General features: G+C 30.9%; 2 protein-coding genes across 2 annotated transcripts; both read right to left on the bottom strand.

Moving 5' to 3' along the window:
* Nucleotides 1-29,599: 29,599 nt before the first annotated feature.
* On the bottom strand, nucleotides 29,600-93,387 carry LOC119609610 (armadillo repeat-containing protein 8-like). Its single transcript, XM_037964454.1, has 3 exons — nucleotides 93,291-93,387; nucleotides 64,954-65,505; nucleotides 29,600-29,876 (listed from the first exon to the last, which is right to left on the bottom strand). The coding sequence occupies exons 1-3, from the start codon at nucleotides 93,369-93,371 to the stop codon at nucleotides 29,637-29,639; spliced, it is 873 nt and encodes a 290-aa protein (XP_037820382.1). The 5' UTR covers nucleotides 93,372-93,387; the 3' UTR covers nucleotides 29,600-29,636.
* On the bottom strand, nucleotides 85,959-87,898 carry LOC119609609 (protein ANTAGONIST OF LIKE HETEROCHROMATIN PROTEIN 1-like). Its single transcript, XM_037964452.1, has 2 exons — nucleotides 86,821-87,898; nucleotides 85,959-86,747 (listed from the first exon to the last, which is right to left on the bottom strand). Exons 1-2 carry the CDS (start codon nucleotides 87,172-87,174, stop codon nucleotides 86,157-86,159), a joined length of 945 nt encoding a protein of 314 aa, XP_037820380.1. The 5' UTR covers nucleotides 87,175-87,898; the 3' UTR covers nucleotides 85,959-86,156.
* Nucleotides 93,388-130,862: the final 37,475 nt, after the last annotated feature.

Below are 130,862 nucleotides of genomic sequence, written 5' to 3'. Positions count from 1 at the left end.
ATTTTTTTGTAAAAGGTCGATTTCCATATCTAACTAAAAATGTATGGGATAATATGGACATCCCATTCCCAAATAGTGGTCCCACAATGGGATTTTTTACTTTTTGCCATAGGGTCCACATTTCTTTCAGGGCTGGGAAAATACTTTTGGAGTAAATAGAAAACATATTGAGGTTTCTAAAACTGCTTTCAGTTTTCTGATCCCAGCTTTGGGATTTTAGAACATGTCGCCCAAAGTTAAAGTTTTGATAAAAAATAGGTCATATTCGGAAGGACGCAGTGGCAACATTTTCAAAAAATAAGACAAGTTTTTTACGCCAAAGCGTTCTGCGTAAAGATACCTTTTAGAAAACTATAAAATTGTTATATATTCTTAAAGAAAAATTTATTTTATTAATAAAAGAGTTAAGACACATTTTTGGCAAAAAACGGCAAAAATCTAAAATTTGTTGAATTTTTAAATTAAAAGACGTATATTTTTGGAAGAAAAAATTGAGTCCATTTGGTCCAAAATTACGCCCGTTATTAAAAAAAAAGGCGGACCAAGGTATGGTAAATTTTGTATCACTAAATTTTTAAATGCCTATAACTCGGATATTATAAGAGATAAGTAGTATGTCCAAGCATGTTTTTTTCAAGATCTCGTCAAGCGCTTTCAGAAAATATAAAAATCTTTGTATTTGGGTGAAAAAAAAATTTTACATGTCGTAGGTACCCTACTTTGAGCCGCCACAGCGCCGTCCCTGGGGCATCTGCGGGGTTCATCAATGCCAGATTTATTTCCAAAAAATTTCGATTCTGCCCCATTGTGTATCATTAAATTTATTTCTAAAATTTTGAGAATAACATTGACATCATATTCGTTAAATTTTCCATAATTTTTCAAGTCGATCCATACGAATGATTTCACTTGTATTGAGAGATTTGACTGCTTCTGAATATGATATGTTGAAACTACTTTGGTTTGGCTGATGAAACGTGGTTTTATTTAATTGAGGATCTAAGTCCACAAAAAACATTGAAGCGGTTCTTTTGTAACTCAACTCTTTACATTTGTTACAGATCTAACAGAATGGGCCATAACAATAAGTTCGGCTTTAATATTCTCTGTAGGAGTAGTTGGGTGGAGTCCTTTTACAATAACTCTATGTATAAGATCTTTCTTGCTTTATTTGATATGTGTGGAAACTAATGTTAGAACTATCTAAATATTTGATGACTTTCATATAAGAATCAATCGATTCTATCATCAATCGAACCTGACTTTCACTTATTTTCATAATAATAAGAAGTATGGTTTCTACATTTGGAATGTAAATAGCTGGAGGTTTTGGTGTTATTTTATGATTTTTCATCTTCTTCTTCGCCTTTAGTATCAAGGGCTGAGTATCTATTGTTGTTGGATGATGTGGGCATGTCATGTAGGTTATTCTTTTAGTATTTCTATGAGATTCTACTCGTTTTCTTTTTGTTGTTATACTTTGCCAAATACTAGGTTCAGCATTGTTGTTATTATTTGCATTATTATTACTTATGTTTGCTGCTTCTGCTGTCTTCTCTCAAGTTTACCATCGCGATATAGCAATGTTGTTATACCCTACACCACTATAGTGGGGAGGGTATTATACGTTTGTGCTGATGTTTGTAACACACAAAAATATTGGTCCTACACATTTTGAGTCGATTAAGACATGTCCGTCCGTCCGTCTGTCCGGCTGGCTGGCTGTCCATGTAAACCTTGTGCGCAAGGTACAGGCCGCATTTTTCAAGATAATTTGATGAAATTTGGACCAGGCATGTTTTTTGGCACAAGGACGAAGCCTATTGAAAATGGTTGAAATCGGTCCATTATTTCACCTAGCCCCCATACAACCGTACCTCCCGATTTGGGCTTTTTATGCCATAATTACGTCAAATATGCTATTATCTCTCTAAAAATTGGCACAAATAAGTTTTATATAAGTATAAATGACACTGCAGATTTTCGTAATGATCGGCCCTTATTTGACCCTAGCCCCCATACAAACCCCCCTTCAAAAAATGTCTTAAACTTCTAAAACTGACTGTAACCATTTGTATCGCAATGAAACTCAACATAATTAACTATATTTAACAATATATCCTTTTCCCAAATTTGATGAGGATCGGCCCATGTTTGACCTATACTCCTATATAAAGCCTCATTTAGAAAATTTGTTTTTTATCAATAAATTGCTTAAATACTTTGGAATTAAGGTAAAATTCAACATAAAATTTTCTTTGTGAAAAATTTAAATTTTTAAAATTTACAATAAATTGCTTAAATACTTTGGAATTAAGGTAAAATTCAACATAAAATTTTCTTTGTGAAAAATTTAAATTTTTAAAATTTACTCATGGTGTAGGGTATTATATGGTCGGCCATGCCCGACTATACTTTCCTACTTGTTTTTATACAAAAGAATGCAATAATTTTTATGTGCATTCTTGCACTGTAATTGTTTTTGGATATTCAATGTTTTGTTTTGAAATCAATGTTTGTTATTGGTAATAAGTTGATCTATATTTGTTTTTGTTTAATTTTTAAGAAAAATTGTCACACTACGCCTGTTTGCGACCGCTTGTTGACAAGCGTTTTTTGAGAAATTTTAAATTTGTCTTCTCGTAGTTTTTAAATCTAAAAACATTTAAAATATCGAATTCGCGAAACCTTCAGTCAAAGTGTCCAAAGGGAAAGGAAATACTTGTGGATATAATTCAGTTTCATGATTTAAAAAATGTTTTGGATTTAACCATATATATTTAAAAGAAATAAGTATGTAAAGGTTTGGTTTAAAATAATTGATTATAAGCAGTATGCTTTAAAGTGGGTATGAGATCAATATACAATCCATATGATCAACAGACAAAAAATATATGCATGTATCAATATTGTACTTACCGCAATTAAAAGTCAATTAGTTTGTTTTTTCTGATGTGTTAGTTAATATAATAAACATATATTTATTAAAACTAGTTAAAACTTCAGGGTACATTTTATTACATTTAATAACAATTTCTTTTAAAATTCTACAAACATAATCACTCTGTGGTTTTATACCAGAGAGGGATTATATAACTCATCTAAACGTTTAAAAATAGTTTTGTAACAGTTGTCCGTGTATGCATTATAAAACCAACCGTCGCTACATTGCATTACAATATTTACAACGTATAAAGCAGCGTTCTGAAGTTTAGTTTCGGAGTTGAACTAAAAAAATAAATGTAAATATGTTATTATTTTTTATATATTATATTGCAAGTTCATATATTACACTGCGCAACACTAAAATAATCAAACATTTTTTAACAAAAACTTTAATATTAACTGTTTAAAATACAGGTTGGAAAATTTTCAAAATGAATTGTCAAAGCCTAGCGTCAAGCGCTTTCAGAAAATATAAAAATCTTTGTATTTTGGGTGAAAAAAAAAATTTTACATGTCGTAGGTACCCTACTTTGAGCCGCCACAGCGCCGTCCCTGGGGCATCTGCGGGGTTCATCTTCAAAACTTAAACTCGAATACTCCTTGGCTACGCTCACGCCAAATTTTATACCGATCGGATCAGCCGTTTAGAAATGCCAGATTTATTTCCAAAAAATTTCGATTCTGCCCCATTGTGTATCATTAAATTTATTTCTAAAATTTTGAGAATAACATTGACATCATATTCGTTAAATTTTCCATAATTTTTCAAGTCGATCCATACGAATGATTTCACTTGTATTGAGAGATTTGACTGCTTCTGAATATGATATGTTGAAACTACTTTGGTTTGGCTGATGAAACGTGGTTTTATTTAATTGAGGATCTAAGTCCACAAAAACATTGAAGCGGTTCTTTTGTAACTCAACTCTTTACATTTGTTACAGATCTAACAGAATGGGCCATAACAATAAGTTCGGCTTTAATATTCTCTGTAGGAGTAGTTGGGTGGAGTCCTTTTACAATAACTCTATGTATAAGATCTTTCTTGCTTTATTTGATATGTGTGGAAACTAATGTTAGAACTATCTAAATATTTGATGACTTTCATATAAGAATCAATCGATTCTATCATCAATCGAACCTGACTTTCACTTATTTTCATAATAATAAGAAGTATGGTTTCTACATTTGGAATGTAAATAGCTGGAGGTTTTGGTGTTATTTTATGATTTTTCATCTTCTTCTTCGCCTTTAGTATCAAGGGCTGAGTATCTATTGTTGTTGGATGATGTGGGCATGTCATGTAGGTTATTCTTTTAGTATTTCTATGAGATTCTACTCGTTTTCTTTTTGTTGTTATACTTTGCCAAATACTAGGTTCAGCATTGTTGTTATTATTTGCATTATTATTACTTATGTTTGCTGCTTCTGCTGTCTTCTCTCAAGTTTACCATCGCGATATAGCAATGTTGTTATACCCTACACCATAGAAATGTATACATAGAACTGAAACTGAGTATGACAAAACCTAAGTCTGCTGTCAAAACCTAAGTCGTGAGAATGTATTAGTTGAAAAATATGTAACCCAACAAACACAAACTCTTTCGTTTAAAAAGTTTTTATATTTTTGTTTGATATTATATTTCGATATTTTATAATGGTTTGAATTAGCCATTTTTATTCAATATCAGTTGACCAATGTAAGAAAGATCTTCATTAAAAATTATTCTTAATTTTAAATAAACTCTTTGTGTTTGCTGGGTTGAGTCAATATTGACACTTGAAAATTATATTAAAAAAATAAAAACTATTGAAAAATTTGTTTTTTTCTGAAAATTTTTTCAATAATTTTATAGGAAAAACATAACTTTTAGCAGTGTTTATTGCAGCAGCAGGGGCTATTTTGCCAAAGGAATTGTGCTAATGCTAAAATTAACGCTTGATATGAACGATTATTGTTAATTTCAAAGCTGCCCAAATGCAGTCAAAATACACCCTACACCACACTAATGGGAACGGCATTTTGTTTATGTCTTAAAGTTTGTAACACCTGCGTCGATGTAATGATGTAATCCGTCCATAAATTAGCCTATTGAACTTTTTTGTAAGCGGTACATGCTATACAAGAATAGGGTATTTATAAAATTCGACTCAAAAAATTTTATATATACGAAATTTTGACTATATATTGTTATAATGAGTAGTACATTCATTAATTAAGCAAACATCAATCTCTTGAATATAACTTCTACATTAAAAAATACTAAATAACTTATTGCTACTTACTCGCAATGTGGTAGGGTATGATGTATTCGGATACATTTTGTACTTTCATATTTTTGTTATTTTATGTAAACAAAAATAAAAATACTCATACAATTGTATTAAATTCACACAGAACCTGTACATGTGAGAGAGTAATATTTCTTATTCTCAGTTTCAGTTCTATTTATTTTTCTATGCCCTACACCACTATAGTGGGGAGGGTATTATACGTTTGTGCTGATGTTTGTAACACATATTGGTCCTACACCCACCTTTAAGTATACCGATCGACTCAGAATCACATTTTGAGTCGATTAAGACATGTCCGTCCGTCCGTCTGTCCGGCTGGCTGGCTGGCTGGCTGTCCATGTAAACCTTGTGCGCAAGGTACAGGCCGCATTTTTCAAGATAATTTGATGAAATTTGGACCAGGCATGTTTTTTGGCACAAGGACGAAGCCTATTGAAAATGGTTGAAATCGGTCCATTATTTCACCTAGCCCCCATACAACCGTACCTCCCGATTTGGGCTTTTTATGCCATAATTACGTCAAATATGCTATTATCTCTCTAAAAATTGGCACAAATAAGTTTTATATAAGTATAAATGACACTGCAGATTTTCGTAATGATCGGCCCTTATTTGACCCTAGCCCCCATACAAACCCCCCTTCAAAAAATGTCTTAAACTTCTAAAACTGACTTGTAACCATTTGTATCGCAATGAAACTCAACATAATTAACTATTATTTAACAATATATCCTTTTCCCAAATTTAATGAGGATCGGCCCATGTTTGACCTATACTCCTATATAAAGCCTCATTTAGAAAATTTGTTTTTTATCAATAAATTGCTTAAATACTTTGGAATTAAGGTAAAATTCAACATAAAATTTTCTTTGTGAAAAATTTAAATTTTTAAAATTTACTCATGGTGTAGGGTATTATATGGTCGGCCATGCCCGACTATACTTTCCTACTTGTTTTTATACAAAAGAATGCAATAATTTTTATGTGCATTCTTGCACTGTAATTGTTTTTGGATATTCAATGTTTTGTTTTGAAATCAATGTTTGTTATTGGTAATAAGTTGATCTATATTTGTTTTTGTTTAATTTTTAAGAAAAATTGTCACACTACGCCTGTTTGCGACCGCTTGTTGACAAGCGTTTTTTGAGAAATTTTAAATTTGTCTTCTCGTAGTTTTTAAATCTAAAAACATTTAAAATATCGAATTCGCGAAACCTTCCAGTCAAAGTGTCCAAAGGGAAAGGAAATACTTGTGGATATAATTCAGTTTCATTGATTTTAAAAAATGTTTTGGATTTAACCATATATATTTAAAAGAAATAAGTATGTAAAAGTTTGGTTTAAAATAATTGATTATAAGCAGTATGCTTTAAAGTGGGTATGAGATCAATATACAATCATATGATCAACAGACAAAAAATATATGCATGTATCAATATTGTACTTACCGCAATTAAAAGTCAATTAGTTTGTTTTTTCTGATGTGTTAGTTAATATAATAAACATATATTTATTAAAACTAGTTAAAAACTTCAGGGTACATTTTATTACATTTAATAACAATTTCTTTTAAAATTCTACAAACATAATCACTCTGTGGTTTTATACCAGAGAGGGATTTATATAACTCATCTAAACGTTTAAAAATAGTTTTGTAACAGTTGTCCGTGTATGCATTTATAAACCAACCGTCGCTACATTGCATTACAATATTTACAACGTATAAAGCAGCGTTCTGAAGTTTAGTTTCGGAGTTGAACTAAAAAAATAAATGTAAATATGTTATTATTTTTTATATATTATATTGCAAGTTCATATATTACACTGCGCAACACTAAAATGATCAAACATTTTTTTAACAAAAACTTTAATATTAACTGTTTAAAATATACAGGTTGGAAAATTTTCAAAATGAATTGTCAAAGCCTAGCGCTTGTATTCATAAAAAATTCTTATTTTGATTTAATACAATAGTTGAAGCACCCTTTAGTCTTAAAAACCATTAATGAAATTACGATATTCATAAACAAACAATAAATCTTCATTAACTATTGTTCTGTTTTTTGTTTAACTTGGCAACACTGTTCAATTTGGCTGTCATTTATGTGTTAGTGTTGCGTACAATTAGGATGACAAAATCGTTGATTCGGCTATTCTAATTTTATAGTTTTGTTTATAATAGATTTTTTACAATAAAAACGAACTTCTAAGAAAATGAAATGTATACATATATGGATATAACAAATGTTTACCACAATTCTGTAACTTTTTGAACTTTCCTATCGATATCGTTAAATTACGAAAAATATCGTTTGAATTAATAACTTTTGTATTCTATATTTTAAGTTACCGAAATTTTCGTTTGGAAATATTAACAAGAATATAGTGTCAAATTATAAAAATGTTAAAATAAATTCTAAATTTTAATAAAAGAATTTTTTTTTAATTGTGTGAAAAATAAGTATTAAATGATACAAATATGATTGTATTATAAAATAAATCAATATTTAGTTTGTTCCCGAGTACCTGTGCTCTTTAACCCTTTCACGCACAAAAATAAACTGCTGGACTTTTAATGGATATGACTTCACCACACATTTTATTTTGACGTATATTGATCATTTTTGACGAAAAATGGAAAAAGTGTTTTCGAAAGATATCGCAGGATATTATCCTTTTTAGCATGTAGTGACATTAAATTCTAAAAATTAACTTATTTTTCTTTGGAAATAACCATTTACTGTAGCTGTGAACTCAAACTTACGCTCAAAATCGAGAAAAATTAAAAAAATCTTGGGACGCCGGTGTCCCGTATTCGTGAGAGAGTTAAAGGATTGATCTAAAACTAGTCCAAATGTAAGAAAATACATGCTCTATTTACTCCAAAAGTATTTTCCCAGCCCTGAAAGAAATGTGGACCCTATGGGCAAAAAAGTAAAAAATCCCATTTTTGGGATTTTCATTCCTATTTTTGGGAATTGCGGGATGCCCTTTGACCTTTTCAACTTTTTTTTGGCATTTTCTTATTTGAAATGACAAATTTAACAAGCGTTGAAAATTTCATTGAGTTTTGTTCTTAAATAAAGATTTTGTCTTATATTACATATTTGTTTAATTTCTAAAACTATGATTTATATCAAAATTTTAATATTGTCGCAGATAGCTACAACAATTTACTCCTTAATTTTTTTAGTTAGATATGGAAATTCTCGATTTTTTACAAAAATTTTCAAGCCAATATCTCAATTACATTCAAAAATATGTTCATTTAAACCTGTATCCTTTAATTTCATATTTTTCATATTTTAGTATTAAATATGACAGAACATATTTAAATCTTATATTTACCTATTTTCTATTTGTTTGCTTATCCTTATAATTGAAAGGTCCTATATGCTTAAATTTTCAGAAATTTATAACTATTTTTTACCTAAATTTTTTCGACAGATCATTTCGTTCTGTTTCGTTTATGATCATGTAGGTAAAAATATACAGGTAATGATAATTTCGATTCATTCACTAATAAGAAATATCAATGACTGAATTACAGGTTATAGTAATATAGTCCTAAATGTTAATAGGTAGACAATTCGTAATTTTTTACTTTGGAATACCTGTATCGGAAATGACAAGAATTGGTATATATAAATAAGCTTCTCAGATTTTAAGTACCATATTTAATAAATCTACAATGAAGATTACATTAAAGTACGAAGAGTTGTGTTCCGTTTTATGGAGTGTATCTTCAAAAGGGCCAGAAAGAATTGAAGACATTTCAAATTATATAAAAACTACATATAGTAGAAAAGTAGACAAAACAGGCATATCAAAAATTGAAAACTTTTTAAAACTTTTTGATGTAAAAAGTAAGTCTGTGGATGGAAATCAAAAGAAATTTCGATTAAAATTTTGTAGTTGGATGGAAACTACTACGGAAATCTCAACTTACAACACATCAACAGGAGCGCCTTGCTAGTCATACGAAGACTTATGTTCAAGGTTAAAAAAAAGAGGGTCACACAAAAACTTTTTTCAATCTCAAATGAGGAAATTGCTGATACATTTAACGAAATGCTGAAAAAGGAAAACCAACCTATGGATGCCGTACATATTGCAATTATTCTTCCTAATGCATCACCAAAACGACTTAAGCGAATTGTGGAAAGTATACCAACTCCAACATCACAATCAAATTTTACTGAAGAGGAAGCAATAGCGCTTATGTTGAAACTGGGTCTCAGTCGAAATAAGTACCAAATATTAAGGAAAGCTCTGCATGAAAAAGGACACAATATATTACAATCATACAAGGCGATCCAGGAAAAAAAACAAACTATCCTACCATCACCTATTGCTGTTAATGATGTGGAAGCTTGTATTGATATATCATCTTTGCTCGAAAACACAGCATCAAGAATTGTGTCAGACTTTTCAGAAGACCAACTAAGGAAAATTCATAACTGTGATGTTGTCTTAATGTGTAAGTGGGGATGTGACGGTTTATCAGCACTTCCAGAATACAAACAAGCTTGTGGAAGTCGGACATTAGCAGACTACAAAAGTTTATTTATGTCATCATTAGTGCCATTACGAATTCGTTCATATTCCCTTAATCCATCATCGTCAAGCATCGGAAATTCATTTGAAGATATATGGATCAATACAACTCCGGGTTCAAAAAATTTTTGTAGACCCATTGGATTTGAATATATAAAGGAGTCAAAGAAATCAACAAAAGATTTAGTGGAATATTTAAAAGATGAAATAAATGCACTGGAGCCCATTTGCATAAAAATAAAGGAATTCTCTATTAACGTATCATATCAGCTAAGCTTAACAATGATTGATGGAAAGGTCAGCAATGCCATAACAGAAACTTCTTCCTTCTGGAGATGCTCAATATGTAATGAGAAAAAGTCGTAATTCTCAAATATAAACAAAAGCAGAAGTATTTATGAAGAAGTCCTGTCTTTCGGAATTTCACCACTTCATGCCAGAATACGATTTTTGGATTACTTTTTACACATAGCATACGACCTCAAATATAGAAGTGTGCCAGAGAATCTTACTAAATCAACAAAAAATAATGAAGAATTGAAAGAACTGAGAGCTGCGGAAAAAAACAGAATCCAAGAAGAATTTAAAGTTCAGATGGGATTAAACATCGACAAACCACTTCCAAGTTGCGGTAGTACTTGCGAGAAGGTACGGTAATACGGCGAGAAGGTTTTTTCGTGATTTTGAAATTACTTCAAAAATAACTGGAATCGACAAGGAGTTGCTTCGAAGAGTTAACACTATTTTAATGGCACTGAATAGTAAGCATAAAATTAATGGAAATCGATTTGGGGAATATACATCTGAAATTTCTAAATTACTTGTATCTCTGTATCCATGGAGGGAACTAACACCAACAGTACACAAAGTATCATGGTAAAAATATCAAGGTAGTGTCATTCTCTCTTTTAGACGGCATATTAACCTTCTGACGTTTGTATTTTAATAAATCGAGCTACCACATTTATTTAAAAAATCCATTTTTTTTTCAATCAAAATAAATAAAATAAAAATCAATTTAAACTGAAAATCAAACAAAATTTTTTTTAAATTTTACAATACAAATTTAAATAAAATCGCCAAAAAGAAAACAGCTTTATAAGGAAAATTAATAATCAAAACTATATGCTTCCTCTTATGCCCAATATCAAATGGATCGACACTATGGAGACTCACGATAACATTGTCTGTTGCTTCCCATGTTCTTCAAGTTGGAGAAAGGATTAACAGAAGAAACCAAATAAAACCGATATATGTAAAAACGTTTTTTTTTAATAAATAGTAGTTTATATCTTGTTACATCTAAAATTTATCTTCCAACATATATGTAGGTATATGGCAGACCAGAATTTGCTGTCCGTATCAATAACGTGTGCAATATGTGTTCCATTCGGTCCAAGAATACAGGGTTTTCTTCAAATAAAAAAAACGAGTAATGAAATATTTTGGCTACTTTGCTTCCAGCTTCTTGTCTAATATTGACACCATTATTGGGGTTAGGGCAAGAATGCTTATTCCACTTTTTGGCTGTTCCCCTTAATATTAAAGGCTAATGTTTGTTTTGTGTAAATTCATACCCAGCAATAAATGGAAATCATACTTTACAAACGAAATCTTAATCACACCTAAAAATGCGATTACATATTTTCCGCATTTATGAGCCTTAGATATAAACCTAGATAATAATGAGAAAATGATGTAGAAAGGTCACTGGTGAAAAACCAATGATTTTTAAAAAAGGGTGTCATTGGAAGAATGTGGTTTATTTTTGACATACAAATATCAAATTTTTACTGCTTCTAAAAATAAGGCTAAATCTACTTCAGAGTTGTCAAAAACGAACAGCATCCCTACCTTAAAAAAATCAGTTTTATTGATTACTGCATTGTTAAGGACACAATTATACTTAGCATAAAAACAAGTCTAAAGGATAACCTACATTGTATACAATTTAAAAAACTAACTAAAACAATAAATTTTTAAATCACAAATTTCTTAAAACCTAGTTTCCCCCTTTTTATACCCTACACCACTTTAGTGGGGAGGGTATATTGGATTTGTGCTGATGTTTGTAACATACAAAAATATTCGTCCTAGTTAAAGTATACCAATCGGCTTAGAATCGTTTTCTGAGTCGATTAAGCTATGTCCGTCCGTCCGTCCGTCTGGCTGGCTGGCTGTCCATGTAAACCTTGTGCGCAAGGTACAGGTCGCAATTCAATTAATTGGATGAAATTTGGCATGCACGTTTTATTTGACCCAAGGACGAAGCCTATTGAAAATGGTTAAAATCGGTCCATTATTTCACCTAGCCCCCATAGAACAGAACCCCCCGAAAAGGGCTTCTGAGCTCATAATTATGTTAAATATACAGATATATCGATAAAATACGGCACAACTAAGTTTTATAGAAGTCTTGATGACCCTGCCAAATTTCATAAAGATCGGGCCCCATTTGACCCTAGCTCCCATACAAAGTCCCCTTCAGAAAATTACTTGAATGTCCCAAATTAACTTATAAACACAAATATCGCGATGAAATTCAGCACAATAAAATATTATGTAAATATAAATATATTCACAAAATTTTATCGGGCTTGGTCCATATTTGCCCCTAGCCCCCATATAAAGCCTCTTTCAGAAAATTAGTTTTTCATCCATAAATTGCTTAAATGTATCGGAACAAGTGAATATTGAAAATAAATGCTTTACTATGAAAAATAAATCACATTTAATATTCATAACTGGTGTAGGGTATCATATGGTCGGCCTCGCCCGACTATACTTTCTTACTTGTTCATATGTGGCAACGATTTTTCTATTTATTTACAAAATACAAATTTCATAAAATACCAGTAAACTTCAAAAAAATTTTTGAGAGAGAGAAATGGCACTACCTTCATATTTTTATCATGCAAAGTATTGTGTCATGGTCAAATAATAATTGAATCGAATATTCTTCCACTTGGAGAGTCAACAGAAGAAGCCCAGGAAGCGAGGAATCGAGATTTTAAGCATGTTCAACTATTCAGCTCAAGAAAATGCTCCAGGCAATCACAGAATGAAGATATTTTTAATAGTTTACTTCTATCTTCTGATCCTGTTCTTTCAACTATGCGAAAAAGATGGATTTGTTATGAAACTCTATCATCTCAAAACAAGGAAGATTTAAAGGACTTATATTACCTTCTGGATATGTATACCGATATGACAGATTATTTTATAGAAAATAATTAGTGTTAGGAATTAACTATATAAGTAGGTTGTAAGAATTAATTGTATTATGTTTAAGATAAACAGTTCAAATAAAAAAAGCTATTATACTAACTGATGATATTGTATTAAATTGTGTTTTATATTTCGGTGGGCGGGAAAGGTGGTTTGTGTGGGGTGATTTAGGTGTTGTTGTGCGTGGCTCATAATAAAATTATAATTTTTTTATTGTATATACAATGTTATAGTCTTTAATAAAATAATTAACTAAATAATTTTTAAAAATTGTCCAAATATTTTATTCAACACCAAATGTACATATGTTCTGTCATACTTAATACTAAAATATGAAAAAGATGAAATTAAAGGACACAGGTTTAAATGAACATATTTTTGAATGTAATTTAGATATTGGCTTGAAATTTTTTGTAAAAGGTCGAGAATTTCCATATCTAACTAAAAAATGATATTAAGGGATAAATATGGACTAAATTGTTGTAGCTATCTGCGACAATATTAAAATTTTGATATAAATCATAGTTTTAGAAATTAAACAAATATGTAATATATGACAAAATCTTTATTTATGAACAAAACTCAATGAAATTTTCAACGCTTGTTAAATTTGTCATTTCAAATAAGAAAATGCAAAAAAAAATTGAAAAGGTCAAAGGGCATCCCGCAATTCCCAAAAATAGGAATGAAAATCCCAAAAATGGGATTTTTTACTTTTTTGCCCATAGGGTCCACATTTCTTTCAGGGCTGGGAAAATACTTTTGGAGTAAATAGAAAACATATTGAGGTTTCTAAAACTGCTTTCAGTTTTCTGATCCCAGCTTTGGGATTTTAGAACATGTCGCCCAAAGTTAAAGTTTTGATAAAAAATAGGTCATATTCGGAAGGACGCAGTGGCAACATTTTCAAAAAATAAGACAAGTTTTTTACGCCAAAGCGTTCTGCGTAAAGATACCTTTTAGAAAACTATAAAATTGTTATATATTCTTAAAGAAAAATTTATTTTATTAATAAAAGAGTTAAGACACATTTTTGGCAAAAAACGGCAAAAATCTAAAATTTGTTGAATTTTTAAATTAAAAGACGTATATTTTTGGAAGAAAAAATTGAGTCCATTTGGTCCAAAATTACGCCCGTTATTAAAAAAAAGGCGGACCAAGGTATGGTAAATTTTGTATCACTAAATTTTTAAATGCCTATAACTCGGATATTATAAGAGATAAGTAGTATGTCCAAGCATGTTTTTTTCAAGATCTCGTCAAGCGCTTTCAGAAAATATAAAAATCTTTGTATTTGGGTGAAAAAAAAATTTTACATGTCGTAGGTACCCTACTTTGAGCCGCCACAGCGCCGTCCCTGGGGCATCTGCGGGGTTCATCTTCAAAACTTAAACTCGAATACTCCTTGGCTACGCTCACGCCAAATTTTATACCGATCGGATCAGCCGTTTAGAAATGCCAGATTTATTTCCAAAAAATTTCGATTCTGCCCCATTGTGTATCATTAAATTTATTTCTAAAATTTTGAGAATAACATTGACATCATATTCGTTAAATTTTCCATAATTTTTCAAGTCGATCCATACGAATGATTTCACTTGTATTGAGAGATTTGACTGCTTCTGAATATGATATGTTGAAACTACTTTGGTTTGGCTGATGAAACGTGGTTTTATTTAATTGAGGATCTAAGTCCACAAAAAACATTGAAGCGGTTCTTTTGTAACTCAACTCTTTACATTTGTTACAGATCTAACAGAATGGGCCATAACAATAAGTTCGGCTTTAATATTCTCTGTAGGAGTAGTTGGGTGGAGTCCTTTTACAATAACTCTATGTATAAGATCTTTCTTGCTTTATTTGATATGTGTGGAAACTAATGTTAGAACTATCTAAATATTTGATGACTTTCATATAAGAATCAATCGATTCTATCATCAATCGAACCTGACTTTCACTTATTTTCATAATAATAAGAAGTATGGTTTCTACATTTGGAATGTAAATAGCTGGAGGTTTTGGTGTTATTTTATGATTTTTCATCTTCTTCTTCGCCTTTAGTATCAAGGGCTGAGTATCTATTGTTGTTGGATGATGTGGGCATGTCATGTAGGTTATTCTTTTAGTATTTCTATGAGATTCTACTCGTTTTCTTTTTGTTGTTATACTTTGCCAAATACTAGGTTCAGCATTGTTGTTATTATTTGCATTATTATTACTTATGTTTGCTGCTTCTGCTGTCTTCTCTCAAGTTTACCATCGCGATATAGCAATGTTGTTTTTATACAAAAGAATGCAATAATTTTTATGTGCATTCTTGCACTGTAATTGTTTTTGGATATTCAATGTTTTGTTTTGAAATCAATGTTTGTTATTGGTAATAAGTTGATCTATATTTGTTTTTGTTTAATTTTTAAGAAAAATTGTCACACTACGCCTGTTTGCGACCGCTTGTTGACAAGCGTTTTTTGAGAAATTTTAAATTTGTCTTCTCGTAGTTTTTAAATCTAAAAACATTTAAAATATCGAATTCGCGAAACCTTTCAGTCAAAGTGTCCAAAGGGAAAGGAAATACTTGTGGATATAATTCAGTTTCATTGATTTTAAAAAAATGTTTTGGATTTAACCATATATATTTAAAAGAAATAAGTATGTAAAGGTTTGGTTTAAAATAATTGATTATAAGCAGTATGCTTTAAAGTGGGTATGAGATCAATATACAATCATATGATCAACAGACAAAAAATATATGCATGTATCAATATTGTACTTACCGCAATTAAAAGTCAATTAGTTTGTTTTTTCTGATGTGTTAGTTAATATAATAAACATATATTTATTAAAACTAGTTAAAAACTTCAGGGTACATTTTATTACATTTAATAACAATTTCTTTTAAAATTCTACAAACATAATCACTCTGTGGTTTTATACCAGAGAGGGATTTATATAACTCATCTAAACGTTTAAAAATAGTTTTGTAACAGTTGTCCGTGTATGCATTTATAAACCAACCGTCGCTACATTGCATTACAATATTTACAACGTATAAAGCAGCGTTCTGAAGTTTAGTTTCGGAGTTGAACTAAAAAAATAAATGTAAATATGTTATTATTTTTTATATATTATATTGCAAGTTCATATATTACACTGCGCAACACTAAAATGATCAAACATTTTTTTAACAAAAACTTTAATATTAACTGTTTAAAATACAGGTTGGAAAATTTTCAAAATGAATTGTCAAAGCCTAGCGCTTGTATTCATAAAAAATTCTTATTTTGATTTAATACAATAGTTGAAGCACCCTTTAGTCTTAAAAACCATTAATGAAATTACGATATTCATAAACAAACAATAAATCTTCATTAACTATTGTTCTGTTTTTTGTTTAACTTGGCAACACTGTTCAATTTGGCTGTCATTTATGTGTTAGTGTTGCGTACAATTAGGATGAAATAATCGTTGATTCGGCTATTCTAATTTTATAGTTTTGTTTATAATAGATTTTTTACAATAAAAACGAACTTCTAAGAAAATGAAATGTATACATATATGGATATAACAAATGTTTACCACAATTCTGTAACTTTTTGAACTTTCCTATCGATATCGTTAAATTACGAAAAATATCGTTTGAATTAATAACTTTTGTATTCTATATTTTAAGTTACCGAAATTTTCGTTTGGAAATATTAACAAGAATATAGTGTCAAATTATAAAAATGTTAAAATAAATTCTAAATTTTAATAAAAGAATTTTTTTTTTAATTGTGTGAAAAATAAGTATTAAATGATACAAATATGATTGTATTATAAAATAAATCAATATTTAGTTTGTTCCCGAGTACCTGTGCTCTTTAACCCTTTCACGCACAAAAATAAACTGCTGGACTTTTAATGGATATGACTTCACCACACATTTTATTTTGACGTATATTGATCATTTTTGACGAAAAATGGAAAAAGTGTTTTCGAAAGATATCGCAGGATATTATCCTTTTTAGCATGTAGTGACATTAAATTCTAAAAATTAACTTATTTTTCTTTGGAAATAACCATTTACTGTAGCTGTGAACTCAAACTTACGCTCAAAATCGAGAAAAATTAAAAAAATCTTGGGACGCCGGTGTCCCGTATTCGTGAGAGAGTTAAAGGATTGATCTAAAACTAGTCCAAATGTAAGAAAATACATGCTCTATTTACTCCAAAAGTATTTTCCCAGCCCTGAAAGAAATGTGGACCCTATGGGCAAAAAAGTAAAAAATCCCATTTTTGGGATTTTCATTCCTATTTTTGGGAATTGCGGGATGCCCTTTGACCTTTTCAACTTTTTTTTGGCATTTTCTTATTTGAAATGACAAATTTAACAAGCGTTGAAAATTTCATTGAGTTTTGTTCTTAAATAAAGATTTTGTCTTATATTACATATTTGTTTAATTTATAAAACTATGATTTATATCAAAATTTTAATATTGTCGCAGATAGCTACAACAATTTAGTCCTTAATTTTTTTAGTTAGATATGGAAATTCTCGATTTTTTACAAAAATTTTCAAGCCAATATCTCAATTACATTCAAAAATATGTTCATTTAAACCTGTATCCTTTAATTTCATATTTTTCATATTTTAGTATTAAATATGACAGAACATATTTAAATCTTATATTTACCTATTTTCTATTTGTTTGCTTATCCTTATAATTGAAAGGTCCTATATGCTTAAATTTTCAGAAATTTATAACTATTTTTTACCTAAATTTTTTCGACAGATCATTTCGTTCTGTTTCGTTTATGATCATGTAGGTAAAAATATACAGGTAATGATAATTTCGATTCATTCACTAATAAGAAATATCAATGACTGAATTACAGGTTATAGTAATATAGTCCTAAATGTTAATAGGTAGACAATTCGTAATTTTTTACTTTGGAATACCTGTATCGGAAATGACAAGAATTGGTATATATAAATAAGCTTCTCAGATTTTAAGTACCATATTTAATAAATCTACAATGAAGATTACATTAAAGTACGAAGAGTTGTGTTCCGTTTTATGGAGTGTATCTTCAAAAGGGCCAGAAAGAATTGAAGACATTTCAAATTATATAAAAACTACATATAGTAGAAAAGTAGACAAAACAGGCATATCAAAAATTGAAAACTTTTTGATGTAAAAAGTAAGTCTGTGGATGGAAATCAAAAGAAATTTCGATTAAAATTTTGTAGTTGGATGGAAACTACTACGGAAATCTCAACTTACAACACATCAACAGGAGCGCCTTGCTAGTCATACGAAGACTTATGTTCAAGGTTAAAAAAAAGAGGGTCACACAAAAACTTTTTTCAATCTCAAATGAGGAAATTGCTGATACATTTAACGAAATGCTGAAAAAGGAAAACCAACCTATGGATGCCGTACATATTGCAATTATTCTTCCTAATGCATCACCAAAACGACTTAAGCGAATTGTGGAAAGTATACCAACTCCAACATCACAATCAAATTTTACTGAAGAGGAAGCAATAGCGCTTATGTTGAAACTGGGTCTCAGTCGAAATAAGTACCAAATATTAAGGAAAGCTCTGCATGAAAAAGGACACAATATATTACAATCATACAAGGCGATCCAGAAAAAAAAAAAATTATCCTACCATCACCTATTGCTGTTAATGATGTGGAAGCTTGTATTGATATATCATCTTTGCTCGAAAACACAGCATCAAGAATTGTGTCAGACTTTTCAGAAGACCAACTAAGGAAAATTCATAACTGTGATGTTGTCTTAATGTGTAAGTGGGGATGTGACGGTTTATCAGCACTTCCAGAATACAAACAAGCTTGTGGAAGTCGGACATTAGCAGACTACAAAAGTGTATTTATGTCATCATTAGTGCCATTACGAATTCGTTCATATTCCCTTAATCCATCATCGTCAAGCATCGGAAATTCATTTGAAGATATATGGATCAATACAACTCCGGGTTCAAAAAATTTTTGTAGACCCATTGGATTTGAATATATAAAGGAGTCAAAGAAATCAACAAAAGATTTAGTGGAATATTTAAAAGATGAAATAAATGCACTGGAGCCCATTTGCATAAAAATAAAGGAATTCTCTATTAACGTATCATATCAGCTAAGCTTAACAATGATTGATGGAAAGGTCAGCAATGCCATAACAGAAACTTCTTCCTTCTGGAGATGCTCAATATGTAATGAGAAAAAGTCGTAATTCTCAAATATAAACAAAAGCAGAAGTATTTATGAAGAAGTCCTGTCTTTCGGAATTTCACCACTTCATGCCAGAATACGATTTTTGGATTACTTTTTACACATAGCATACGACCTCAAATATAGAAGTGTGCCAGAGAATCTTACTAAATCAACAAAAAATAATGAAGAATTGAAAGAACTGAGAGCTGCGGAAAAAAACAGAATCCAAGAAGAATTTAAAGTTCAGATGGGATTAAACATCGACAAACCACTTCCAAGTTGCGGTAGTACTTGCGAGAAGGTACGGTAATACGGCGAGAAGGTTTTTTCGTGATTTTGAAATTACTTCAAAAATAACTGGAATCGACAAGGAGTTGCTTCGAAGAGTTAACACTATTTTAATGGCACTGAATAGTAAGCATAAAATTAATGGAAATCGATTTGGGGAATATACATCTGAAATTTCTAAATTACTTGTATCTCTGTATCCATGGAGGGAACTAACACCAACAGTACACAAAGTATCATGGTAAAAATATCAAGGTAGTGTCATTCTCTCTTTTAGACGGCATATTAACCTTCTGACGTTTGCTGGTATTTTAATAAATCGAGCTACCACATTTATTTAAAAAATCCATTTTTTTTTCAATCAAAATAAATAAAATAAAAATCAATTTAAACTGAAAATCAAACAAAATTTTTTTTAAATTTTACAATACAAATTTAAATAAAATCGCCAAAAAGAAAACAGCTTTATAAGGAAAATTAATAATCAAAACTATATGCTTCCTCTTATGCCCAATATCAAATAGATCGACACTATGGAGACTCACGATAACATTGTCTGTTGCTTCCCATGTTCTTCAAGTTGGAGAAAGGATTAACAGAAGAAACCAAATAAAACCGATATATGTAAAAACGTTTTTTTTTAATAAATAGTAGTTTATATCTTGTTACATCTAAAATTTATCTTCCAACATATATGTAGGTATATGGCAGACCAGAATTTGCTGTCCGTATCAATAACGTGTGCAATATGTGTTCCATTCGGTCCAAGAATACAGGGTTTTCTTCAAATAAAAAAAACGAGTAATGAAATATTTTGGCTACTTTGCTTCCAGCTTCTTGTCTAATATTGACACCATTATTGGGGTTAGGGCAAGAATGCTTATTCCACTTTTTGGCTGTTCCCCTTAATATTAAAGGCTAATGTTTGTTTTGTGTAAATTCATACCCAGCAATAAATGGAAATCATACTTTACAAACGAAATCTTAATCACACCTAAAAATGCGATTACATATTTTCCGCATTTATGAGCCTTAGATATAAACCTAGATAATAATGAGAAAATGATGTAGAAAGGTCACTGGTGAAAAACCAATGATTTTTAAAAAAGGGTGTCATTGGAAGAATGTGGTTTATTTTTGACATACAAATATCAAATTTTTACTGCTTCTAAAAATAAGGCTAAATCTACTTCAGAGTTGTCAAAAACGAACAGCATCCCTACCTTAAAAAAATCAGTTTTATTGATTACTGCATTGTTAAGGACACAATTATACTTAGCATAAAAACAAGTCTAAAGGATAACCTACATTGTATACAATTTAAAAAACTAACTAAAACAATAAATTTTTAAATCACAAATTTCTTAAAACCTAGTTTCCCCCTTTTTATACCCTACACCACTTTAGTGGGGAGGGTATATTGGATTTGTGCTGATGTTTGTAACATACAAAAATATTCGTCCTAGACCCACCTTAAAGTATACCAATCGGCTTAGAATCGTTTTCTGAGTCGATTAAGCTATGTCCGTCCGTCCGTCTGGCTGGCTGGCTGTCCATGTAAACCTTGTGCGCAAGGTACAGGTCGCAATTCAATTAATTGGATGAAATTTGGCATGCACGTTTTATTTGACCCAAGGACGAAGCCTATTGAAAATGGTTAAAATCGGTCCATTATTTCACCTAGCCCCCATAGAACAGAACCCCCCGAAAAGGGCTTCTGAGCTCATAATTATGTTAAATATACAGATATATCGATAAAATACGGCACAACTAAGTTTTATAGAAGTCTTGATGACCCTGCCAAATTTCATAAAGATCGGGCCCCATTTGAAAACGAACTTCTAAGAAAATGAAATGTATACATATATGGATATAACAAATGTTTACCACAATTCTGTAACTTTTTGAACTTTCCTATCGATATCGTTAAATTACGAAAAATATCGTTTGAATTAATAACTTTTGTATTCTATATTTTAAGTTACCGAAATTTTCGTTTGGAAATATTAACAAGAATATAGTGTCAAATTATAAAAATGTTAAAATAAATTCTAAATTTTAATAAAAGAATTTTTTTTTAATTGTGTGAAAAATAAGTATTAAATGATACAAATATGATTGTATTATAAAATAAATCAATATTTAGTTTGTTCCCGAGTACCTGTGCTCTTTAACCCTTTCACGCACAAAAATAAACTGCTGGACTTTTAATGGATATGACTTCACCACACATTTTATTTTGACGTATATTGATCATTTTTGACGAAAAATGGAAAAAGTGTTTTCGAAAGATATCGCAGGATATTATCCTTTTTAGCATGTAGTGACATTAAATTCTAAAAATTAACTTATTTTTCTTTGGAAATAACCATTTACTGTAGCTGTGAACTCAAACTTACGCTCAAAATCGAGAAAAATTAAAAAAATCTTGGGACGCCGGTGTCCCGTATTCGTGAGAGAGTTAAACTAGTCCAAATGTAAGAAAATAAATGCTCTATTTACTCCAAAAGTATTTTCCCAGCCCTGAAAGAAATGTGGACCCTATGGGCAAAAAAGTAAAAAATCCCATTTTTGGGATTTTCATTCCTATTTTTGGGAATTGCGGGATGCCCTTTGACCTTTTCAACTTTTTTTTGGCATTTTCTTATTTGAAATGACAAATTTAACAAGCGTTGAAAATTTCATTGAGTTTTGTTCTTAAATAAAGATTTTGTCTTATATTACATATTTGTTTAATTTCTAAAACTATGATTTATATCAAAATTTTAATATTGTCGCAGATAGCTACAACAATTTAGTCCTTAATTTTTTTAGTTAGATATGGAAATTCTCGATTTTTTACAAAAATTTTCAAGCCAATGTCTCAATTACATTCAAAAATATGTTCATTTAAACCTGTATCCTTTAATTTCATATTTTTCATATTTTAGTATTAAATATGACAGAACATATTTAAATCTTATATTTACCTATTTTCTATTTGTTTGCTTATCCTTATAATTGAAAGGTCCTATATGCTTAAATTTTCAGAAATTTATAACTATTTTTTACCTAAATTTTTTCGACAGATCATTTCGTTCTGTTTCGTTTATGATCATGTAGGTAAAAATATACAGGTAATGATAATTTCGATTCATTCACTAATAAGAAATATCAATGACTGAATTACAGGTTATAGTAATATAGTCCTAAATGTTAATAGGTAGACAATTCGTAATTTTTTACTTTGGAATACCTGTATCGGAAATGACAAGAATTGGTATATATAAATAAGCTTCTCAGATTTTAAGTACCATATTTAATAAATCTACAATGAAGTTGAGTTGTGTTCCGTTTTATGGAGTGTATCTTCAAAAGGGCCAGAAAGAATTGAAGACATTTCAAATTATATAAAAACTACATATAGTAGAAAAGTAGACAAAACAGGCATATCAAAAATTGAAAACTTTTTGATGTAAAAAGTAAGTCTGTGGATGGAAATCAAAAGAAATTTCGATTAAAATTTTGTAGTTGGATGGAAACTACTACGGAAATCTCAACTTACAACACATCAACAGGAGCGCCTTGCTAGTCATACGAAGACTTATGTTCAAGGTTAAAAAAAAGAGGGTCACACAAAAACTTTTTTCAATCTCAAATGAGGAAATTGCTGATACATTTAACGAAATGCTGAAAAAGGAAAACCAACCTATGGATGCCGTACATATTGCAATTATTCTTCCTAATGCATCACCAAAACGACTTAAGCGAATTGTGGAAAGTATACCAACTCCAACATCACAATCAAATTTTACTGAAGAGGAAGCAATAGCGCTTATGTTGAAACTGGGTCTCAGTCGAAATAAGTACCAAATATTAAGGAAAGCTCTGCATGAAAAAGGACACAATATATTACAATCATACAAGGCGATCCAGAAAAAAAAAAAACTATCCTACCATCACCTATTGCTGTTAATGATGTGGAAGCTTGTATTGATATATCATCTTTGCTCGAAAACACAGCATCAAGAATTGTGTCAGACTTTTCAGAAGACCAACTAAGGAAAATTCATAACTGTGATGTTGTCTTAATGTGTAAGTGGGGATGTGACGGTTTATCAGCACTTCCAGAATACAAACAAGCTTGTGGAAGTCGGACATTAGCAGACTACAAAAGTGTATTTATGTCATCATTAGTGCCATTACGAATTCGTTCATATTCCCTTAATCCATCATCGTCAAGCATCGGAAATTCATTTGAAGATATATGGATCAATACAACTCCGGGTTCAAAAAATTTTTGTAGACCCATTGGATTTGAATATATAAAGGAGTCAAAGAAATCAACAAAAGATTTAGTGGAATATTTAAAAGATGAAATAAATGCACTGGAGCCCATTTGCATAAAAATAAAGGAATTCTCTATTAACGTATCATATCAGCTAAGCTTAACAATGATTGATGGAAAGGTCAGCAATGCCATAACAGAAACTTCTTCCTTCTGGAGATGCTCAATATGTAATGAGAAAAAGTCGTAATTCTCAAATATAAACAAAAGCAGAAGTATTTATGAAGAAGTCCTGTCTTTCGGAATTTCACCACTTCATGCCAGAATACGATTTTTGGATTACTTTTTACACATAGCATACGACCTCAAATATAGAAGTGTGCCAGAGAATCTTACTAAATCAACAAAAAATAATGAAGAATTGAAAGAACTGAGAGCTGCGGAAAAAAACAGAATCCAAGAAGAATTTAAAGTTCAGATGGGATTAAACATCGACAAACCACTTCCAAGTTGCGGTAGTACTTGCGAGAAGGTACGGTAATACGGCGAGAAGGTTTTTTCGTGATTTTGAAATTACTTCAAAAATAACTGGAATCGACAAGGAGTTGCTTCGAAGAGTTAACACTATTTTAATGGCACTGAATAGTAAGCATAAAATTAATGGAAATCGATTTGGGGAATATACATCTGAAATTTCTAAATTACTTGTATCTCTGTATCCATGGAGGGAACTAACACCAACAGTACACAAAGTATCATGGTAAAAATATCAAGGTAGTGTCATTCTCTCTTTTAGACGGCATATTAACCTTCTGACGTTTGCTGGTATTTTAATAAATCGAGCTACCACATTTATTTAAAAAATCCATTTTTTTTTTTTCAATCAAAATAAATAAAATAAAAATCAATTTAAACTGAAAATCAAACAAAATTTTTTTTAAATTTTACAATACAAATTTAAATAAAATCGCCAAAAAGAAAACAGCTTTATAAGGAAAATTAATAATCAAAACTATATGCTTCCTCTTATGCCCAATATCAAATGGATCGACACTATGGAGACTCACGATAACATTGTCTGTTGCTTCCCATGTTCTTCAAGTTGGAGAAAGGATTAACAGAAGAAACCAAATAAAACCGATATATGTAAAAACGTTTTTTTTTTATAAATAGTAGTTTATATCTTGTTACATCTAAAATTTATCTTCCAACATATATGTAGGTATATGGCAGACCAGAATTTGCTGTCCGTATCAATAACGTGTGCAATATGTGTTCCATTCGGTCCAAGAATACAGGGTTTTCTTCAAATAAAAAAAACGAGTAATGAAATATTTTGGCTACTTTGCTTCCAGCTTCTTGTCTAATATTGACACCATTATTGGGGTTAGGGCAAGAATGCTTATTCCACTTTTTGGCTGTTCCCCTTAATATTAAAGGCTAATGTTTGTTTTGTGTAAATTCATACCCAGCAATAAATGGAAATCATACTTTACAAACGAAATCTTAATCACACCTAAAAATGCGATTACATATTTTCCGCATTTATGAGCCTTAGATATAAACCTAGATAATAATGAGAAAATGATGTAGAAAGGTCACTGGTGAAAAACCAATGATTTTTAAAAAAGGGTGTCATTGGAAGAATGTGGTTTATTTTTGACATACAAATATCAAATTTTTACTGCTTCTAAAAATAAGGCTAAATCTACTTCAGAGTTGTCAAAAACGAACAGCATCCCTACCTTAAAAAAATCAGTTTTATTGATTACTGCATTGTTAAGGACACAATTATACTTAGCATAAAAACAAGTCTAAAGGATAACCTACATTGTATACAATTTAAAAAACTAACTAAAACAATAAATTTTTAAATCACAAATTTCTTAAAACCTAGTTTCCCCCTTTTTATACCCTACACCACTTTAGTGGGGAGGGTATATTGGATTTGTGCTGATGTTTGTAACATACAAAAATATTCGTCCTAGACCCACCTTAAAGTATACCAATCGGCTTAGAATCGTTTTCTGAGTCGATTAAGCTATGTCCGTCCGTCCGTCTGGCTGGCTGGCTGTCCATGTAAACCTTGTGCGCAAGGTACAGGTCGCAATTCAATTAATTGGATGAAATTTGGCATGCACGTTTTATTTGACCCAAGGACGAAGCCTATTGAAAATGGTTAAAATCGGTCCATTATTTCACCTAGCCCCCATAGAACAGAACCCCCCGAAAAGGGCTTCTGAGCTCATAATTATGTTAAATATACAGATATATCGATAAAATACGGCACAACTAAGTTTTATAGAAGTCTTGATGACCCTGCCAAATTTCATAAAGATCGGGCCCCATTTGACCCTAGCTCCCATACAAAGTCCCCTTCAGAAAATTACTTTTATGTCCCAAATTAACTTATAAACACAAATATCGCGATGAAATTTAGCACAATAAAATATTATGTAAATATAAATATATTCACAAAATTTTATCGGGCTTGGTCCATATTTGCCCCTAGCCCCCATATAAAGCCTCTTTCAGAAAATTAGTTTTTCATCCATAAATTGCTTAAATGTATCGGAACAAGGGAATATTGAAAATAAATGCTTTACTATGAAAAATAAATCACATTTAATATTCATAACTGGTGTAGGGTATCATATGGTCGGCCTCGCCCGACTATACTTTCTTACTTGTTCATATGTGGCAACGATTTTTCTATTTATTTACAAAATACAAATTTCATAAAATACCAGTAAACTTCAAAAAAATTTTTGAGAGAGAGAAATGGCACTACCTTCATATTTTTATCATGCAAAGTATTGTGTCATGGTCAAATAGTAATTGAATCGAATATTCTTCCACTTGGAGAGTCAACAGAAGAAGCCCAGGAAGCGAGCAATCGAGATTTTAAGCATGTTCTATCATCTCAAAACAAGGAAGATTTAAAGGACTTATATTACCTTCTGGATATGTATACCGATATGACAGATTATTTTATAGAAAATAAGTAGTGTTAGGAATTAACTATATAAGTAGGTTGTAAGAATTAATTGTATTATGTTTAAGATAAACAGTTCAAATAAAAAAAGCTATTATACTAACTGATGATATTGTATTAAATTGTGTTTTATATTTCGGTGGGCGGGAAAGGTGGTTTGTGTGGGGTGATTTAGGTGTTGTTGTGCGTGGCTCATAATAAAATTATAATTTTTTTATTGTATATACAATGTTATAGTCTTTAATAAAATAATTAACTAAATAATTTTTAAAAATTGTCCAAATATTTTATTCAACACCAAATGTACATATGTTCTGTCATACTTAATACTAAAATATGAAAAAGATGAAATTAAAGGACACAGGTTTAAATGAACATATTTTTGAATGTAATTTAGATATTGGCTTGAAATTTTTTGTAAAAGGTCGAGAATTTCCATATCTAACTAAAAAATGATATTAAGGACTAAATTGTTGTAGCTATCTGCGACAATATTAAAATTTTGATATAAATCATAGTTTTAGAAATTAAACAAATATGTAATATATGACAAAATCTTTATTTATGAACAAAACTCAATGAAATTTTCAACGCTTGTTAAATTTGTCATTTCAAATAAGAAAATGCAAAAAAAAATTGAAAAGGTCAAAGGGCATCCCGCAATTCCCAAAAATAGGAATGAAAATCCCAAAAATGGGATTTTTTACTTTTTTGCCCATAGGGTCCACATTTCTTTCAGGGCTGGGAAAATACTTTTGGAGTAAATAGAAAACATATTGAGGTTTCTAAAACTGCTTTCAGTTTTCTGATCCCAGCTTTGGGATTTTAGAACATGTCGCCCAAAGTTAAAGTTTTGATAAAAAATAGGTCATATTCGGAAGGACGCAGTGGCAACATTTTCAAAAAATAAGACAAGTTTTTTACGCCAAAGCGTTCTGCGTAAAGATACCTTTTAGAAAACTATAAAATTGTTATATATTCTTAAAGAAAAATTTATTTTATTAATAAAAGAGTTAAGACACATTTTTGGCAAAAAACGGCAAAAATCTAAAATTTGTTGAATTTTTAAATTAAAAGACGTATATTTTTGGAAGAAAAAATTGAGTCCATTTGGTCCAAAATTACGCCCGTTATTAAAAAAAAAGGCGGACCAAGGTATGGTAAATTTTGTATCACTAAATTTTTAAATGCCTATAACTCGGATATTATAAGAGATAAGTAGTATGTCCAAGCATGTTTTTTTCAAGATCTCGTCAAGCGCTTTCAGAAAATATAAAAATCTTTGTATTTGGGTGAAAAAAAAAAAATTTTACATGTCGTAGGTACCCTACTTTGAGCCGCCACAGCGCCGTCCCTGGGGCATCTGCGGGGTTCATCTTCAAAACTTAAACTCGAATACTCCTTGGCTACGCTCACGCCAAATTTTATACCGATCGGATCAGCCGTTTAGAAATGCCAGATTTATTTCCAAAAAATTTCGATTCTGCCCCATTGTGTATCATTAAATTTATTTCTAAAATTTTGAGAATAACATTGACATCATATTCGTTAAATTTTCCATAATTTTTCAAGTCGATCCATACGAATGATTTCACTTGTATTGAGAGATTTGACTGCTTCTGAATATGATATGTTGAAACTACTTTGGTTTGGCTGATGAAACGTGGTTTTATTTAATTGAGGATCTAAGTCCACAAAAAACATTGAAGCGGTTCTTTTGTAACTCAACTCTTTACATTTGTTACAGATCTAACAGAATGGGCCATAACAATAAGTTCGGCTTTAATATTCTCTGTAGGAGTAGTTGGGTGGAGTCCTTTTACAATAACTCTATGTATAAGATCTTTCTTGCTTTATTTGATATGTGTGGAAACTAATGTTAGAACTATCTAAATATTTGATGACTTTCATATAAGAATCAATCGATTCTATCATCAATCGAACCTGACTTTCACTTATTTTCATAATAATAAGAAGTATGGTTTCTACATTTGGAATGTAAATAGCTGGAGGTTTTGGTGTTATTTTATGATTTTTCATCTTCTTCTTCGCCTTTAGTATCAAGGTCTGAGTATCTATTGTTGTTGGATGATGTGGGCATGTCATGTAGGTTATTCTTTTAGTATTTCTATGAGATTCTACTCGTTTTCTTTTTGTTGTTATACTTTGCCAAATACTAGGTTCAGCATTGTTGTTATTATTTGCATTATTATTACTTATGTTTGCTGCTTCTGCTGTCTTCTCTCAAGTTTACCATCGCGATATAGCAATGTTGTTTTTATACAAAAGAATGCAATAATTTTTATGTGCATTCTTGCACTGTAATTGTTTTTGGATATTCAATGTTTTGTTTTGAAATCAATGTTTGTTATTGGTAATAAGTTGATCTATATTTGTTTTTGTTTAATTTTTAAGAAAAATTGTCACACTACGCCTGTTTGCGACCGCTTGTTGACAAGCGTTTTTTGAGAAATTTTAAATTTGTCTTCTCGTAGTTTTTAAATCTAAAAACATTTAAAATATCGAATTCGCGAAACCTTTCAGTCAAAGTGTCCAAAGGGAAAGGAAATACTTGTGGATATAATTCAGTTTCATTGATTTTAAAAAAATGTTTTGGATTTAACCATATATATTTAAAAGAAATAAGTATGTAAAGGTTTGGTTTAAAATAATTGATTATAAGCAGTATGCTTTAAAGTGGGTATGAGATCAATATACAATCATATGATCAACATACAAAAAATATATGCATGTATCAATATTGTACTTACCGCAATTAAAAGTCAATTAGTTTGTTTTTTCTGATGTGTTAGTTAATATAATAAACATATATTTATTAAAACTAGTTAAAAACTTCAGGGTACATTTTATTACATTTAATAACAATTTCTTTTAAAATTCTACAAACATAATCACTCTGTGGTTTTATAACAGAGAGGGATTTATATAACTCATCTAAACGTTTAAAAATAGTTTTGTAACAGTTGTCCGTGTATGCATTTATAAACCAACCGTCGCTACATTGCATTACAATATTTACAACGTATAAAGCAGCGTTCTGAAGTTTAGTTTCGGAGTTGAACTAAAAAAATAAATGTAAATATGTTATTATTTTTTATATATTATATTGCAAGTTCATATATTACACTGCGCAACACTAAAATGATCAAACATTTTTTTAACAAAAACTTTAATATTAACTGTTTAAAATACAGGTTGGAAAATTTTCAAAATGAATTGTCAAAGCCTAGCGCTTGTATTCATAAAAAAATTCTTATTTTGATTTAATACAATAGTTGAAGCACCCTTTAGTCTTAAAAACCATTAATGAAATTACGATATTCATAAACAAACAATAAATCTTCATTAACTATTGTTCTGTTTTTTGTTTAACTTGGCAACACTGTTCAATTTGGCTGTCATTTATGTGTTAGTGTTGCGTACAATTAGGATGACAAAATCGTTGATTCGGCTATTCTAATTTTATTTTATTTATTTTATTTATTTTTATTTTTTTTACAATAAAAACGAACTTCTAAGAAAATGAAATGTATACATATATGGATATAACAAATGTTTATCACAATTCTGTAACTTTTTGAACTTTCCTATCGATATCGTTAAATTACGAAAAATATCGTTTGAATTAATAACTTTTGTATTCTATATTTTAAGTTACCAAAATTTTCGTTTGGAAATATTAACAAGAATATAGTGTCAAATTATAAAAATGTTAAAATAAATTCTAAATTTTAATAAAAGAATTTTTTTTTAATTGTGTGAAAAATAAGTATTAAATGATACAAATATGATTGTATTATAAAATAAATCAATATTTAGTTTGTTCCCGAGTACCTGTGCTCTTTAACCCTTTCACGCACAAAAATAAACCGCTGGACTTTTAATGGATATGACTTCACCACACATTTTATTTTGACGTATATTGATCATTTTTGACGAAAAATGGAAAAAGTTTTTTCGAAAGATATCGCAGGATATTATCCTTTTTAGCATGTAGTGACATTAAATTCTAAAAATTAACTTATTTTTCTTTGGAAATAACCATTTACTGTAGCTGTGAACTCAAACTTACGCTCAAAATCGAGAAAAATTAAAAAAATCTTGGGACGCCGGTGTCCCGTATTCGTGAGAGAGTTAAAGGATTGATCTAAAACTAGTCCAAATGTAAGAAAATACATGCTCTATTTAATTTAACTTTGTCATGTGCGACATTAGGGTAGTCCCTTGCTAAAATTATGGGAGTACTCGATTCACATTATTATCCTATTAAATGCATGGATCGTGTACTCTTATAATGTTTGTAGGGGAGTAATTTTAGGATTACATAAATGGATCACGTACTCCAATAATTTGTGCAGGGTAAATGCATTAAAATTGAAAAATTATGAGATTTTTTCTGACTTTCTGTTTGATTTTGTTTATTTATCCAGTCCTCAAAGTATCACAGATGAAGTCTACAGGACATCTCTTTTTCATTGCCGAATTCTATTAATATTCCAATCCCATTGTGGTAGAATAGTTGAGGTACGGTGAACCACCGATGTAGTGATTTGCAATTTTTTTTTTTCGAAAATAAAAAGATGTGAAATTTGTAAATCCCGAGAAAATTTTGTTTTGTTTAAACTACAAATTTTGGTTCTAAGCAAGCTACTTTTTATTATTTAACTATCTAATTTTTAGATAACTTACCAACATTTTTGTTGAACTAATTTTGATTAGGTGCAGAAAAATGTATATTAATAGGGCAGATAGAAAACATTTTAATAGAATGATTTATTTATACACAGAACATACTCATGTCGAATTTTATCCGGATATAATCATTTAATAACGAATAAAGTGGTATTAAGTGATTTTCAGAAGTTAACCTTATATGGGAGCTGCGACAACTTATGGACCGGTCCGGAAAAAAATTCCGTATAATGATTTATGTATATATATATATATATATATATATATATATATATATATATATATATATATATATATATACAAAATATATACAAATATATACAAAATACACATTTATATCAAATTTTATACCTATAACTTTGATTGTCAATGTGCGTTAAGTAATTTTCGGAAATGATCCTTATAAGGGAGTTGTGACCAACTATGGACCGACCAGGAAACAATTTCGTATAATGATTAATATGCAAAAAAAATCAAGTCTTATTTTACTCCAATAGCTTTATTAATTAATAAAATATGCGCGTTTAGGTGATTTTGGGAAGTGGACTTTATATAGGAGCTATGAGCAATTAAGGGCCTATGCGGAAAAATTTCGTAGAGTGATTCATATGTACACAAAACATATGTTATCAAGATATCTTTATTTGATAATGAAATATGTGCGTTTAAGGGATTTTTTGAAGTGGACCTTATATAGGAACTATTACCAAATATGGACCGATCCAGAAAAATTTGGTAGAATGATTTATATGCTCACAAAACATATTCAAGTCGTACTTTATCCCGATAGCTTTATTATTCAAAGAAGATTTAAGTGATTTTCGTACGTGGACCTTATTTGGGAGCCTATCCGGAAAAAATAGAGTGATTCATATAAAGACAAAACATATTTAAGTCGAATTTTCTCAAGATAACTTTATTTGACAATGAAATATGTGCGTTTAAGTGATTTTCAGAAGAGATCCTTATACGGGAACTATGATCAATAATGGACCGATTGGGGAAAAAAGAGGTAGAATGATTTATATGTACACAAAACATATCCAAGACGAATTTTATACGTATATCTTTAGAATTCAATGAAATATATGCGTTTATGTGATTTTCGGAAGTAGACCTTATATGGGAGCTATGACCAATTATGGGCCTATTCGCGAAAAATTTCGCAGAGTTATTCATATTTAGACAAAACATGTTTGTGTCGAATTTTACCAAGACAGCTTTATTTGATAATGAAATATGTGCTTTTAAGTGATTTTCGTAAAGGGGCCTTATATGGGAGCTATGACCAATTATGGACCGATCCGTAAAAAATTTTGTACGTACACAAAACATATTCAAGTCGAATTTTATGCCTATAGCTTTAGAATTCAATGAAATATATGCGTTTAAGCAATTTTCGGAGCTATGAGCTATGACCAATTATGGGCCTATCCGGAAAAGATTTGGTAGAGTGATTCAGGTTTAGACAAAACATATTTGTGTCGACTAGTCCCAGCAAAATCTTTGCTTACAATGATTACCATTAAGTACTTTATTAATGACTTACTTTGTATGTAAAGTCTAAAAAAAATCAAAATAAAGAAACAAACAAACATAAAACAGTTACTTTTTCTTTTTTTCCTTTTTTTGTGCACACGATATCAAATATCTATTTTTAGACAAACAGAAAATAAAATAGTATTTGTGTGTGAAAATTATTTGACGCACAATAAAACAGCTAAGCAGTGGTGTAGTGAGTGGAGCATCCAACTGGCAGACGGAAGGTATTGAGTTCAACCCCAGTCTGTGTCGACTTTTTATTTTTATTTTTTCTTAAATATTCTATAAATAACTCTACTAAAAAAACAACTTATTTCCAACCAAATAATATTGACTTACTTTTGGAACATCTCAAACAAAAATAAGTACTTTTTCTAGTAGAATTGTAAGCACTTTACTCAATGAATTCTGGTGATTTTTCTAGTGAATTTGTAAGCAAATATTTTGCTGGGGTGTAATGGCCTAGTAGCCCACACTATTCAATAATTTGTATTTTATAAAAAATAATATTATATTATACTTTAAATAAATAAAAAAATAAATATTTGTGTCGAATTTTATCAAGATAGCTTTATTTGACAATGAAATATGTGCTTTTAAGTGATTTTCGGAAGTGGGCCTTATATGGGAGCTATGACCAATAATGGACCGATCCGTAAAAAATTTTGTAGAATGATTTGTACGTACATATTTAAGTCGAATTTTATCTCAATGGCTTTAGAATTCAATGAAATATACGCATTTAAGTGATTTTCGGAAGTGGACCTTATATGGGAGCTGTGACCAATTATGGTCCTATCCGGAAAAAATTTCGTAAAGTGATTCATGTTTTGACAAAACATATTTGTGTCGAATTTTATCGAGATAGCTTTATTTGACAATGAAATATGTTCTTTTAAACGATTTTCGGAAGTGGGCCTTATATAGGAGCTATGACCAATAATGGACCGATCCATAAAAAATTTTGTAGAATGATTTGTATGTACACGAAACATATTCAACTTGAATTTTATCACAATAGCTTTATTTTTCAATGAAATATGTGCGTTTAGGTCATTTACGGAAGTGGACCTTATATGGGAGGTGTGACCAATTGTGGACCGACTAAGATCTGCGTTGATATTATGATTTCTGTTCATTAGAGTGATTCAAGCTTGTATGAAGGAAAAAAAATTGTCTGACAGGCCGTCCCCCACTATAGAATTATTCTATGGGTTGTAAAACCATGTCATACAAAAATTAAGGCTGATTGAATAACGTTAACAGGTGCCGCAGGGGAAATATTGCTCAAATTTGGCCATTTAGTAATAAATTGTGTACTTTATTGTAAAGGAATCGTAATGTGCACAGAGTAAACATTTCGGAAAGATATAAAACACAAAAATTGCTTGAAAACTTTAAAAGTTATTGCAAATTCCCCAGGCCATTAACGTGTCTCACAGCACATAAATTCGAAATGTGACAAAAAAATTTACTTTTTTGGGATATATTCTAAAAAATCATTTTGTTACTTAAAATATATCTATAATTACTCGAATATTATTTTTTGCCCTTTCAAAAAAGTTTCATTTTTTTCAACGGCCGTTTCAATTCTCCAATTTCATTTTTTTTTAACTTTCAATAGGTAAGGCTATTAAACGGTAAAAATATTAGATCAATATTTCCCACAGTTTAGCTGTACCTGCGATTTGAACTCGGCGGATTTCGGGAAAATCGCATTTTTTTTTTTTTGTAATATTTTAGAGAATACGTATTAATTCTTTACTGTTGCACATTTTACATAAAATATTATCGAAGTATTATAGTCCAGATAATATAAAATATATATCCGACATATCGGACATTCTTAACCCATAAACTGTGGAGTTCAAAGGTCAAATTTTGCAATATTTGGCCATTTTTAGTGTACCATATCGAAATAATATTTATTTGTCGGCCATATTTACCAAAAATGACTGGAATTTATCGTATATAGTCCGATATTTAAAATAGAATGAAAAAAAGGTAGATTAACCCTTTAGGGCACTTGGGAATAATTTAACACCAAAGTTCAAAAATTCGATAAAACACTATCTATTTGAATAACGCTATATATAATTAGAGGAATAACAGGAATAAATCAAAAAATTCTATATTAAGTATAAAAAATTGTACTTTAACCCTTTTTGACTATGGAGTAAACTTGAGGTGCACATTTTTAAAAGAAATATTTTATTTTTAAAGCTGATAATTTACGTAATCCTTTTTACGGTCGATTTTCAATGTAATATGTCTAAAAATACAAACTTTATATGGTCAAAAAGGGTTAATTTATAAGTTTTTATACTTAATATAGAATTTTTTGCTTTATTTCTGTTATTCCTTTAATTATATAGAGCAGTGGTGGGCAGACACATACTATCAAGTACATATTGTGTGTTTTAAGCAGAGAACCGTATTCAAATCAACATTTAGTATTAGTACACTGTAAAAAGTTGTTCAGAAACAAAATAAAATACTTTGCGTGCAAATACACCATTAATGTGCATAATCATACATTAATAAATTATTTTAATAATTTTTTTCAATAAAGCGCGGAAAAATAAAATGTAATTTCATGAAAAACTGAATATTTTTATAAATAATGAATATAATCTATAAAAATTTATAATTCTCTTTCATTTTTTAATGTTTTTTTTTTATAATTAAACAATTATTTTTGACCATTTATATTTTTTATAAAAAAACAATTTTCCCAATTAACATCAAACATTTTGCTATGTGTATTAAAAGAAACATAACATGTATTAAAAATTTCGCAACAACAAAACAACAAACAAGTTTTCATTTCATTTAAACACAGACACACCAATACACGCAAGCTTATTGTGTACGTGTGCCAACGAAGCGTCAGCAGAATTTTCAGGCCTATACACACGAGCATTCGAATCGCAATTCTGCTCTTGACTGATATAGAGCACTAGCTATACCCAGTGTGCTTTGCTACCCTAAAATCAATGTATATAAAAAAACACTTTACGATTTTGAAGATCCTAAATGTAATAGTTTTCCAGATATACATTTTTTACATTTTGGGGATGTCACTCAAATTATTGCTAGTTCACCAATTTTTCCAAACGTTAATTTAGATTTTAATGAAACCTATGAAAAAATTAAATAATGAAGCAGTTTATTTATTCATTTTTCTTAACTTCAAACATCCATAATATCATTTCATTGTTTAAATTTAACTTTCCATGTTTATTTTTGAATTTAACTGATTTTAGTCAAATGCAACTATGTAATTTTGTTTTTATACAACTCTGTTTGTCTGATCACAATTTATTTAATTTAACGTATACTTTTCAAACTTACCGGACTTTATAAAATGCAACTCTATGATTTCTTTGTTATTACACTTTTATACAACCATGTTCTTGTATTATGATCACTACTTATAATTTACAACAATGTATTGAAAAGGGTATAAAAGCACCAAGTGCCCAAGTGCCTTAAAGGGTTAATCTACCTTTTTTCATTCTATTTTAAATATCGGACTATATACGATAAATTCCAGTAATTTTTGGTAAAGATGGCCGGCAAATAAATATTATTTCGATATGGTACACTAAGAATTCCCAAATATTGCAAAATTTGACCTTTGATCTCTAAAGTTTATGGGTTAAGAATGTGCGATTTTAATAAAACTTCGGATATAAATTTTATATTATCTAGACTATAATACTCTGATAATACTTTATTTAAAATATGCATCAGTAAAGAGTTAATACGTATTCTCTAAAATATTACAAATAAATGCGATTTTCCCGAAATCCGCCGAGTTAAAATCGCAGGTACAGCTAAACTGTAAGAAATATTGATATAATTTTATTACCGTTTAATAGCCTATTGTCCCTAAATCCATATGAGATCTCCTAAAGATTTTGAAATTTGTTTAACAAAGATTCAAAAACTTAGATTGGAGATTTGAAACGGCCGTTGAAAAAATCAAACTTTTTTGACCATAACTGAGAAGAAGTTTACGTTATCTTATAAGGGCAAAAACTAATATTCAAGTAATTATAGATATATTTTAAGTAACAAAATGATTTTGTTAGAATATATTCCAAAAAAGTAAATTTTTTTGTCACATTTCGAATTCATGTGCTGTGGGACACGTTAATGGCCTGGGGAATTTGCAATAATTTTTAAAGTTTTCAAGCAATTTTTATCTTTCCGAAATGCTTACTCTGTGCACATTATGATTCCTTTACAATAAAGTTCAATATTTATTACTAAATGGCCAAATTTGAGCAAAAACTGAAAAAAATCGATATTTTCGCGTTTACAACCCAAAGAACAAAATTCTAGAGGGGGGACGGCAAAATTCGCAACTTCGTTTTTTGGAGCACTCTACTGTTCATATTATATTTGCATGTACAAAATTTTGTGTTGATAGCGATATATTTGAGGGAGTTATTAATGATAAACTAATTTCCGGGAATATATACCTTTGTATGGGGGTATGGGAAATATTGGATCGATTGTAAAGATTTTGCTCATAATTGATCACTTTCCTGAAAAATAATGTGTGACAAAATTCATCAAAATATCTTTGGTAGTTTCTGAGAAAACTTCAAAAGAATTAGGAAAAAAACGTAATTTTTTTCGAGGTGGTCTGAAATTTTTACTCATAACTTTTTACGTTGTGAACCATTTTCAATACAAAACTGCTTAAGATAATAATAAATATTTCGGGTGAATTTGGTTGATTTCCTTTGCTTAGTTTTAACGTGAGCGTGTTTTACACAGACAGACGGACATAGCTAAATCGACTCAGAATTTCATAAGGACCCAGAATATATATACTTTGTTGGGTCTTAGTTGACTATTTCTTGGTGTTACGAACGGAACGACAAACTTATATATACCCTCTATCACCACTGATGGTGGTGTGGTGAAGGGTATAAAAAGTGCTGTTAGACATTCCGAACGTCGTTATAATTTCAATCTATCAAATTCTTTATTTTTAGTTTCTTCAAATTCTTATTAATATTGTTAATTCACAAACAAAATAAAATTATAATTTTAGTTAAACATTTTTAGTAAAAGTTTTGATTAAAACTCAGTGTTCAAAAATATTCATGTACGAACACTTAAATTGATACATTCGTAATAAATAGACGTGAATGAAATTTGCAATTTCTGTTTTTTATGTTCAAATTCTGAAATGAGAAGTTAATTTTTCTTTTATTTTAAGCACACATAAATTATATAAATGTAAAGTAAAATCTGTTTTGTCTTTCCGTACATGAGTGGATAATAACACAACAAAAATTCTTTTTTTCATTTACATGAGCGTCACTGAGAAATGAAAGAATATTTGGTACTTTGTTAAAACTTTAAGAAAAATATATAATTAAAATTTTAATAGAAACTGATTTCATCCCAAAATAAATTTTAGTTTTTATTGTATTATACGCAATTAATATACCTATCCAATGAAATAGATATTTCTTTATAGGAGATATTCATAACTATACAAAATAAATTAAATTTTAAAACTTCGTGCTTAATAAATTTGTTAAAAATTAACACCGTAACAATTATCTTTACGTTTTAACAAGAACTTTTAAGTTGTCGTTACTTCACCTATACTTATTGTGAACTACCGACATTTTTTAACGAATAAAATTGTTAATTTTTTTTCATTTTATTTATCCTTTATTGAATCTTTCTTATATAGAAATTTACAATAACACGGTGTGACAAAATTGCAAAAAATCAATACACTCATCGCGAGACCTAGTGAAGTTGGTAGGTCTAGTAGAGTGGATTACAGTACCATTTTTAGAATCTTCATTATACCATAAAAATCGTAAGATATTGGAAAAAAACGTTTTTTGTTGACTAGACAGCCCAAAAAATTATATCTCAAAATTTTCTTAACCGATTTAATATTTTTCAACTGTTTTGGAACGAGTTTCCTTTGCACTTTTCAAAAAGTACACACACTTTTATATTTATTAAGGAAATGTGTAAAAAAATATTTATATCTAAATACAAATTTTTATATTTTTTTCAATTTACGTTTCACGATCATTTTTGACCCACACTTTATTAGAAAACATATTTTTTAAATATTTTTTTTATTTTAGCCCATATTTATATGAATAAAATAAGATATGAAACGTTGAAAAACCCTTAATTGCACACAAATTGAGGACTATATCGCTAAAGTGATTATAAACAAACATTTTTGTAGATGCCAGAATGAGCTTATAAAGAAAATCGTATATACCAATTTTTCGTGAATATAAAAAAAATTTTAATTCGTGTTTATTAAAGAAATAAATATTATTTTTATAAATACATTAAATTTAAAAAATCAATAATTTTAGTCTGTGTTAGCTTGGAGATGTTAGTTACAGTTGTATCTTCTATTTTTTTTTTTTTTTCAAATAAAAAATATGAATTTATATCCGGCTCTAAGCAAAAATGTCGCAAAATATCTACTGCATTTACAATTTTTTTTATCTTCTTTAACAAAAACTTCTTCATTTGGATCGTTGCAGTTAATTTACGATACATTTTTTTTTGTTGTAGTAGTGGTTTGCGATTTTGAAAACTAGTTTTTTAGAAAAAAAATTCGTGTGTTGCAATATCGTGAAGTTTTTTCATATAACATGACTTTTAATAGCCACGGGTAGATGGTATATATGTGAAAAGTGCTTATATCAAAAATGGACTATAAAGTAATCTTTTTATATGAAGTTGATCGACAGAGACATTTAAATCTAATAAAATTGACAATATAACTAATATGACTATAACAGTGATGACTATAAACGAAAACTACTGTATAAGCTTCATTATTCAAATTGATAATTTACTTTAGAAATGAGGGATTTGGTAAATTTTTGTTTTTACGAAAAAAAAAATTATATTTCTGTAAGTTTTTATCTGATTTCAACGTTTCATATCTTATTTTATTCATAAAATATGGACTAAAATAAAATAAATATTTAAAAAATATGTTTTCAAATAAAGTGTGGGTCAAAAATGATACTGAATTGTAATAAAAAATTAAAAAAATAAAAAATTATATTTAGATCTAAATATTTAATATATTTCATTAAAAAATATAAAAGTGTGTGTACTTTTTAAAAAGGACAAAGGAAACTCTTTTCATAACAGTTGAAAAATATTAAATCGGTTAAGCAAATTTTGAGATATAATTTTTTTGGTCTGTCTAGTCAACAAAAAGCGTTTTTTTATCTTTCGATTTTTAGGGTATATTGAAGATTCTAAAAATGGTAAATGATCTACTCATCTAGGTCTATAAAAAGCATTATATCGCGTAATGAGTGCTTTGAGTGTCACACAGTGTAATTATTTAAATCTTAACCTAAACTATAACTAACTTTGTTATTGCCGCTGCAATTTTAACAAAAGTTCTCGATAATTTGATTATCTGGCAAATTCCAATGTTTCCGTTCTTCTCAGTAGTCTATGACCCTTAAATGACAGCAACTCCCTGGCAAGGGGATTTGAGTGATCAATTAGATTCGACAGGTGGGTTAAACAAGAGAGTTTGATCTCCTCGCGTATTATTGGACATTGAGATCCCTATGAATATTAATATTGTTCCAATCCAATGTTTCCGTTCAGTCGTCTATGACCTTCAAATGCCAGCAACTACATGGCAAGCGGATTTTGGTGATCATTTAGTTTAGATCCCTATGAATATTACTATTGCGAATGTACCACGGGGCACCTGTTATTGACCTTAACAGTGCTGACTGCTTTCTTTGTAATTTTTCAACATTAGATGAGGAGGCTGTTCCCCACAGTTGAATGCCGTATAGCCATATCGGTTTTATAACTGTTTTGTACAAAAGCATTTTGTACTCCAAGTCTAGAGCAGACCGTGGTCCAATTAGCCAGTACATTTGAACTGACTTTAATTTTATTTGTGTAACCTTGGCTTCAATGTGGTGAGTCCATGTAAAGCGACGATCAAGGTGGATACCAAGATTTATCACATGGCTTTGTTCAGGAATTTTAATATTGTTTATCTGTACGGGAGGACAATTTTTCCGTCTTAAAGTAAATGTAACGTGGGTACATTTTGTTGCACTGACTTTTATTTTCCATTTGACCAGCCACTTCTCCAATTCGCCGATGTAAAACTGGAGTTGTTCAGAAGCTATTGAAAGGTTATCATGTGGTATCATCCACAAATATAGATGTATGAGTCAGTGCGCTCGTTGGCATATCTGCAGTATATAAAATATATAGGAATGGACCGAGAATACTTCCCTGGGGTAGTCGGTAGCAGATATTTTACGACGTGAAGAGATCACATCTTTAGAACTGATTTGAAAAGATCTTTCATATATGTAATTTTTAAGCAGTTTATGAACATTCGCAGGTAGTAATGTGATAATTTTGTGTTTTAGTCCATCGTGTCAGACTTTATCGAAAGCTTGAGAAATATCTATGAATAATGCTGAGCAATATTGCTTGCTCTCGAAGGCCTTCCGTATAAGAGTAGTTATTCGATGTACTTGTTCGAAAGTGTTGTGCTTTCTTCTGAAACCAAACTGATGCATAATGCAATTATCGTTAAGGTGTACAATAAGGCTTTCAAGCAATAACTTTTCAAAAAGTTTTGAGAATACAGACAACAGGCTAATGGGACGGTATGATGTCACTTGAGTGACATCTTTCCCCGGTTTTGGTATCATAACAATTTCGGATACTTTCCATGAGGTAGGGAAATATCCAATACGTAGCATCGTATTTTTATCTATACTAGATGATGTTCTTGCCTTTAGACCTTTGATTGTCGTCTTCACGGTAGAGAACCGGAATTTTATTGAGCGTGGAACCACAATAGGGAATTGCATATGTTTAAAAGCTATCCAGAGACTATATTCTAAATTTTTGAGATAATTTCTCAGAATAGATACCTTATTATTTTTTAAGGCGACATGAAGTTTTCTTTGGCACTGATTAAGTTTAACATTTATGTTTGGAGATCGCGCTTGTTGCCATTGACGTCTGAGTATTCTCTTTTCTTTAATAAGAGTCTCACAAGGTGACTGGGGGTGTAGGCTCTTTGACAGCAACTTGTAAGATAACCGTAAATATATCGACAGCGGATTATATTTCATGGCAATTTTTCAATGAAATGTTTTGTGGCAAGTGTGAGCTAACATATATTTTATACTTTAACCAGTTCGTCTTCTTGTTAGGAAAACAAGAACAAAAGTTTTCCAATTTATTTGGGGTTTCTAATAACGTTAAATCTGTAGGCGAGTGGTCTGACGAGAGGTCCGATGAAGGGATCACTGAAATAAATTCTCGTTTTATATTTTTGATTACAGCAAAGTCAATTAGATCGGAAATCTTATTGAGGTCTGTAGGCCAATAGGTAGATTGGCCACTAGATATGGCATCTAGTCTGCTATGCGATATTGCTTCTAGCAATTGTCTGCCTTTGGAAGTAATGAGGCGAGAGCCCCAAAATGTATGTTTTGCATTTTAACCAACAGCTGCTATGAATCTTGGGCCAAGAGTTTTTTAATTATTCGAGAAACTGCTCTCGATTAACATTATACCTAGGGGGACAATATATTGGAGATATTGTAACTCTACTATCATTTATATTTATAGAGGTGGCCTGGATATGGTCCTTTTTGTATTCTGGCATTGGGAAATATCTAATATTTTTTTTCACTAAAACGGATGTTCCACCACAGGCTGTGCAACTAAGATGTTTTGTATCGTAAGTGTAGTATGCGGTAATTCTGAAACAATTCTTTCGGGTAAAGTGTGTTTCAGAGGCGAGTAGTACGTCAATTTCCTGAAGTAGCAGGAATTGTTCTACTTCATTCTTGTATTGGCTAAGACCAATATAGGGAATTCATTTTTTATTTAGCAGGATCTTTATAAGCATGCTTTGATTCTGCATTAATTGTTGAAACATATTTTGCATATTTGCCATGAAACTGTTCATGGTTTGAATTATATTCTCAATAAAGCTTTGAGAATTTGTTTCGGGTGCGGGTACATTATTACATTATTTTTATTATTTGTTTACATTTGGGCAACGGAACCCTCTTTTGTCGTATTGGCATACGATTTATTTTGACTACTATTATTAGGAAAACTTGGGAAGTTTTATATTAAGCATATAAGCTTTATATTGAGTATATAAAGGTCTCCTGGCCCTATTTGATTTATGGATGTGTAGATATGTATACTGGACATAAGTGATAGTTAGCAGTGTGATTTTGACCATAGTTACTGCATTTTCATTTATTGTTATCTGTTTTTGGGTGGGGACAATCTTGGCTTTTATGGATGTCTCCGCACCTCACACAAACAGATGGTAATTGACAGAAAGTTCTGATGTGACCGAACTCTTGTCTATGTAGGCATTGAGGAGGACCTCTGCGCTTAATGGGTCACTGTACAGTTATTTTGTGATTAAGAAGATATTTTAAACTGTTTATTGGATGAGTATCACCCTTTTTCTTCAATTGTGAAGAGGTAATTTCAACTTTAAACATTGGCTGAGGAATTTTGTCCTTGTTAAATATATTTATATATTATTTTATATATTATTCTGAATAAGTTTGTATTTTTGTTTCCTGAATGTTTCCTTTGCGTAGAGAGACTACGTGAAAATTTTCTTTGCCTACAAGGTGGGATAACTTATTAACCAATATATTGGTGGTAGGTTCGTGCAAATAGACGGGAGGTGGCTTGTGGTCTTTTAAAGGAATAGATGGTACTTTTTCACTTTCTTGATTATCAAATAGTGCAAAAAGATCTTGACTTACCGAATTTGTTTTCGCCTGTTTTGGATTTGGTTCCAATGGTTCCTAGGACTGGACTTACGTTTTGTATAAGTGACTATTTTCATCAACCATTTACTCAGTTGTTGGTTTTTTTATTATACCCTTCACCTTCGTGAGAAGTTTGTTTTTCTTTCATAATTTAAAAATATTAATTTTGTGACCTCATAATGAACAAATACAATTTGTAACTCCGTATAGGTATCGAAGTCGGTTTAGCAATGTCCGTCTGTCCGTCTTTAGTTAAGTTTGTTTTCAAATGTCGGTTTGTCTGCCTGTCCGTCTGTATGTTTGTTGAAATCAATTTTCTGAAGACCTCAGATATCTTCTGTCAGACATGCTTTCGAGAAGTTTCCTATTTAAAATCAGCAAAATCGTTTCATGAATATCGGCGATATGAGCAAAAATCCAGAGAGGCAGAGATTATAAACAAGCAACAACTCACGTAATTATACGGTAAATTTTGTTATTAGAATTACTTGTTTATAAAAACAATGCAAAGAAAGAACAACAATTACGAATGAAGCAGTTTGTTGTTATTAATTAGAAACCAGAGACTGAAAATAACGGGTCCACTTCGGTTTTATAAGGTTATTTGCAGTGATCACCATTTAAAATTGTCTTTTTGCAGTTTATCACTGAGAGAAACTTTATGATTTTTTTTGATAAGTGGTTGAGAAAAACAGAAGAGAAAAACAAAATAACTCGCTACAATTGATTTTTATTTTCCAAACATTTTTTAAAAGGTCTGTTTATGATCTTTATTCTTAAAAGCGAAACAATAAATCACAAATGTAAATGCATGAATAGCACACACATACACTCCAACTATCTTCACAAATCATAGCAAACAACAACAATTTACTCTCCCACTCTCATATAAGAAAGAGAAAACAGAGAATAGAAAAACCTAGTGATCAGCCAAAAACATAAATAACGAAACTAGTAAAGGTTATACTAAAAAATTTAAGTAAAAACCATTTTATTCTGAGTGATTTATTTAAAAAAACAAAAATAAATCACAATTCAATTACTTTGGTTATGTGGCCGAGTTATTTTCAGTCTCTGCTAGAAACATTAAATTAAGTATGTAGAGCCCGTATTAAGTGAGCAGACAAGGGTCCCCTTTTAAAGATTCTCATTTACTCCAAGCTCTTAATTTCATGATTTTAGGTTCAATTTAATAGAAAACTCAAAAAGTACCAGCCGATGGACGGTACTATATATTTTCCTGCTTCTATGTTCGATATTATAGAAAATTCAAAAATACCTTATGGAAAACGAAAAAGCATCAAGGGGTCCCCTTTTATAGATTCTCATTTACTCCAAGCTCTTAATTTCATGATTTTAGGTTCAATTTAATAGAAAACTCAAAAAGTACCAGTCGAAGGACGATAAAGTTTATTTATTTATTTATAGCCTATGGAATATAATCCTTACAGGCAATTAACAATTAATAATAATAATCAAATATACAATAATAGAAAACATTTAAAAAATTATGAATTTAGAAAAGTAATTATGTTGTTTTTAACTGTATTACTACTTAAAGAAAAATCAATCAGCATGTAAAATTTATTAAATTCAATACACATTCTTCTCACTGGATCAGCATTGGCGTAGTTCGCTTTAAAAAATTTCACCGATAAGGGAACAAAATGACGTGATGGACGACGAGGTACATTAAATGAAATATTTTGGATTAGAAAACCGCAACTTACATTCCCATTGATTATGTTGAAAATAAATGATATATTTAACATTGATCTTCGGCTCTTAAGGGTTGGAAGTTTAATCAACGCCAGCCTAGCAGAATATGAGGGAAGATTTATTAGGTTGAAGTTCAATTCACGAAGATAAAAGAGCAGGAACTGCTTTTGTACAGATTCAATAACGTCTGAATATTTTTATATATAGGGTCCCATATTACAGATCCGTATTCTAGGATAGGCCTTACAAGGGATGTGTAAAGAGATTTAGTGGCATAAGGATGGTTGAACTCTTTAGCCCACCGTTTTATAAATCCTAGTACACCCCTGGCTTTATTTGCTATCATTGTTATGTGTGATATAAAATTTAACTTGGAGTCCAGTAAAATACTCAGATCAATTGTATAGAAAACTCAAAAAGTACCAGTCGAAGGATTAAAAAAGTACCCTTTTTTAAATTCTCATCTACTCCGGGCTCTACATGCCTAATTTCATGTTTCTAGGAAAGAAATATGGAAAATTTACTAAAATTTCATTTAGAATAAAAAATAGATATTTAAATATTACATAAGATAAATTGAGTATGCTGAATCCTAAAAAAATAATATTTTCTGAATTTTAGTTTTCCCTAGTGAGTTATAGAAGGTCAAAGTTAATAGACATTCGAAAAACAGACACCAAAAAGTACCATCAACATTTTTATGAATATTGTTTTGTAAAATGTCTTCTTACACTTATATCAATACAATACAATTTAAATCTGGATAGTCCGATCTTCTAAAATACTTTTTTTGCCATTAAATGAAGCTGTTTTTTAAACGTTGTTTAAAAGCACTATTTAAGAAGTAGTCATAAGTGACAATTTCTTAAAACTTAATTTTAATATACTTTAAAAATACGGAAGATCTTTCACAATTTCAATTATAAATATAATAATGTCTTAGTTTTCATCTAAAAGAAAAAAATTAAAACTAAAGGTAAATATTATACTCAAAAAATACTTAAAAACAGAGTCTATTGTAATGTTGAATATATCCTACAAACCCACGAAAAGGGTTAAATCTTGCTGCAGTTTTCAAAACTTTTTATTTTGATTTTTCAAAAGTGGTGGTTTAATTTCCCTTTTTTCGTGCTCAATCGTGTTTTATTTGTATTCAAAAAATTTGACATTAAAAATAATAGAAACGATTCATAGTATTACATAGGGGACATAAGATAAGATTTCTTAAACGGAATTTTTATATTTAATTTTAAAAACTTTAATTATAAATGAAGTTCTAAATATAAAAATATACTTTTCACTTAGATTTTTATGATAAAGTATATTTTTTACCGTTTAATTTACCGTATGGTTTCTGGCAGCTGATTCAGGGTTTCCAAATGCAAAATTTCTTAAATATTTATTTATTTATTTACTTTAAGCATTAGAGTATAATTATAAATTACAAACTAATGTATAATAGGCCATGGCTACTAGGCTTTAGGCTCAATATTATTATATTATATTTATAGATGTAATCATGACCATATCGTCATGTGAAATCCAAAAAGCCCTAAGTTACAAAAAAATCAAAATCGACTTTTTGATTGATTATGATGCACCGTATCAAAATACATGTTCCTGCTAAATTTTACACTTCTACAATTAAAATCAACGTCCCTATCAAAGAATATCTAAAAGTTTATGTTCTAAAATTCCCTTAAAATTCATTAAAATTTTAAAATTCTTTTGAATTTTTAACTTTGAAACTGTGAAATGTTATAAGTTGGCATCAAATGAAACAAAAGTGGCACTTTTAGCGAATCCTTGTAATTTAGAAATTATTTTATCAGTTTTGGAATTTTTTCAAAGAAAAATTCCAATTTCCTAAAATCTTTATGAAAACAAAGAAGCCTTATGCCTTCCATGTTTCGGACTATTTGACCAACAAAAACCGATTTGAATTTTGTTGAAAATGTTAAAACTATTTTTACTGTAACTTAGGCTCTTTTGGGTATCAGAAAAAACAAATTCGCATTGGCGTAAGTTTCATATCTCCGTAAGTAAAACAAAAACCGCAAATTTTTCTTCAAATAATTTGTTAATAAGAAATAAGCTTAACTTGAGAAAATGTTGAACATATTTGGTTTATTTATCATTTTAGACGGTTTTTTTGCTTCTCCTGAAAAATTAGTTCAATGTGGCTTAGGGCTTTTTGGATTTCATATGACATATATACAATATTCTATAGAATCGCTATTTAAGGACTTCAGAGATACATAGTTTGAAAGTGGATTTACTAAGCTCAGAAAGGCAAATTCAACTATAAGAGGTTTCGATGCATTTGTCATGCATAAAATAGTGCCTTTATTCAAAATGCTTTAAAGTTGTTAAATTTTCATTAAGATATCACTGTAATGAAAGTTTTTAATGAATTTTCGGCATAAAAAAAGACTGCAAATGTGAAGGACATGTTTGAATGTTGAATGTTAATGTCCGTCGTGTAGGTACCTATTCGATAGCTTTATTCAGTCCCGCTGTGGAACGATTTTTAAAAAACTATACTGCCATTCTTATTTTTCGTAGCAGGTATCTGAGGATGTTTGAAGAATGACAAATTTGAATAACAGAGTAAAAGTTGTAACGTTTTTGTAACAGTAGGAGATAGAGAATTTTTATATTTTACTGGACATTTTTTTCTCCATAAAAAGACATCAAACATATGTTCACAATAAATGGTTGATATTTGAAAATGTAAACAAACCAAACGAAACTAAAATTTAGGGAATTTTACACTTTTTAAAGAAAATATATAAATTAATAGCACACTAATATTAAAAAAATGATTTGTAATTGGATTAATTTTATTGTCATAAATTAATTTTATATAATTTTTTTTTTGTGAAAAATCATAGCACCAATGTCAATATAGCATTTTTAGAACAATTTAATTCAATTTTTTTGAAAATAAACAATTGTACTTTTTTATTCAATTGTACTGCTTTTTTTAGCTACGATGTACGTTTTTTGTTGATTTCAAATCTGGCAAGACTAGATGAAATTCACACATATCTCTCCAGGTTACTTGAACCTCATATATGTCATAATAAAGGCCTCAGCTTCTGCTTTTTAAATCCGTGGCTCAGATTCAACTAAGTTACAGACTTATAACTGCTTAAAGGTACGAAAACCCGTTTTTTTACCCGTAACTCAAGATTTTGGAGGTGTTTGGGAAATTTCAAAAATATATTCTTGTTCTACTCAGATTCACCTTTCAGAAAAATAGTATCACTTCACAGGTATTTCAATATTCGTTTATTTTGTTTCACTGTGTTATTTTACCAGTTTGGCAAAATACTTTGATATTTAAGTCACATTTAAACCTCTAGACTTTTAATATTGCTCGAAATTTGGCCCAAAAACCGGTGGATTGCCATTATCTATAAGTGGATCTAAAACTTTTTCGGCTAAAAATCTTCTCAAGAACTAATTTTATATAAAATTTAACAATGTAAAGTAATTTCCCACTAAACAATTTTTGCCTAATTCGTACCGACAGTCTGCACAAGTTGCCGATTTCGTATCCGAATTCCGTCAGAATTCATTACGAAAATCGTATGAAAGGTTGCTCGGAATTCGGAACTCTTTGTCTGAGGAAATTCGGAAAAATGTGCAGAGTTGTCGGTCAGAATTTGGTATGAAATCTGATGAGAATTCTGAAGGAATTTTCGACAAATCTGATTGAAGTCGAACAAATGTCTGATACAATGTCTGACATTCTTTCGACATTTCGTACGAAAGTCTTATAGATGTCGGATAAATGTCTAATAAAATGTCCGACAGTTCGTTCAAAACTCTGATCAATCATAAGAAAGTCTGATAGATGTCGGTTAAATGTCTGATAAAATGTCCGACAGTTCGTACAAAGTCTGATAAAGTATAAGAAAATGGACTGACTATTGTGACCAACGTCTGATAAAACAATTTTCACATATATAATTTATTATGGTTTAATTTTATTATTTTTAATAATATATATGATGTTTAAGTAACCTAGAAAAATATGTGTGCATTTCATTGGTAAACATGTTTTTGATTTTAATTTTGCACCGTTTTTAAAGTTTGGAGATGTTTTTGCAAAGTATTTTATATAGGAACTGTACTATTTATTAATGTATTAGAATACTATGTCTGCTAATAAGAAAAACGTAACTTTGTTTTTTAAAACCAGTTAACAATTGACACCATTATTAATATTTTTCTAAATACAAAATTGTTCGAAAACTGATTTTCTGAAGTATGATTTATATGGGGGATAGGGTTAAATGTGGATCCTCATAAAATTTGGTGGGAGGATTTGTGTTTATATAAAAGTTATTTGTGCTGAATTTCATCGTTATATTGATATTAAAAGGATAATTATGGAATTCAAGTCATTTTCTGAAGGAGCTTTTATATGGGGACTAGGGTCAAATAAGTCTGTATTATTTAAAGAATCAGCAGTATCACTAAGGATTACAGCAAACTCATTTATGTCGATTTTTGTATTGATCGGACCTTGTTTAATCTTAGACCCCATACAAATCCTCCTTCAAAAAAATGACTTTAATTCCATAATTATCTTAATTATATTAATATCACGATGTAATTCAACATAAATAACTTTTATATAAACATAAATAGTTCCACCAAATTTAATGAGGATCTGACTCTATTTAACCCTATCCCCCACATAACGCGAAATTCAGAAAATCATTTTTTGAACAATTTTGTATTAAGAAAAATATCAATAACGTCGTCAAATGCTAACGGATTTTTAAAATCAAAGTTGCATTTTACTCTTAAATAAACACAGGCTTATAATTAATTAATAAATAGTAGGGTTCCTATATAAAATACTTTCAAAAAATATCTTCAAACTTTAAAAACGGTGCAAAGCTAAAATCAAAAACATGTTTGCCGATAAAATGCACCCATAGTTTTCTAGGTTGCATAAACATCATATATGTTATTATAAAGGCCTCAGCTTCTGCTTTGTAAATCCGTTCAGAAACTTAAAAGATTCGACGAAGTTACTGACTTTTAAGTGCTTAAAGATATGAAAACCCGGTTTTTTACCCGTATCTCAAGATTTTGGAGTTGTTTGGGAAATTTAAAAAAAATGGTTTTTGTTCTACTCGGATCCACCTTTCAGAAAAATGGTATAACTTCCCCGGTATTTATTTTTGAAAACATATTATATACGAAAATAGAGTTCATTATATACATATATTTAAAATTATAAAATTAAACCATAAAAAATTATGTAATTTTTTGCTAATTTTTGTGTATTAACAAAGTTTAAAGAAATTTAAACAATAATCATCACCATGCAGATGTTGTTTACTTGATTTCCAAAGACCAACTGAGAAAATAAAAATTAAATTTCCTTTTAAAGAACAGTTGACGAATTTTAAAATATAAACAGGTTTGTGCATGATTTTTATTAAAAACAAGTAAGAAAGCATAGTCGGGCGGGACCGACCTTATGATACCCTACACCAGTTATGTGGTTTATTTTTCATAATAAAGCATTTATCTTCAATATTATCTTATTCCGATACATTTAAACAATTTATGGATGAAAAACTAATTTTCTGAAAGAGGCTTTATATAGGGGCTAGAGGCAAATATGGACCAAGCCACATAAAATTTTGTGAATATTTTTATATTTATATAATATTTATTTGTGCTGAATTTCATCGCGATATTTGTTTTTATTATAAGTTAATTTAGGACATCAAGTAATTTTCGGAAGGGAACTTTGTATGGGAGCTAGGCTCAAATGAGGCCCGATCTTTATGAAATTTGGCAAGGTCATCAAGGCTTGTATAAAACTTAGTTGTGCCGCTTTTTCGATATACAGGTATATTTAACATAATTTTGAGCTCAGAAGCCCTTTTTGGGGGGTTCTGTTGTATGGGGGCTAGGTGAAATAATGGACCGATTTTAACCATTTTCAATATAAATTTCGTCCTTGGGTCAAAAAAAGCGTGTGTGCCAAATTTCATCCAATTATCTTGAAAATTGCGACCTGTACCTTGCGCCCAAGGTTTACATGGACAGCCAGCCAGACTGACGGACGGGCATAGCTAATTCAGAAAACGATTCTAAGCCGATTGGTATACTTTAAGGTGGGTATAGGACGAATATTTTTGTATGTTACAATTATCAGCAGAAACCCAATATACCCTCCCCACTAAAGTGGTGTAGGATATAAAAACAAAATTTCCTTCAGATAATGTGCAGAGTTGTCGCAAATTTTTCTTACAAAAGTACTGAAAATGGGAACAAAATGACCGAGCAAAATTCTTAAGCCATTTTATATTTTACTTCATAAAATGTACAGACTATTCTCCTTTATGTCTAAAAAATAATATAGGAATGAAAAAACAAATTGTCCTCCGCCAATGTGCAGATTAGTCTCATAATTGTCATAACGCTGAAATTCCCTTTCCACAATGTGCAGACAAGTCTGATGTTAATCGTTTAATACTTCAGAAAATGTGCAGAAAAGTCTAACAAACAGTTTGCCGATTATTCTGTAAAATGTCTAAAGGAAATTTATAAATTCGTTAAAAATTCCGGTATAGTATAAGAATTATTTCAGAAATTTCTTACGTCAGACATGTCTCAAAAAATTGTTTACTGGGTTCTTTCACTATCTGTTAATTTTATCTAAGATATTTTAAATGTGAGACCCTTGAATCAGCTGTCAGGAACCATACGATAAATTAAACGGTGAACGTATATACATATTTATAATATATTTTTGTTTTATATTAAGAACTTCATTTATAATTAAAATGTTCAAAATTAAAAACACCCTTTATACCCCATTTACACATACACGAAATATAGTAGATTTCATTTAAAATCTTTTTTCAAAATCTAGACCGTTTACACTTACTATTTTTGAAGAAGATTTACGAAGACTTGTGGACAGTTGATTTAAATCTCCTTATATCGAAAGTGGCAGGGAACACCTCCGCAGGAAGTTTATTCCACATACGAACAGTGCGGCTGAAGAATGAATTTTCCCTGTAATGTGTTGCGCGGTCCACTGGCCAATCTACCACAAACGGGTGTGTTCTTGAAGAAAGACGTGTGTTACGCAAGAATATACGGGTATCGGGAACAAGTTCCCTAATTTCAAAGGAACACATTCCATTATAGTATCGATAGAACAGTGAAATACACCCCACGTTGCGACGGTGCTCCAGTGAATCAATAGAGTTGGATACCCTACTGTCACCGATAAGTATCTTCGCCCTCTCCTGTACGCGGTCGAGTAGCTCCAAAATAGACTTCGAAGCTCCGGTCCATACATGAGAGTTTTATTCCATTTTCGGTCGGATATAAGTGGTGCAAATAGTAAGAAGATCAGATGGAGTGAAGTATGTCTTACACCGTTTCAAAAAACCGGTGAATGGAATGACAGCAATTCTCCGAAAGGAAGGCTAGTAAGTCTCCCGTAGAGCGACCTCTACGAAAGCCATACTGACGGTCGTTAAGTAAATTTTTGGTCTCTAAATACTTGACAAGATGTAAATTGGCCATACTTTCCATAACTTTAGAAAGTGCTGAATAAATTGCTATTGGACGGTAATTTTCATGCCTCTCCCTTTTTAGGAATTGACGTTACATTAGAAATCTTCCAGCATGCAGGAAATTTTCCGGCATGGTATAGAATGCTGAAAAGATTAGCTAATGGACGAGCTAATAAGAACACTGCTTCAAGACCAGTGCCGGTATGCCATCTGGTCCAGGAGACTTGTTAATATTTAGATCTGTTAGAACCTTTTTAACGGCACGCGCTCGAAATATATTTGGCATAGTTACTGATACCCTTTCGAGCTCGGGCAGTGGTTGAACGCTAACCGGCAAGCAAGAATTGTTTGCGAATAACTCAGCAAAAAGGTTAGCTTTATCAACCGGGTTAGTGAATGTTTGGTCATACTTGAAAAGCGTCGGAATTGAAGAACTAGCATTATCCTTTACACTTTTAACGAACGACCAAAAGGTTTTGCTGCCTCTAGGAGCAGCAAGAACCTTAGCGCGAAGGCCCTGCTCGTGTAGAGCTTTTTGGCGTCTTAGCACTCTGGCACACGAAGACCTCGCCTTTTTGCGCAGCTTTTCAGTTTGGGCGTTTTTGTTATTACGCCAAATTCTGAAAGCTTCCTCTCTGGATCTGATTGCATTTTTGCACTTCTGATTAAACCAAGACTTTTGCCTAGGCCTAATCGACGATTTTTTTGATGGAATGAATGTTTTCTAATATTTCTTGAAATTGTGTTTGACATTTTATTTATAATAAAAAATTAGATATTTAAATATAACATTATCATTTATTTTAGATTAAGTTTTCATTCATGTTTTTCAATTTATTAAAATTTTGTTGACATTTTAATTTTTGTTTGTTTGTTTTGTTTTTCTCTCTTTTCTTGTGCAGCGTCGCATTTTTTCGTATTATTCGGGAAAAAACAGAGTTGCATCACTAAAAACTATTAGATTTTGAGTAAATTTTAACGAAATCTAGTTATGAAGTAGGTTTTGTTTTGTATGGGAAATCTAGTCAAAATCAACTATATTTGGCTTGAAATCTCATATGTACTAGATTTCGTGTATGTGTAAATGGGGTATTAGCTTATGTCCCCTTTGCAATACTATGAATCGTTTCTATTATTTTTTCCAATCCCAAATTTTTTTAAAAACCAATAAAATACGATGGAGCACAAAATGTTATATTTTCTATATTTATTTGAGATACTAATTACCAAAATTCTAACAGATAGTTTTTGGGAAAATGTTGTTTTCACCATAGAACAAAGTCGTTTCAATTATTTTTCCACCACTGTATATACTTTTGTAGGACTATGGTCGATATTTCTATGTGTTATAAACGGAATGGGTATACAAATTTTGGTCAGCGAATGCTGTCTGTATTATTAAAGCAACGAAATGGCTAGACTGTATTGTTAACCATATGGATTTTGAATAATTGGTGCATAAGAACATCACAACGGGACCTTGTTTGGACCCAAGTGAGCTATGCGAAAGGTGGCTACCACATTAACCTTACCTACCTATTGTATATTCGCAATAATTGATTATATGAGAATTTCTTTATAAGCACATTGCGACATATAAAAAAAACATTTTGCTTATACCCGCTAAAAATTTTTTGAATTCGTACTGGCTGTCTGCGCTAGTTGCCAATTTCGTATCCGAATTCCGTCAGAATTCGTTAGGAAAATCGTATGGAAGGTTGCTCAGAGTGCGGAACTCTTTGTCTGAGGAAATTCTGAAAAATGTGCAAAGTTTTCGGTCGGAATTCAGTACAAAAATTTGATCAAATATAAGAATGTCTGATTGATGACCGACAAATGTCCGATACAATGACCGATAGTTCGTTCAAAAGTCGGATCAAATATAAGAAAGTCTGATAGATGTCGGATAAATGTCTGGTAAAATGTCCGACAATCTTCCGAAGTTCGTACAAAAGTCTGAAAGAGTATAAGAAATTTGCCAGACTATTCTGATCATATGTAGTCTGAAGAAAACTATTTTGATATATATAATTTAATATAGTTTAATTTTATTAATTTTAATAAGAATTCCTAAACTTCCATTATTTATGTGTTTATTTGTGACTTTTTAAGGTTGTATACATAAATAAACGATGGAATCTTATGATTATTTTTAAAATATAAAAATATAAAATTAAATCATAATATTATATACGAAAATAGTTTTTATCACTTTTAAAATAATAAAATTAAACTGTGTATAATAAATTATGCAATTTCTGAGTAAAAGATTAAACACATTACTTGATTTCCAAAGACTAAAGGCTCACACACTGGTGGCAGAAAAGAGCGACAAAAATAGTAAAAGCTAAAATATCGTCTTGAAACTTCATGGGTATATCCCTGACGGTACAAGAATTAATTTCACAAAAAATTGACCACGCCCACTCTATAAACACCATATGAAAAAATCCTGAAACATATGTACATATTTCTCACGGTGTAAAAGTTTATTTCACAACATTTTGAACACCCAACGCCAACTTTATAAACATTAGAACATAAAAAAACATTCATAAATCATAGGTGGAAGTTGTAAGTTTGTTTGCCAACAGGTAACAGCGAAAAATAGTGCCTAAATCGGAAAAGAAATAAAAACATTTTTACGATATGACCGATGAAAATTGGACACTTATACAAATAATGTTTTAAATAAAACATAATTTTTTTACTAACAACTATTTTTCTTTTTTTCTAACCATTATTTGTGGTTGTGTTCTCTTTTATATAATATCAAAGCGTCTGCATAAATATTTAATAAACTTTGAAAAAAGTAACATATACTATCTTCTTTATTAATAAGATTAACACATTTAACTATTTCATAATAAACATCCACTGATTTTTTCACATTTGAACCATGTTTGACCCCCCGATTTTGAAAATACTAAGGCGTAGAAAATATTCTCTAATTGGACATTTCTTTTACAACAAATAAAACGGATATAAGTAAATATACTACTTGTAAGGGCAAAATATTTTAAAGGACATTTTATATTGTTTTATCCTGGAAGATTCAAAATAAATAACTATATAATAGTGCTGAGATTCTTCTTTTTTATTTGATACCCATATTGGGATCACACATTATCAATATCAATTTTATTTTATTTTTTTATATCTTAAAAAGGAAATTAAACTCGGTATAGTAAAACTAATAGTTTTATTCTATGCTGTCACTAGATTCACGCATATTTAGTTTTTTTTACGGTTTAAATAAGAAAATTAACAAAAATGTATTCAGAAATAAAAATAATGTACCAAAACGTATAATAAAAGTTTGAGGTTAACTTAGAATTAGAATAACTTAGAATATTACTGAAAGAGCTGCAAGTGGCCGATGCCAAATTAAATATAATCGTAAACTATATACTTTTGTTAATATTTATATAAAGATTTGCCCCCATATTTATAAATGCTTAATAAAGTTGTTGATGGTTTATTGTAGGAATTTTGTATGGAAAATGTGCGTAATAAACCTAAAATAAACGATTAATATCTTTATGAATACGGGGGTTGATCTTTACATTCGATTGACAAATAAATTAAAACTCCACATTATTTCAGTGCAAATTTTTAAAATACTTCACAAGTAATACTTCGACAAAGTGTATATTTTTTAATCCATAATACAATTATCTGATATGATAAAATAAATAAATAAGACAAGGTCAATTCCACCAGCTCTTATTTCCATCCTTTAAATTTGAATTTAACGAGTTAGATAATTAAATATTAACAATTGAAGTCAAACTTTATTTCGTTATATTTTCTCGAAAATTTTTGGTCGTTTATTTCTTCTCACTTGAATACCTAGACTTTACATGTGTCTTTTAAATTTGCCAAAACAAAGACATATGAGTAAAATTTTATGTTTTTAATAAACGCCTGCTCCATAACAATATTAATTTTTGAACATCGTCCTTCTTATTTTTGTCGTATTGGAGCAACCAGTGTGGCTCAGTTAGTTCCGTTTCGTGATGATTAAAAAAAATATTTTGAAAAAAAAATTAAAAATTTTTTTGAAAAGAATGAAGAAATAGCTATCTGAATAGCTAAATTGCTTTGGACAATATTTTCTAGGACCAGTGTTGCCATTTTAGCACTTTCAGTGCTAGATTTAGCATTTTGTATCGTAAAAATGCATTGAAGTTTTTTAAAATTATGCTAAATGCATTTTAGCATTATTTGCTTGATAAACAAAATTAAAAAATATTTCTCTATGTTTTCTGTTATAAATTAAATATAGTTTAACTGATAAAAATATTATTGAAAATCAGTGGTTGGATATTAAAAAAACAACATTTTGATGAAAAAACTGATACAATGTCTTTTTAAATTCAAATATATAAGTTTGAAAATTTTATCGGTGAAAATGCATTTAATGAATTGTCTATTTTTTTATTGTCGTTACTCGTTTCACCTTTTTTTAATGTCGAAGTTGAAAGACTTTTTATTTCAATGGCTATAATTAAAAATAAAATTCGAAATCGTATTTAAACTGAATTTCTATGTTCAATAATACAAATTCGAAAAGAATTGATTCGAAATGCATGCTGTCAAGTGGCCTTAATTATAAACAAATTTTAATTTTATACAAGTTTTATAAATCAAATTTTGTATGGAAATTTAGTATTAAAAATCTTTTACAAAATAAAATGTTGTTTATGAATATATAACTAATTATATTACAAATGAAATAAAATCATTTGAAAAATGTCAGAATGAAGATAACGATGAAGACATAGTACCAGAAATATTGGAGTCATGCACTACATAATCAGTATTTTAATAAAAACTAGAAAAAACAATTATTTATATTATTTTGTTATATTAAAAAATTTTAGCACTTAGTTTTTTAAGTTTTAGAATATTTTGAAATTCATTTTCTGGCAACACTGGCTAGGACCAATAGGTGAAAAGTTACACTCATTTGAATAAAACCCTGTATGACCAAAATGTTTAACTTTGACCCCCTCTGACTCCGGCAGTTCTTGACCGATAGAGAAAATTTGTGTCTGGTCTACTATCCCATAGTACTAACGTTGGTACATTTCCATAGTACTAACCTTGATACATTTCATCCAAATCGGAAGACATCGATTTTTAAGTTAGGTCACTTGACACGAAATTCCCCATATATGAAAATAGTTTTCATCAGACGTTAATCAGAATATTCATGCCATTTTCTTACGTACAAACTGTCGGACATTTTATCAGACATTTATCTGGCATCTATCAGACTTTCTTATATTTGATCAAACTTTTGTACGAACTGTCGGTCATTTTATCAGACATTTTCCGACATCAATCAGACTTTTATACGAACTGACGAAAGAATGTCAGACATGGTATCCGACATTTGTCCGACTTCACTCAGATTTGTCGAAAATTCCCTCAGAATTTCCCCAGGAATTTACATCAGATTTCGCACCGAATTGTGACCGACAACTCTGCACATTTTTCCAAATTTACTTAGACAAAGTGTTCCGAATTCTGAGCAACCTTCCATACGATTTTCGTAAAGAATTCGGATACGAAATCGGCAACTTGCAACTGCCGGTACGAAATCGTTACGAATTCGGCAAAAATGGTTAGCGGGTAGTCACTTTAGTGCGGGGATATGTCTAAAGCGACACGGCCACACATCAAATTTGTTTGATTCAAACGGTAAGTTTTTTGATTGTGTTAGTGAAAAAACTCACATGTATATATGCGGTGTGAATTTTTTTTACTAACACAATCAAAAAACTTACCGTTTGAGTCAAACAATTTGACATGTCGCCAAGGCGCTTAAGGCAAAAACCGTAGAATTGCACTGACAGAAAAGTTGTTTGAACAATAAAGAAAATTCGGTTGCTTGTTTTATTTATATTACAGTTTCGTCGTCTTTAATAATACAATTACTTTCTAAAAAATAATGAAAACATTTTTCAATTTTTTAAAAAAATAATTCAAAAATATTTGTTTAGAAAACAATCTAATTTTTAAAATTTCTCAGTATTCTTTCTTGAGGATTTCGGAGAAAAATATTTTTTGTTAAAATTTTTGAAAAACAGGCTTTGTTTTTTACTGTTATATATTTTATATAAAACTTTTAAAGAATATATAATTTAATATATGTAATAGGAAACATACATCTGAAGTTTTAGTAAAATCAAATAATGTTAACCCATAAAGTATAAAGGTCAAACTCAATCTATGCAATATTAGGAAATTCTCTTGAAACCATAGTGAACGTACAATATGAAACCTCCTTTAATAATAATATTACTTTAAATATTATTAAGTTTGAATTTTTCACATATTATGTTTTATTTTCTCAGTGCAATAAACACCAAAAATTAAAAAAATAAGAAGAGTGCTATATTCGGGTGTGCCGAATCTCTTAAACCCTTCACCATAGTGTATTTAAAAAATATAAATTTTATAAAATTAAAATTTATTTAATTTTCCAGACTATATCATTATTGTAGCAATAGCAAAACAAAATGAACAACAGCAATACTAAACAAAATACACAAGGCAGTAAAACCAACAGACATCCAAACATACGAAACAAAATACACAAAAAAAAAAAACAAAAACAAAATACACAACGCAATGAAACCAACAGACATCCAAACATACGAAAATGAAGGCAATGAAGCACACAGCCATCCAAACATACGAAAGGAAATACATAACGCAATGAATAGGCCATGTACAAAATTTTCTTTTTTATGAAATTTTCAGAGGTTGTCTCGGATTTTTGCTTATATCTCCGTTGTTTATGGATGCATTTTGCTGATTTTAAATAGGAAACTTCTCGAAAGCAGGTCTGATAGAATTATTGAAGATTTGTATCCCGAAGATATCTGGGGTCTTCAGAAAACTGATTTTAACAGACAGACAGACGGACATGGCTTAATCGACTCCGCTATCTTCAAGGGTTCAGAATATATAAACTTTATAGGGTCGGAAAATTATATTTTGGAAAAACGGAATGACATCATTATATATACCCTTCTAACGAATGTGAAGGGTATAAAAATAATTTGTAACCCTCTACGCATGTGTACTCGTTGCTGTCTGAGCAACTACAAAATAAAAGAGAATAATAATATGTGTTTTTAGTTTGCGCAAAAGCACTATGAAATGGAAATCATTGCTTTAGTGATATATAGTAGAGTCCCCCATCTAGAATTGTGCTTTGGGTTGTAAAACTATGTCATACAAAAATGATCAAATTTTTTGACCATAGCTGAGAACAAGTTTGCGTTAACTTATAAGGACAAAAACTAATATTCCAGTAATTATAGATATATTTTAAGTAACAGAAAGGTTTTTCAGAATATATCACAAAAAAAAATATTTTTTTTTGTTACATTTCGAATTCATGCGCTGTGAGACACGTTAATGACCTGGGGAATTTGCAATAACTTTTAAATTTTTCAAGCAATTTTTGTGTTTTCTATTTTTCCGAAAAGCTTGCTCTGTGCACAATACGATTCCTTTACAATAAAGTTCATAATTTATTACAAAAAGGGCCAAATTTGAGCAAAAAATAAAAAAACTCTATATTTTCCCCTTGTAAATGCACTTGGAAACTTAAGAGCCGTTGCGGCACCTTTTATCCTATCAGCCTAATTTTTTGTATGACATAGTTTTACAACCCAAAGAACAATTCTATAGTGGGGGATGGCCTGTCAGACAAAATTGTTTTTCTTCATACAAACTTGAATCACTATAATATATAGTTCCAAATTTGCGTGCAATTTGGAACTAACTAACTATATATGGTTGTGACTATAAGCGAATATACATAGCAAAAAAAAAAGAACTTCCAAAGAAGCGAAAAAGATGTAGAATTTACTCCAAGGAAGTACTGAAAAATGCCTGAAGAATTGATGATTTTAACACAGGCTTGTCATAGGAGGGATGTACTTTTCATTAGATTCCAAATTCACTACTTCTGAAGTCATTCTCAAGAAGTAATATTTATGCTCTTTTTTTGGAAGTTATTCGGAAGTGAAATTGTATTATCATATAATGCAAATAATTTGACTTAAATAATATTAGCATTAATAAGGGTAATAGATACATTTAAAACAGAAGCCCAAAAATAAATTTGTTTATCTCACAAAAATGTAAGTACAAAAACAAATATTTTAAGCATTGAAAAAATATAATTATTTTCGCTTCTTCGGAAGTCATTAAACATCACTTCCACAGTAGTTAAAAAATTCACTAATTGCTACTTTTGAAGTGGTGATAAATCCAAATCTTCAATAATTCTGTCAGACATGCTTTCGAGAAGTTTCAGCGTTTAAATATGCAGCACTAGCACCACCTCTCTTGTATATGACTATAAAATAAATATGAAACTTTATCATTTTTGTATCATTTTGCTACTAAAAATTGCAGTCATATATATTCGTATTAATATAAAAATTGCAACTCGTGTTTGCAATTTCTAGTAGCAGGCAGACATAATTGCAGGCCAACACAAATATATTTTTGTGCTTTAGCAGCGCACACTCAAATTTGTTAAACTAATATGGCGAGTATTGATGTTATTTTTGTTTGGTTTAGTTTTTCCTAGCAGCAATGTAACTTTATTACACTGTATGTATGTATGTGTGTATATATGTATGTATGTATGTATGTATGTATGTATGTATGTATGTATGTATGTATGTATGTATGTATGTATGTATGTATGTATGTATGTATGTATGTATGTATGTATGTATGTATGTATGTATGTATGTATGTATGTATGTATGTATGTATGTATGTATGTATGTATGTATGCATGTATGTATGTATGTATGTATGTATGTATGTATGTATGTATGTATGTATGTATGTATGTATGTATGTATGTATGTATGTAGGTATGTATGTATGTATGTATGTATGTATGTATGTAGGTATGTATGTAGGTATGTATGTATGTATGTATATATGTATGTATGTATGTATGTTTGTATGTATGTATGCATGTACGTATGTATGTATGTCGATATTAATATGTATATTTATTATCATCCATATATCGATGATATTCGACCTATAATATCCTGCACTGATTGACATTTTAATTATTAAAATATAGTTTAAATATTCTCATAGTTTCTGTATGATATACATACAGAAAATACTACCTTGATATTTGTTTGTTTTTTTCCTTAATGTTTTACAAAATAATATTAACTACATTTCTTAAAAAAAATTATATAATAATCTTAGCAATTTTAGCAGTGTGATTTGAATAATTTGTAAAGTAAGCTCATTAGAATTCAACAAAAAATATTTTAATTATGTGTGTTCACCCTGTTTTATACAAGGTGATTATAAATTTATTAATTTCTACAACAAAAAATTTTTAAAACTATCATTTGGTTATAAAATTGTTATAAGTATAAGAATATTATCTTACAACTACATTGCTCAAAAATATTTATTCATTAGAACAAAATAATAAAAACATCTAAAGAACGCTTTTAATTTGAGTTGTGATTTATGGGGTAGCCATATTTTCAATAACATATACATATTTATTTAATTCATATGGAGGTTCCAAGCCCCCTAATAAAAGTCTGCCCATTTTTTTCCCAATGTTCATAATGAAGTTAAAGTTTTTCGTAAAATTTTTCGTAAATTTTACGCGTGATTTTTAAATTAGTTTTGTGCTTAATAAATATATATATCAAATTAAAATATTTTCAAATTGTAACATCAATATTTTCAAAAAACAATAAATAAATTTGCAGCTAGCAGTTGCAAAACAAAATTTAATTGCTGATAGGAAAAACTCAGCGCAAATAAAAATATCATCAATACTAGCCATATTAGTTTAACAGATTTGAGTGTGCGCTGCTATAGCACAAAAATATATTTTTTTCTTGTACAACAAACTAGAGATTAATACTGTTCATTCGTGCTGCTAGAGATTGCAGTGTAACGTCGCAATTTTTCTAGTTAAACATAAAAACAGAACGGCAATATTTAGTAGCAATGTTATTAAATCTGAAAAAGTTTAAATATTTTTAGTAAGACGAGTGATAAAAATGTGTATTTTGCGGCAAATGCTGACTAATATATTAGTAAAAGTAAACACTGTTTAAAATCAGCTAAATCCGTCCATAAACAACGGAGGTATAAGCAAAATTTCGAGACAACCTCTGAAAATTTCATAAAAAAATAAAATTTTGTTCATGCTTTAATAAATAAGCAACAACAACACTGCTTATTCATTGCGTTGTGTATTTTGTTTGGTATGTTTGGATGTCTGTGGATTTCATTGCCTTGTGTATATTGTTTTTGTTTGTTTTTTGCATATGTTTTTATGTTTGTTGGTTTCATTGCGTTGTGTATTTTGTTTCGTATGTTTGGATGTCTGTGGGTTTCATTGTGGCGTGTATTTTGTTTTTTTGTGTATTTCGTTTGTTTGTTTGGATGTCTAGTGGTTTCATTGCGCTGTGTATTTTTTTTGTGTGTATTTCGTTTCGTATGTTTGGAATCCAAACTTTGGATGTCTGTTGCACTGTTGCCAGATTTGACGATTTTAACTCTAAATTTGACGATTTTTTAAAATAGGATTGTTGTACTAATTTTAATACATTTTATCACTTTTCTATCTATAATTTTAAAGAAAATCGATGTATTTAGACTATCCAATGAAAATGGCAATAAAATTATACATTATAATGTTTTAGAGTATAGAGTTCATTGATCAAATGATTTACGTAATAACGAACTCAAACATTTTTGAGAATTTCTCTTTTTTTGGGCCAGAAGGGGTTTTTGGATCTAGAATAATTGGTAGTGGGAAGAAGGATAGAGGAAGTAGTGTTTTTGAACATTTCATTTAAAGGAGGAAATTTGTTTTGCATACGAAAAATTGAAACACCAATTTAGTTTGCAATGTAAAGTATTTTAAATCATATTTGCTAAATTAAACAGATAATAAACAAATGCATTCGTAAATCAGCTCTAGGTGCAGGAAGATCGTCGCGCGTCGTTGCTTAAGGGGAATCAGGCCGTCTTTTTTGCTCTGCCTTCGAGAGTTTTACGTTTCAGACCGCATTAGTCAAATGTGTAACGTCGAATAACTGTACCGTGTTACGGTTTTTTGAAATGCATGTTGACCATATGCATTCGTGTTAACTTAACCTAAGTTTTAATTTTGATTATGGTGGAGAACCAAAAAAACTGAATTTAATGTTCTGTCCAGTCATACTGGAATAATTGGTGTTGGCGTTATAATCTTTCGATTCGGCCAAGAAGTCTTAGCTACAGATGCAGCGAAGCAAACTTAAAGTACAAAACAAATAAAAAAAAACTAAAATCTATCAAAATTGATAAAAAACAGCTTTGACGATTAAATGACGATTTCGAAAAATCAGTTGATGGTTTTTACGATTTTTTCCTCATAATTTGACGATTTTACACCCAAATCATCTGGCAACTATGGTCTGTTGGTTTCATTGCCTTGTGTTTTTTGTGTGTTTTATTTCGTTTAGCGTTGTTGTTGTTCCTTTTGCTTTGCTACTGCTATAATAATGATATAATTTTTTTAAAATAATTATTTTTTAAATACACTATGGTGAAGGGTATATAAGATCGGCACAACCGAATATAGCACTCTTACTTGTTTTTATAAAAATTTAAGCATTTTTATTATTTTCATTAACTAATCTGATCATTTATTAGCGTTTGATACTTAATTTGAAATCTGGATATATATACATACCAATAACTCACAAACTATGTCCATTATATTACTATTTGATGTTATGTAGTCTTTGTGACTCATTGATGCAATGTTTGCTAGAATGCACAGCACTTGCTCTTTTATTTCAGGTGAATAATTATTTTCTAAAACTATGCAAAGGCCATCTAGTAGATCTTTCGAGTGTGTTGTCATTATTAGTTCAATATGATAGGTACGGCAAAGAAGATTTCTTAACAAACCCAACGTTTTTAAAACAACTATTTGATTCGATTCATTAAGAATCTTTAGGATTCTTCTTAAACCAAATGTGTTAATAATATTAGTTTTAATATCATCTTCGCATTGATACGCTAAGTTCATTAAAGCCCATATACAATTTAACTTTAATGATGATTCTTCATGGTCAGATAAATTCGATAGTTTTTCTATAATTCCTGAATTAATAAGTTCCATTTTTGCTGGAGAAAATTCAAGAAGAAGATTACAAAGCGTGGCAGTTACTACAACAAGAAACTCTATAGAAGGATCATTATTTATAATATCAAGCAGTGGTTCCCAAATGGTGTGTTCCTGAAATAAAAAATATTTTATTGAGTAATAAAAATCAATTTTAATATAAAATAAAGCAATTTAATTATTTTATTTTAATACTAGCTATACCCAGTGTGTTTTGCTACCCTAGAAACAATATAAACAAGTAAGAAATTATAGTCGGGCGTGGCCGACCATATGATACCCTACACCAGTTATGAATATTAAATGTGATTTATTTTTCATAATAAAGCATTTATCTTCAATATTCCCTTGTTCCGATACATTTAAGCAATTTATGGATGAAAGACTAATTTTCTGAAAGAGGCTTTATATGGGGGCTAGGGGCAAATATGGAACAAGCCCGATAAAATTTTGTGAATATATTTATATTTACATAATATTTTATTGTGCTGAATTTCATCGCGATATTTGTGTTTATAAGCTAATTTGGGACATTCAAGTAATTTTCTGAAGGGGACTTTGTATGGGAGCTAGGGTCAAATGTGGCCCGATCTTTATGAAATTTGGCAGGGTCATCAAGACTTCTATAAAACTTAGTTGTGCCGTATTTTATCGATATATCTGTATATTTAACATAATTATGAGCTCAGAAGCGCTTTTCGGGGGGTTCTGTTGTATGGGGGCTAGGTGAAATAATGGACCGATTTTAACCATTTTCAATAGGCTTCGTCCTTAGGTCAAATAAAACGTGCATGCCAAATTTCATCCAATTATCTTGAAAATTGCGACCTGTACCTTGCGCACAAGGTTTACATGGACAGCCAGCCAGCCAGCCAGCCAGCCAGACGGACGGACGGACGGACATAGCTTAATCGACTCAGAAAACGATTCTAAGCCGATTGGTATACTTTAAGGTGGGTCTAGGACGAATATTTTTGTATGTTACAAACATCAGCACAAATCCAATATACCCTCCCCACTAAAGTGGTGTAGGGTATAAAAAATTCTTTACGATATTTCATATTTACATTTTACGGTCGGTCTCTAGTCGGCAGACGGTGGCTCAGAAATTAATTTTATCGACCAAAAGACAAATGTTTTGTTTTTAATGCCATATTAAACACATTAAAACTAAAGGTGAAAGTACACAACACGCGTTGTACGCGGCAGCACGTTATAGGCTTCTGTCAAAAAAATTTAAATAGCGTATTTTCATTTAACAATTTACACACTAGTTTGTACCGCATCTGCCGCGAAAAGTTCAGCAACTTTTGACGCGTCGGCAGCTGATCAGGGTTGTATTTTGTTTTGTGTAGAATAAGAATAAACAAAAATTAAATAAATTTCACCAACAATGAAAGAAAAATATTAAAAAATAAACAAAAACTTAAAAAAAACATTAAAAGAAAGATCAAAATGAAGCGTGGTGTGTAACTTGCAGCTTGTAAAGCGTGAAAAGTTTGAAAAGCGTAAAACGCTGCCTTAAGGCAGCTAAGGTTCTAGTGGAATCTGTTATAGAATTGATAAAGTAGGAAACTATTCTCAAAATGATCGTGAACATTAGTTTTTTGCTAAAAACGATTCTAGTAGAACCGCTTCTAAAGCAACCGTTTCTAGTGGAAACTTTTGCAGAATTGCTAAAGTGGGAACCTGTGTTTAATTTTTATGGGAAATGCCCGCCATTGATAGTTTACCCATTTTTTACAAATGTTCATATGGATTTCAATGTTCGGCATAAATTGAGCCGCCACACATTGCTTCATTACATGGACAAAAATACTAAAAACAAGTTAGAGTGCTATACTCGGCTATGCCGAATCTTAAATACCCTCCACCTGTAAGCTTTTTGAAACCCATCTAAATAGTTTTATACCAAGTTCACACGAGCAGTTGAATTACTTAATTCGGCCTCTGAATGACGATAGCCAATTAACCCGTTTCAACGACACATTCGTAATTCGTTTTGAGAGTTCATCGCCATGTTGTTTTTTTTTTCATTCATTATTTTGTCATTTTTGGAATATTTGTGTGTGTGTATGATACAAAAATACGTTTGTTACATTATTTCAACAGTTTAACCCAGCCAGCAAATTTGAGTATGAGATAAATGAACTAAATTTACACTATTTAGGCTCAACTTCATGTTTCTCAGTGATAAATAAAAATACAAAAACAAAATACATTATTTTCTAATTTTTATCCCATTTTTTTAAAATTTAAGTTCGATCTAATATACCAAAAAGAAACGTAAATGATAATAATTAGATAGAATAAAAATGTATAAAAAGAACACTTTTTAATACACTAACAAGATAATTTAAAAGAAAAAGTGTTTGTATATTTCAGTAAATATATTAAGTTTAGTTTATAGTGATCAGTTGTGTGAATAGTAACACATTGTGAAATTTTGTAATGATTTTATTTAAAATTTAATATATAAAAAATAAATTTAATATATAATAAACCTAAGTGAGAGATTAGTGAGTATAAACAATTTTAAATTATTCATAAAGTAAGAGAAATAAAGAAAATGTATTATAAAGTCGCTTTTACTACATAAAATAGTGTAAAATTAGATAAATTTCCAGTTTCACTATTGCTATGGCAAAACTGGAAATTTTACTAATTTTACGCACTTTTATGCTATAAAAAAGTGACTTAAAAATGAGACGAAATCGACTCACTAAGTAAGTATTAAACAGGAGGAACAGTTTCTTACCAACGCGGTCACTTTTCTTCCTTTCAAATTGTGCAATATTAGATGTTTTTTAGATATTTTTACCTACACGTTGTTACGTTATGGATACTATTTAGATAGCAATTGTTTGCAGGGAAGTTGTATATTTTCTATTTATTTGCATTTGTTTTCAATTTTATTTTTTTATTGTCTCCAACCAATGAAAACAAACAGCTGATTATGATAAAATACCCGATAAAAATTAGAGATGACTCTCATTCATTCGTCATTCGGCATAACTTACTGACTCTAAACGGCTGAGATTTTCATAATATTTTAACCAGGTGTAGCAAACATAATTTAAAATTGTTTGACGTAAACATTTTTTCTTCCTCTCATTTGGTTTAGGAGTTACAGACACTTTTTATATATCATTCGAAAGGGCTTTTGAAAAGCTTTCAAACGATGTATAACATAACTCCTTCCATTAACCCATTGAGCGCCATCTCGAAAGAATGTGATTTTTATACAAATTTAATAATTTCTCTTTAAATTACGATATGAACACAACATATAAACTGAAAAATTGAATAGGATATAGAATGAATTTTCATTTGATGTATATTGCAAATTCCTAGACCATTTAATGCCTTAGAATTATTGAATTAAAAACTTAGTTTCAATATATTTTCTAAATTAATTGATTTATTTCGCACGTTTAGTTATTATATTCATATTTAAATTGAAAAATAAGATTTGCTTAAACCAATTTTTAACAAAATCATACTTTTTCATTCAATATATTTATTAGGCTTCGTTTCAAAAAATAAAATGTTTCCCGATTTTGTGATATCACAACTTTTTAGAAGGTTTTTGCATCAGTAATTACTATGCTGTAATAATTTTTTCAAAATTCCAACTCCTTCCTCTGCATATCTGAGGCGGAAACCACTGATTTTGAGCGACATTTTTTACAGAGCAGAAACTGTAGAATTTATAGTAAATCATGCTTTAATAATTGAAAAAAATCAATAAGAATGAGCTTAATTTCACACTTTTATAATGCTTCAAAAGTGCATTTAGTATTATCCAAAGATGCACTTTTTTCAAAAAATATTTCAAAAAAATTTTTTCTTTGTGCATAATCAAAGTATTCTTTTTGCTGAGACAAATGGTGCAAAAACAAAAATTTTATCATTAACCCTTTAGATGTGACGAGACTTTAAATTTTCAGATTTTAAACTTTACAACGCTATATTTCGAAAACCACGAAAGTTATAAGGCCCAAAATTTGTCATTATACAAGTTATATATGGAACATTAATTCGATGGAGTTTTATTAAATTCGGAGATGATGATGAAAAACACCATTGTTTGATGGGAAATTATTAAACTACAAGCCAACATTATAACCATCATAACTCCTAAAGGGATTACAATAAATTAAAAATTTTAACACTATTTTTTTAAGGGCATTGAATATTATATTTACGAATAATAAAATCAGGTTTTGATTTTTTTTTAATTGCATTTTTTCTTTTGCTCTTATGTATTTATAATGCATCTAAATTCTGTCAAATTAAGTTTATATCAGGGACCGTAACCGTTATGATTTTTATAATAAAACTCAGAAAATAATAATTATTTTGGTTTTTTATTTTTTTTGGTGGAAATAATAATTATTTTCTGATTTTTATTTTTTTGGGCAGAAATAAAAATCAAAAAATTATTTTTATTTTTTTTTTTTTTTTTTTTTTTGGCAGTAATAATAATTATTTTTTGATTTTTATATTTTTGGCAGAAATAAAAATCATTAAGGTAATATCATTTTTGTTTATTCATTTGTTTGTTAATTCGCTTGATATTTTTCTTTGCTTATTTGTTTATTTGATCTTAGATAGTTTCTTTGTTTGTTCGTTAGTTTGTTTATTTGTTCGTTCGTCAGTGTCTTTATTTGTCCGTTTAATTGTTTGTTCGTTAGTATGTCTGTCTGTCTGTTTGTTTATTTGTTTGTTCATTATTTTATTTTAATATAAAATAATATAAAATATAGATATATTTAGTTATACATTTTATTATTTATAAAATTGTTTCTTGATTTGTTTTTTTGTATCAAGCTAAAATACGAATTACGTATAAAGAAGAAGAGCTAGACTTATTTTTTTTGTAATTATACATTTTCAATTAGCTAAATAAGACAATCTGTCCTAAAATAAACATGTATTTTATATTTTGTGTACTTATAACAAAAAAATAAACAAACAATTTTATAAATAATAAAATGTATAACTAAATAAATCTGTATTTTATATTATTTGATCTTAAAATAAAATAATGAACAAACAAATAAACAAACAGACAGACTAACGAACAAACAATTAAACAAATAAGCAAACAAACAAAGACACTGACGAACGAACAATGATTTTTATTTCTGCCAAAAATATAAAACCAAAAAAATAATTATTATTTCTGCCAAAAAAAAAAAAAATAAAAATCATTTTTTGATTTTTATTTCTGCCCAAAAAAATAAAAATCATTTTTTGATTTTTATTTCTGCCCAAAAAAATAAAAATCAGAAAATAGTGATTATTTTTTGCCAAAAAAATAAAAATCAAAAATTTAAAAAGCATAGTGTTTTATAAAAATATAGCTCAAAACAATAAAAATGGTATCTTTAAAGTTGTTCTCCTATAATTTCTTATATTTGATTTTTTTTTTCTTTAAAAATTCAAAGATAATAATTATTTACGATCCCTGGTTTATATATCTTAAATTTTCCTGTAGAATAGTATACTAAAGTCAGATTTGAAATATGTACAGCAGTTTTCGGACTAAAAAAATGCCGCCCAAAATCGGTATTTTGGCCGCAGATATGCAGATGAAGGAGTTGAAATTTTAACAAAATAATTACGCCAATATTAGCGCTGTTCCAAAATCTGTCATAAAAGGTATGATATCACAATTTCAAAAGTATTGCGTGAAGCCTAATATTTATATTATAAGACCACAAACAATTAAAATATTTATTATTAAAATATAATTTTTAAATACATAATTGTATTTTTGCTAGGAATTTTTCTATGTGGGATAAAATAAAAGAAAACATTAAAAAAAGTGAAAAATTATTTGAAAAAATCGCGCGATTTTTTTGAAAAATCACTTAAAAGTTATTATCATTTAATAAATACTAACATTAAAAATTTACTTTTTTTATATATAATTATATTAAACTACATATATTTTCTGCATTTAAAGGGTTAACACTATATAATACTTCGGATGTATATGTGCTTATATCGGCCACTTTTCGAATTATGGGCACTTTCACTCAATGGATTAATAATTCATATAATATGACACATCATCTGAAAGGCCTTCCCATGACCTTTCATATCATGTTATTTTTTTACAATCAAGCAAACCATTACATTTTTATACCCTTCACCTTCGTGAGAAGGGTATATATAAGTTTGTTATTCCGTTTGTAATTTCCAAAATATAATTTTCCGACCCCATAAAGTATATATATTCTGAATCCTTATAGATAGCGCAGTCGATTAAGCCATGAAATTAGTTTTCTGAAGACCCCAGATATCTTCGGGATCCAAATCTTCAATAATTCTATCAGACATGCTTTCGAGAAGTTTCTTATTTAAAATCAGCAAAATCCGTTCATAAACAACGGAGCAAAAATCCGAGACAACCTCTGAAAATTTCATAAAAAATAAACAACAACAACACTGCTTATTCATTGCCTTTGTATTTTGTTTTTTTGAGTATTTCGTTTCGTATGTTTGGATGGCTGTGTGTTTCATTGCCTTGTGTATATTGTTTTCGTTTCTTGGTACATTCAATTTCGTATGTTTGGATGGCTGTGTGTTTAATTGCCTTGTGTATATTGTTTTTGTTTTCTTGGTGTATTGAATTTCGTATGTTTGGATATCTGTTGGTTTCATTGCCTTGTGTATTTTGTTTTTGTTTTTTTCTGTATTTCGTTTCGTATGTTTGGATGTCTGTTGGTTTTACTTCCTTGAGTATTTTTATACCCTACACCACTTTAGTGGGGAGGGTATATTGGATTTGTGCTGATGTTTGTAACATACAAAAATATTGTTCCTAGACCCACCTTAAAGTATACCAATTGGCTTAGAATCGTTTTCTGAGTCGATTAAGCTATGTCCGTCCGTCCGTCCGTCTGGCTGGCTGTCCATGTAAACCTTGTGCGCAAGGTACAGGTCGCAATTTTCAAGATAATTTGATGAAATTTGGCACGCACGTTTTATTTGACCCAAGGACGAAGCGTATTGAAAATGGTTAAAATCGGTCCCATAGAACAGGTCCCACCGAAAAGGGCTTCTGAGCTCATAATTATGTTAAATATACAGATATATCGATAAAATACGGCACAACTAAGTTTTATAGAAGTCTTGATGACCCTGCCAAATTTCATAAAGATCGGGCCCCATCTGAACCTAGCTCCCATACAAAGTCCCCTTCAGAAAATTACTTGAATGTCCCAAATTAACTTATGAACACAAATATCGCGATGAAATTCAGTACAATAAAATATTATGTAAATATAAATATATTCACAAAATTGTATCGGGCTTGGTCCATATTTGCCCCTAGCCCTCATATAAAGCCTCTTTCAGAAAATTAGTTTTTCATCCATAAATTGCTTAAATGTATCGGAACAAGGGAATATTGAAGATAAATGCTTTATTATGAAAAATAAATCACATTTAATATTCATAACTGGTGTAGGGTATCATATGGTCGGCCACGCCCGACTATACTTTCTTACTTGTTTTTTTGTGTATTTACTTCGTTTAGCGTTGTTGTTGTTCATTATGTTTTGCTATTGCTATAATAAAGATATAGTCGGGAAAATGAATTTTTAAATACACTATGGTGAAGGGTATATAAGATTCGGCACAGCCGAATATAGCACTCTTACTTGTTAACTTTATATATACAGTTTTTGAACGTCTATAACTCCATAACTATAATAGAGCAAACCAAAAATAGTATCGTTAGATTCCGTATTAAAAGTACTATCAATGGAAAAAAAATTAAAAAATTTGGAGCCGTTTACGTACAGCTTGTGTAATTCGCAGCTAAAATTTTGTATGGCGAATCATGTCATTAGTAAGTAATTGGGGGCTGAATGATGAATTAGAGCGTGAATTACGAATAATTGCACCGTGTGAACGGGGTATTAGAGTTTTAATAAATTGTGAAAATTTAAAGTTTGCTTCCCTGATGAGGGTGCTATCATTTCGAAAATATTTAGTAGTTGCTTTATACACCTATGGAGCTAACTTTGATCAAGTCTATAACTAGTTTATGGACCTGTTATGGAAAATATGACCAATTTCACAGAATGGTTTATCGATACACAAAATGTACTATAATAGATTTTGTCCATATATACTTGTATGTTAATGAAATATATGGGTAAAGTGACTCAAGGAAATGGATCTTATACATATAAGAGCTTTGACCACATATGGGCTGATCCAAACATTTTTCAGAATGATTTATACATACAAAAAAATACTCATGTCAATTTGTATAGCGATATCTCTTTTTGTCAATGAAATATGACCGTTTATCGGAGACCAGAGAAATTATGGGCCCACCCAGAAAAAAATTAGGAGTCAAAATTTAGCTTATAACGATAAAATAGTTATTATATTTTTTCGTATTTTGTTTAATACTTAAAGTCAGTTTCTGGACCAAAAAGTTCTTTAAAAATTTACAAATTGATAATGAGCTTAAATTAGGAAATTTTTACTAATTTGTAGACAAATCTAAGAAACTTTTTTCGAGAAATTATACTGAAATCAGCATTTTCAATCACTGGTAGGGAACTAAGGACACTTTCAAAATAGTTGTTTTAATTTTTCCACGTGCAGTAGATTTTAAGAAATGTTCAGTTTAAATTTGGTCACACTTTACTTTGAATTGTAGTGCCCCTGGTGTAAAGTGGCAAAAGGCTTCGGGGCATTTTATTAACTACAAAAATACGTACCATTAACCATACAAAATTTCAAGCGATTTTCTTGCTATTTGAAAAATTACATGCAATTGATGAAACTCTGAAACGATTATGCAAAATTCTGGACAAAATCATTAAAAATTTGGGCTCATTGCAAGATTTCAAAATTCTTAAAAAAGAACAAAATTACTGTCCTAGGAAAATATGAAGAGTCCTTGAATTTCGACAGAGAAAACAAAACAACTTTTAATTTGACAAACAATTTTGAGTTGTTCATTAAAGAGTAAAACCACCGTTTTTGTCTCATCATTGTTTCTCAAATACATCCATTTATACAAAAGTATGTTTAAAAATATTATTGTTATTCATTAGCTTTTATGCATCCACACTTAAGTTTTGGCTGGATTTAGACACCACTTATTAAATCCGATGAAATAAAGGTTTAAAGGTCAAATATCGTTAGATATACAAAAAACATACCCAAATAATTTTACTTATTAAAATATCCAAATCTTCCTCCAATTAAAAAAATTTCGGAATTTGTTAATGGTAAATGGAAAATGTGTGCTGGAGTTATTCAAAATCATTATTTAATTTGAAAAGCTTGCAATAAATACGGCGCTACATACAGAAAAAGTTGTGCAGAATTTTTGGTGGGTAATTTTCTAAAAGTATAAAAAGATATCGAATGATGAATTCATCCAAATTTTATATGAACAATGCTTTATATGCCTCATTTGAGAGGTCTACCTATTTATATAAGATTTGCAAAAGTGCTGTCTTTCGGGACACTCTAATGAGTAGTCAAATACATATCTTCATGGTTTTTTAGATTTGAGCTGCATTTAAAAAAATGGCAACCGAATTTATATCAAGATAATTTTTTCATGGTATGTTTAACTGATCACAGATTTTTATTGTTATCTCGATTTAAATATTAGTGATTACGCATCTTTATTGTTTTCTCGAATTGGGAGTTATTTAAAGTAAATTTTTAAATAGTTATATAAATATAAATTTTAAGGGGAGATAAGAATGATTTTCTAGATAGATTTAAGTGTTATATAAAGAACCACAGCCGATTTAAATTCGAATTTTTGTGAAAATGTAATATGAATATATCATTTACCCTATTTTACGATCGTAGGAAACTACATCCGATTCTGATTTAAAATTGTTATTTTCTGATACACAGCAGATTACAGGTTTTGAAATAAAAATAGTTTTCCGGTGGAAAATATAAGTGATGGGAGTCTTATATATGGATCTAGAACAATATAATTTTGATAAAAAATGTTCATATGCTATTTTCTCGAACGTAGTAAACTACATCCGATTCTGTTTTCAAATAGTTATTTTTTGAGGATATACAGCCGATTACAGGTTTTGAAATAAGAATAGTTTTCCGGTGGAAAATATAAGTGATGGGAGTATTATATACGGATCTACAACCGATTTTACGCTTTAGATGAAAATCGATTTTTGATAATAAATTAAATTGATTACAGATTTTTATTTTACGTAATCGTAAAGTTAGTTAAACATTATAGAGTTTTCAAATAAAAATAAATTTTTGATTAAAAATTTAACTAAATAATAATTCTTATATAATATAAGAAGTATCATGATCTTTAGCATTATAAATGTAACAAAAAGTAGACGGAAAAAAGTCATTGCATTTCATTAAGATCACAACATTCCTGAAATTAGTGGTATAGGTGTATTTTTTTGGATTTTATGTATTAAATATTCTCTTCCTCAAACTAACCTAACCTTCCACGAACTATTATCATGCTGAATTTCATGAAGCATAAAATCCAGATCAAAAAGTTGATTCCAAAAATACACTGTATGTTGCCAAATTTCTTGAAAATCGGTTCATATTTTTTATATTTAACCTAGAAATTTGGTGTTATAGGTGGTATTATAAAAGTGAACATAAAAATATGCGTAGCATCCAATCAATATAATATAGAGTCTTTTTTAACTTCTGAGGTTATACCTATTAATATGCCGAATTTTATGTAAACCGGTTTAGTAGTTATGTAGTGAAAGAGTAAAAAGAGTGTCATATATATTTATTATTAAATACATATTATACGTTTTGAAGATGTAATGTTTCGTAATGTTCATTCCACAACATTCATTATAATAGTTTTTATGAAAATCGGATCAGAAGTTTTTTGTATGCCTGAACGTAAATTTGGTTTAATAATTGTTTTACAAAAAGTTGGTGTAAAAAGGGGCATGGCGTCCAATCCAGATCCTGAGGTCAGACCTATTGGTATACCAAATTTCATGTAAATCGGTTCAGTAGTTTTCTGTAAGTCTCGAATGGAAATTTTGTATGACAATTATATAGAAAAAAAGTGAGAATAAGAAGAATCGTGATGTCAAATCATCACTTTAGAATAGAACTATTAGTGTTTTAAATTTCATGTAAATCGGTTCAGTAGTTTGTCCGTGAAAGCGTAAAAACAGACATTCTCTTTCATATAATTATAGGATAATATATAGGTAAGGATAATTCTATAAAAAGTGGGCGTAGAAAGGGGCGCGGCATCGGATCACTATCTTATATATAGCCTATAGTTTTTTCAGACTTATATATATATATATATATATCTCCTTATTCTTTCAAATGACTCGAATAATAAGAATATGATGATAGTGAGAATAAAAATTACAAATAATAAGAAAATAACCGAAATAATTTACTATCCATTTTCAATTAATAAAAAATAAATTTTAGTTATATTATATTTTATTTCTTTGGTTAAATATTGGTATAATGTTGTGGGTCTATTTCGGTTGCAATTTCTATGTGAACTAGGAGAAATAATGGACTAATTCAAACTAAACAATGCGCGACAGATACTTTATATGGGAACTATGATTAAATATGGACATACCATTTTGAATATAAACAAGTAAGAGTGCTATATTCGGCTGTGCCGAATCTTATATACCCTTCACCATAGTGTATTTAAAAATTCATTCTCCCGACTATATCATTATTATAGCAATAGCAAAACATAATGAACAACAACAACGCTAAACGATATAAACACACAAAAAACAAAATACACAAGGCAGTAAAACCAACAGACATCCAAACATACGAAACAAAATACAAAAAAAAAAAAAACAAAAACAAAATACACAACGCAATGAAACCAACAGACATCCAAACATACGAAATTCAATACACCAAGAAAACAATATACACAAGGCAATGAAACACACAGCCATCCAAACATACGAAACGAAATACTCAAAAAAAAAAAAAACAAAATACAAGGCAATGAATAAGCAGTGTTGTTGTTGTTTATTTTTTATGAAATTTTCAGAGGTTGTCTCGGATTTTTGCTTATATCTCCGTTGTTTATGAACGGATTTTGCTGATTTTAAATAGGAAACTTCTCGAAAGCATGTCTATAAGGATTCAGAATATATATACTTTATGGGGTCGGAAAATTATATCTTGGAAATTACAAACGGAATGACAAACTTATATATACCCTTCTCACGAAGGTGAAGGGTATAAAAAACATATTTAGTATAAGCTCTAAAACCATATCCGGAAGGTCCATTTGTATGGGAGCTATACGAAATAACGGAGAGGTTCTCACCAAATTGAAGTTTCGCCTTTTTTTGACCAATATAAACCTATGTGCCAAAGTTTATTATGATATCTTCAAAATTGTGACTTGCACTCATACAAACATATTTTAAATTAAGTCGCGGGAAGACGGACAGACTCTAGAATAGCCCTAAATTTTTTTAATTCCAAACTTTATTTTTTTACATGAAAATAAATAAATAAACAAATACGACAATAACAATAAAAAATTAATTTTACCCTCCCCTGAATTAAGAGCCATTTTCGACGCTTTTACCCCAATGTGTGTTGTCTTGAATTATTTGATCCGTAATCCTTGCAATTCAGTCATTCATTTCTGTAGATTATATTTATTCATTAACTTCAATTTTGACCATAATAATGCTCACAATTTACCCGCCAAAATCCTTAAATGTACGTATGCAGTGAATTCTGCGATCTCACATTTTGAAGAGAAGAAGGAAACGTTTCATATTCATGTAGTTTGGCCGTAAATTTTATTGCATCGTTAATATTTCATATCTGCACTTATTCGTTTATGGTATAAATAATTAAAAAAAATATATATTTATTTTAATTTAAATTTCTAAACGTTTTCAGATTGATAATAAATAGTTTTGATTAATTTTAAAATAATTGTTTTGGAAAAAATATGATTATTTTGACAACCATTTATTGATATTGAAGATAGGATTACACATATTGTGTTTAAAAATTAATTTTACGCATAATGAATGTAAATTTAAAATTTTATATGTTTATCTAATTATAAACATGTTTCACGGAATCTAAATTACTAAATTTTGTATGTATATTTAACTAGAAAATAAGTAAAAAGTTTCGATAAACATTTTTCGTCTAAATTTACATAATTTTAAATAAAAACTTACTTACTTTATAATAGTAAATTTACATTCATTTTTTAGAGTGTAGGATATATTTATGTATACATAGTGGCATTATCAATAGTTATAAAAAGGAAAACAAAAAATATGATCTAACAAATATTTTTTAAGCGCATTAAATATGCCGTAAAAAACTGAAAATATGCTCACAAAATTTTTAAAGCATATGCTCTAAAAATAAAAGTTTAATGATTAAAAAATTAACATTAAAAAGCTCAAAAATACTGAAAATTTTAATAATCAATATTAATCTACAAGATTTGTTTTGATAACACAGTGAGAGAAAATTTTAAAATTTCAGTGTTACACATAGTTTAAAGAAAGGTTGCTTATTTCTCCAAACAAGTTTATTTTGAAAGTTATTTTAAATTTTGTTTGCAAATAATCGCACAAATAATTAAAGTAGAGTAATTTTCCATAACAAAAAAAATTTAATTCTTTTTCAATCAAATTTTAATCTTGGGTTTAATTTGCATAATTTGTATATATCTGGCATTTAGATTTATTTTAACTTGACTAATAACATAAAATTTTGCATACGAAACCTCTCGTAAACGTTGAGTATTTTGAGTTACTCTCATACTATTTTCTTACTATGACATAAGGGTTACCGAAGTGCATAATTATGATATAGATTGAACACAGAATATTTTACGAAAAATTTCTTAAAGCTACACACAATTGATAACAAATCAGAATAATTTACACATTTTAGTAACAATTTTTACAATTACTCAACTTTAATCAATATTAAAAAAAAACAAAAATTTAGTTTCTCTGAACAATACCTTGCTATAATATTATTTACGCGTGTTAGGGTTACCATCAAGCTTATTAACAGAATTCCCAATAATTGAAATTATTGTTCGTGAAGAAAAGTATAATTATTCGAAAAATAAACATTAATCACGCTAAGCTCTCTCCTGTCACAAAACTATATCACTTGCGAAATAAAACTAAAGGTGAAGCAGGAGATATTGTAAAACGCTATCCCCTATCACATGAAAACTTTGAACTTGCGTGAAATGCACTATAAACTCTCGATTTAATATTCCACCCGCAACCATGGAAGATAGTAAGAAGGATTCAGTCGTCAGTTAATGATTCTTTAGCAACTCTCAGGACTCTTGGTGTAGAAGTAGATAGTTGGGACCCTATCCTAATTCGATTAATTTCTACAAAGCTTCCAGATTTCACTCTTTCCCTTTGGGAACAATCTTTATCCTCTCCTCGAGAACTTCCGCAAATGTCGCAATTGTCCCAATTTCTCGTCGATAGATATGAGGCTGTAGAACGCTTAACAAGTATAAGAACCTTAATATTACAGAAAATCCCCAACAAAATATACAAACATATAAATCGCAAGAAAATCTCAACATACCCTTCTGCAAACTCTGCAGTGAAAATCACTCTTTGAGAATATTTCCCAAATTTCGAACTTTGGCGGTACAACAAAGTGTAGATTATGTATTCAAAAATAAATTTTGCAATAACTGTTTATCTCAAACTCATCTCAAGGCAAAGTGCAAAAGTAAGAACACTTGCTTAATGTGCAAAAAATCCCACAACACTTTGCTGCACATGAAACAGAAATTCCAAAATGTCTCTCAAAGAATTAAAATTCCCAACCTCACGAAGCGTCAATCGAAAACGTTAGTTTCTCACGTCAATCTGCCTCAAATAAAATCAACTCGGAACAGAATAAAGCTCAAAATGAACATGCAACAGTCTCGACTCAGGTTCAAGCTAATTTTTCCACTAGCAATGAGAATATTCTCTTACGCACTGCTTTAGTACAAATAGAATATCAAGGCCAATTGTATACTGTAAGAGGGTTAATTGATCCACAACGAACATTTTTAACTGAAAAGATTTAACAGAATTAGATCTCGCAGATCCAACTTTTAATGAAACATCACAAGTGGATCTTATTCTAGGCAATGACTACGAGCATTTTCTTAACATTGAAGGAATTAAAAAGAACATTTGTGGTCAAACATCCGCATACAACACCATATTTGGATGGGTACTTAGTGGTCCAATGAAAACAAAGTCTATTCAATCTTTTACTACTTCAGTTCTCATGCGTGAAACTTCAGAACTCAATGAAATATTGAAAAAATTTTGGGAGCAGGAAGAAATTCCTACAACTCGACCAGTCTCAGTAGAACATGACTGCGAAAAGTTTTATGTCCAAACAACCACTCGAAATGAAGAAGGTAGATACATCGTAAGATTACCTTTCAGAAAAGAGTTCCCCGAAAAAGTCTTCTTAGGTTCGTCCTGCTTTGTCGCCTTAGCTCAGTATTCCAGAATGAAGAAAACTCTATCAAAAGACTCTGAACTTCAATCACAATATAAATCAGTTCTTAATGAACACATAACCTTAGATCACATGGAAGAAACATCTCCCTATGAAATTGTATCCCAAGGTAAATACAGCTCATTTTATTTACCACACCACGCAGTTGTTCGCCCGGAACACAAAACGACAAAAGTAAGAGTCTTATTCAATGCTTCAAGGAAGTCAAAATCGCAATTTTCGCTTAATGACATCCTTTACACAGGTCCCACTCTACAGAACGATCCATAATACGCCACGTATTTAGTGGCGATATACAAAAAATTTATCGTCAAATACTTGTACATCCTTTAGATAGACCCTTTCAAAGGATTTTATTCCAAACTCAAGTTGACAGTCCCGTTAAAGATTACCAATTGAAAACAGTAGGTAGGTATACTACATCAAATCCGAAGAAATACACCTAGGCCACTATGTATCGGACCTGTTGTGCGCTCCTTATCATGAAATAAAAGGAACTGAATGGATTATTTTTCAGTGTTCATAAACTCAATTTCCTGAACGTAATTCCTTAGTCAGGTAACCCAGTCGTGGTAAAACAGAGTAAAGGTGACAAAATGCCACCCTGTGGTATACCGCGAAATACCTTTTTCCTGATAGTTATATCGTACATCTCGCAGCTTATTCATCTGTTCCTTAGCATGTGGTTACGTGCTCCAGTTACGGAGCACACGGTAAACATAAAACTGGTCTAGGGATTGGATATCAGTGTGCACGTTATTGAAGGCGCCTTCGATGTCAATGCATAACGCCAATGTATATAGTTTGCTATCAAAGGATGCACTTATGTAGTGGACAACTTCGTTTAAAGCGGTTTCCACCGATCGTCCCTTTACATAAGCACGCTGCTTAAATTTTAGGTCTTTGTCGGGTATACTGCATTTAACCATACTATCGACTATCCGTTCCAAGGTTTTAAGTAGGAAGGACGTAAGACCTATCGGTCGATAAGACTTAGGTGTCGAATAGCTAGGTTTCCCTCGTTTTGGTATAAATATTACCCTTGCATCCTGACATTTAATGGGGGTATATGTGAATTTCAAGCATGCAGTGAATATCTGAGATAGATGTACGGAAACCAGTCCCGCCTCCATCTGTAAAAGTGCCGGGAAAATCCCATACGGCCCTGCAGCTTTATAGGGAGCGAATCTCTTGATTGCCCCTTTAACCATATCAGAAAAGTTTCCAGGAGTCTCGTTTGGCTTTACGAACAATTTTCTTATATTCACCAAGTTTACTACGATACTCATTCCAGTATACTGCGGTCTTTTTACGCCGTGCCCGGTTAAATAGTTTGCGAAGAGTCTTACCAAGGTTCGGGATCTCCCGGTTACCCAGGGTTTCTCCTGGGCAGATCTTCACCAAGTTTACTACGATACTCATCCCAGTATACTGCGGTCTTTCTACGCCGTGCCCGGTTAAATAGTTTGCGAAGAGTCTTACCAAGGTTCCGGATCTCCCCGGTTACCCAGGGTTTCTCCTTTGCAGATCTCCACTCTCCCAGAGGGCAGCTGTCCTCCAACGATACAACCAAGGCACTTGTGAGCATTTCTACTTTGGCGTCTATATCTTCTTAATTTCGACATTGAAAAGTGTCCTGACATAAACGGTTCTTTAGTAAGGAACCGAACATTGTCCAATTAGTTTTAGATTTATTCCGAAACTTTATCGGCTTTGGTGGCGGCCGTAGTATTTTTAATCTTATGTACCGATGGTCAGAAAAAGAGTGCTCGTCCGAAACTCTCCAATCCTGAATTTCGTATATAAGCTCTTCTGAACATATAGTTATATCTAATACTTCTTCTCTGATTCTATTGACGAAGGTAGCTTTATTACCTATGTTCGATGTGATCAAGTCTTTAGTATTAAGGAAATCCATAAGGGCTTGTCCCCTGCGATTAGTGTTTGTACTACCCCAAGCTATATGGTGGGAGTTGGCATCACAACCTATTACAATTTCCAGTTTCATCAGCTCCGACGTTGGTGGTAGTGTCGAAGAACCGAAAGGCAGGTAAACGTTGCATCCGATGTGGATAATCCTGTTGAAAGCAGCGTTGCCACTCACAACTGATTTTTCTTACCAAAGTTCCGACAAAAAACTACCAAAACGTTTCAAAAACTACCAAATTTTTCCTTAGGGACAATTGCTTCTGTCTAGAGTTCCATTATTTTTAAAACTAATATGTAATATCATACAATGATTTGTTCCAAAGAATCAATGGTTTACTTTTAGGTGATTAGACAAAATTTCCAAATACTTTGGTACTATATAGTTATGAAATAAATAATTGCTGTTTTCGACAAAATTTTTACCAAAATCATTCCCAAGAAAATAGTAATAGTATTATATTCGGCTATGACGAATCATATATGTATATCCACCATCAGCATCTAATGAATAAATTGAGGACTTCATGGATAAATCCTTTTATTATACTACGGTTAACTAATATGCTATTTATTGATAATAAATTTTCCGTAAAAGGGGCTATATGTAATAGGATCAATTGTGGACCAATCGACATAGATTTCGGTTCTTAAAAAACTGTTTCAGCAGACAGACGGGCGGACATGGCTATATCTTCTTAGAATCTAATAAGAATCTAGAAAAAATATATACTTACAAACGGAATCACAAAATCAATATCCCCCTAATATTTTTATACCCATCAAAAAAGATTGGGGTATATTAATTTTGTGATTCCGCTTGTAAGGTAGTAGACCCACCAAATTATATATTCATTCATGAATCTGGCTTCTTAGAAAAAAATGAATTAGTGTGGCCTCCAGTAGGTTAGTGGTTTATGTTAAGGTGGGATCACACGATTGCCGCAATACACCAATTATTGGTATATTTTATACGCCAATCGTGTGATTTCACAACTTATTGGCTCATATGTCAAACCACAACAATATTGTTCTTATTTTGGCCAATCAAATGCAACCCTGGTGCGACAATCATGTGAACGCTTGATAGGCAACCATGCACAAATAAAAACGTTAAAAATACACCAATATTTATTGTGTTCTAGTGCGGCAATTAAAGACGACAATACGCGCCAATAATATTTTTTAATCAATATACATTTTATATGTATTACAATTATAATTTACTTGCAGTTTTATTATGGAGTTGGATGACTGCATAGAATTTGATGGCACTACCAGTGAATTGGTTTACTGCAGCCTCTCTCAGGAACCACAAACTCCTGTGCCAAAAAAAAAAGAAAAAACCAAGTGTAACATCATCTTGGACCTACAGTAGCATTAATGGTTTAATACAAGCTGTAGAAGAACACCCTTGTGTTTGGGAATACTCTATCCCAGACTATAAAGATCGAAACAAACGGGTGCAGGCATGGCGCGATATTAAAGAAAACTGTCCTGGGCATACGGTGGAAGACTGTAAGGCCAAATGAGCCAATGTGAAAACGGCATTTCAAAATGTCAAAAAGAAAAATAAAGCAAAGTCTGGACAGGGTGCTGAAAACATCCAGCCACATTGGCCGCATTGGACTGCAATGCAGTTTTATAATCAACACTACACATCAAATAGTTCGTCTTCAGTGTCAACGTTAGATGTAGAAGAAACTCATACATCTAACTGACATGTTGCAGCGGGCAATTAAGTGTTTAGAAGCTGAAGAAGACAATTGGTATACAATAGGAATGTATTTGGCATCACAAATGCGGGAAATTGCCAAGAAGAACAAAAAGGCTGCCAACAAATTGCACTTGCAACTTGTTAAAACCGTAATGGAAGCAACTTTGGAAGCAGAAGATGAAATATAAACCTGAATACACAAAAAACTATTTCCTAAACAGATTGATTTCTAATTTTGAAAACAAAATGTTCAAATTGTGACAAATATTTGAATTGAAACTGTTTAGAAAATAGTTTTTTGTGTATGATACGTTAGTTTAATAATTTTGAAGAATGATATCGTTTGATATCGTTTTCGCTATCATAATTTCCAAAAATAATGATAGTTAAATCGCCTTTTTCAGTTTTTTTTTCTGTATGCTCTTTTATTCTTAAAATTTCATTTAAAACGCTATTTAACTTAATATTTCGCTATTATACATATAAAAAAGCCTGAAAAGGGAAGGATTGCATTCATTTGTACATATTTACATACATACATTAATACATATTTTAAAGTAATCATATTTTTCATCACATTATGCATTGTCTTGCAAATACCTGAAACTTTTCAAAATTGCATACATGTCAACTTACCACAAAACTGAAGTATCGAACGAAATTCGCGTATTTATTTGGATTATTTATCAATAATTTAGTTGATTTTATTTTAATATCCTTTTTAGTTTTCTTATGTTCGAAAATTTTTATTGAAATTATTTTTATATTTGAAGTTTTTTTCAAATGTTTGTATTTTCTTAATTTTTTTATTGGAAACAAAATATAAAACGATATTATAATAATATCGTTTTAAATAATAAAATATGATATCATAATCGCCCTTTAAAAGCAATACCGTTTTCGCTATCATATCGTTCTTTGGTTTATTGGGCTTAGTTTATTAATTTTTAAGACTGAAGTGTTTTTTTTTTTATTTTTTGTTTTTGATAGATAGATTGAAGTACAATATAGATTTATTTAATATAAATAAAAATGAATTTTTATAAATTAAATGTTTGGGTATATAATTATAAACTTTTTTTTATTTTATACATAGTTATAGAAAAAATAACGTTTTAAATTTCTGGAAGGTTTTTGTCGAGTACAACAATTTTAAAAAAAAATTTGTTTCAATAAAAAATTTTGTTTTTGGCTAATTTTTAAAAGGAGGGATGTATTTAACTCATGAGTAGATAGTACGGTTTCTTATAAAATAGTTTCATCTCCGAATTTAAACATTTCTAAAATATTATAAGATATTGTAATGAGTAAAATGCATCTTTTTTTTTAATTAGCCAACAATCAGTGTGATTATATATATTTATATTGCCAGGGCAATTCACCAGTTGCTGACATAAAATATTCTTCTAGTTCTTCACAAATAGCCTTTGCTTCATTACTTATGTAAGAGCTTGGAGTATTTTCTGTTCCAGTGGAAAATAATTTCTCCATGTCCCCGGAATAAAAGAACCGTTATCATCATAACGATCTGTAAGCAGCGGTGTTGTGTAATTTACCTTTTTTTTAACAAAAAATTGTGCAGGGCACAGCAGGCTAAAGTTATAGAAGTAGTTTTCTCCGCATTTAGTTTAGAAGGACATGCAATTACTTGAAGGCGCTTTGCCATAATACCAAATGCATTTTCTACGATACGTCGAGCTCTAGATAACCTGTAGTTAAATATTCTCTGTCCGGCAGATAAACTTTTACCGGGATATGGTTTCAGCAAATGCTTCTGCATGCGAAAAGCATCATCTGCAACTAGAACAAATGGTACGGATGCTTGACGACCTGGTAGTGGTTTCGGTGGTGGCAAATTAAGATCGTTGTTATCTAGAGCACATTGAAAGGAACAGTTTCCGAATACTCCATCATCCGATACACGGCCGTTGCAATTAACATACAAAAAGTTATATTCGGCATCAACAACAGCCATTAGCACTATACTATGCGTGCCTTTATAATTATAAAATGTGCTTCCTGAATTCGGTGGTGCGACCATTTGAACATGTTTGCCGTCAACCGCCCCGATGCAATTCGGAAAATTCCACAGATTGTTAAATTTAAATGCTACTTCATTCCATTCTTCTTGTGTTGATGGTACCTACATATGATATGTACATATAAAAGAAAACAACTAGTGCAAATAAAAAAATACATATTTAGAAATGTCATACCTTTAAGTATGAACCTTTCAATGCTTTATAAATTGCATCACAAACACTTGGTACAAAAAGTGATATGGTGTTAGGGGCTATACGAAATAAGACCGAAAGACTTTTGTAGCTATCTCCAGAAGCCAGAAATCGGAGAGTTACAGCTAAGCATTCTTGTGCTGGAATTGCCTTACGCATATTTGTGTCCTGTTTTGCGATATATGGTGACACTAGATGCAATAATTCCTTAAATGTTTCATCATTCATCCTTAAAAAATTGTTGAACAAAAAGTTTTGGTTTTCTATTTCTCGAAACTCCATCAGTGTTTTTTTATATGCGCCATCAGTATTTCTTTTTGTGAGCCACTCTCCCATATACTTCTTTTAAGCTTTCTTTTTTTCGTTTTTTTCATCTTCAAGTGCACACATGATAATTAAAGCCGACGCAATTTTCTTTTTTTTTTTTTCAATGAACAACTCATTTTTTCACGAATATATTAAAATTTTCTATATTTTTGTAAACAAAACAAATCTAGTACAACAGCTGTTTCTCAGAGTTGCCATATACTAGAACAATCGTGTGACTGGAATGTGGCAATTATTGCCACTAAGCCGTTTTGCGTCAATTTACGACAACCAACTTTATGAACGATAAGGCAATCATCTGACTGCAGAGAATTTGATTGGGACTTTCTTTATTGGGCCCCTATTCAATCGTGTGATCCTACCTTTATAGTGAGACCTGACGCCGTGCGTCCGATTCCCACCTGAGTCATTGGTTAGGAAGTTCTCAACGGGACCGATGCAGGCCTAGAAGTATTCCTTCGGATTTTATGTAACATCCTCATTTCAAACTAAATAACTTACTAACATTCATGAATCAAAAATGTTGAAATACTTAACTTAATATTTTCTTAGAACAAACAATATAAACTTTGCCATAACAAGATCAGAAATGTTTATAAATTCATATGCATGAGATCAAAATTATCTCATCCTACTAAATTTAGACCAAAATTTAAACCTACCAACCAAACTACCAAAAGTCATTTCAGAGATTTGAAACTACCAATTTTGGTCCAATTGGACCAAAGTGGCAACGCTGGTTGAGAGGAGAAAACATAAGTTCTTGTGACATAAGATACATGTTACATGTATCAGTGTAGAAAAGTTGGAAATTTACGTGATTTAATCCAGAAACCTTGTTGCGAATCGTCCAAAGTTCCTGGATTAAAGCTATATGTATCTTACCTGCGTTAATTTTAGCCATCAGGGCGTTGGTAGCCGTCTCGCTCCGATGGACGTTTATTTGGATAACCTCAATCATTGTCATCCATTTAAACTGTCTTCCAGCGAGTTAGTGATCACATCCCAGCTCGTTGGATTTGACTCCTCCAGGTAACCTGAAGTGGCTATTGATGCAGTGGGTACCATTGATGGCACTGCGGTGTCCTTATCAGGCATAGCAAGAGCAGTCTTTTTAATCGACACTTTCCCAATTTTGGACAGCACTGCTGTTCTGTCTTCTGGCGAGTGAGTGATTTCCTCCTCGCTTTTAGGATTTGACTCCTCAAAATTACCAGTACTTGCTAACGATGCTTTGGGTACCGTCTTAGGTGTTGTAGTGTCCTTATCGGGGCCGGTTTTGACATCCCTTTCAATCGGCACCACCACAATTTTGGAAAGGGCAGCTGCACCTTCTTTTGGCGAGTCAGTGGTAGCTTCCTCGCTTTTAGGATTAGATTCCTTAACGTTATCAGTAGTTGCTACTGATGCTGTGGTCTTAGGTATTATAGTGTCCTTTTCGAGGCTTGTTGTAACAGCCCTTCCAATCGGCACCTTCCCAATTTTGAATATGACAGCTTTAGAGGCGAAGTAAGCCCTACTTTTATTCTTGGCAAGACTAGCCATAGATTTCTGGTCGATACCTATTACTAATAAAGTTCCCTCAGGTTCTTCTTTTATGTAAAAGACATCCCATTTTCCACGGCCAACTCAGCATTTTGACCAACAAGAATTTCCAGTATACGTTCATTAGCCAGTTTACTGCCTAATCCTTCTCTGTGCTCCAGATAGTAGCTTAGAGCTCTCTCCGAGTACATCCTTCTCTTTCACCCCTATGTTTTTGCCAATGGCATGCTGTACACTTGACGCATTGTCCGCCACTGAGGCCAAGGTACACACCTCCGTAGTAGTATTTTGCTCACGATTGCAGGATGACGACGACACGTGACTCGCGAGTGGATCAACACTTGCCGCCGGTACTGGGTTATTTAGGCCCTGCACCGTAACTTTCATCTTTTTATGCCATATACCGGCGTATAGAGAGGCAGATAAAAAAATCACCACTACACACACACTATTGGCATTTTTTCAATGAAATTGCACCGAAAAAAATATTTGGTTATTTTTAATTTTGAAGATTAAATTGCATTACTGTAAAATGCGAATATTTATTTACAAACAAAATGTAATCAATGTATATAAGAATGATAATTTCTTCACATAGAAACAACATTTCAAATTAAAATGTACAAAAAAAAAATATATGAAACAAGATGAACTTATTTACTTTCATTGTTATGCATTCTAGAAAATTATTTAGGGTGTACGTTGTTTTTGTAAAATATGCTCTTGTTTTTGCAAGTTGTTTTTGTTTTTTCAAGTTGTGTTTGCAATTTCTTTAACAAAGCGACATCAACCTGCTTTGTTGAATGCTGTCAAGCAACTAAATAAAATATTTGTATTTTTTATGCTCTTGTTTAGAAGTTCGTCTGCGATCGTGTTGTGTACATGTAATTTGCCGAAAATCTTCGTTGTCAGAACAATACTAGCGCCGACGTCTGTTTTATACCCACCATCAAAAAAGATGGGGGTATATTGATTTTGTCATTCCATTTATAACACATCGAAATATTGGTCATAGACCCACAAATGTATACATATTCTGGGTTCTCATTAAATTCTAAGACTATCTAGCCGTGTCTGTCCGTCTGTCTGTTGAAAGCACGATAGAGTCCCAATGATCAGTTGGAATGCACTTACGGATGCATTTACGTATACTTTTACACCCATTAATCATCTCTCACAATTAGGTAAAATCTCAATTCCTCCTCGTTCAGATATTATCCAAATCCATGATTTCTCAGACGCTTCTAAGACTGCCTTTTGTGCAACTGTTGGCATGGTGGCATGGACCATCATGCCATCAGAATGGCCAAATAAAAATCCTCTAAAACCCTTAAAAAACCAAAAAATAACTCTTGCATTACACACAGAAGTCCAACAATGTGATATTTTGGACAGATTTTCTTCTTATACAAAAGCTCTTCGTGTCATATGTTACGTTTTCAGATTCTTTAAAAAATGTGTTAAGAATATAAGGCAAGATGTTCAGGCTTCCACTCATGAATATTCAACCCAAAAGGAAATGAAATTTGACAAGATCAGACTCATAATCATTGCTCAAAAAAAAACTATTATTTAGAAGAATATGAATGCTGTGCAAAATCCCAAAATATATAAAATAAAAGTGCTCTCAAATCACTAAATCCGCTAATCGACTCGAACTCAGTTCTGCGTGTAAATGGCCGATTAACTCAGTCTCATCTCCCTTATAATGAGCGTTATCCAATAATTCTTCCTGGTAACTCCAAATTTTGCAAACTTTACTTAAAACATTTACACGAATTTCTTTCTCATGCGGAATGTAGCCAAATGCGCCGAATGGTACAAACGGAATTTCATATCTTGAGACTCAAACCTAGAATAAAAACCATTATACGAAATTGCAAGACATGTATAATCTACAGGCAACAGCCTTGTACCCAAATAATGGCTCCCTTACCACCTGAAAGATGTACTCTGTCGGTACCCTTTCAAATAACAGGCATTGACTTTGCAGGTCCCTTTGATCTCAAAATATCTTCCCTACGAAAATCTGTCTCTATCAAAGGATACGTTAGTGTTTTTGTTTGTACGATAGCGATTCACTTAGATTCACCCATTCTTAAACAATGAAAATAATGATTCGAATATTCTGCCATTTAGTTACTATCAAATACTCTACTAACTAAATCTAGCTCTAATATTCACACTCATCATTCATTCTCATTCTCTTCATAATAACTATCCAACATTTATTCTCCTTTTCTCCACCAGGCCTAATAGATGATTGACCGTAACTCGCCCACAGTTTCTGTTGCGACCGTAACTCGTCGCAACAGAAACAGTGGTCAGCGTAGGATCAGAGATCCAAAAATATCCGCACTGCGCCACTCGCCCACAGCAAGGTCGCAACAGAAACAGTGGTCAGCGTAGGATCAGAGATCCAAAAATATCCGCACTGTGCCAGAAACATCACCCGTTAAGAGTCTGCAAAAGGTTTCTCAACATGACAATTAGAATCTATTGGAAATTGTTAAAAGGAACCGCTATTGCCTTAATTGTTTAGCACGTAGTCACAGCTTAAGATCGTGTTCGTCGATGGAGACTTGCAAAAAGCGCGACCACCTCCATCATACGTTGTTGCACCCGTCATCTTAAACGCAGAGTCAAGGAGACCAACAGCCGCCACGACTTCAGCGAAAACCATCGTTAGCCAACGCTGACAACAAGCTTATTGTTGATGCCATTATTTCATTAGCACGGGTACTTGGTGCTGCCGACAACAAATCTCAGGTTGCATAACTGCAATTTATACTTTAATTTTGTTTAAATTGGCTTAAAATGGGCCTCTTGAAATTTGGTCGCACAACGTGAAACATTAAGGTTTCTTATACTATCTAACAAAAGAATACTTACTTTGAATTTTAAAATTGTCATACAATAATATAATATAAACGGTGAGCTACACCAAACAATAAACATTGAAAAGAACATTTAAATTCCTTTCTTTTCTTCCTCTCATCAATAATTATACATTACTTCTCCATAAGTAATTATAATTAAAACCTGTGTAGTAGATTTGTGCCAGTTAACAAATAACCCCCTTCTCATCACCAACTCAATAGAGTTTATTGAGTATAAAACAATACTTGGGTATTTTCAAAAGGTTTTAGATAATAAGATAAGATAAGATTATTTATGTTAAATTTCATTGCTATGCTAGTATTTTTAAGCCAGTAATAAGCGTTAAAGTCATTTTTTGAAAGGGGGGGTAAGGTCAACTATGGACCGATCCACATAAAAATTGATAGAGAGATTTTGGCTTTGAATTTTGTGTGTCGAATTTCATCACTATACTTGTATTTTTAAGCGTTAAAGTCATTTTGAAGGAGTCATTTTCTGAAGGGGTAGGGTCAATTATGGACCGATCCTCATAAAATATGGTAGGGAGATTTTGGACGGACGGACAGACATGGCTAGATCGTATTAGAATTTAATAAGGACCCAGAATATATATATTTTTGTGGGTATACAACTAATATTTCGATGTATTACAAACGGAATGACAAAATCAATATTCACCATTTTTGATGGTGGGTATAAAAACAAGATTTCGTCGAAATTGTAAAACAGGCATTAAAATTAAAATAAATTTTTAAAAATAAAGATTCGAAGAAAAATTTTCGTCCAAACCACATTGATATCAATATGGGCGGACATATGAATTAAATGCAAAAATTGGTATATCGGAGAAACCATTGGAGCTAGAACGCTACAACTGTGTCCGAAAAATTAAATTTTCTGTATTCTTATAATTAAAAATATCATTACAATTTGGAAAATAACTTATCCCCAAGTGGGATCCAAACTCGAACATGAAGAATATTCAATTAATATTAATATCACAGTTCGAAGAAATCAATAAACTTAATATATAAACACACTGGAAACAGTGGATATACATATGTACATGTTTAATGAACTGCTGTTGATTCACGACTGAATATAATCAACAGAAATAAACAGAGCTTACAAAAACAAAAAGTGTTGCGACAAAGATTAATGATAGATAAGAATACAACACTGAAAAAGCTCGTAAACTTCGATCTAACTCAATAAAGTAGAATGAAATTGGAATAAGCACATTGTTACGTTGTCTCACTCTTGTGGACCTTCCTATATTTTATTATATTTTATCCAAATCGGTGACTATGGTAAACATATTTTAAAATGGAATTCCTCATTGTCTTTTTGTGCAATATTTCAAGAATTAATTTTTTTTGCAATTTTTGAATAAAGGATATCGGTATACTAAATTTATTTTTGAAACGACTGAATATTTGAAATATTTCTTGCAATCACTTAAAGTTATGAAGTTTTGACAATTTGTACTGGTATTAAAATTTTAACGAACTAAATATTATTCCGAAAAAAAAGTTTTGAATATTCCCGTATTCAGTACAACAAAGCTCGTGGTTTGAAGGGGTTAAGCTTTTTCTCCTCCTTTTCTCACGAAGTATGCAGTGTACGAAGCATAACAAGTTTTTAAAGCAGTGTTAATTATGTTTGAAATTTCTATTCAGTGAAGACAAAGTAAATCATACCTGAAATGTTGTTCTTAGTTGTTGAACAGACCTTGACAATGAGTGAAGACATCGGACGGAAGCTATCCTCACCTGTAACATATACAAAAAAAATTATTTTGATCTCACGATTACAGTCGGGAATTTCCTGGAAATTTCAGCTTCTCGAAAATAGAAAATATAAAGCCACATTCTAGGAAATTCCTTCGAAAATTAGTTTTCTTAAGAATATTATTGTACAGCCGAAAAAGAGTGCATGAAATATAAGACAAAGTTTACCTAAAATGGTGCTATAAAAAATTAAAATTTTTATGAAAATTATCCCAAGGCGATTTCTACCACTTTTTACAAGATTATTTTAAGCCATCACAAAAAAATGGTTTTGTAACATTTTGCAACATTGATTTTCATTGTTATTGCTCATTGCCAACGATAAAATAGCTTTTTTGGTGTGCTGATTCCAAAATATGACAATAAGAAAGTCGTTACACCCACCAATTTTTCGTATATTGATTTTCTAGTCCACGCGACTGTATAATTGTGTTTCAAATATTCAATTCTGTAAATTTACCGGAGTTGCAACTATTGACTGTTTCTGCCTCTAGTTATAAAAGTAAATTCCGGAAAAGTTTAGGACGATAGGCCCACGTTAATTGGTGGTGCCACGGCTCCAAAGATAGTTTTTTTCTTGAAATAAATCCAAGGTAATCACTTAAAAAAAGCCCCTATTGTTATAAATAAATCATGTAATTACATTAAATATACTCGTGGTTACTTAAATATGGGTTTTATCTTCAATAGATTACGTAAAACGTATTTTAGGTATACATTTGTTAAGCAAATTTTAATATTATTAGAAAATCTCTATGTAATTATGGACAATAAATAAATAAAATAACTAAAAAATTAAATCTCTTATACATTAGCGGTACCTGCGATTAACATTTTGAGCACTTCAGAGAAATATTTTTTTTGGTAAAATGTTTGCAATTAATCTTTATTCTCTACTGTTATACATTAATATAAAACCTTTTTAAAATATATAAAAGTCCAGATTATAAGAAACATATCTATATAAGGTTCAGTAAAATCGAATAATGTTAACTGTGAAGGTCAAAGTCATCCGATTTAAATGAAGCTTGAGAAAAAATATAATAATATACCCCAAAGCCTAGCGACAATATGATTAGTCAGTTTTTGCGAGAGCGAACAATAAGAAAAGAGAAAAATGTTTACTCTCATATTCACTTAAACACAGGCATGGAAAATTTTAATTTTGAAAAGGTGGTATTTTAATTGAAATTTCTTTTAGAATTCTTTACTTGTATCGTTTTAAGAAAGCATTTTAGATTAAAATGTTATTCTTTTTATAATTTGTCAATTAAGTTTTGAGATTAAATTAAAACCAATTTGAAAATTAACTAATTACAATTTAATTAATTTAAAGCTCTTTTTAGATTCAGCTAAAATCTTTATTAAAATAATGGAAAAATATTTCTAACATTCCATTTGCGCATATTGGCTAAAACTAAGTAATGAAATATTAAAAACAGACAAAGAGAATTTAAAAAATCATTAAAAATACGTTTATTAAGCTAGAAATCAAATTCTTAATATGGATGCAACACGGACTGACTGATCTGTTTTCCGGATATCAAGAACAAGAAAAGAAACAATTTAAACTCCTAAAAATTCTTTGATCTCGTCCTCTATTCACGAGATATATAAATTCAAGTGATGAAAATGATATTTTACCATATGATGGCAATATGATTATATCATCTAGTGATGAAAGTGATGTTGAACCAATTCCAAAATGATGCAGACAATTATTCAGTGATTCAGATTAATCATACATATTAACAGAATTTTCTCAAAAAAAACTTTTCAGCTTATTTTTGAATCAAAATAACGGTAATAGGGCTTTTTATACAAAACTAACTATAAAAAACTGTTTCATAATTATAGCGCACTCTTTGAAATAAGTTGAAACAATATTGAACAAGTAAGAGTGTTATATTCGGCTATGCCGATGCTTTTGTTACTATCAAAACAATTTTTTAATTTATTACATCTATGTAGAATTTTACCATCATACATATATCGATATTAATATGAACATTAGGGTAACATTTGTAAGATGGCCTTTAATGAATAATTCCGAATTCAGTTCAGATTAGTTATGGCGCGATCCTCGTAAAATTTTGTAGAACATGATAGGGTCAATTATTGACTGATCCATACAAAATAAAACAAATATATTATGGTTCCTATAAAGTATGTTCATGTCGAATTTCATCGCTACAGATGCTTCTTTAAGACAGTTATGAGTGTTAAAGTAATTTTCTAAAGGGGACCTTTTATGGGGGATTGGTCAATTATGGACCGATACTTATAAAATTTTACAAATCGATTTAGGTTCCTATAAAATATGTTCATGTCGAATTCATCGATATAGATCAAAGGTGCCCAAAATCACTATTCCCTATCACGCGAGATAGGGCAAGAATATTCTGCTGACGTTGCGTTGACTCAACTAAACTATAAGCTTACTTGTGTATTTTCTTATTTGAGCATGTGCTAGTTGACTATCTCTCAACTTGCAAAACAAAATCAACTCAGTTGCTGATCAGCATTTGTCGAAGTAAGATCTGTACGCAACTTTTTTAAAATCCACACAGAAATACAACAACAAAATTTTGAGAAAGCCGAATTTATGTAGGTGAATGAGAGAGCACAGCTGATAGTTTTTTATATATGAACTTTAATGTACGCTGTCTGTCAAAATCCATAATATCAATTTAACAGTTAGAATATACTTTTTAGTATGCAGTCATTTTATTAGTACAGTTTTATTTTGGGTTACATTTTGTTCTCTGCTGCTTTACCAATACAAATGAATGTGTAACAGTGTGTGTATGGGCAACACTGATATAGATGCTTCTCTTAGACAGTTATGAGCGTTAGTCATTTTCTGAAGGGGACCTTATATAGGGGATAGGGTTAATTATGATCGATCCTTATAAAATTTTACAAAGCGATTTAGGTTCCTATAAAATATGTTCATGTCGAATTTCATCCCTATAGATGCTTCCTTTAGACAGTTATGAGCATTAAAGTCATTTTCTGAAGGGGACCTTATATGAGGGCTAGGCGAAATCGTGGACCGATATTGCCCATTTTCAATACCAAACAAACTGAATCATTATAAAATATCTATGCAAAATTTCAGCTACCTCCATTTGGACACTATCGTGTTTTCAACAGACAGACAGACGGACGGACATGGCTAGATCGTCTTAGAATGACAAAAACAATATACCCCCATCTTTTTTGATGGTGGGTATAAAAATGTTAATTAATTTTGAAAAATTGCAACTTATTATTATTAAAGGACAGTTGTCTATGCTTCTAAATGCTATTTAATTTGAAGTGACAAATATTAAGCAGTTGTTTTTGGTTATTTTTGCTGAAATGTGTCTTGTAGTACTAGTAAATTACTTTATGCCAAAATATGCCCCTAATTAGTCAATAGTCCAATTTTTTAAAGAGGATTACATCTAGTGACATTGGAAATATTCTTCAAATTATTTAAGATTGTAATGATACAAATTGTAATAATTTTATCAAATTTTACAATAAAACCTTAAAAACTTTGCGTCTAATGTTTAATCTTAATCTATGGAATAATAACACATCATTACTCTGATCTGAATATGCTAAGCCTCACATGTAATATAAAAAATTTAAGAACTATTTCGTTAATATCTAATATCGTAGTACATCGATTTGGTAATAAATTTGTATACTAATTAATTAAAAATAATAGTTTTCGTTCGAATTGACCTCTATTTTCCATTTTCTGAAAATAAATTTTACTGAAAATACAATTACCATTTAAAAAAAAAATTTAAAACATTTTTCTTTGTGCTGTTTCCGTTAGCACATGTGCATGTCTTAGCATCGTTTCTCTTGGCCAATTATCTTTTTTTAAGGATACGAAAATACAAGGATCACTAAATTTTAACCTTTTGTAGAAAATATGATTATATTATTGGGGCTATTTAAACATAGGTCTAGTTGAAATATTAAAAACGCTCAGTGCTATCGCGCGAAATTTAGAAATTTTGGATCTATCAAGGAAATATTCTCAAATAATATTGATTAAATTGTTATCAAATGTTTATAAATTATACTATGATTGATTGATTAACGATTCATGTCTTCAGAATTTAAAATAGCTACATAAATTTATTGTAAAATGCTAAAAAAATGAATTTGGTAAAAAAACCCAAAATGATCGCCACACTTAGGAAACTAAATACCAACTGGTAGCAAATGGGTCTTAAAATATAGGGGCAGAAGTATTTTATCATCCCGAGATCCAATATTGATAAACATTTCATATAAGAATATATTATTGCCAATTTGAATTTAAATGCGCTATAATTTAGAATCAATAATTTAAAACTTGTTTCGTAAAATATTTTCTAGCGCAGTTATTTTGCTATTTTACATTAAATTTCAATATTTTTAATAAACTATATGCTTCAATTTACCGCAAACAAAATTGTTATCTTAGGTTTTTTTAATGGTATTTTTGAGCAGTACTTTAATGTTATAATTTGTTTGTACAAAACTAAAATTAAACACTTGATCTTATTATAATGTATAATAATTAAAATAAATTAGTTTTTAACATTATTGTTAAAGAATCATAATGTACAAGGATTTAGTATTTCACAAGGATGTAAAACATAAAACTTGTTTCAAAAATGTAAAAGTTATTAAAATTATATTATGTTATATATATATATATATATAAATATATATACATACTAAATCCTTGTACATTATGATTCTTTAACAATAATGTTAAAAGCTTATTTATTTTACTTATTATACATTATAATAAGATCAAGTGTTTAATTTTAGTTTTGTACAAATTATAATATTAAAGTACTGCTCAAAAATACCATTAAAAAACCTAAGATAACAATTTTGTTTGCGGTAAATTGAAGCATATAGTCTAGTTTATTAAAAATATTGAAATTTAATGTAAAATAGCAAAATAACTGCGCTAGAAAATATTATACGAAACAAGTCCTAAATTATTGATTCAAAATTATAGCGCATTTAAATTCAAATTGGCAATAATATATTCTTATATGAAATGTTTATCAATATTGGATCTCGGGATGATAAAATACTTCTGCCCCTATATTTTAAGACCCATTTGGTACCAGTTGGTATTTAGTTGCCTAAGTGTAGCGATCATTTTGGGTTTTTTTACCAAATTCATTTTTTAGCATTTTACAATAAATTTATGTAGCTATTTTAAATTCTGAAGACATGAATCGTTAATCAATCAATCATAGTATAATTTATAAACATTTGATAACAATTTAATCAATATTATTTGAGAATATTTCCTTGAGAGATCCAAAATTTCTAAATTTCGCGCAATAGCACTGAGCGTTTTTAATATTTCAACTAGACCTATGTTTAAATAGCCCCAATAATATAATCATATTTTCTACAAAAGATTAAAATTTAGTGATCCTAGTATTTTCATATCCTTAAAAAAAGATAATTGGCCAAGGGAAACGATGCTAAGACATGCACATGTGCTAATGGAAACAGCACAAAGAAAAATGTTTTAAAATTTTTTTTAAATGGTAATTGTATTTTCAGTAAAATTTATTTTCAGAAAATGGAAAATAGAGGTCAATTCGAACGAAAACTATTATTTTTAATTAATTAGTATACAAATTTATTACCAAATCGATGTAATACGATATTAGATATTAACGGAATAGTTCTTAAATTTTTTATATTACATGTGAGGCTTAGCATATTCAGATCAGAGTAATGATGTGTTATTATTCCATAGATTAAGATTAAACATTACGCAAAGTTTTTAAGGTTTTATAGTGAAATTTGATAAAATTATTACAATTTGTATCACCACAATCTTAAATAATTTGAAGATTATGTCCAATGTCACTAGATGTAATCCTCTTTAAAAAAAATTGGACTATTGACTAATTAGGGGCATATTTTGGCATAAAGTAATTTACTAGTACTACAAGACACATTTCAGCAAAAATAACCAAAAACAACTGCTTAATATTTGTCACTTCAAATTAAATAGCATTTAGAAGCATAGACAACTGTCCTTTAATAATAATAAGTTGCAATTTTTCAAAATTAATTAACATTTTTATACCCACCATCAAAAAAGATGGGGGTATATTGTTTTTGTCATTCTAAGACGATCTAGCCATGTCCGTCCGTCTGTCTGTCTGTTGAAAACACGATAGTGTCCAAATGGAGGTAGCTAAAATTTTGCATAGATATTTCAGAAAATGACTTTAATGCTCATAACTGTCTAAAGGAAGCATCTATAGGGATGAAATTCGACATGAACATATTTTATAGGAACCTAAATCGCTTTGTAAAATTTTATAAGGATCGGTCATAATTAACCCTATCCCCTATATAAGGTCCCCTTCAGAAAATGACTAACGCTCATAACTGTCTAAAAGAAGCATCTATATCGATGAATTCGACATGAACATATTTTATAGGAACCTAAATCGATTTGTAAAATTTTATAAAGAGCGGTCCATAATTGACCCAATCCCCCATAAAAGGTCCCCTTCAGAAAATAACTTTAACGCTCATAACTGTCTTAAATAAGCAGCTGCAGCGATGAAATTTTGTAAGGATCAGTCAATAATTGACCCTATCATGTTCTACAAAATTTTACGAGGATCGCGCCATAACTGATCTGAACTGAATTCGGAATTATTCATTAAAGGCCATCTTACAAATATTACCCTAATGTTCATATTAATATCGATATATGTATGATATTAAAATTCTATATAGATGTAATGGTAGGTAGGTAGGTAGGTTGATAGGAGGATGTATACTACATCAAATCCGAAGAAATACACCTAGGCCACTATCGGGCCTGTTGTGCGCTCCAATTCAAGAAAAAAAAAAAAAAAAAAAAAAAAAAAAAAAAAAAAAAAATTGTTCACTGAATGTATTATTTTTCCATGTTCAGAAACTCAGTTTCCTGGACGTAATTCCTAAGAATCTTCCAATCGGTGTTGGTTAAGAATGTTATTTCTGGAATAACATCACTTCCAAGATACTTGGATCTAACTTCGACGAATGCCTGACAATGGCAAAGAAAGTGCTCCAGAGTTTCACTGTCCTCTCCACATGCTCTACATTCGTCTGAATTCGCACGTCCAATTTTGTATAGATGTGCTCGTAATCCTGTGTGTCCACTGAGAATACGTACCATCATACTAACCTCAGACTTGCTCATTTTGAGAAGATTTCTCGTCTTGCTCTCATCAGGGTCACCCCATAGAATCTTTGTGGTTCTACCCACCGTTTCATTATTCCAAGAGGCCTTATGGGATTCTCTCATCCATATTTTTAATTCAGCTTTTGTTGCGTCGAATGGTTTTGCGTTTGTCAGGTTAACTACATCGAGCTCCCTTCCCTTTAAAGCTATTACATTCGCCCTTTCGTTGCCGGCTACTCCCGAGTGGCCTGGTACCCATATGATGTGAACCTTACCTCTGGGAGAGTATTCAGTTAAAGCTTTCTTACAATCCAATACGGTCTTAGATTTAATTCTATCACCTGATATCGCACAAATTGCCTTCTGGCTGTCGGTAAATATATTAAGCCCTGTGGGCGCCATATTTATTCTAATCCAATTTACACATTCCGTTATTGCTCGTACTTCTGCCTGGAAGCTTGTGTTATGATTAGGTAAACGGTGGTATATTTCTGTTTCTGGGTCTTCAATATAGAACCCCAGACCCACTTTGTCCAGTATACATTGATGACGTGTCCTATAACCGTTTTTGGCCAGTTCGCCTAAAGTAAAGAGCCGTTCGGCTGTAAGCGCCGCCTCATATCTTATATATGTTTCAATGGGTGGAATATCTAGCAACGTTTCCAGAGCCTTGGTTGAAGTAGTACACATGGCACCACTTATACCCAAGCAGCATGTACGCTGAACTCCCTGTAGTAGTTTGATATTACACTTTTTGTCCAAAGCAGTCCACCAGATTATTGAAGCATAAGCTAGAATTGGTCTAATTACACTTTTATAAAGCCAATTTGTCATAGTAGGACTAAGACCCCATTTCATGCCTATGGTTCTCCTACATATCGCCCAGCACCGATGTGCCTTGTTGATCCTATCCTCTATGTGGTGTCTCCATTTTAATTTCCGGTCAAGTATTACACCTAAGTACTTAACTTTGTCTGTCACCGGTATCTTCTTGCCCAAGAAGCAAGGTTCAGTATATGTAGAAATTTTTGTCTTTCTTGTGAAAAGACAGATTTCCGTCTTCGCCGGGTTAACATTGAGGCCTCTCGGTTGAGCCCAGCTCAAGGCCGTATTCAGAGCCTCCTCAGCTCTTCTACACAAGTAATTTGGATCCTTTCCCTTTAAAAGTATTACGACATCGTCTGCATAGCAGACAGGTCTAAGTCCTTTCTCGGTTAGGGTCCTTAGGAGGCTATTAATCGTGGTGACCCAGAGTAAAGGTGACAAAATGCCACCCTGTGGTATACCGCGAAATACCTTTTTCCTGATAGTTATATCGTACATCTCGCAGCTTATCCATCTGTTCCTTAGCATGTAGTTGATCCAGTTACGGAGCACCCGGTCAACATAAAACTGGTCTAGGGATTGGATAAGGGTATCAGTGTGCACGTTATTGAAAGCGCCTTCGATGTCAATGCATACTGCCAGTGTATACAGTTTGCTATCGAAAGATTCACTTATGTAGTGGACAACTTCATTTAAAGCGGTCTCCACCGATCGTCCCTTTACATAAGCATGCTGCTTATATTTAAGGTCATTGTATGGTATGCTGCTTTTAACCATGCTATCGACTATCCGTTCCAAGGTTTTAAGTAGGAAGGACGTAAGACTTATCGGTCGATAGGACTTAGGTGTCGCATAGCTAGGTTTCCCTGGTTTGGGTATAAATATTACCCTTGCATCCTGCCATTTAACTGGGGTATATGCCAATTTTAAGCATGCAGTGAATATCTGTGACAGATGTACGGAAACCAGTCCCGCCTCCATCTGCAAAAGTGCCGGGAAAATTCCATCCGGCCCTGCAGCTTTATAGGGAGCAAAGCTCTTGATTGCCCCTTTAACCATGTCAGTTGTAATAACTATTTCCGTGTTACCCTCCCCTTCCTCCAATATCGGTTCATCTATGTTATTCGATATACCGGGTGGGAAATGAGAATCCATTAGGAGTTTCATTGTCTCCTCCATATCCTCAAGCCTCCTGCCCGTGTCATCGATCATAGATTCCGGTTGGACATGAGTTTTGGATAGGAATTTTTTTATCTTCGATACCTCATTTACGCTATCTACCTGTTCACAGAAAAGTTTCCAGGAGTCTCGTTTGGCTCTTCGAACGATTTTCTTATATTCACCAAGTTTATTACGATACTCATCCCAGTATACTGCGGTCTTTTTACGCCGTGCCCGGTTAAAAGTTTGCGAAGAGTCTTCCCAAGGTTCCGGATCTCCCCAGTTACCCAGGGTTTTTCCTGGGCAGATCTCCGCTCTCGCAGAGGGCAGCTGTCCTCGAACGATTCAACCAGGGCACTTGTGAACGTTTCCACTTTGGCATCTATATCCTCTTTATTTCGACATTGAAAAGTGTCCTGACCTAAACGGTTCTTTAGTAAGGCCCCGAACATTGTCCAATTAGTTTTAGACTTATTCCGAAACTTTATCGGCTTTGGTGGTGGCCTTAGTATTTTGAATCTTATGTACCGATGATCAGAAAAGGAGTGCTCGTCCGAAACTCTCCAATCCTGAATTTCGTTTATAAGCTCTTCTGAACATATAGTTATATCTAATACTTCTTCTCTGATTCTATTGACGAAGGTAGCTTTATTACCTAAGTTCAATGTTATCAAGTCTTTAGTATTAAAGAAATCCATGAGGGCTTGTCCCCTGCGATTGGTGTTTGTACTACCCCAAGCTACATGATGCGAGTTGGCATCACAACCTATTACAATTTTCTTATTTTTCCTTTGTGCCTCTTCAACCAGTTTCATCAGATCCGACGTTGGTGGTAGGGTCGGAGAATCGAAAGGCAGGTAAATAGATGCAAGGTATATGTTGCCTCGACCTTGCTTCAGCACCGTTGCATCCGATGTTGATAATCCTGTTGAGAGGAGAAAACATAAGTTCTTGTGACATAAGATACATGTTCTCGGGCGAGATCCTGTATCAGCGTAGAAAAGTTGGAAATTTACGTGATTTAATCCAGAAACCTTGTTGCGAATCGTCCAAGGTTCCTGGATTAAAGCTATATGTATTTTACCTGTGTTGATTTTAGCCATCAGAGCGTTGGTAGCTGTCTCGCTCCGATGGAGGTTTATTTGGATAACCTCAATCATGGTCATCCATTAAACTGTCTTCCAGCGAGTTGGTGGTCACCTCCTCGCTCTTTGGATTTGACTCCTCCGGATAGCCTGAAGTGGCTATTAATGCAGTGAGTACTGTTGATGGCACTGCGGTGTCCTTATCAGGCATAGGAATAGCAGTATTTTTAATAGACACATTCCCAATTCTGGAGAGCATTGCTGTTCTGTCTTCTGGCGGGTGAGTGATTTCCTCCTCGCTTTTAGGATTTGACTCCTCAACATTGCTAGTACTTGCTAATGATGCTTTGGGTACTGTCTTAGGTGTTTTAGTGTCCTTGTCGGGGCCGGTTTTGACAGCCCTTTCAATCGGCGCCTTCCCAATTTTGGAAAGGGCAACTACACTTTCTTCTGGCGAGTTAATGGTAAATTCCTCGATTTTAGGATTTGACTCCTCAACGTTATCAGTAGTGGATACTGTGGTCTTAGGTTTTTTAGTGTCCTTTTCGAGGCTTGTTGTAACAGCCCTTCCAATCGGCACCTTCCCAATTTTGAATATGACAGATTTAGAGGCGAAGTAAGCCCTACCTTTATTCTTGGCAAGACTAGCCATGGATTTCTGGTCGATACCTATTACAAATAAAGTTCCCTCAGGTTCTTCTTTCCTGTAAAAGACATCCCATTTTTCCACGGCCAGCTCAGCATTTTGACCTCCAAGAATTTCCAGTATACGTTCATTAGCCAGTTTACTGCCCCATCCTTTTATGTAGACAGTGGACTTTAGGAGCACCGGAAGCTCGCTCTTCTTTGCCAGTCCCAGCCTAGCGCCGTCCCAGGGAGGAGGGATACTTTCCACCAAGTTCTTTAGGGTGCTAACACATTGGTGAGATGCCAACCTCATCAACATCACGCCCATGCTGAACTCGCAGCTCTCGCTCTCTATTGGTTGTTTGCCCTTTGAAGCTATTGCATGGTCCACTATCTTATTGTTGACCAGGTCTTCTATTTTACTCTGTTGGTCTATTGGAATTTTGCCTGTCGGATTACCGGCATCGTAAACTGCATAGCAGAGATCGTCCCGGTGCCTACTTCTGGCAACTTTGGCGTAAGATGGCGGCTCTTTACCTTTTCCTCCGTCTAGCTTCTCCTTCCTCGTTTTTCGGGGCTTCTTTTGAGATTCCCTTACCTTCGAGGTTGATTTCGCCGACGTGTTCGTCTTCGGAATATCTGGCTTGGCGTTGTCACCCTTACTCGCAGGATTCTCACTTGAGATTCCTTTGAGTGAAGTATGGCTTGGCTTCGACTGTGTATTAGAAGACGGGGAGCTCTTTTTCTTCTTAGGCTTATTCTCAGTTGTCAACTCCTCGGGTGACCTGATCCTTTTTGCCTCAGATCTTGTGAGAGAGTCCGATTCCTTTGGAGTGTCGTGGGATTGACTAACTATGATTTCCTGAAGCATCTTTTTCAACTTCCTCCTCTGTGCTCCAGAAAGTCTTTTCTTAGTAATAGGTAGTTTAGCTATGCTATCACTCACCTCTTTCACCATTTGCTCTACTTCATCCTTTTTGGGATTTGCTATAATGGTATTATTATTATTATCATCTGAGGATTCAGAGTCGGAACCCTCACCTATATTTAAAGGCTGAGGTAGCTTAGAGCTCTCTCCGAGTACATCCTTCTCTTTCACCCCTATATTTTTGCCAGCGGCATGCTGTACACTTGACGCATTGTCCGCCACGGAGGCCAAGGTACCCACCTCCGTAGTAGTATTCTGCTCACGATTGCAGGATGACGACGACACGTGACTCGCGAGTAGATCAACACTTGCCGCCGGTACTGGGTTATTTAGGCCCTGCACCGTAACTTTTATCTTTTTATTTTTATTTTCCATATTTGTTTTTTTTTTTTTTTTTTCCAGTTTTTTGGTCCGCGGGGAATATAATATTCCCAGGTGGTGGACAATCTGCCCTCCCTCAGCTTAAGTGAAATTAAAGCTGGGAGAGGACAGATGGTCCATCACCACCCCCTATCCGCCACCCGGGGACGCGCTCGGTAGGAAAAATCTGGAAAACTCCCCCGAGATATAGATGTAATAAATTAGAAAATTGTTTTGATAGTAACAAAAGCATCGGCATATCCGAATATAACACTCTTACTTGTTCAATATTGTTTCAACTTATTTCAAAGAGTGCGCTATAATTATGAAACAGTTTTTTATGGTTAGTTTTGTATAAAAAGCCCTATTACCGTTATTTTGCCGTCTTACGCTGAATTTTGATACTTATTACATAAACTGGACTTTGTTCTTGAAGTTGCCATCAATCATGTTTTTCTAACTTAATTAATCCTAATAATATAAAATGAATAAAAACCTAAAACAAGGTGCGCTATATTTTTAAGCAGTACTTATATACACTCAGGTCTCGTTTTATACGATAGATGCGTTCCAAAGCAAATCACATAAATTGAATTCACATAAAACCATACTCTAGCTTCATATAAAAACTAATGATTCGTTCTAAAATTTTAATAAAAAAAATCAATACAAAATCGCACAAAAAAATATATACAATATTAATTCATTAATTACTGAAAAAAACAGAAAATGATTCAAAAATAAGCTGAAACGTTTTTTTAAGAAAATTCTGTTAATATGTATGATTAATCTGAATCACTGAATAATTGTCTGCATAATTTTGGAATTGGTTCAACATCACTTTCATCACTAGATGATATAATCATATTGCCATCATATGGTAAAATATCATTTTCATCACTAGAATTTATATATCTCGTGAATAGAGGACGAGATCAAAGAATTTTTAGGAGTTTAAATTGTTTCTTTTCTTGTTATTGATATCCGGAAAACAGATCAGTCAGTCCGCGTTGCATCCGTATTAAGAATTTGATTTTGTATTGCATTAACTGTGCTGAGAATATGACCAATTTAAAATCGCTAAAAAGACTAAAAAAAACATCTAAAATTTCAAAATCTGTTAAAATTCTAAAAAAAAGTCATTCATTTGAAAACTAAATATAAAATTTCAAAATCTGTTAAAATTCTAAAAAAAGTCATTCATTTGAAAATACTGTTTACTAAAAAACTTTAAAAATGTATTGAATATAAAATATATGGAGCCGCCATATTGTAAAAAATACGATAAATTGCAACAGGCAGTTGCTCATTTTGCTATAGATATATATATACATATATTTACCCGAAAATAAGTTTTTATCCGCCATATCTCGGGGGAGTTTTCCTGTTTTTCCTACCGAGCGCGTCCCCGGGTGGCGGATAGGGGGTGGTGATGGACCATCTGTCCTCTCCCAGTTTTAGTTTGAATCAAGCTGAGGGAGGGCAGATTGTCCACCACCTGGGAATATTATATTCCCAGCGGACCAAAAACTGAAAAAAACAACATGGAAAATAAAAATAAAAAGATGAAAGTTACGGTGCAGGGCCTAAATAACCCAGTACCGGCGGCAAGTGTTGATCCACTCGCGAGTCACGTGTCGACGTCATCCTGCAATCGTGAGCAAAATACTACTACGGAGGTGGGTACCTTAGCCTCCGTGGCGGACAATGCGTCAAGTGTACAGCATGCCATTAGCAAAAACGTAGGGGTGAAAGAGAAGGATGTACTCGGAGAGAGCTCTAAGCTACCTCAGCCTTTAAATATAGGTGAGGGTTCCGACTCTGAATCCTCAGAAGATAATAACAACACCATTACACAGTGGGGCAGAATGGAAATTTTTTGGAAATAAATCTGGCATTTCTAAACGGCTGATCCGATCGGGATAAAATTTGGCGTGAGCGTAGCCAAGGAGTATTCGAGTTTAAGTTTTGAAGATGAACCCTGCAGATGCCCCAGGGACGGCGCTGTGGCGGCTCAAAGTAGGGTACCTACGACATGTAAAATTTTTAAACTCGTGCCATTTTTTTGTTTTTCACCCAAATACAAAGATTTTTATATTTTGTGAAAGCGCTCGACGAGATCTTGAAAAAACATGCTTGGACATACTACTTATCTCTTATAATATCCGAGTTATAGGCATTTAAAAATTTAGTGATACAACATTTACCATACCTTGGTCCGCCTTTTTTTTAATACCGGGCGTAATTTTGGACCAAATGGACTCAATTTTTTCTTGTTAGTTAGACAACAAAATTTCCAATAATATACAAAAAATTTCAGATCAATATTGTTTACAGATCCAAAAATATACGTTTTTAAATTTAAAAATTCAAAAAATTTTAGATTTTTGGCGTTTTTTTGCCAAAAATGTGTCTTAACTCTTTTATTAATAAAATAAAATTTTTATTAAGAACATATAACAATTTTATAGTTTTCTAAAAGGTATCTTTACGCAGAACGCTTTGGCGTAAAAAACTTGTCCTATTTTTTGAAAATGTTGCCACTGCGTCCTTCCGAATATGACCTATTTTTTATCAAAACTTCAACTTTGGGCGACATGTTCTAAAATCCCAAAGCTGGGATCAGAAAACTGAAAGCAGTTTTGGAAACCTCAATATGTTTTCTATTTACTCCAAAAGTATTTTCCCAGCCCTGAAAGAAATGTGGACCCTATGGGCAAAAAAGTAAAAAATCCCATTTTTGGGATTTTCATTCCTATTTTTGGGAATTGCGGGATGCCCTTTGACCTTTTCAATTTTTTTTTTTGCATATTCTTATTTGAAATGACAAATTTAACAAGCGTTGAAAATTTTATTGAGTTTTGTTCATAAATAAAGATTTTGTCATATATTACATATTTGTTTAATTTCTAAAACCATGATTTATATCGAAATTTTAATAGGATCGCAGATAGCTACAACGATTTAGTCCATATTTATCCCTTAATATCATTTTTTAGTTAGATATGGAAATTCTCGACCCTTTACAAAAAATTTCAAGCCAATATCTCAATTACATTCAAAAATATGTTTTAGTATTAAGTATGACAGCACATATTTAAATCTTATATTTACCTATTTTCTATTTGTTTGCTTATCCTTATAATTGAAAGGTCCTATTATGCTTAAATTTTCAAAAATTTATAACTATTTTTTACCTAAATTTTTTCGAGAGATCATTTCGTTCTGTTTCGTTTATGATCATGTAGGTAAAAATATACAGGTAATGATAATTTCGATTCATTCACTAATAAGAAATATCAATGACTGAATTACAGGTTATAGTAATATAGTCCTAAATGTTAATAGGTAGACAATTCGTAATTTTTTACTTTGGAATACCTGTATCGGAAATGACAAGAATTGGTATATAAGTAAACTTCTCAGATTTTAAGTACCATATTTAATAAATCTACAATGAAGATTACATTAAAGTACGAAGAGTTGTGTTCCGTTTTATGGAGTATATCTTCAAAAGGGCCAGAAAGAATTGAAGACATTTCAAATTATATAAAAACTACATATAGTAGAAAAGTAGACAAAACAGGCATATCAAAAATTGAAAACTTTTTAAAACTTTTTGATGTAAAAAGTAAGTCTGTGGATGGAAATCAAAAGAAATTTCGATTAAAATTTTGTAGTTGGATGGAAACTACTACGGAAATCTCAACTTACAACACATCAATAGGAGCGCCTTGCAAGTCATACGAAGACTTATGTTCAAGGTAAAAAAAGAGGGTCACACAAAAACTTTTTTCAATCTCAAATGAGGAAATTGCTGATACATTTAACGAAATGCTGAAAAAGGAAAACCAACATATGGATGTCGTACATATTGCAACTATTCTTCCTAATGCATCACCAAAACGACTTAAGCGAATTGTGGAAAGTATACAAACTCCAACATCATAATCAAATTTTACTGAAGAGGAAGCAATAGCGCTTATGTTGGAACTGGGTCTCAGTCGAAATAAGTACCAAATATTAAGGAAAGCTCTGCATGAAAAAGGACACAATATATTACCATCAAGGCGATCCAGGAAAAAAAACAAACTATCCTACTAAATCAACAAAAAATAATGAAGAATTGAATGAACTGAGAGCTGCGGAAAAACGCAGAATCCAAGAAGAATTTAAAGTTCAGATGGGATTAAACATCGACAAACCACTTTCAAGTTGCGGTAGTACAAATGACGGTAATACGTCGAGAAGGTTTTTTCGTGATTTTGAAATTACTTCAAAAATAACTGGAATCGACAAGGAGTTGCTTCGAAGAGTTAGCACTATTTTAATGGCACTGAATAGTAAACATAAAATTAATGGAAATCGATTTGGGGAATATACATCTGAAATTTCTAAATTACTTGTATCTCTGTATCCATGGAGGGAACTAACACCAACAGTACACAAAGTATTGTGTCATGGTCAAATAATAATTGAATCAAATATTCTTCCACTTGGAGAATTAACAGAAGAAGCCCAGGAAGCGAGGAATCGAGATTTTAAGCATGTTCAACTATTCAGCTCAAGAAAATGCTCCAGGCAATCACAGAATGAAGATATTTTTAATAGTTTACTTCTATCTTCTGATCCTGTTCTTTCAACTATGCGAAAAAGATGGATTTGTTATGAAACTCTATCATCTCAAAACAAGGAAGATTTAAAGGACTTATATTACCTTCTGGATATGTATACCGATATGACAGATTATTTTATAGAAAATAAGTAGTGTTAGGAATTAACTATATAAGTAGGTTGTAAGAATTAATTGTATTATGTTTAAGATAAACAGTTCAAATAAAAAAAGCTATTATACTAACTGATGATATTGTATTAAATTGTGTTTTATATTTCGGTGGGCGGGAAAGGTAATTTGTGTGGGGTGATTTAGGTGTTGTTGTGCGTGGCTCATAATAAAATTATAATTTTTTTTATTTTATATACAATATTATAATAAAATAATTAACTAAATAATTTTTAAAAATTGTCCAAATATTTTATTCAACACCAAATGTATGTTCTGTCATACTTAATACTAAAATATGAAAAAGATGAAATTAAAGGACACAGGTTTAAATGAACATATTTTTGAATGTAATTGAGATATTGGCTTGAAATTTTTTGTAAAGGGTCGAGAATTTCCATATCTAACTAAAAAATGTTATTAAGGGATAAATATGGACTAAATTGTTGTAGCTATCTGCGATCCTATTAAAATTTTGATATAAATCATAGTTTTAGAAATTAAACAAATATGTAATATAAGACAAAATCTTTATTTATGAACAAAACTCAATGAAATTTTCAACGCTTGTTAAATTTGTCATTTCAAATAAGAATATGCAAAAAAAAAATTGAAAAGGTCAAAGGGCATCCCGCAATTCCCAAAAATAGGAATGAAAATCCCAAAAATGGGATTTTTTACTTTTTTGCCCATAGGGTCCACATTTCTTTCAGGGCTGGGAAAATACTTTTGGAGTAAATAGAAAACATATTGAGGTTTCCAAAACTGCTTTCAGTTTTCTGATCCCAGCTTTGGGATTTTAGAACATGTCGCCCAAAGTTGAAGTTTTGATAAAAAATAGGTCATATTCGGAAGGACGCAGTGGCAACATTTTCAAAAAATAGGACAAGTTTTTTACGCCAAAGCGTTCTGCGTAAAGATACCTTTTAGAAAACTATAAAATTGTTATATGTTCTTAATAAAAATTTTATTTTATTAATAAAAGAGTTAAGACACATTTTTGGCAAAAAAACGCCAAAAATCTAAAATTTTTTGAATTTTTAAATTAAAAAACGTATATTTTTGGATCTGTAAACGATATTGATCTGAAATTTTTTGTATATTATTGGAAAGAAAAAATTGAGTCCATTTGGTCCAAAATTACGCCCGGTATTCAAAAAAAGGCGGACCAAGGTATGGTAAATTTTGTATCACTAAATTTTTAAATGCCTATAACTCGGATATTATAAGAGATAAGTAGTATGTCCAAGCATGTTTTTTCAAGATCTCGTCGAGCGCTTTCACAAAATATAAAAATCTTTGTATTTGGGTGAAAAACAAAAAAATGGCACGAGTTTAAAAATTTTACATGTCGTAGGTACCCTACTTTGAGCCGCCACAGCGCCGTCCCTGGGGCATCTGCAGGGTTCATCTTCAAAACTTAAACTCGAATACTCCTTGGCTACGCTCACGCCAAATTTTATCCCGATCGGATCAGCCGTTTAGAAATGCCAGATTTATTTCCAAAAAATTTCCATTCTGCCCCACTGTGCATTATAGCAAATCCCAAAAAGGATGAAGTAGGGCAAATGGTGAAACAGGTGAGTGATAGCATAGCTAAACTACCTATTACTAAGAAAAGACTATCTGGAGCACAGGGGAGGAAGCTGAAAAAGATGCTTCAGGAAATCATAGTTAGTCAATCCAACGACACTCCAAAGGAAAAATCGGACTCTCTCACAAGATCTGAGGCAAAGAGGATCAGGTCTCCCGAAGAGTTGACAACTGAGAATAAACCTAAGAAGAAGAAGAGCTCCCCGTCTTCTAATACACAGTCGAAGCCAAGCCATACTTCACTCAAAGGAACCTCAAGTCAGAATCCTGAGAGTAAGGGTGACAACGCCAAGATAGATATCCCGAAGACGACCACGTCGGCGAAATCAACCTCGAAAAGCGAGGAAAGATAGGCTTGACAGTGGAAAAGGAAAAGAGCCGCCATCTTACGCCAAAGTTGCCAAAAAAGACACCAGGACGATCTCTGTTATGCAGTTTACGATGCCGGTAATCCGACAGGCAAAATTCCAATAGACCAACAGAGTAAGGTAGAAGATCTGGTGAACAATAAGATAGTGGACCACGCAATCGCTTCAAAGGGCAAACAACCAATAGAGAGCGTGAGCTGCGAGTTCAGAATGGGCGTGATGTTGATGAGGTTAGCATCTCACCAATGTCTGAGCACCCTAAAAAAGTTGGTGGAAAGTATCCCTCCTCCCTGGGACGGCGCTAAGCTGGGACTGGCAAAGAAGAACGAGCTTCCGGTGCTCTTAAAGTCCACTGTCTACATAAAAGGATGGGGCAGTAAACTGGCTGATGAACGTATACTGGAAATTCTTGGTGGTCAAAATGCTGAGCTGGCCGTGGAAAAATGGGACGTCTTTTACAGGAAAGAAGAACCTGAGGGAACTTTATTTGTAATAGGTATCGACCAGAAATCTATGGCTAGTCTTGCCAAGAATAAAGGTAGGGCTTACTTCGCCTCTAAAGCTGTCATATTCAAAATTGGGAAGGTGCCGATTGGAAGGGCTGTTACAACAAGCCTCGAAAATGACACTAAAATACCTAAGACCACAGCATCAGTAGCAACTACTGATAACGTTAAGGTGACAAATCCTAAAAGCGAGGAAGATACCACTAACTCGCCAAAAGAAGGTGCAGCTGCCGTTTCCAAAATTGGGGAGGTGCCGATTGAAAGGGATGTCAAAACCAGCCCCGATAAGGACACCAAAACACCTAAGACGGTACCCAAAGCATCATTAGCAAGTACTGGTAATTTGAGGAGTCAAATCCTAAAAGCGAGGAGGAAATCCCTCACTCGCCAGAAGACAGAACAGCAGTGCTGTCCAAAATTGGGAAATTGTCGATAAAAAAGACTGCTCTTACTATGCCTGATAAGGACACCTCAGTGCCATCAATGGTACCAACTGCATCAATAGCCACTTCAGGTTACCCGGAGGAGTCAAATCCAACGAGCGGGGATGTGATCACTAGCTCGCTGGAAGATAGTTTAAATGGATGACAATGATTTAAATGGATGATGATTGAGGAGCGTACAACAGGCCCGATAGTGGCCTAGGGGTATTTCTTCGGATTTGATGTAGTATACATCCTTCTATCGACCTACCTACCTACCTATATATATATATATATATATATATATATACATATATTTACCCGAAAATAAGTTACACGGCAGTTTCTAAACTCCATTTTTTTAAGCTGTACCTGCGCTTTGAACTCTGCGAATTACGCGAAAAACTTATTTTTTGTATTATTTTACAAAATATGTCCTAATTCCTTACTGTTTTACGTTTTAAACAAAATATTTACAGAATATTATTTCTCAGATAATATAAAATATGTCCAGGAAGTTATATATAAATCGGGAAATCATAAGACGTAAACTTTGGAGGTCAAACGTCAAATTTAGCAATGTTTAGAAATTCTCATTTAAACAAAATATTATTTATTTGTTCGCTATAATTTCTAAAATTACAGGAATTTATTATATACTAGCTTACCCAGTGTGCTTTGCTACACTAAAAACCATATTCCCATATACATTTCTTATTTTCGACTAATTCTTAAATGTTAATATTGATGCTAAAGCAGAGGAACTCAAGATTGCCATTTCATAGCACGCGTGATAGGGTAAGAAAATTCTGCTGACGCTAAGTTGATACACATACACTATAGGTTTAATTCTTCTTCTTTTTATGAGCAATATCAGTTGGTTTGCTCTCAACTTGAAAAACAAAATCAAATCAGTTGCTGATCAGCACTTGTTGAAGCAAGGTATGTGCGCGACGTTTTTAAAATACACACAGAAATACAACAACCAAATTTTGAGAAAGCCGAATTAATGTAGGAGAACATGAGAGAACAGTTGATAGTTTTTTATATATAGACTTTGATATACGCTGCACAGTGGTATAGGAAAAAAAAAAGAGGGAAATAATTCGGTAACTTCTAAACGGTTAATCCGATTTTAATGAAATTTGGTATGCACAAAGAGGAGGTGTTGTCGAGTTTAGGTTTTGAATTTGGACCTTATAGGCCAACCAGGGGCCCGGCGGGGGGTCCTCAAATTAGGACACCTCGGCTATGTTAAATTTTTAAAACGATCCTATTTCTTCATTTGAGTTCCGATTTAAAAAAAATTTCGTATATAGAATCTCCTCATCGAGCACTATAAAAAATGTCGTCGTAGCAGTAAATTATCTCTTATAGTTTAGGAGATATTCGCATTTGAATATTAAAATTTTAAAATTTTTACCGTCCTTACTTTAGTTTTTTTGATAATAGCAGGTCCAAATATTTCCGATTTTCGCCATTTTTTTTTATTTGCTTAACAACAAGTTTATATACCAAGCAGTGAAAGAATTATGTAAAAATCATGACTGAGTCCAAAGTTATAGGCATTTAAATTTAAAAAATTAAAAAAAGGCGATTTTTTGTCATTTTTTTGGGAAAAAAGTATCTTTTTCTTTTTAAGTTATCTAAAAAGTTTCTAAGAAGATGTATATAGAATTTATACTTTTTGGAAAGCTGACTTTACATAAAATACGATAAATGAAACAAAACCTAAAAATTTTTGATACCGAGGGGACCAGGTCCATCCAAAAAAACCCTATTTTTTATGGAAAATTAAATTTTGAGCAAAAATTCTCAAATCGCATAGTCGATATCAAATTATAGTGACCTGTTTTATATGACCCAATAAGTTCTTAATCATTTTGTAACGGGTTTCGATAACCCCGCCCCTGATATGGATATAATAGGCAAAAAACCAAAAAATCCCATTTTTGGGATTTTTTAAAACTTTTTTGGGAATTCCGGGATTTCTAATAAGAAAATTCGAAATTTTTATTTAATTTTGGATTTTGAGTAAAAAAATCTACCTAACTGTAAAATTTCATCAAAAAATATTCATAAATAAAATTTTTATTGCAATTTGAAAAATTTGTATCTTCGCAAAAACTGAATAAAAAACATTTTTTAATTTTTTTTAAAAAAGTATTCCGCGAATTTTTTAATTTTCAAAAATTATATACAGTTTTGAAAAATAGACAAAATTACCTTTCCATTGATATATAACATGCCTACCTAATGTTTTTTAAGTGACAAATTAATTAGGGAAAACTCAACATCTTTTAGAAAATTTACCTAGCACTATTATTTTCATCCATATATGTAACAAATTTAAGAGTTAACCTTATGGATGAAAATAATAGTGCTAGGCAAATTTTCTAAAAGATGTTGAGTTTTCCCTAATTAATTTGTCACTTAAAAAACATTAGGTAGGCATGTTATATATCAATGGAAAGGTAATTTTGTCTATTTTTCAAAACTGTATACAATTTTTGAAAATTAAAAAATTCGCGGAATACTTTTTTTAAAAAAAATTAAAAAATGTTTTTTATTCAGTTTTTGCGAAGATACAAATTTTTCAAATTGCAATAAAAATTTTATTTATGAATATTTTTTGATGAAATTTTACAGTTAGGTAGATTTTTTTACTCAAAATCCAAAATTAAATAAAAATTTCGAATTTTCTTATTAGAAATCCCGGAATTCCCAAAAAAGTTTTAAAAAATCCCAAAAATGGGATTTTTTGGTTTTTTGCCTATTATATCCATATCAGGGGCGGGGTTATCGAAACCCGTTACAAAATGATTAAGAACTTATTGGGTCATATAAAACAGGTCACTATAATTTGATATCGACTATGCGATTTGAGAATTTTTGCTCAAAATTTAATTTTCCATAAAAAATAGGGTTTTTTTGGATGGACCTGGTCCCCTCGGTATCAAAAATTTTTAGGTTTTGTTTCATTTATCGTATTTTATGTAAAGTCAGCTTTCCAAAAAGTATAAATTCTATATACATCTTCTTAGAAACTTTTTAGATAACTTAAAAAGAAAAAGATACTTTTTTCCCAAAAAAATGACAAAAAATCGCCTTTTTTTAATTTTTTAAATTTAAATGCCTATAACTTTGGACTCAGTCATGATTTTTACATAATTCTTTCACTGCTTGGTATATAAACTTGTTGTTAAGCAAATAAAAAAAAATGGCGAAAATCGGAAATATTTGGACCTGCTATTATCAAAAAAACTAAAGTAAGGACGGTAAAAATTTTAAAATTTTAATATTCAAATGCGAATATCTCCTAAACTATAAGAGATAATTTACTGCTACGACGACATTTTTTATAGTGCTCGATGAGGAGATTCTATATACGAAATTTTTTTTAAATCGGAACTCAAATGAAGAAATAGGATCGTTTTAAAAATTTAACATAGCCGAGGTGTCCTAATTTGAGGACCCCCCGCCGGGCCCCTGGTTGGCCTATAAGGTCCAAATTCAAAACCTAAACTCGACAACACCTCCTCTTTGTGCATACCAAATTTCATTAAAATCGGATTAACCGTTTAGAAGTTACCGAATTATTTCCCTCTTTTTTTTTTCCTATACCACTGTGCGCTGGCTGTCAAAATCCATAATAAATATTTGACAGTTAGCATATACTTTATAGTTTGTAGTCATTTTATTAGTATACTTTTATTTTGAATTGAATTCTGTTCTCTGCTGCTTTACCAACACAAATAAAACTATGGTAGTATATGGTAGTATGTTCAGTTCAGTTCTCCTTCCTGTTGTTGTTCCCATAGGTGTCAAGTTGTTCTTGCAAAATTTGATGATTCTATCTCTAATAGTTTCCCAGATATACGAAATTTTGTATTTTATTCTTATGGGGGTGTCACGCTCCCTAATGCTTATCCGCCAATTTATTACACTAATGTTCACACAGATGTCCAATTTGTTCTTGCAAAATTTGAGGAATCTATCTCTAATAGTTTCTCAGATATACGAATTTTTGTACTTAAATCACATGGGGGTATCTCGCCCCCTTATTGCTAGTCCGCCCATTTTTGTCTAGAATATTCATATTATTACTAAAGTGGCTCTCATAAAATTTGAGGACTCTAACTTATATATATATACATATTATCTATATATATATATATATATATATATATATATATATATATATATATATATATATATATATATATATATATATATATATATATATATATATATATATATACATATATACATATTATCTTATTATATATATACATATTATCTCAGAAATACTAATTCAATATTTTCTGTATATAGGAAGTGCCACGACCACTGTACCTAGTCCGCCCATTTTGCTCACAATTGTTCATATCTATGTCAAAATTGTCCATACAAAATGAGGACTCTAGCTGTAGTAGTTTCTGAAATAGACTACTTTTAATACTTACTTTGTCAGTGGGCGTGGCACTTTGTCGCAGCCGAATATAGCATTCTTACTTGTTATATATATAGATGGTCGGATATTTAAAATAATAACAAAAATAATATATATCCTATCTATATATATAAAAATGAATGTGTGTTTATTTGTTTGTGGGTTTGTTTGTTTGTTTGAAGTCTATAGACGGCTAAACTGCTGGACCGATTTTCTTGAAATTTTAACAGTACCTTCCTGTATATCTGGAAGGAACTATAGGCTATTTTTATTTTAAAATTTCAAGTAGGCGAGTTGCCACGCCTACTTATTTAATAGCTATTAAAAGTCATGCATCTTGGAAACTGGTACAATTAGAGTTCTCAAATTTTACACGAACAACTTTGACATCCATAAGAATATTTTTTTGACAAAATGGCCGGAATGACTATAGTGGGCGTGGCACCTTCCATATTAAGAAAATATTAAATCAGTATATATCGGAAAATGTAACAGTTAGAGCCCTCAAATTTGGTCGGAGCCACATAGGTTTCAATGTGATTAGTTAGGATAAAAAGTGGGCGGACTAGCAGCAGGGGCGTGGTGCCTCCTTAATTAAACACACAAATTCGTTTATCTTGGAAACTATTAGAGTTAAAAGCTTCCAATTCTGCAAGAAGGACTTTAGCATACATGGAAATATTTTGGGTAATATATTGGCGGACTACCAATGGGGGGAGCGGCACCTCCCATATAAATTAAATACAACAAAATATTTTTTCTAAGAAACTAATAGAACTAGATTCCTAAAATTTTGCAAAAAGGACTTTCATATTCATCTGAACATTTTTGGGGAAATAAATCGAACTTTCATCAGGGGGTGGCTTGGAACCAGTGATGCCAAGTGTAGGGATTTTTCCCTTTTTGTAGGGATTTTTTTCAAAAATTTCACGTGTAGGGAAAAAGGGAAAGATTTCTTACTATTGTCAAATTGTAGGGATTTTTAAATTTAAGTGTATCGTTAGTAAAAATTCCGCTTGTAATTTCTACAATATATGTACCTACATATCGCTACAAGACTGGCATAATCCAAAATTCAGGTTTCTTGAACTGAGGTCTGCAAAACATGCGACATACTAAAATCTTTCATATAGATTTATCAAATTTCAAATATGTCTATTATTTTCGATGTGAAATCGATTTTTTGTAAACGTAAAAACTAAAACCCACGTTTTCGTGAATATTAGACAACTAAAAATTTAATTTCAATTTTGATGAGAAACATATTAACCTCAGCTATCTGAATCTGGATTTTTAAAATCCCTTGATTTGTTTAAAAGTTATTAAAAAAATAGTTAAATGACATTAAATATTCATATCCACTTTTCTTGAAACGACTTTTTGGATTATGCCAATCCTGTAGGGCGATATATTCTGACTCCTTATAGATAGAGTAGTCGGGGGCTTAATGCAGTAACTCAGGATTGAAAAAATGAATTTAATGTTCTGAAAATTTATAAAAGTAAACCGCAAAAAGTAAACGCAAAAGTAAACCTTATTTAAAATAATTATTTTATGAAAATTTTTTTGTTGGAGGCACATAAAATATATTTTTATCACGATTCGATATACTGCCATAAATCTTTCAATTGTTTTTTTTTAATCTTAACTGAAGAGTCAGGGTTGGAAGATTTGTATGATGTAAAATTGAAAGAAAAAAAAATTTAAATTCTAGAAATTTCATTCCTAAAAATTAAAAAAAAAAATACATATATATATGTATATTATAAAACGGAGCTAATATTTTAGTTTTTGATGTTATTTTTGTATTTTTTTAAGATAAACTTTGAAAAAAATGGAAAAAAGTAGTGTAGGGAAAAATGTAGGGAAAATAAAAAGTGGGTGTAGGGAAAAAAGGGATTTTTTCTCATAAGCGTAGGGATTTCTGAAAAAAATCTCCTGGCATCACTGCTTGGAACCCCCATATAATTATATAGAAAAATTTGTATATCTGACATACTGTAGAAGCTAGAATCTTAAATTTTACATGAAGAACTTTGACATTCATGTGAACATTTAGAGAAAAATTGGCGGACTTTCAATGGGGGGATTGGCCCCTCACATATTATTTAAATTCGGAAAAATTGGCGAACTTGCAATAATTTGAGTGGCATCTCCCATGTGTAAGTGGGTTTCTTTTGCTTTTAGTGTAGCAAAGCACACTGGGTATAGCTAGTATAAATATAAAACAGACTGTTTGTTTGTGTGTTTGTTTGTTACGCTTTCACGGCAAAACTACTGAACCGATTTACATGAAATTTGGACAGCTAATAGGTCTAACCCCAAGAGGGACAATAGGCTATATAAGATCTTGATCGGATACCACGCCCCTTTTTACGTCCACTTTTTGTAAAACTATTATTACACCAATTTTGCGATCACAATATGCAAAAACTACTAAGCTTTGAAAGGACTATAGGCTATATATAAGAACTTGATCCGATGCCACGCCCCTTTCTACGCCCACTTTTTATAAAACTATCTTTACCTATTGGACCGCTAATAGGTCTAACCCCAAGAAGAACAATAGGCTATATAAGATCTTGATCGGATACCACGCCCCTTTTTACGCCCACTTTTTGTAAAACTATTATTACACCAATTTTGCAATCACAATATGCAAAAACTACTAAAGGACTGTAGGCTATATATAAGAACTTGATCCGATGCCACGCCCCTTTCTACGCTCACTTTTTATAAAACTATCTTTACCTATATCTTATCCTATAATTATTTGAAAGAGAAAGTTTATTACGCTTTCACGGACAAACTGCTGAAGCGATTTTCATGAAATATAGTTCTATTCTAAAGTGGAACAATAGGCTATATAAAATCATGATTTGACGTCACGATTCTTCTTATGCTCACTTTTTTCTATATATGTAATTGTTATAGAAAATTTTCATTCAAGACTTACAGAAAACTACAGAACCGATTTACATACAATTTGGTATACCGATCTCAGGATCTGGATCGGACGCCACGCTCCTTTTTACACCAACTTTTTGTAAAACAATTATTAAATCAAATTTATGTTCATGAAATCTGTTATAATGAATATTGTGGAATGAATGTGCTACGCACATTTTTATGTTCACTTTTTGAATAACAGCTATAACACCAAATTTCTGGGCTAAATATAAAAAAACATTAACCGATTTTCAAGAAATTTGGCAACAGACAGTGTATTTTTAGAATCAACTTTTTGATCTGGATTTTATGCTTCATGAAATTTTGCATGACAACAGTTCTATCGTGGAAGATTAGGTTAATTTGAGGAAGAGAATGTTTAATACATTAAATTCGAATAAATACACCTATACCACTAATTTCGGGCCTGTTATAATCTTAATGAAATGCAATGACGGAAAAAGTTCCGTCCATTTTTTGTTACATTTATAATGCTCATGATATATACTTTTTATAGTTAATGAGAATTATTATTTAGGTAGTTAAAATTTTTATCAAAAATTTATTTTTATTTGAAAACTCTAAAATGTTTGTAGGTCCTTAACTTACTTTACGATTAGGTAAAATAAAAATCTGTAATCAATTTAATTTATTATCAAAAATCGATTTTAATCTAATGCGTAAAATCGGTTGTGGGTTCGTATACCCCATCACTTATATTTTCCACGCGAAAACTATTCTTATTTCAAAACCTGTAATCCGCTGCATATCCTCTAAAAAACTATTGTAAAACAGAATAGGAAATTTTTTATCAAAGTTATATTGTTGTAGATCTGTATATATTACTCCCATCACTTATATTTTCCACCGGTAAACTATTTTTATTTCAAAACCATTAATTTGCTGTATATCCACAGAAAATAACAATTTTAAAAGAGAATCGGATGTAGTTTCAACGATCGAGAAAACTATAAACTATATTAGATCTTGAATGAATGTCTACGATGTCACTTTTGTATGCAGTACTGAACAAAAAAACTATAACTATATTAGATCTTGAATGAATGTCTACGATGTCACTTTTGTATGCAGTACTGAACAAAAACCGCTCCTATAATAGGGTAAATAATATATTCATATTACTTTGTCACAAAAATTCGAAATTTAAATTTATATCTACAAATCCATCTAGAAAATCATTTATATCTCCCCGTAAAATTTCTATTTATATAACTCTTTAAAATTTACTTTAAATAACTCTCAATTCGAGAAAAAATAAAGATCCGTAATCACTCATATTTTTCATACAAAAATATAAAATTTGAATTTATTGTTAAATCGAGATATAAATTCGATTGCCATTTTTTAAATGCAGCTCAAATCTAAAAACCATGAAAGACAGCACTTTTGCAAATCTTATATAGGTATACCTCTGAAACGATGCATTTAAAGCATTGTTCATATAAAATATAGGTGAATTCATCTTTCAATATCTTTTTATACTTTTAGAAAATTATTCACCAAAAATTCTGCACGTATGTAGCACCGTATTTATTCCAAGCTTTTCAAATTAAATAATGATTTTGAATAATTCCAGCACACATTTACCATTAACAAATTCCGAAATTTTTTAATTAGAGGAAGAACTTTTTTGTATATCTAACGATATTTGATCTTCAAACCTTTATTTCTTCGGATGTAATAAGTGGTGTCTAAATCCATCCCAAACTTTAGTGTGGATGCATAAAAGCTAATGAATAAAAATAATATTTTTAAACATACTTTTTTATAAATGGATGTATTTTTGAGAAACAAAGACGAAAAAACGGTGGTTTTACTCTTTAATGAACAACTCCAAATTGTTTGTCAAATTAAAAGTAGTTTTGTTTTCTCTGTCAATATTCAAGGATTCTTCATATTTTCCTAGGGTAGAAAAAAACGTAATTTTATTATTTTTAAAGGAATTTGAAATTAATGAGCCCAAGTTTTTCATGATTTTGTGCAGAATTTCTCATAATCGTTTCAGAGCTTCTTCAATTGCATGTACTATTTCAAACAGCAAAAAAAATCGCTTGAAATTTTATACCGTTAATGGTACGTATTTTTGAGGGACGAACATAGCTAGATCGTATTAGATTCTTACGAGGACCCAGAATATGTATGGGAGAATCGATATCAAAACGGACAGAAAACAGCTATTTTCGGATTTACCACCTCCGATTTTAATGAAATTTTCAACACATATTATGGGTTGACGATGTTCCTCAAATCGGAATACCGTTCCAGACCAAAAATATTGCGCTTTGTCCGCTTTCACATAGATTCTGCCATATAATTTATGGGGTTTATGAGTAATATGAAGAACAAAAAAAGCACCAAAAAGTTACCTTTTATAGGTTCTCATGTACTCCGGGCTCTATATGTTTAATTTATTTTCTATAGGTTCAATATTATAAAAAATTCCAAAAGTACCTTCTGAAGAACGAAAAAGTACATAAGACCCTATATGTTGAATTTCATGTTTTTATGTCAAATATTACCTGACTTTTAAAAAGTACCAACTGTAGAATGAAAAATTTCCATAAAGTTCCCTCACATGGAAATGAATTTACTTAGAACCCTATATATTGAATTTCATATTTTTATATTAAACATTATATAAATTTAAAAAATTATTAGTTGTTTAACGAAAAAGTACAATAAGTAATCATATGTCTTCAACTAAATATCTTAGTTTTCTCTTGTATTATCAAAATTCAAAAATGATTTTTATTTTATAAGCAAAAAAATAAAACTCAACAAATAATTATTATTTTCTAAGTGAAAAATAAAAAATCTGAAAATAACTTATTTTGTGAATAAAATATACAAATCACATAACAACTATTATTTTCTGAGCGAAAAATAAAAATCAATAAATAAGTTTCATTCTCTTAGTGAAAAATAAAACTCTCAAAATAACTGTTATTCTCCGAACAAAAAAATAAAGCTTAGAAAATAACAATTATAATTTTTTTTTTAATAAAACTGAATGATTACAGTCCCTGATTTATAATAATGCGTTCACATACCTTTTTCTATTGCATCTTATCCTAAAGTGGAGTTAATAAAGTTAATAAAATTTTATATATATATGTATATATATATATATATATATATATATATATATATATATATATATATATATATATATATATATATATATATATATATATATAGATAGATATATATATAGATATATACTTGCTGCGTGTACCCGGTGTTGCCCGGGTTTCTTCAAAAAGTAAAGAGAATATTTTTCTAGAAATTGAAAATGAGCTTAAATTGTAGAAAATTTTAAAAAACTTTTTTTGAGAAATTATACTGAAATCAGCATTTTCAATTACTGGTAGTTTTTGCTCAAATTTGGCCATTTAGTAATAAATTCTGAACTTTATTGTAAAGGAATCTTAATGTGCACACATGAATTCGAAATGTGAAAAAAAAAAATTTACTTTTTTTGGGATATATTTCGAAAAAAAAAACATTTCGTTACTTAAAATATATTTATAATTACTCGAATATTAGGTTTAACCCTTATAAGATAACGCAAACTTGTTCTCAGCTATGGTCAAAACAGTGTGATTTTTTCAACGGCCGTTTCAAATCTCCAATTTCAGTTTTATTGAATTTTTGTTAAATAAATTTCAAAATTTTTAAGAGATCTCATGAGGATTTATGGTCAATAGATACGGCTACGGGAAAATCGCATTTATACCCCCATCTTTTTTGATGGGTATAAAAATAAATAAATTGCAACTGGCAGTTGCTCATTTTGATACTGGCAGTAGCAGAACCAAAGCAATATATATGGGCGGTAGGGACAATTATAGGGTGATCGATTATTCAACATTTTTCAAAAACCGGTTTTCGAATAGTTTGAATAGTTGACATTTGTAAAAAACCGGTTGACATTTTTCAAATCCAGAAAAAACCGGTTAACCGGTTTTTCATTATAAATAAAAAAAAATCTATTTTAATGTGAAAAAATTTACGTTTATTTTTAAATTTGAATAATAAAACAAGGCCTAACTGATTTTTAACAGTTTAAACTTTAGATCTAGTCGTCTGATTTACATTATTTCTTTGACGTAAAAAAAATCGAAAAAAGTGGAACATAAAGAACTGTATAATTCCAGCTTATTCAAAAATCCCTATTTAGACAATTTTCATAGGCATCCCAACACTTCAATATTTTTTTAGTCGCAAATTAATTATGTATTGTAATTGTAATATATCTAATCTTAAGATTTTATCAAACAGTTATTCCAATAAATTTTACAAATAAAAATTGTTAATTAATTAGGAAAATCAAAAAAGTTTAATCAAAGGTGCGTTAGAAAAATATACTCTGGTTCCTGGACTCCAATATTTTTAAAATTTTGAAGGTCTGTATTTTTATTTGCTTCAAAATTTAATTTAAGTAATCTTTGAATACAAAGCAAATAAAAGTATTCGAAACCGGGTTTTAAATGTGGAAAAAACGGAGTTATTCGATATTCGAAAAATTAACATTTAGAAAAAACCGACACTGGTATCACTGTAATAACCGGTTTTAAAACCGGTTGAAAAACCGAGTCGGTCACCATAGACAATTATGAACCGATCCTCATAAAATTTGGTGAGAGATTTTGGCTTATATGAAATTTATTTATGTCGGATTTCATCGCTATAGTCGTATTTTTAAAACAGTAATGCCAGTTTAAGCTTGTATGGGGGCTATCCGAAAACGTGGACCGATATTGCCCTTTGCCAAACAAACCTTACCTGTAAGGAATATATGTGCAAAATTTCAACCCTCTACCTCTTTCCGTTGGGCCTCTATCGTGCTTTTAACAGACAGACGGACAGACATGGCTAGATCGTCTTAGAATTTAATTGTTCAATTCACAATCGATGTTGTAGCGTTGTATGAGTTGTATGTCAGCAGCTGCTACAATAGTCATAACAATGTTGTTGGTATTTTCTATGCAAAAGCTCTATACAGCTCCTACGACAATTTTTCATATGTTTTTCGAATGCTGTAAGAAAGTTTAGTGTTGCCAATTGTTTATTTCAACATATAAACAAAAAATTCAAACGATTTTAGCATAAAAAACGATAAAGTGGTAACACTGAAATCAAAAACAAACAGCTGTTTACCAAAACAAAAAAACTAAAATTTTATTAAAAACAGTTTATTTATTAGTTTAAAATGTGGAATAAAGAAAATAAAAGAATTGAAAATTCAAAGAAATTAATTTTGTTTATTTCGCATGTTTAATTAATTTAATATTTTTTGATTTTTTTATCTTCTGACATTCTTATGTATATTTGTTTTGATTGTTTTTTTTTTTCATTGAGAACATAAACTTATGACTTGCTGCAAAGATCTGTTCACAATCACTGTTACTACACTTTAGTAGGTACAATATACAACTTGATTGTGAATTGAACAAATATACTTTTGTGGGTCTATGACCAATATTTCGGATGACAAAATCAATATATCCCCCATCTTTTTTTATGGTGGGTTTAAAAATAAAATTAAAAACCATAAACACACTCCAGTGGTATATTGGAAAAAAATAAAAACCAAAGAAATGTGTTTTAATACCCAAGTACAAATAAAATTCTTTTTTTTATTTGTGTGCATGTTCAATTTTTTTTATTGAACAACCATTTTGATAAATGAACAAAGTAAAAACAAAAGCATCAAATCTCCCAAATAAGAGTTGGAATTCGTTTATGGTCCTTTAAGAACCACAGTGAAAATGTTAAATTAATTGAAAACTAGCTATACCCAGTGTGCTGTGCTACCCTAAAATCAATATAAATAAAACCCCCACTTTACAATTTCTAAAGATTTTACCTTTAATGGTCTCATATGGGAGATGCCTCGTCAACTATTTGAAGTTCACCAATTTTTTCCAAACGTTAAATTGGATTTTTATTTAACATACGAAAAATTGTAATACATATTCTAATAGTTTTCAAATATACGAATTTTTGTATTTAATTCATGTGGAAGGTGACAAGCCTCCTTTGAAAGTCGACTATTTTTCTCCATATGTTCAATGTTTTTCGTGAAAAAATTTGAGATTCTGGCTCTAATAGTTTCCCATATATACGAATTTTTGTACCTCGCCAACTAATGCAAGTCCGCAAATTTGTTTGTATGTAATTAATGAATATGAGAGGATCCAAGCATCCCCCTCCCACAATTTGAAGATTCGAGCTCTACTATTTGAAGATTCGAGCTCTACCGAAATATTCACATTCATGCTAAGATATTTGTGCAAAATTTGAGAATTCTGGCTCCAATAGTTTCTTAGTTATACGACATTTTGTATCTTATTCATGTGAGAAGATCCAAGACCCCCTGATGAATGTCCGTCTATTTTTCTCCGAAATGTTCACAAGAACGTTAAAGTTTTTCGTTTAAAGTTTGTATAAACGAATTATTCTGTTTAATTCATATGAGAGGTGCAATGCCCCCTATATCTAGTCCGCCAATTTATTACCCAAACATTCACATGAATGCAAAAGTTCTTCGTGCAAAATTATATGATTTTAGCTCTAATAGTTTCTCAGATATACGAATTTTTGCATTTAATTCATATGGGAGATGCTAAGCCCCCGTAATGAAAGTTCGGCTGTTTTTCCCCACATGTTCTCATGGATGTTAAAGTTCTTCGTGCAAATTTTGAAGATTCAACCTCTAATTGTTTCCCAGAAAAAAAATTGAGGACTCTTACTGCTATATTTTCTTAGATATACTATTTTAAGATTTTCTTATATGGGAGGTGCCACACCCACTATGGCTAGACCGCCCATATGTTCATATGGATGTCAAAGTTGTCCATACCAAACTTGAGGACTCTAGTTGTTGTAGTTTCTGATATTTACAACTTTTAATTCTTATTATGTACGTGGGCTTGGCACCCCGCCTACTAAAAATTTCTTATACTGTGAAAATTTCAAGAAAATCGGTCCAGCAGTTTAGGCGTCTATAGACTTCAAACAAACAAACCCACAAACAAATAAACACACATTAATTTGTATATACATATATAGATAATAAGAATAGTCGCAAGAATTCCCATTCTTCACGTACATAATTATTTTTTATACATATGTATGCATACACAGTTCATTTAATTTAGTGCAAGAACTAGTGATTGTTTCCATCAAAATATTGTTGAATATTGCACATACACACTTACTAATATTAACAGTATTTTTATACCCTTCACCTTCGTGAGAAGAGTTGATTAAGACATGTCCGTCTGTCTGTTGAAATCAATTTTCTGAAGACCCCAGATATCTTCAATCAGTAAAATCGGTCGATAAATAACTGAGATATGGGCAAAAATCTGAGACTACCTCTGAAATTTTCTCAACAGGTAATACAGCTCATATTTGTTTGAGGGTGGTAATACATTTTGAGGGTGGTAGTACAGTACAACGGTTAATATTTTTTTCTGCGCTAATACAGTTTATATTTATTTGTGTGTATGTGACATGTAACATGAGTGCAGATACAAGTCTATTCAAAATGCGGCTTGTACTACAAATGATGTATTTATTTGTTAAGCTACGTTCACACCTATGAAATATTTGACGTTTTTTATCAAATATTTGTTGGCTGTAATGTGAAGACAAAATATTTTTGAAGAGCAAACAAAATCAGCTGTTTTTCGTGAAAAATTTTTATTTGTCAACCTACAAATATTTTCCCAATATGAACACGATGTGAACACCAAACACGAAACATTTTTGTTTAACGTTAAAAAAATTATTTAATTAAATTACAATAGTTTTTTACAATTTCATAGAAATTTCTGCCTAACAACAAAAAATTAGTATTTCTGTTTTGACGTTTTGTTTGAAGAAGCAATGCCAAACACAATTCAGTACAAATAGTGAAAATTTGTTTGCCCGATGTTCACACTACAACAAATAATTTCTTAAAACAATTGACGGATAAAACAGTGAAAAAACAAGATTTTGTTTGCAGGCAAAGAGGAACATAACAAGAAGAACAGTTAATGCGCAACCAAACCAAAAGCCAAATATATATCTGTTTACATTGACTACAAAGATATATCATTGAATAATAACATCAATTTATTCTAAAATTTCATTTAATATTGTTTTTCAACAAAATTTTATCACAAAAAAATACAAATTACATTTCAATACCTTGTGCAAGTGGAAAAGAGACAGATGCTGAACCTGCACTGTCATGTTGTTGCTATTTAGTATAGTCAATGTAGCGAAAAACCTTGGTTGTTTGGAACGGTTTATAGCGATATAAAAAAATTGCTATAAGCCGGGAAATAACCAAATTATAAATTATTTTCATTAAATTATCTATAAAATTTAAAATTATTGAGAATTTTTTATTATTAATATACTAGCTATACCCAGTGTGCTTTGCTACCCTAGAAGGAATATGTGTAAATAAAAATCCCACTTAACGATTTTGAAGATTCTAACCACAATAGTTTTCCAGATTTATATATAAAAAATTTTAATAATAGAAGAATTTTCAAGATGCACGAAATTTTGTATTTAATTTATATATGTTGTGCCAAGCCACCCCGCCCCTTATGCTCTAAATGTTCACATGAATTTCAAAGTTCTTCATGTAAAATTTGAAGATTCTAGCTCTAATAGTTTCTCAGATATACGAATTTTTCTATTTGATTCATGTGGGGGCTTCAAGCTCCCCACATGGAGAATTTTGGAATTTAAATTGAGAAAACTCCAATTAAAATTGGGAAAGTTTCAAATGAAATCGAGAAAATTTTAAATGAAATTAAGAAAATTTCAAATGAAATTGAGAACCTTTTATTTATATAACACATTTTAAAAAATAAATAATAAAGAAATTCCAATGTTAATCTACCGATTGTCGAGGAACAATGGCTGGTTTATAATGAATATTATGTAGGAATACCACTCAAGCGATATGTGTTGGTAGTCTGAATACGTCAAAGTAAAAAAAAAAAAAAATATTAAAATGTGGTCTGAATTTTCCGCTGATTAGGTTAAAAGTTCAGAACCCAGTATAAAGTATAAAAAGTTTCGCAGAATTTTTCGAAATAATTGTCAAAATGTTCAAATTTTAAGCTTTCACGGAATATTCATGTATTGCACTACATACATATATATGTACATATATATTTATTTGCAAATTAAAAATTAAAATTATCTGAAAATCATTTGTAATTTTCTCAATTTCATTTGAAAGTTCCCCAAATTCATTTGGAATTTTCTCAATTTAAATTCAAAATTCTCCATTTCAATTGTACTTTTCTAAATTTCAAATGGAAATTCTTAATTTTATTTAGAATTCTCAATTTAATTTAGAATTTTCTCAACATCAACGTAAAATTCTCAATTTTATTTGGATTTTTCCCAATTTTAAATTAAAATTCTAAATTTGATTCAGAATTTTCTCAATTTCAAATTGAAAATCACAATTTTAATTGGAATTTTCTTGATATGAAATGGAAATTCTCAATTTCATGTGGATTTTTCTCGATTTAATAAGTAATGTTCTCAATTTCATTTAAAAATGGTGTAGACTATAGACTAGACTATAGACTAGACTATATACTAGACTATAGACTAGACTATAGACTAGACTATAGACTAGACTATAGACTAGACTATAGACTAGACTATAGACTAGACTATAGACTAGACTATAGACTTGACTATAGACTAGACTATAGGCTAGACTATAGACTAGACTATAGACTAGACTATAGACTAGACTATAGACTAGACTATAGACTAGACTATAGACTAGACTATAGACTAGACTATAGACTAGACTATAAAGTAGAGTATAGACAAGACTATAGACTAGACTTTAAACTAAACTTTAGACTAGACTATAGACTAGAGTCTTGTCTATAGTATATAGAATAGATTATAGACTAGACTATAAACTAGAGGGGCATTTCAAAAATTTTCGAGCAGGTTTTGTACTTTATCCTCTCCGATTTCGATGAAATTCGGTACTAGGGATGCCAATCGGGACTGATATTTAGAAATCCCGGGATTCGGGATTTTTAAATAAATCCCGGAATCCCGATATCGGGATCCCGGGATTTTCGGGATTTCAAAATCCCAAAAAATTCAAAAAAATCTTAATAATTCACCGACAAAAAT

The sequence above is a fragment of the Lucilia sericata genome, unplaced genomic scaffold, assembly GCF_015586225.1.
Source record: "Lucilia sericata isolate MDLA Ls3-8-SP2 unplaced genomic scaffold, ASM1558622v1 Contig001016F_arrow, whole genome shotgun sequence".
In the NCBI taxonomy this organism is placed as follows: domain Eukaryota; kingdom Metazoa; phylum Arthropoda; class Insecta; order Diptera; family Calliphoridae; genus Lucilia; species Lucilia sericata.
The sequence above is the reverse complement of the archived record's forward strand: the minus strand, read 5'-3'. Positions and strand labels throughout refer to the sequence as shown.

Excerpts from the sequence above, each read along its gene's own strand:
- LOC119609609 (XM_037964452.1), bottom strand. The coding sequence starts at position 87,174 with ATGGGAGAGTGGCTCACAAAAAGAAATACTGATGGCGCATATAAAAAA. Across the intron at positions 86,748-86,820 it reads TGAAAGGTTCATACTTAAAG|GTACCATCAACACAAGAAGA; the intron begins GTATGACATTTC and ends TATCATATGTAG.
- LOC119609610 (XM_037964454.1), bottom strand. The coding sequence starts at position 93,371 with ATGTTACAGGTGAGGATAGCTTCCGTCCGATGTCTTCACTCATTGTCA. Across the intron at positions 65,506-93,290 it reads AACTAAGAACAACATTTCAG|GAACACACCATTTGGGAACC; the intron begins GTATGATTTACT and ends TTTTTATTTCAG. Across the intron at positions 29,877-64,953 it reads ACATAGTTTGTGAGTTATTG|TTCAACTCCGAAACTAAACT; the intron begins GTATGTATATAT and ends TTATTTTTTTAG.